At 33.6% G+C, this 144,179-nt stretch overlaps 8 protein-coding genes across 12 annotated transcripts in view; 6 read left to right on the top strand and 2 right to left on the bottom strand.

Moving 5' to 3' along the window:
- Positions 1-23,471, bottom strand: part of LOC123695764 (transmembrane protein 205) — a 32,297-nt gene extending 8,826 nt beyond the window's left edge. Inside the window, exons 1-2 of the mRNA XM_045641687.1 lie at positions 23,182-23,471; positions 3,025-3,194 (exon numbers count right to left, since the gene is read on the bottom strand). Of these exons, the coding sequence (XP_045497643.1) occupies positions 3,025-3,194; positions 23,182-23,414 (403 nt within the window). The 5' untranslated portion in view covers positions 23,415-23,471. The remainder of the gene's footprint in view (positions 1-3,024; positions 3,195-23,181) is intronic.
- Positions 23,472-64,053: 40,582 nt separating this feature from the next.
- Positions 64,054-65,761, top strand: LOC123695165. The gene has a single exon (XM_045640925.1). It carries the CDS (start codon positions 64,127-64,129, stop codon positions 65,759-65,761), a length of 1,635 nt encoding a protein of 544 aa, XP_045496881.1. The 5' UTR covers positions 64,054-64,126.
- An 8,827-nt stretch (positions 65,762-74,588) lies between these two features.
- LOC123695281 (zinc transporter 2-like) lies at positions 74,589-108,851 on the top strand. 3 transcript variants are annotated; one of them, XM_045641084.1, is made up of 10 exons: positions 74,589-74,692; positions 101,954-102,114; positions 102,423-102,527; positions 103,110-103,230; positions 103,570-103,749; positions 104,237-104,327; positions 105,491-105,643; positions 106,034-106,165; positions 107,175-107,283; positions 108,461-108,851. In XM_045641084.1, exons 1-10 carry the CDS (start codon positions 74,667-74,669, stop codon positions 108,604-108,606), a joined length of 1,224 nt encoding a protein of 407 aa, XP_045497040.1. In that variant the 5' UTR covers positions 74,589-74,666; the 3' UTR covers positions 108,607-108,851. The 3 variants fall into 3 exon arrangements, with proteins under 3 accessions (XP_045497040.1, XP_045497023.1, XP_045497032.1); XM_045641067.1 differs by lacking the exon at positions 74,589-74,692 and adding an exon at positions 91,929-92,292; XM_045641076.1 differs by lacking the exon at positions 74,589-74,692 and adding an exon at positions 97,036-97,172.
- Positions 108,852-111,690: 2,839 nt separating this feature from the next.
- On the bottom strand, positions 111,691-120,771 carry LOC123695263 (myrosinase 1-like). 3 transcript variants are annotated; one of them, XM_045641048.1, is made up of 9 exons: positions 120,339-120,771; positions 117,119-117,222; positions 116,554-116,746; positions 115,141-115,312; positions 114,007-114,214; positions 113,593-113,687; positions 112,937-113,239; positions 112,363-112,604; positions 111,691-111,863 (listed from the first exon to the last, which is right to left on the bottom strand). In XM_045641048.1, exons 1-9 carry the CDS (start codon positions 120,380-120,382, stop codon positions 111,740-111,742), a joined length of 1,485 nt encoding a protein of 494 aa, XP_045497004.1. In that variant the 5' UTR covers positions 120,383-120,771; the 3' UTR covers positions 111,691-111,739. The 3 variants fall into 3 exon arrangements, with proteins under 3 accessions (XP_045497004.1, XP_045496995.1, XP_045497012.1); XM_045641039.1 differs by lacking the exon at positions 120,339-120,771 and adding an exon at positions 118,025-118,102; XM_045641056.1 differs by lacking the exon at positions 120,339-120,771 and adding an exon at positions 117,315-117,333.
- Positions 120,772-121,516: 745 nt separating this feature from the next.
- On the top strand, positions 121,517-122,309 carry LOC123695666 (protein lethal(2)essential for life-like). The gene has a single exon (XM_045641574.1). It carries the CDS (start codon positions 121,606-121,608, stop codon positions 122,176-122,178), a length of 573 nt encoding a protein of 190 aa, XP_045497530.1. The 5' UTR covers positions 121,517-121,605; the 3' UTR covers positions 122,179-122,309.
- A 2,706-nt stretch (positions 122,310-125,015) lies between these two features.
- On the top strand, positions 125,016-125,753 carry LOC123695673 (protein lethal(2)essential for life-like). Its single transcript, XM_045641581.1, has one exon. It carries the CDS (start codon positions 125,075-125,077, stop codon positions 125,609-125,611), a length of 537 nt encoding a protein of 178 aa, XP_045497537.1. The 5' UTR covers positions 125,016-125,074; the 3' UTR covers positions 125,612-125,753.
- Positions 125,754-130,332: 4,579 nt separating this feature from the next.
- Positions 130,333-131,264, top strand: LOC123695646. Its single transcript, XM_045641553.1, has one exon. The coding sequence runs from the start codon at positions 130,353-130,355 to the stop codon at positions 130,950-130,952; it is 600 nt and encodes a 199-aa protein (XP_045497509.1). The 5' UTR covers positions 130,333-130,352; the 3' UTR covers positions 130,953-131,264.
- Positions 131,265-133,273: 2,009 nt separating this feature from the next.
- Positions 133,274-134,215, top strand: LOC123695682 (small heat shock protein HspH-like). Its single transcript, XM_045641590.1, has one exon. The coding sequence runs from the start codon at positions 133,356-133,358 to the stop codon at positions 133,890-133,892; it is 537 nt and encodes a 178-aa protein (XP_045497546.1). The 5' UTR covers positions 133,274-133,355; the 3' UTR covers positions 133,893-134,215.
- The last annotated feature ends 9,964 nt before the right edge of the window (positions 134,216-144,179 follow it).

The following is a 144,179-nucleotide window of genomic DNA, read 5'->3' as shown; positions in this document are numbered from 1 at the left end:
TAATTGTGCAAGAAAGTATTTGCTTTATAAAATTGTGTACATTTTATGTTGATGATGAATATGGCTCTACAACGATATTTTTAAATCTGTAGCATTTTTAAGCTTCTGTTTTGTAAGAATTTTTAGCGTATCAAACTCAAACTCAAACTCAAACTCAAACATTCATTTATTCAATTAGACTACTATTTAGTAGCACTTTCGAATCGTCATTACATAATTATTTTAACATTTACCACCGATTCGGAAAGCAGTGATCTATGGAGAAGAATCGGCAAGAAACTCCATAGTTGATCTTTTAAAATCATGTCGATATTACATAATATGTAACTTATATCTAAATACATAATATTATATCATAATATACAAAGAACTGTCCTGTGGTTTTTACGCGACAACCCTCCATGGGTTTTTATCGTCCATATATTCCTGAATACTGTAGTACACACATTTTTTATATAAGTTTTAAATTTAGAACTACTAAACTCTCTAATATTATGAGGAATTCTATTGTAAAAGCGTATACCTTGACCCATAAATGAATTTTTAACTTTAGCTAATCGGAAAAATGGCATTTCAATTCTATTTCTGTTCATTGTGCCATAACAGTGTCTATCTCCTACTCTTGTGTGTAAGTCGGCGTTTTTGTGTACATGCAAAATATTATTAAATATATACTGTGATGGTAGAGTAAGTATACCAGTATTCTTAAAGAGATCTCTTAGTGAGTCCCGAGCACGTAAATTATATATAGAGCGAATGGCTCTTTTCTGTAAGATAAATATAGTTTCTATATCTGCTGCCCTGCCCCATAGTAGAATTCCATAGGACATAATACTATGAAAGTAGCTGAAATAAACCAATCTAGCTGTATCTTCATCGGTGAGATGCCTTACCTTTCGGACTGCATATGCTGCTGAACTGAGCTTACCTGCAGCGGTGTTGACATGGGCTCCCCACTGTAGTTTCTCGTCCAATGTTAACCCAAGAAATACAGTCGATTCTGTAGGGTGTAATACCTCCCCGTTCAAGGTAATATTTCTGCTCAACTTTTTAACGTTAGGTAGTAAAAATTCAACACAAGTTGTTTTTTTGGCATTTAATAATAAATTATTAGCAGTAAACCAGTCGGATATGTGTAAAAGAGTACTGTTCACTTCGTCAACATTTGGGTCATGCCTATCCACATTGAATATTAATGAGGTATCATCTGCAAACAGAACTATTTCACACCTATCCTGTAAATAATAAGGTAGATCATTGATATATACCAAGAACAAGAAGGGTCCTAAAATAGATCCTTGTGGAACACCAATGTTAATTGACGCACCGCTAGAACGTTCTCCATTAACAACTACAGTTTGTATCCTATCATGAAGGTATGAGGCTATGAGGTTCTGAGCTTGTCCTTTAATCCCATAGTGATTAAGTTTACGCAATAAAGTACAATGTTCAACGCAGTCAAATGCCTTGGAGAGGTCACAAAATATCCCCAAAGCATTTTTTGAGTTTTCCCATGCCTTATATATATGTGTTAGTAGTGCAACTCCAGCATCTGAGACTGCGCATCTGCGCCCCTTTGAGAAACCAAACTGTTTGGATCAGATCAGAGCGTATTTTTTTTAAAGATTTAATGGTCTGGTTACGAGAATTAGATTAGATGGATTTCCACAGATTTTTCTTTATTAATATTAATATATAAAGTTAAACCATCAGATTTTTTAAGAATATTCGTCAAAATATACTTAAAAGTGTGACCAACTTTTACTGCAGGACATCGAAATTCATGTTCTTGATATGGTTATATTATTCCGCCACTTGACCAATATACCGTAACAGGACGTTGGATATACGGGTTATAAATATAATATTTATACATCTTTAAATGTGGGTATGTAAAGTTCGTATGCAATGTGCTGATAATAGGGACTTTTAAACTGATGTTTCGAAAACAATGGAGGCACTTTATTTGTAGCGTATTTTAAATGTGTAATGTAGAGTTGTTTTTTAAATTTGTCTTGATCGTATGAATTACAGAATTTATAAGAATTATTGAAATTACCTCACCATACGCAATTACTCAAAACTTACGTAACTTTGGCGGTTTGGCCTATGAAGCTGGACTTGAATTCACGAGATTTATTTTACGCATTTCTAAGAAATAAGTTTGCAGTTTTGCTCTTTCTATATTTGTAACAGTTTACTTAGATATAGAAACTGTCATTACACAATACAAGTCCATTTAATATACATACTTATATGTAATATAGGTAATTTGTTTTGCGGTACAAATTACAATAGCAACCCGTTTTACGAACACAAATGCATATACATACATAGTAATTGCGATGCTGTTCTGAGAAGCGACCGCACACGGTTACTGCTTTGGCTCCTTTATTTTGGTTGACCTTGAAAAACTGCGTTTTAACTTATTTTTTATTCCTTGGAATAATAATATTTTTTTTAACTTCATAAGTCAATGATAGAATACTCACATTTTTTTAAATATTATTTTTTACTAAGTAGGTACACCTATTGACGTCTATCATGGTTAAACATTTTAATTATTCTATTTTCATTATTTTGTTGTTTGTTATGTTAGCAAAATTATTTTAGTTGATATTTTTGGAACGGAGGTTTTATGTTCATCTGTAAGTATGTGTTATGTGTAAACATACTTAATATTTTTGGCAATTGTGATCACTGATCAACTATTATTTGTAATTAATATTCATTTGTAATTATCATGTTTTTTTCAAATAAATGTATCAATGTGATCAATTATTATTTTAACTATTACTAGCTGCGCTTCGAGTTTTCACCGTTCCGTTCCTGTTGGTCTTAGCGTAATGATATATAGCTTATCGCCTTCATCGATAAATGGGCTATCTGACACAGAAATAATTTTTCAAATCGGACCAGGAATTCCTGAGATTGGCGCGTTCAAATAAACAAACTCTTCAGCATTATAATATAAGTATAGATTGTAATTGTAATGCTGTGACAATGTAGTAGGTATACACTTACCGGAGACCAAAGTCATCCATATCTGCGCTCCCAAATGCGTGGCTACCGCTCCAACATAGAGCGCCCGCCAACCGCGCAAGCTGCCGCTCGTACCGGGCCGTGTTAGCCACGCAGTGACCACTAGCATCGCGAGGAGCACGTGGAACGGCTGCGAAGTCTTGGTGGCAATGCTGTGGGGGAAAGGGGATATTAGTTTTATAAATTTTATACTATTTATTATGTAGCAGTAGCGTTCCCTCTTCCTCATTTGAACGTTGCGATATAAATTTAATAGAAATGTAGGTAAGTATAAAATATCCTATTAATGGTAGTTTGATGATCTTTGGAGAATAGGAGTATAAATTGCTCTCGAGACTCCATTTATCAATAAATACAGTTTTGGTGAAAGAATTAACATTTGTTAAGTAGGGATTAAGTAGACACAAATATAGGTATATAAAATTAAGATATATAATGGTACTTAAATGAATTAATATTTAATATTGAGGCATTTTTTCGTTCATTGTTATTTTTAATGTGTTTTAAAGTTTGAAATATTATTACGCAAAGAAAGGACTAGACTTAGTATCGATAAAGGTACCTACAGTATGGAAGATTTCCGTGAAAGTTGCATTTAGTACTATTTACATTGCACGCGCTAATGTAAAACTCGTGACCGTATTTAAATTTTAAAACAACAGACTTTTACGTCCATAAATCGCATAAACGCGTCACAAAGGTTACTTGGTACTTAATACTTTGTAAATATCGGATTTACTGTAGGCCAGAGCTCAATGACATTTACTTTTTTTTATACTAGCTGCTACGCGCGGTTTCACCCCCTTGGCTCTCCTCCTGTTGGTCGTAGTGTGATGATGTAGCCTTCCTCGATAAATGAGCTATCTAACACCGAAAGAATTTTTCAAATCGGACCAGTAGTTCCCGAGATTAGCGCGTTCAAACAAACAAACAAACTCTTCAGCTCTATAATATTAGTATAGATTTACTTATATGTGCGAAGCGGATTGGCAAGAATGTTCGCAAACAACATTGGTCACGATTATTGACATATTTTTGCTAATAGATAGATTTAATATTGAAGTTCACACTTTCAAAGTTCTCACGATATAGGTATGTATATAAAATATATCCCAAGTTACTTTCTTGTTATAACTTCTAAATCCAACTATGAACATAATTCTTCCTTACATAGACAAATTCTTTAAAAATTTTCATCATCAAACACATGGTCAAATTATTTAGATCAAATTCCAAACGTGACCGGCCATATTCGTCCACTAATTGTATTGCATCTTATCGAATTTGATCAGCAATTTGACACAGATGATACGCCTTGGCAACAACTTATAAAACAACATTGTATAGGTATAATATGAAAATAATCGCTACACGTGTGTGACTAGGCTGGATATTATTTTTAAAAATAAATAAGGAAATTAATTTTCAGTACATCTGTCCTGCATGTTTTTAATCCAAAATCTACGAAGTCAAAAACATTGCCAACATCCATTAGTTAAAATTTTAAATAGTTTGGAAAATCCAAAAGTGCACGCCTCATAATCTCATCCTTTACAATAAAATTGATTATTCATAAAGAGTACACTATAAATATAAAAAAGAAATAAAATAAAACAGTTGGAAAAGTAAAGAAAGCGGTACCGTAATAATTGAGCTATTTTTCTTGTGGCCCCACCTAGATGTGAAACTGCGCAGGTTTAAGGGACTGACTACCAACTTATTTTTTTAAACCTTGGCTTATAGTATAAATAATCGAGTTTATAATGGTGAATTTTGAGTACACTATAAATATATATATAAAAAAAAATAAAGAATATAATATATAGATATACTAAAATTATGGAGAACAGTCGATATTTTTTTTTTGTTTATTTAATAACAATTAAACCACATCGAATCAGACCCTGAAAAATGAAAGGGTTCTATTCCTGAGCATACTCAAGCGTAAGAGAAAAAAAAAGACTCGATTAGTTAAGTATTTCGGTCGCTATCGTGTTAACAAGAAAATCCTCCGCACATACAGACACACGGACGTCCAAGACAGAACTTTTTTAAACTGTTTTTTAACTAGTTTAAATAACAATAAAAACCGGCCAAGTGCGAGTCGGGCTCGCGCACAAAGGGTTCCGTAGCAGCAAATATAATAAATTACAGTTAAATCAACCTATCTCAAAAACTATAAGAGATACTTTGATCAAACCAAAAATCGTTGAAAGAGTTAATTAGCATGCATCACCTCTATTTTTTTTAGAATTTTATACCCCGTAGTTATAAAAATAGAGGGGGGGGGACATACTTTTTACGACTTTGAGAGCTGATATCTCAAAAACCGTTCACTTTAAGAAAAATGTTTTTTAGAAAACTTTATATCATTTTAAAAGACCTTTCCATTGATACCCCACACGGGTATGTACATCGAAAAAAAAAATTTCATCCCTCAGTTACATGTATGGGGGGCCCCACCCCCAATTCTTTTTTTTACTATTTAGTGTCATATTTTTGTAGCGGTTCATACAACACATATTCCCATCAAATTTCATCACTGTAGTACTTATAGTTTCCGAGTAAATCGGCTGTGACAGACGGACAGACGGACAGACGGACAGACGGACATGACGAAACTATAAGGGTTCCGTTTTTGCCATTTTGGCTACGGAACCCTAAAAATGACATCAAAAATATCATGTATGTTAAAAATAGTGTTTTTTCTTAATATGTGTGTGTATGTATTATCTTACAAGTGCAATGTATGATACATAAAGACATTTTAAGTTTGAAAAATCAGATGTTTTGCGCGAAGTGACAGTAGTACCCACCTCAACGCTTCGCTTATGAGGCGTGCAATAGACTCCTAGCTCGAGGAATGAACCCTTTCTCTACACAGCTTTCTTACTTGTTGAACTTTCTACATTGTAATCAAGTATATAACTAAATTATCACTTCAAGCGTTTTAACTTTATGGGTACGAACATAATTTATATGTATTGATAGCGGAATATGGTCTCCATACATCATTGTATAATCACACAATGATTGATAGAGCAGTGAAATTTCTAGTTTCTCTGATAATAATTGTTATCGGAGTGTTAAAAGTTACAAACAGACTACTTTTATCTTATTGCTATATTTATAAGATTCGATTTGGTTATGAGTAGTAGGAATTTGACAAGTAAATTCTCCATTTAAACTCTAGATAAGGAATGCAATTAAAACGAAACATACATTTTGAGAAATCCTTCCAGACATTTCTTGCAAAAGATCAAGCTGACCTTCCATAAACCCCAACTCAAACAGCAAGAGGAATTGGCGGATAAAAATAGCAATCATAATTCGATTTTACGCGCAAATGACGTTTGATATCATTGACCTATTTGGTTTACAATAATTACGCGACGCGACGCTAAATATACATTCTCGTATAATGTTCTACGTCACGGATACGTCACAAACATATGTGGATAGGTATGCAAATATTTATCGTTCAATTAACATCATCATTTCGCGGTATGCTATGTTGGCTCTAAGGTTAGTGGTTTCAATTCAGTACATAATATTCTATTGAATAACAAGTGATAACTGCGTTAAAAACAACCGACTTCAAACTTGCACTTGCAAAATTTACAAATACCTACAGACAAAAATGCTCATAAAATAAAAACTACTGGGCCGAATAAAATTTTTATGGGACCAATTCGACACCATCCCGCATCGAACAAAAAAAGAATCACGTAAATCGGTTCAGAAACCTCGGAGTAATCGGTGTACATACATAAAAAAAAAAAAAAATATACCGGCCGAATTGATAACCTCCTCCTTTTTTTTGAAGTCGGTTAATAAAATTTTATATGAACTTTATTGGCGCGTCAGTAATTAGTTGTATGAAAGGGATTAATGTAAAACGTGCATTTCAAATGATAAAGAATAGACAATATTTGGCCGATGCACAGACATTCAAAGTAATGTACCTACCATGTATCTTTGATCTACCCTAATGTTCCAAATTGCTAAATTATAGATATCCCTCTTTCGCATGATAACATTATTTATGCAGTTTATCCAGGCATGCATACCTTGGACTTTATAGTAATGATTTAGTACTTATCTATAGAAATATATTTCACGTGTAAGCATTATATTATCACTGCACACTGCATGTTAAGAATGACTTGTAGAGTCATAATCGTGATTTAAGTCATAGACATGTTAATATTTATGGCGTATTATGTACTTGTGTACAGTAATCTCGTGTAAACTCATTCAAAGATTAAACTGCATTGATCATATAATAATCATAAGTATTTTTATGAATGATACAATTCATAAAAGTATAATATATCCACGAATATTACCTAGATTTTTAATGGCAGTGTAAGCTAAGTAACTGAAACTTATGTGTAAAGTGGCCCATACATATTATGAACTGCTTCTTGCCTATATTCCTTGTGGTTGAAAATTGTTTCTAATATTATCTCTAATTAAACTCAGATAAATCATTAATCAAGACGACAATTGGAGATGACCATTGTGACATCTGTAGTAATAGAAGCAAGTACTACAATTGCCTATGATTTATTATTTATTGGTGTGAATTTGATTGCCTTTTATTTCAGAAGACACTAGTAGGTAGGTAGTAGATTCTATAGATAGGTATACCTATTTTATGTAGAGTATTTTATTTTTACTTATATCAGTTATATAATAATTTTAATTTTTAACCGTTTGGGGACAAGCGAAAAGAGACTAAAAATTGGACTCTTAAATTTTTGATTTGGGTGTTTAAATTTCTCAAATAAGTATTGCGATGGCTTGTTTAAATTACTTTTACGTTTTAAATTACTTGAATTGTGTATTAATCACATGATTATTGTAATTTATTGTAGAATGCTTATTGCCGAGTCATCTAGCAACTTTGAATTAAAAGCAGTTATCTTCTATTTCTAATTTGCAACATGATCTTTATTAGTTTTTCTTTATAAGGGATTGTTTATATATTCAGAGACATTGAGATATGCGAGGCCTATAGATATAAAATTACAATATAAACATCTTGATACACAACGACATCGGTTTTGAATCGTCATAAGTTGATACAAGCTCGCGTGATGATTTCATCATTGTTACTAAGCCACTTTATATCTATACTGATCTAAATTAATATTATAAAGCTGAAGAGTTTGTTTGTTTGTTTGAACGCACTAATCTCAGGAACTACTGGTCCGATTTGAAAAATTCTTTCGGTGTTAGATAGCCCTTTTTAATTATAAGAATTTAAATACATTTGAGAATAGATTTTTGTAAAAGTTATGAAAATCTCTTTGATTCGAAACTGTTTGTCATTTTCCATTACTTCCATTTAAGCTTCCATTATACTTGTGACATGAAGATCGATTGGTATACCTATAATTTATATAATAATTACTTTATTATAACATACAAAAGATTGATAAGATTATAGTTCAAGTTCAAATAATCCTGGTTACCGGGAAACATAAAATACTAAGGGTCCTCTTAGTTTTTATTCTGCGTTTCAACGCAGAATAAAGACGTCTAAAAATGGTTCCCAGAATTCCATTATCTTAGTAAAGTCTTGAAAGTAAATGCTTATTGTAAACATGACAACAAGAACGATAATGCTTCTGACCAATATGTATTTTGTGTTGATGGCCCTTTGTAAGAGAGTAAATATGTAAATTACTGATCAACGTGGCCTTCGGGCACTGTTTGTAAATATTCTGCAAACAGTCATTGCTGTAATGAGATGTTACCTACAGGATGTGGGGGTCGTATTCTGTCTCGAATTGAGCTACAAACAAAAAGAAATAATATACTTACATAATACGATACATTAGTCTGTCTGATGTCGGATTTCTTAAGATGTTAGATATTCCCTCTGTATATTATAATACAAGTGTTATTTTTGCTTTGGGTTTAGTCGTCAGGTATAATGACAACTCTTAAAATAGCGGAATGTATTTTTCAAGTAAAAATTCTTTAGGCGCGTTGAGAGTAAAATTTCAAAGTCGCGTCATGGCAATACCGTCACGTCATGGATCGTCGATTTTGGCATCTTTGAATATTTCCAAAGAAGTTTCACTTCTGACACGTGTGCTCGGCACACACGCTATTTTTTTAGTTGGTAGACATAGATAATAGGATTATGAAAGCAATTAAAGTTGCTAAAGCACACGTTTTGACTGTTGAATGATTAATGTTTCTTGTTTAAACAAAAACAAAAATCACTGATATATAATAATTATGGGTCATAGATTTAGATAACTGAATAATACTGTGATTCGACAATATAGACCGAATCACGAAAAGAGATCATGGCAGATACCCTATGCTCAAGCAAATGGAAGATGCAATCAGAAGAATAGATGATTTCAAAATCATCATGATGTCGATTTTCTTTAATGTTTTCGACCAATTCGTATCATAATTCCGAAGATGATAATATAATCTACATAGCATCTGACCAATGTATAGCAGTTATAAACCACAATACAGTTTCCACGCTAGTTACATAGAAGTACATTGTCCAAGAAGCAATTTCCATTGTAATCACGTAGGACGGTGAAATTGCGAAAGTGCCTTGATTGAACTAGTGTTATCGAATGGCCCACGTGAGACTAAGCACGTCGGCATTTGATAAAATTCAAGATATTGCGAATTTTGACAAATACTTCCTTGTACGGTAAACCCCGTTTTTGGTAGACGCTTGGAGCTCGGAACAAGTTATATTATGGAGGTCAATGCGATGACTACTACGCTTATTACGTCAGACGGCTAAGACGATATAGAGAAAACATAAATGACCACAAGAACACATACCAAAAGATTGAAGAAAGATATTGGAGAAGTCATGGTTTAGAAATTAGGGTAGTAATTATTATGTTCTTCTTATTGAGATAAGTGTCCACGTAACTTATCTTTAAGTAACTGTTAAGTGTCCAAAATACGTAAAGCCTAGTTGCGTAAACGAAATTGATAAAGACAACCAGATTAAATTCAAGGTAAAGGAAGAACAATACCATGTCTCCAATTTCAATTGTTCTTGGAAATGTCTTCGATTTGAGTGATAGTTGAAGAACTATCTATTGATAAGGGCCCTATTGACACACATTGTGGAACAATGGACTAGACAAGACGTATCACAGAATAGCCGAGGCGCCAAATTGGTCAGACTTGTTGCTACGTCAATTAAACGATAGGGACTATTTGAGGATTATCACAATATAAACAAATGTATATTGATTAAGCTTGATTTGGGAAATACAATTTGTATTAATAGATATTGAGAATGTATGTCCAATGTTGGTAATTGTGTTTCTTCACCATCCGTGATTATCAAATCAGAATAATATGGATAGAGCCCGATAAGCAATGATTTCTGCAATTCACTATTGTGAGTTCCAGATTTTGTTAAGAACTAAAATTTGTAAATAAGTAACATTATCTAACAAACAAGATTAGAAAGCAAAAAACAATTCGCCAGCAATATTTCTTTCCTTATAAATTTTCATATACTGAAAACATATTTGACACAATATTCTGAATTACAAGCGGCGGATGATCACAGAACATTAAAAAAGTTGTAAATAAATTATTTATATTTCCTTTTATGTATGGAACAAGTTTTTAAGCTAAGTATCTGTTATTGAACTTGAATCTTGAATGGATTGTAAAAAATGGCTGACGCGAATCGAGCGGCTGCAATTTGGCGCGCATTTGTATTAGGCATTGAATTTATTGGGCTTGTAGCAAAAACAATGGATCGGGTGGGTCCGAATAAAGGGCCTTGTATTATTGTTTCAACTGAATATAAAATGAAGATTTAATTGATGTATTACATTTGATCGTTTCTCGTGGAATCTTTAAATTTCAGCAGTTTTCTGAACCTTTTCTTAATGTTTGTTCTCAAGATCAGTGCTAAATACCAACTTGTATATTTTTCAAACGTAGTAAAATTTACCAGCAATATGAATATCACGGTTATTACCAAATTATAATGTTACCTTGTACAATGAAGATTTCCTTAAATTAATGGTATCGTGGTATATAATTATCCCACCAAAAACATAAATGTAAAAATTGGAGCCGAGTTCAATCGTTGACTTAATTTGCCAAAAAAGAAATGAGATCTAATTAATGTGTGCCTAGTTCTGCAGACAGTCCAGAAATTTATTTACAAAGATGTATTAAGTTCTTAGGTTGACTGAAAACTCAATTGTTTTATTTTCCCTTAGAGAACAATGTTTATTCCAAAATACAACTTTTTTAATTTGAATAATATAATTATTTTCACAAAGCAAACAACTAATGACCTATTGAACCCCATAATTTGATGAGGCTAGTTTTTAGAACCTCACAAAATATAAACAGTATGTAAAACTAGCCTCATCAAATTATGGGGTTCAATAGGTCATTAGTTGTTTGCCTTGTGAAAATAATTATATTATTCAAATTAAAAAAAGTTATATTTTGGAATAAACATTGTTCTCTAAGGGAAAATAAAACAATTGAGTTTTCAGTCAACCTAAGAACTTAATACATCTTTGTAAATAAATTTCTGGACTGTCTGCAGAACTAGGCACACATTAATTAGATCTCATTTCTTTTTTGGCAAATTAAGTCAACGATTGAACTCGGCTCCAATTTTTACATTTATGTTTTTGGTGGGATATCATTACTTTTTGTACAGAAAATTACTCTGCAAATTTGATTTACTTTATGAATATAATACTTTTTATATACGATTTTTTATATATTTTTTCTTGCGGTTTCTCTGTATGGTTTGTTTAGTATTATTTTCTATATTTTATTGTATGTTATGAATGTCAGCGCACATTGCCCCTTCATTATCTGCAATTTTTTAAACTCGTTTTCTGTTTAAAAGATTACATGATTTTCTAAACATCCAGCGTGAATTTGTACACACACTATTACAAAGATGCAAAGATCGTTGTAGAAGAATCGTCGCCTTACTCCATGTCGTTACGGTATTGCCATGACGCGATTTTGAAATTTTACTCTTAACGCGCCTAAAGATGTTTCACTTATATAATATTACCTACGCAAATTAAATCATTCCGACCTTCGACGAAGCCTTCTTCCATTACCTACACTGAAATTAAAACTAAACTAAACACTCATAAATAAAGAATAAATAAATGTGAATATGTAAAATTATATATTATTGTTACCTGTATGAGCAATATTTTTATTACAATTTTCTTTTATTTTACGTTTAATAACAGTTTTGAATAAAGAAATCATGCAATCGAAGTAATTAGCCCTAGCGATACTAGCGCGAGTGAGTGTGATGTCAGAGGCGCATCGAATCTACAGATGTTTCGCGCTAAAATATGTAAACTTCATTATTCTATATCTCAGTCATTTATTGATGGATTTCAAAATTTTTTTCGGCCACTGACTAGTTTTGATCTATTTTTTAAGACTAGTAAGGTGAATATACTATTTTCTATTTTTATAAACTTTTCCATTTTTCCATACAAACAAAATTTATGTCATTGAAAAAAAAAATTAAATACAGACAAATTCAGTATTTTCTGATTTTTTCCTTTGTACACTCACTATTACCTAGTTGATTACAAAATTTGAACTTTCTAGGTCATCTGGAAGTGGGTTAGGTTTTGTATATGTCTATAAGTCAGTCAGTCTTAAAAATTGCGATTTTTGGATATTAATATCTACGCAACTGTTTAATCTGTATTTATGAAATTTAAGGTTCTTGTTAATCTTGAGGTCCTCTTGATATGTACCAAATTTGGTTTATTTAACATAAATAGTTTTCGAGTTATAAGGGGGTGAAAAGTGGCTCGAAATGGTTCGTGTAAATATACACACGGCTGCTGCTCGCCAGTTCTCTTCGCTTGAACTCGGCTTGACACGCTGCCGCGTGTCTAGATTTACATAATATCAAAATATTTTTTCCATTTTATTTCGAATAATGCACAATCCCCTTTACAATATAAACATTTGCTTGACAGCAATTTGTCGGTCCTGCAGCCGCTTCTGAATTTTTATGACTTGCCATTCGGTTGGGTAAAAAAGAGGGAAAACAAAACATTTTCAATTGCGTATTGCGTATTGTCATGAATTTATAACATTTATTCTTTGAATAAAAAAGGTAAAAAATTAATAGTTAAGTAGAAAGTAGGTTTGGTACAGTTGTTAAGGTTGTTAATGAATATTACAAAATAATTGATGTATTGGTACTACTGGCCTGAATTCATATGAATATTTAAATGAAAATTGTTGCCAAAAATGTATCCATTCATGTACTGTTTTGGGAAAAAATTTTAAACTTGATGGGAGAAAACTGAAAAATAGACAAAAGTATGTTTGTCTGTTTATTACTGAAACTAATCTTGATCATCAAGATAGTCCAAAACCACGGTAAAATTGTTATAATAATATTATGGCCGTGGCACGAGAAAAAAGCATTAATGTTCTTCGGCAAAAATATCTCTTGGTTTCCCGCTATAAAAGTGCTATTTGTAATTCGCTGTATAAATAAACAAATTTTAATTGTGCGTAAGTAAAATAAACAGGGAGTTTATAATGCGGGCAATGTGGGCAATGTGTAACAATAAAATTGTTTGTTTAATGTACAACGTGTCCGTTTTCATTCTTATTTGATCAGTTTAAAATAGAATTTTGGCGCGTTAAGGTAAGGTTCGCGGTTCCGTATGGTGTCTAATTATAGTTGAAGGATGAAGGTTAAAAAGTGTTGCAATATTATGAAAAACTATAGGTATTGTAATAAAACTCAAATACAATAAACTTATTTTAAAAGCAGAAGAAATGTTGTATCGATGTATGAAGAGTTTATATTACGATTTTTTTGACAAAACTGAGACAATGTTCTGTGTTCCCAACGTAACACGTTTATTAGAACAAATTACATAGTTTCATAATAATATGCACATATTTGTACATTTTCTTATCACTATGTTGCAAACTAGAGTGATAATTTTCTATTCATTGTTCACTTATCGAATATAATACGTCATGCATTTGCACAATTGCGTGCACTATTCAAATGAAGTATTGCAAAATCAGTTAGAAATTATAAATAGAAAAACTATTACTTTCAGTGGTACAAAAAAGGCTTCAAAATTGACAATTGGGCTTTAGCGCTTTGCGCGTGCGCAATAATTTGTGTTTGTAAATTTGAACGAAGGTTTGGTTGTGAATAGACATAAAGAAGAAAATATAAGTCAAATTATGTATATTTTAATGTATGTGTAAGTATTTGCTAAAGACGCTGCCAACAAATATGAGGCTAAATTATCAGTCAATTTATAAATCATACAGCAATAACTCTAACGTTTTTTATTAGGTCATACATTCTTTGAAAATTATTTGATACAATTTTTGGCGCAACTTTTATAACATTTAATTACAATGACATAAATTCTGATATAAGAAACAGATATCCTTAGAATTACAAAAACTTAAACTTGACAAACAAGGCAATTTTGTAATTAAGTAACAAAAACATTACCAAATGTTGTGAAGAACTTGGACGATGCACTTGTCCAAATTGCAGTTATAAAAAATGACCGACACCTTTTTAAAATATTAACGATTTCGTGTGTTGACCTTCTATAATATTTCCCTAAAGCTAATGACATTGTAACAAAAATAGATGTTTTAAATAGACGAAAACTTAAGAAGTCATGTAACGGACTTTGTATTTAACTTGAATAATTATTCAATTTGTAATTACAAAGATCTATTGGAATTATAACCTGATAATTAACAGGTAAACATTAACAGGTATTAAAATTTTACAACCAAAGAAAACTTAAAGGTGAACGTCTCTACTATGATGTTCATGGTAATAGCCGTAGCGAATTAACAAAGTCAATAAAAACTGATCAGGTTAAAATTTCGAAAAAAGATAACGAGAAGTAATAGGGAAGTTTTTTTCCCACCAGCACGTACAAATAAAGAAATTATAAGTAATAAAAAGCAATTATAATAGGCGTTATCAGCGTTATGTAGGTCATCGCGTGCAATTATCAATACTTACTGAATTAAATGAACATAAATTTTCGCACCATTTATAAAGAAATGTAATGCTTCGAATAGTTTAATGCTGATTGAGGTGGATCGATTGGATTAATTAGTCTGTTGCTAACCGATAATCTAAAGGTAATTAATGAGATACTTAATGACTTTAAGTGCTCGTTTATTGTATAGTATCGGGTGCTGTTCAGAAAAAATGGTTTCGTAATGGTGTAGCGCTAAAATTATTCTATCACTAAGGACTAGACAAACTAGTTCACATAATCTTCAATGATATTTACTAAGAAAGGGGTTAAAACCACAACATCGCAGTATTGAGCGTCTGCTTTTCCAAGAAAAGCAATAATAAAACCAACACAGTGGAAGAAATTGGTGCATAAATAATAATTTGATGTTTTGTTTGGTAGCGACAAATCTACAGATTTGAACACCGTAATTCAAGTCAAAATTAGGGTGTGTATTCACTTGGGAAAGGCATAAAAAGAAATATGTACATACACAATTTATAAACCTGTGAAACCGCATGAAAAGCACCTTACTAGAAAATGCGTTGTCATATATTTGCTTTCAATTATAATGGTGACAACTTTCTATACCTTAGAAAGTGTTGATAATACGTGATAAAATGGTATTCAATCAATGCTATTGATAAGGTTTATTAGTTCAAATTTGTTTTTTACACCAATGTAACAAAGTTCGAAATTGCGCGTTTGCGTCTTATCAGCCAAGCTATCTGTATATTGATGGACTGTCATGTTAACATATTAGTTCGTCTGATATTTTTGAGTTTCAACTTATCAGAAGAAGAAGTCCAATTTCATTAGATCTGAATCTGATTTAAATATTATTTGCATGATTTTGCGGACAAATAAACCCGGATGCATCCAGGAGGACCAAAGGAAGGATTCTTTCTTATTATATTAATTTTATTTAGTTTCTAATTATCACATAATACTTATGTGTATATTTTGTTTTAGTTATAAAATGACAGATCATAAATCTTAATAAGCAAACAATAAAATAGTTTCCTGAAAGATAAGTTTTCATATGATTTCATTTTGAATTCTATTCAAATTCAATATCTCCATTTGCATAGAATTCAAAAAGTGGCTTTTATAATAATTGATAATAGTACGAGATCCGGCTGCAGGATTAGTACGTTCATCGGTTTTTTGCTGAAAACCGAATTTTTATGTATATTTATAATTAGGAGAATATATATCGACTAGGTTGCCAGTCAAAATTTGGCCGCAAGCATGTTTAATTAAAATTTTTCTAATCGATTTTTGGGAAAAAAATTCGTTCACTTGTTTTTTGAATAAAATATAGTCTACATCACGGCAAATGATATAAAGATTCAAAAAAATCACGGTTGCCGCTTTTCACCTGGCCGCAACATCTTGGCAGCCTGGTGCAAACAGGTATGATTTCGATTCATTTTTACGTTCATAACGCACATTTATGAATCATATATCAAATTAAAGCTAATTTTTTTCTATTTATTATCATATATGGTTGCCTAATTAAATCCGGCCGCAAATAAGGGTTGCCGGCTGTTAAAAATTATAAATATTTACGCCTATTAGTACACCGACGCATTCGCGTGCGGCAGCGAAACAACGGGAAAAAGAGAGGATCGGCTGTTAATTATATTAAATCAATATTACTTTTTAAATTTGTCATTTTGAAAAGGACGACATATTTTCTTTCACTCAACCTTAAATATTCAACATCTTTAACAGCCGGCAACCCTTATTTGCGGCCGGATTTAACTAGGCAACCATATATGATATAAATAGAAAAAAATTAGCTTTAATTTGATATATGATTCATAAATGTACGTTATGAACGTAAAAATGAATCGAAATCATACCTGTCTGCACCAGGCTGCCAAGATGTTGCGGCCAGGTGAAAAGCGGCAACCGTGATTTTTTAGAATCTTTATATCATTTGCCGTGATGTAGACTACATTTTATTCAAAAAACAAGTGAACGAATTTTTTTCCCAAAAATCGATTAGAAAAATTTTAATTAAACATGCTTGCGGCCAAATTTTGACTGGCAACCTAGTCGATATATATTCTCCTAATTATAAATATACATAAAAAGAATGCGTCGGTGTACTAATAGGCGTAAATATATATAATTTTTAACAGCCGGCAACCCTTATTTGCGGCCGGATTTAATTAGGCAACCATATATGATAATAAATAGAAAAAAATTAGCTTTAATTTGATATATGATTCATAAATGTACGTTATGAACGTAAAAATGAATCGAAATCATACCTGTCTGCACCAGGCTGCCAAGATGTTGCGGCCAGGTGAAAAGCGGCAACCGTGATTTTTTTGAATCTTTATATCATTTGCCGTGATGTAGACTACATTTTATTCAAAAAAACAAGTGAACGAATTTTTTTCCCAAAAATCGATTAGAAAAATTTTAATTAAACATGCTTGCGGCCAAATTTTGACTGGCAACCTAGTCGATATATATTCTCCTAATTATAAATATACATAAAAATTCGGTTTTCAGCAAAAAACCGATGAGCGCACTAATCCTGCAGCCGGATCTTAGACTATAAATATGATCTAGTAGAGTTCAATATATCCGCAAAGTTCGTTAACATAAAAAGTGCTGGCGACATTAATTTATCTAAATCTAAAACTCTGATAGTGTCACAGTGTCGATCAAAATGAGATAATAAGATAAAAGATTTTGTTTGGAATTTAATATCAAATTCTAACGTATTGGGATTTCCAAAAGATTGGTCTAGATGAAGTAAACGCTATTAATAGAATATTAACCTGTATACACCCCTGTTTTGCTCGACGTTCTATTAAGTTCATAAAAATAACTGCTTGCTAACGATTAGCTTTACCGAATAGAGTTAAACCATGTTTACGTGATGACATGAAACTGATTGCTAATGAAATGGTCCGTTTCACACGAGCACTATCATGTTCAGACAAAACACACTTTAATTTCAATGCAAGCGATGTTTTTAAAGACCATGATCGAATGCACGTGACGCTTCAGTTACTGTAACAAGACAATGGTATAAACACTGCAAACTACGTGCAGATATGCACGTTTCAGATGGCAGTGGTATGGCAATGGGTGATGATGATGATGAGCTAGTACTACCAGATAGAGACAATATTTCCAAGTAGTCTTTGGAAGACGGTAGATGATGATTTATATTCGGAATTTGAAAAAGCGGATCTAATTATCATGATAGAAGTTTTGCAGGATGTTTTTCATCCGGCATTTAACATTAATTTATTACTATAAAATGGTGATATTGGTTTGCTATTTTCTGAAAAAAAAGTTATTTATAACTAAGTACAACCCATTACCATAATCATAACTATTAATTTGAATTGCATTAGTTTATGTAGATTCATTGAAATAAGAAATTATGAAAGGCCTTGAACATAACCATTGATAAAGGCAATATCGAAGATTGAACTGGTAATATTTTTCTCATCAATCAAAAAACTAATTAGAGTTCCTGATAAAGATAATCAGAGTAAACTCATAATACGATTGCCAATTATAAGCAATACAAGATATTTGATTAATGTTTATTGTGCTTACAATTATTATGAAGAGTACGACCAAAGGAAGAAAAGCTAATAGTTTTAGCATTAATTATCTATATCAAACATAATTATTTGTCAAGTATTTTTCATCGTCCCCCCCAATGCAAGATGCATTACATTGTAGCAAAACATTTTTACTGCAGTAATAAAATTATTAGAATATGTCCTGACCCAAATGTTACAACAATGGATGCTGGCCAACTGTGCAGGAGATATTATCGATACTGTATTTAAGTGTACTGCTATTTTAACTCTTACAATCTTATATGTAGACACAGAGATAAAGCAAATGGACGGAATAGGTAGTGATTTTACGGCTTCAACTACGCAAAAAAAAACCCTTGTTATGATAAAAAGACCGAAGTCTTGCCTATCAGCTTTGTTGTCAATATCTAACCGATAACTATTTATGGACGCGGAAAGATGTGATCAGGAAGTCTTTGGTTTCCAGTTACAGTAAACAATCTCTTTAAAATTATCTCTAATGTTCCGGGTTGCAAATTCTTAAGACAATGAGAATTACGATAACGATCAGATTCTATAGATTTAACAAATTCTCCGTCTTTAGGTCTCGTCGAAAAAGGTGTCGTTCAAATCTGAAGCATTCAGTGACATGCCGGATATGCATCAATTTTCCATCCAAAAGAATGTTCTTTACCATTTTACAGACCGTAAAAGTCTTCGTAACTTCGTAACATCCTTTCTGAATTTGTTATCAGTTTAAGATTTTTTTTAATTTACATCTTATTGCCATATGCCTTCCCATTGAACATTCTTTGTTAAAATGAAGATGAATGAATACAATTTTATGCATGTGATGTTTTTAGCCATAATCAATGAAAATAAAATTAACAATTATAACAAGAATTACCGGTTACTTGCACAATCAGATGAAATTCAATTGCATTCTGCACAAATGCATTTTATCAATTTGTTTTAAAGAAAGTTTTTAACATCCGCATAGCTCTGTTTTTGGAATGGAATCGCAAACCGGTACCTTCCACCTAATTACCCCCGAGTGTACGAAAACTGGTTCAGTGGACGTGTATTAATTGGCAATTGATGTTTGTAACTGTTTTATAATATTGGGACTGAATAAGTGTGCTTGTCTGGTCTGTAATTTCAAAAAGATACTGTTGCCAAGTTTTATTTAAAATTCAGCGTGCCTTCTATTGCTTGCTACTGCACTTATATTGATTTTAACTCCAAAAGAAAGAAAAAATTTAAAATATGTACATTCAAATTTGCACTCATTCACAAACGGTATCAATTAATCTTGCTTTAAACGGTGTTAGTATTGAATATTTTGGTTTAAAATTAATTATAAGATGTAGGGCGATTGACTCATGATCGATTTGTCATTGAAAAATAATTAAATCAAGAGCATTGGTTATCTATCGAGTGACAGGTGTCAATTTGACAATATTTGGCGGGCAATTTCAAAGAACGATATTCTAGAAATAAAAGAATTTTGGGCTGTTTCCAGGTTATTTTTGAACGAATTTTAGGATTCTCAGCAGTACTTTATATTTCGCTTGCTGCAATATATTTGGATGGAGTCTTGTTCGTAGTTATTTTTAAATGTCAACAAGACAATAATAATATAAACGACACATTTAATATTGGTTGAGATAAAAATTCTGTTTTATTATAGCTAGCCATAATAAAAATACAATTTTGGATTTCATTGCTTTTCTGGATTATAGAGAGTTATTTATGTCACCTATAAAGCTGAAGAGTTTGTTTGAACGCGCTAATCTCAGAAACTACTGGTCCGATTTGAAAAATTATTTCGGTGTTAGATAGCCCATTTATCGAGGAAGGCTATAAGCTGTAAATATCATTACGCTAAGACCAACGAATAAAGAGAATTTGATGATCTAAATATTTATAATACCAATTTGTTTATTGAATTTGAAACCACTTTTCAAGTTTCAATGTACTTTCATTGTAATTGTAAATACACTAAGTGTTTATTTTTCTAGAATCGACGAAAATACCTCATAATTATGTAGTTACTGGCATAAAGCCGAGGAAATATTATTATAAGAATTTGCGCTCGTATTTTTCACCTCTGTAATATTTGCGCTTATTTTGATAATGCCAATGGCCGTCAGGAAATTATTAGAAACTTAGTTGTCAATTTGAAATAGTATAACAAAAACTGTGAACAAAAACTATTGTTTTGAAATAAAATTAAGATAATTAAAATAAATTTAAATATGATTGAAATTTGTAAGTGCAATAATGTTTGAAACTTGTTTGAAAATTGTTTGGACCTGTACTTGTTCTTATCTTGTATTAAGTACTTATAAATTAGATACCAGCCATAGGACCTTATTAAAGTGGAATAGCTTGACGTTTATGATTGTTTCAGTGCCTAAAAAAATAACCTATTGAATTACATGAAATAAGAACGAACTTTGACGTGGATAATGGATATGCTAAATGAGATCACTCTCTCAAGACTTTCTTCTATTTATATAAATTTGTGCAAATAAAATCAAAAACGTGACAGGTCACCCTGTTTTGTTTGGCTCAGTTTCTGACCTCTTTGTATTTGTTGTTTATAGAATATAATTATTTTATCGGTAACCTAAATAAACGAAATATGAACCAATAATATAAACAGATAATTAATAATTTTAGATAAAAGCTAACCGTTTTAGTAAATAAATTTATTATATTTTATTATAAAGGCAGAATATTTCAATATTGTATTTTTTGTTTGTCTTCGCCGTGTCTTCGTGGAAAGTAATATTGCAATTTCATTGGAACTCAAAACCTAATCATACTTTTTAAATTTAGAGACTACAGGCAAAGGACAACTATCAAAACAGCCCAAATTAAAACCTTAATAAAAAAACGACGTGTGGCACTCGGGGACTGCCGCGGTAAAGCTATTGCATGCTATGCCTTCAAGCCACGCCTCCGCCCGTCGGAGTGGAGGAGCGTGAGGTTTTTTCGTTACGCAATTTCTCGATTCAGTCCCCGCGCTCAATCCCCGCGATAGAAGCTATGCAATAGCTTAAAAAGTACATATAAAATCACAAACCATACACTAAAAAGCATATTGCAAATTTGATTTTAACCAATTACGCGCATTGGAAACAGACTTATTCAGCCGAACAAGGCCGTACTAAATCCTTTCCAATTGATAAAAACTCAGACTGAACGCTCATTACATCGGAACGAATTTATTCAATGAACTGTTCAAACAAATAACGGATCTTTTAATAGTTATATTTATTACTACAGACATACTTATTGTTATAATATGCACCTTAGAATTTGAAATGTATGTTTATTATGTACCTATGTTATTTCCATGCGGTTTTATAGGATTCTTTTCATTAGGAAAGACCGTGAAAAAATAATTCCTTTTTGCACAAGTATAAAATTTATAAATAAAGTAGGTACCTTCTAAAGTTATCTTAACTCCTATTCACGGAGGATGTTACGTTTTTATCTCGCTTCTAAGAATTTAAAAACGATCCGCTTTAAAAAACACATTTATTTCAGGTCTATAAGATAAACTTGTTTTGAAAGGAGATGGTATCTCATTTGCAGCGAATGCAGTAAAGAAAATAACTCTATTCTATAAGAATACAAATGTCTAGTTAAGTAGGTATATTTAGTAATTCTGACTTCGAACTCCATTACTTTTCAATTTATTTTTTTAAAACATTGAATTATAATAAAACTCTACATTTTAAATTCAACTCTATAGTTGAAGTAGAGATGCGATACGAATAAAAAAATAGTTAATGGTTAGAAAAAATAACAACAAAAATTTACATAGCTTTTCAAATTCCGAAATAAGTATTTAATTTTATTGTTAATAATGTAAATAAACTATTAAGTAACTGTAACATCGTAAATTGACATTAATAGACAAAAAAATATTTTTTTTGATCATTAATTATATTTTATACTTAGGAAGCGAACTTCGTGTTTAACTTTAACTAACAATACGTGTGAGTGTGAAATGTTTCATTTCAGGGTTATTTACATTTTCATACGATAATGTACGTCATACATGTTGCAGTTACAACGCCGGATAGGTTGGAATATATGCGTTTATAATTCAATTAATAATTACGGTAAGTATGTACATACATATTTTTTTTAAATAACTATGCTTAACTTATATTTTAGAATTGACGTTGATATTTCTCTTAGAAAATTGGTTTGCCTAAAAAATTCAGCCAATTTTAATAATAAAGAAAACATCAAATACTTTAAGGATTGTAATGTGATAAGAATACAAATTAAAACTTCGAAATAATCTGCGCGAATAGAGATAGTACTAGAGAGAGGTAGAGTTTGCTATTTTTCATATTCAAAACAGCTGTTTGCACTCTTGACTCTCGATTAAATATTTTCTCTCACCATAAACAACAATTACATACTGCAAAGAGTTTACATACATCACCACGAACTGGCCATAAACACACCAAATAAAAAAGAACACTCACACATAAGCCTTGGTCTCTTGCAGGCGCACCATCACCTCTTTAAACGCATCATATGCGATTTTGGAAAACTGCGTGGAAATCGCCAACAAATCCGGTTGGTAGGCCACTTCCCGCTGCTTCTCCTCATTGGAGGGGTCGGTGATGATGTTGTGTTTTTTCTTTAATCGTTCGAGAGCCTTGTTGGGTTTGGCTGGCGCCGGTATCGGCGTGTCACGGGTACACACATTACACATTTTGAACGTACGCGTTGGAACTGAAACTGGCCGACACTGAGGCGGCTTCACGAATATAAGTCGGGCATTTCGTATCCCCTCTACGGCGTCGCGATAAGAGTTGATAGCGCTGATTGTACCTGAGATGAACATCGGAAATTCTATTTGATTCAATCGATCATAACAATGTGTCAATTTAATGTTTAATTATAGTTTTTTTTACAGATTTTTTGTCAGTTTTTTATTTTTGAAAAACATTTATTTATTAAATATTAATTAAAGGGTTTTGGTACCTAATTTTTTTTCAAATATATCTTATTAATATCACACAAATTAATAAAGGAGGAATATAAATTCAGCATAAGATATATAGAGCTATATGGAAAAAGGTCGAAAATTTGTTACTTTCTTTTAAAGATAAGATAAAACGTAGACACAGGAATATTTGAAAGATAGGTAATAACGGCACGCAAGCACGATTTTCTTTTATTTAAATTTTAATATAAAACATAATACCCAGTGGTACTTCAGTCAGATGTTATTGTAGTTTTATTTAATAATTAAAATTAAATAAATGTTATTTGCAAATTAAATTCTAAAATATACATAAGTAATAAATAATAATGTTAAATATTTTAAAACAAAACACTAAAAATATACTTTTTATACCTACTTGTTTGTTTATTGCTAATTTTGTCAACTGAAAGAGTCAAAAAATTCCAATTTAAGCAGAGACAAGTAATATTCATAGAAATTCTATTACGTCTATCGTATACAAATAAGTGTAATGCGAAGAAATAGATATATACCTATTACGTTTAATAGTGATTGGGTTATTTCGACTGAAGTCTGCAAATAAAATTGACAGCTAAGGTAAAACCCACATACAAGTAGATGGCGCCTAGACGTATTAATCGAATAAAACTATTTTGCATAATCACTTTTTAATTTTAACGGACAGTTTTTAAAATATCTTGTAAATAAGGATAATAATATTTTATATTTTTTTTATAATATTAATAAATAATATTTTTTAATAAAATTAATAAAATAATTTTTTTTTTTTTTTTGAGGGTAGGTGCTAAAGTGACAACACGTGTTTTTTGTGATCCTCATAATTTAATTAAAAAAATATCAATTTTTCTATAATAAAAATCTATAATACATATGTGTTAAATTAAAAAGTTTGCCTACCAGTGTTCCTACAGTTTGTCCTGCTTTATTTATCACTTTATCACTTCACTACACAGTCAACATAATGGAATCTATTAAGCAATCCATGGAAGACATGACTTCTATTTTCAATAAAAGAATGGCTGATTTCCAACTGGAGCTCCAAAATAATCACAATCCACCCGCCAGCAGCAGCCCTACATCCAAACTTGCAGCTGAGTTTGAGTCTTTCAGAACCTTTGTCATTTCATCGTTACAATGTCTTCAATCACAAATTGACATGCTGTCTAGACTTCTAGATCAACAAGAGATGCGGTCCAGGAGGAAGATACTTCTTTTTCATGGTGTGACTGAATCTGATAAAGAGGACTTATATGCCACCGTCTCTAATATAATATCGCAGAAGCTTAACATATCCAGTATCGATAAAAATTCCATGGTTCGCTGCAACAGATTGGGTCAAGTTAGTGGTGACAAACCTAGACCAATAGTAGTCAAGTTTTGTGACTTTCGTGTGCGAGAAAGTGTTTGGTCTGCAAAGACTCATCTTAAGAAATCCGGCATAACTCTTTCTGAGTTTCTAACTAAAGGTCGTCACGAGGCCTTTTTGGCAGCAAGGGATCGCTTCGGTGTTGCTAATTGCTGGACCCGGGAAGGCTTCATATATATAAGACCAAAAGATGGCTCCAAGCATCGTATAACTTGTCTTTCTGAACTGGAGGCTATCCCGTCTTGTCCTGTGGCACCAGTCAGTGCTACTGCACAAGCTTCCAGGAGCCATGAATCACAGAGAGATGCAAAGACAGTTCCTGGCGCTAGGACAAAGAGGCTTCTTAAAGGGAAGTAAAGTTGGTACATAATATTTTGTTGTAATCACTTTTTGTCAATGTTGCTGCATGTTTACTACTTAAATTGTTTACATTTTTAGTTATAGCTATTAGTTTCTTATGTCAAATGTCTTGCCTGTATTCGTTACCTATAAGTATTATTTAATTAGTTAAGTTATATGAGGTGTTTTAAAACTTTTCTCCCGCTTTTATTTTATTGTTTACTTGTTACCCACTTTTAGCTTTATCTTTATATTTTAAGTCACTTTGATTATAGCTGACATTTGACAGTCACAATTCACAAATTATAAATGTCGCTTAATAATTCTTACCGAGTACGAGTCTTTTTGACTTACAATATTGCCATTTGTATATTTTATATTTTACTTTATAATTATTATTCTGCTTTATTTTATTTTAAAGTTTCATTATTACGACTGTTTTAATTTATACTTGTTTTTGATCTTTTATTGTTATACGCTGGATGGTGCAACTTTTGTATAATTTTGTTGTATTTTATAGGTAAAATTTTATAGCTGTTTTATTGTATTATTAATAATTATTATTTATTTATTTATTATAAGTATTGAAGTAATATACATATATATTATAATAATATATATTAATAACACTTATTTATTTATTTAATTGTCATTATTACACATAAATATTGAAATGTCTCTTAACAATAGTATGAGCAGTCTTGGCGGTTTTGAATCTCTCAGCTCTTCCGAGTCCAGCACTGATTGCAGTTTCCACAGTGCTTCTCCTTTTTCGCTAAATACAGCATTATCCTCTACATTTTACAATTCCAAAAAACACTTTAACGTCGTACACATAAATGCTCAGAGCATTCCGGCACATTATCCTGATTTCCTTGCATCCTTCGATTGTCCCGAGCTCCATGCCATTCTCATTTCCGAATCCTGGTTGAAACCTTGCCTCCCCTCTATAGCTTACTCCCTTCCCGGTTTTCAACTCATCAGAAATGATCGCCTTGGCAGAGGTGGTGGTGGGGTTGCTATTTACCTGCGTTCACACATTCCGTTCACTTTAATAAGCGCCTCTTCCCAACCCCCATCCCATGACGAGGCTGAGCATCTTCTTATTGAGATTTCCCTTTCCCATTCCAAACTCCTACTCGGTGTTTTTTACAGCCATGACCTTACTGTTAACTTCTTCCCTTCCTTTGACCTTCTCATCGAAAAGTTTTCCCCCTCCTATGATCATGTCATTTTTATGGGCGATTTTAACACCTGCCTTTTAAAGAATGATCATCGTTCCAAAAAACTACTTTCCATTATTAACTCTTATAATTTCCATCTTCCTCCGTTAAATCCAACTCACCACTCTCCAAATTCACCTCCTTCCCTTCTTGACCTCATCATAGTTTCCTCCCCTGATCATGTCTTGAATTCTGGGCAATTTCCTGCTGACGGATTCTCTTGTCACGACTTATTATTCCTTTCCTATAACATCCGCCCTCCTAAACCCAAACGTAAAGTCATCATGCAGCGAAACTTTGGGGGTTTGAACAGAGAATTGCTTTGTAACGATGCGGAACAAACCGATTGGTCAGTCGTAGTTAACGCTTCGTCAGTTGATGAAAAAGTTGATCTGTTCAACTCGCTAATTGTTCAGCTTTTCGACAAACATGCACCACTTCGTCCAGTTAAACTGAAACATCTTCCCGCACCTTGGCTAACTAACGACATTAAATCTGCATTAAATAAGAAAAATCGTGCTAAAGCAAAACTGCGGACGGACAACTCCGATATCAATAGAGAACGGTACAAGGTAATTCGCAATCGCTGTAATACTATGTGTAGGGATGCACAACAACGCTACATCCATAAAACTATTGAGAACGGTGAGCCCGCAAAGGTTTGGAAATTTCTGAGATCGTTAGGGATTGGCAAATCGTCTCAAACCTGCAGTATTAATACAAATATTGACTTACTAAATAACTTTTTCACTAATGCTGCAGTTAGTGTAGATGCAAATACCCAATCTCACACACTACACCATCTTTCATCAAAACCGGTCCCGAACCTACCGCCGTTTAATTTTAGTCAATTCACTGTCGATAATGTTAAGAGGAGCATCTTGTCCATTTCTTCGAAAGCCGTCGGCAGTGACAGTATAGGTCGTGATATGGTTCTCCCTATCCTTGATGTTGTAGCCCCTATCTTAACTCACATCCTTAACGTATCCATATCCTCTAGCACATTTCCCAAAGCTTGGAAAGAAGCCTTCATCATCCCGCTTCCAAAAAAAGCTAATCCTTCCGCTTTCCATGAGTACCGTCCTATATCAATACTACCTTTCCTTTCTAAAATCCTAGAACGCCTTGTTGAACAACAGTTACGTTCATTTTTGAATAAACAGGACTTATTCAATCCCTTCCAATCCGGATTCCGTCCAGGCCATAGCACGACCACTGCTCTCATTAAAGTCACCGACGATATCCGCCAAGCAATGGACAACAAGCAGCTCACAATTCTTACGTTATTAGATTTCAGTAACGCTTTCAACTCGGTCGATCATGATATTATGCTAGGTTTGCTTGCTTCTCTTAACATTTCATCAGCAGCTATTGAATGGTTCCGTAGCTTTTTTCAGGGACGCCGGCAACGTATTAAAGTTGATGACGTTCTGTCGTCGTGGTGTGACTTAAGGGTCGGTGTCCCTCAAGGTAGCGTGTTGTCACCAATCCTTTTCTCAATATTTATTGACTCAATTTCCTCAAATTTAACTTCTCCCTACCATATGTATGCAGATGATTTGCAAATTTACTCACATACAGCCATCTCGGGAATTTCAGAAGCTATACAACAAACAAATGCTGATTTAGACACTATCTCTACCTGGTCCCACAATTTCGGTCTCACTGTTAACCCGTCTAAGACTCAAGCTATCATAATTGGTAGCCGTAAAATGACTGCCAAGCTAGACTGGAACAGCTTACCAAAGCTTATTCTTGGTGGATCGCACATTCCATTCAGCGAGTCTGTCAAAAATCTCGGGCTCCATCTTGATAAGAACTTGTCTTGGAATGTGCAAATAGAGACATTACGGAAAAAAATGTATGGCGCTGTAGGTTCCATTCGTCGAATCCGTAATTTTCTGCCCATTCCTACAAGAGTAACGCTTGCTGAGACTTTACTCCTTCCTATCCTGGATTATGCTGACATTTCCTACCCTGACCTCTCCGAACAACAACTTGACTCCCTTGAGCGACTCCAAAACGTATGTATACGCTACGTATTTGGACTGCGCAAATATGACCATGTGTCCGAATTCCGAGCCAAGCTCAAGTGGCCTCCCATCCGCGTCCGCCGGAATGCTCATATTCTGCATTTATTGTACAAAATTCTATTTGATCCCAAAACCCCTTTTTACCTTAAACAAAATTTCAAATTCCTGGGTGAAAAAAGCCTTACTCTCCGTTCCTCTAATCTACTCACCTTAAGTATCCCTTCCCATAGATCCAATTTCTTCCATTCTTCCTTCACTGTGTCTGCAATCAACCTCTGGAACTCTATTCCAGAATCGATAAGACGTGCTCAGTCAATAAATGTATTCAAGAATGCATTAAAGCAATATTTATCGCAACCAGGTTCGTAACATATTATAATATATCTACTTTATTTATTTGAATTTATTCCTTGCCTATAATTTATATATGTAGTTCCATATGTATGTTGATGTTCCTCTTTAAGTTCGTATGTGTATTTGTGTAATATATATGAATGTATGTATTTATTTACGTATTTATATGTGTATGTATGTATATATATTTGTTTTTAGTTATTACTTAATATGTATTTATTTATTTACATATGTATTATTTATGACATATTTATTTATTATTAATTTTATTCAATTTTAAAGCATACTATGTATCCAAAATGTATTGCACCACCACCATAAAATATGTAATCCTTTTGGTTTTTCGGGTTGTCTGGCAGAAATCGCTTACAGCGATAAGACCGCCCTCTGTACATAATATTATAACTTGTATGATTCTTTTTTGTTATCTTGTATTTTTGTGTGCAATAAAGAATTTTTCATTCATTCATTCATTCAATAATATTTAAAGAATGATGATCATTGTCCAGCATTTAATATCAAGTTTAGTCAAACAATTTATAAAATACAATCAAAAAATCACCCCTTTTTCCCACGATAGAGTAGATTTCTTTTCAAATTTACGCTCAACGATATGTATTAGAAATAAGAATTATTAAAGTCGGGATTCTCTGTAAAAAAGTACATAATGAAATAACATTCTAAAGTTTGAGAACCTCCTCCGTTTTTCGTCGATTGGAAAAGCACACATACTTTATTTTGCGAACGATGGAACAATATTATTTTCTACATACATAATATTTTGTGCATCTTATAACTCCCTTGTTTAGAGCGGCTAAAATAGAGTGTATTGACATACTATTTTACTTCACATAGTAGCAGTTAGCACCTATAATTTTAAGTTTAGATAGGTACATGATCTGTTTTAAGAAAGGTCATTGATCGATACATTGACGGATAAAGTCCAATAGAACTTCAAACATGAGATAGCGGCATTTATTAAACCGTAATGCATTTAATTGACTTCAAGTTCATTCGTTGTTTTGTTGAATTGTTTGCGATATGATTAATTAATCAATTGTATTGTAACTTTCCGTTATTCCTTTAAATTCCTAGAAATATATTATCAAGAAGATAGTTTGCTTTCAAACTATTTCTTATTAGAGTTATTAAAGTTTACGATAGATAGGATCATACTTAGATAGGATAAAACTATAAAATCTATACTAATATTATAAAGAGGAAAGGTTTGTAATTATGTATGTATACAGTATGGTTTTCACGCATAATCTACTGGACCTATTTCAAAAATTCTTTCATCATTAGAAAGCTGCATCTTCACGGAGCAACATATTGCATTTTCAAAAAAATTAGAGATCCTTACCAAAAATGCAATAATGTAACCCAAGGTGTAAAAAATTCCTTAATAAAAATTCTGTCATCGCGTGCGTTGCGGAATCTATTCCGAAAAAAAAAAAACGTAAACATGTAGGTACCACGGGCGAAGCCGGAGCGGGCCGCTAGTATATTATATATATTCAAATTAACTCAGGCTAAAAGTAAATAAACAATATTAATAATGTTATTTATATCTTGAAACAGTTTAGGGAATTTTCGTGTATTTTTTGTAAATACAAGTAATAAGAGTGATAACAGCATTATTGACAGAAATATGTGGTTGTTGAGACAATAGACATTACAATTTATACCACAAACCCACAATAGCTTTTGTAATTCTATATAATCTTGTTTATTTTATTGGAATAGCCCTGTCTAGTGTCTATCTTTCGATATACCTATTAATAAGTGAAGTCCCGCAGTTATTGTTGTTAACTTGTATTTGGAAAATCAATTGTTTGTGTTTACCTATGATCTTGAATATTTTTTTAAAGGAAAGAATTTTTTTTTTTTCTAAATCTATCACTATTTTTTTGATCACGAATTCTCTACCTCAGTAACTAATTTCTTGAAATTAAAAATATCATGCGAAACGTACGCGCCATCCACGACGCCTTACAAGGATTTTTTTGTGAAATAAAAAAAAAACATACTTCACAAGGTATACTTCTCTTGTATTTAAACATAAACAAACAGACTTACAGTTACTTTCGCATTTTTACTAGTTTTATTTTGTAATTTTTTGTATTATGTAGTTTATAATATTTCATGATGAGTATTATAACTCAAATTCTTTACATAAACGTCACATTCACAGAACGAGATTGCAATAAGATTCGATAACATGTTTATTTTCGTCTCTATCTTGCATTCGTCATGATCTCGTGATAAATACTGTTTAGCAATATCTCAAACCTGCAGATGTATTATTACTAACATTTTGTTTTCTATTGACACCATATTTGCTTTTAAACGTCAGTTGTTTTTGTTGAAATATGACGATGTTTTGAACAACAAATAAAGTAAATATGTGTTATCTGTTTAATGGAATCCTTCTGCGTAGTAATCTTAATAGTTAATTCTAAACAACCTCGTCTCTGCTGAAAAAACGTTCCTATAACGTTGGTGGAGTTGCATATAAAGCAGTACTATCCGCCGAACAGTAAACGTTTATCCTTCAATAATTAATCTATTTCGTAAACAGCAACACCTCTTCGCGTCACATGCAGATTTCAAGGCAAATATTAACGAAATTGATCTATAAGGACAATTGGATTAAGTCAGGATTTTCCTCCTATATAATATATAGGCCTCCTTGGGAAACAAGATCGTACCTAGAATTCGTATAAGATCAGTGCTCAGCATCACGTAGCACTGTGACGAAATCTCAGACTTCATCGAATGAAATAATTTTTCATGTAAGAGCTATATTTTTAGAACTGCACCGTGAGACATTAGATGAATCATACCTTCTACTGCTACGTTGTAAATCTATATGGATTTGATTTAATGGCATATTACAGACGCCGATGTATTGGAATATTTATGCATTAAGGTATTTTGCACAATCCATACTTCATCACTACATAAAACAAAGTCGCTTTCTCTGTCCCTATGTCCCTTTGTATGCTTAAATCTTTAAAACTACGCAACGGCTTTTGATGCGGTTTTCTTAAATAGATAGAGTAATTCAAGAGGAAGGTTTTAGTATATAATTTATTAGGTTTTAGACAAAGCGGGCGAAGCCGCGGGCGGTAAGCTAGTAATATTATAAATGCGAAAGTAAGTCTGTCTGTCTGTCTGTTACTCAATCACGCCTAAACTACTGAACCAATTTTCATGAAATTTGGTATGGAGATATTTTGATACCCGAATCGCACGGGAACGGGAACTATGCGGGTTTTTCTTTGACTGCGCGGGTGAAGCCACGGGCGGAAACCTAGTTATAAATCTTGTTTTGGCTCACGTGCGTCATATTTTAAAATTTTAAAGAACATTTAATTAATTCATAAAAGTAAACGCTGAATGTGTTGTTCGACGTATCCGTGTTTTACCACGATATTTACCCACAAGAAGTTATCTGACAGTTTACCTTACCTAAGAGGTAAAGAATACAATAATTTCTTAAAAATGAATGGAAAAATAAATAATTAGCTTTATCGCAGCTACCCTCGTAAACAAATAAGGGATCATAATCGTATAAAATATTATAAGTAAAAAGGGTGCTACTATTAAGTATTCTGTGCCCTTAGCCTACTTCTATTTACAGAATTAATATTTTCGTAGGTCATCAAATATCTTTGAGTGTCACCAAATAAATGAAATAAAATGAAGACTAAGATTTACAAAACCCTTACTTTCAACTTCGGTTTCGCGTCTTCAAATTGCAATTAATTTTGATATACGGATCCTGTTTTGAACACAAATTATAATCATGCCAAATTACATCATGGCGGCGGACAATGGTTTTTGACTTTGAACTTGGGTCTGTAATTTGTGATAATTCGCTCTGGTTTATTAATTATACATTTGGACTTTGAGGCGAATTTCTTTTGATATAACTTTTGACAGACTCTTTGGTACAGTGATTATCGTCTTATTGTTAAAAAGGCGCTAATCTGGATCAATAATAAAGGGATACTTTTAAATATTGCATAGCTTAAAACTTTAAAAGGGGGCCTTGAGCGCGGTTACCGAATCGAGAAATTCCGTACCTAACGAAAAAACCTCACGCTCCCCATTCCGACGGGCGGAGGTGTGGCTTGAAGGCATAGCATGCAATAGCTTTACCGCGGCAGTCCCCGAGTGCCACACGTCGTTTTTTATGTTCGGTTGCTCAAACCAAGAAATTAAATATGTAGTTAAATTGAATGTGGGATATTTGTATCACTCGAAGAGACGAAAGAAAATATGGAAAGAACAATAATTGAAGCATTCGTTGCAGATGCAATACTTTCAATAGAACTATTATGTCACGAATCACGATCATAATAATTCAAATTTTAGAAATAATGTATATTCTTATATTCTTTTTATCAACAATGTGATGTATCTTGTTCAAAAGATTAAGTACCCTTAAGCATTCATTTGTCAGACCTTAAGACGTACTTTAGTTTTTTATGATTATAACCGTTAAAAGCTTCGTTTATTTTTGACATGGCAATAATAGGAAAATGTATAAGATAATTCTGTGCCTCCAGTGAATAAGGGAATAACTCAAAAACAGCACTTTTCAGGAGAGACAAAAAACTATATATCAACACTAAATCTTTATAACTTCAAATTTTTAAGCTTGTATGGGTAAGATATGATGTTAGACTTTAGTTTTACATATAAACACATATTGTAACAACCCCATAAATATACTTTTTTCGTGTTTTTTTGTAGTTGTGGCCTTATGAACGAGTACTTCATGGAATAACTCAATGTATTCACATAATTTTTTTTTTGCTCTTTGCAATATAACGACTTATGCCCTAAAGCACTATGTTCATAGTCGCATAACACGACTTATATTATTGCCAGTTTTGGTTTTATAGAAATAATGCGACTTATCATGCTTGAAATTTGTGTACTTTATGACTCAATTGAAGCCTTTTAGTGGAACAACCATGCATGTAGCTTGAAAAACGAGTGAAATCAACGGATTTTTTAACGTTATTAGATATAATAAAAACAAAACAACATTTAGGTGTTTATGCATTTAACCCTAGAAGTCCAATCTATGTAAATTTGATGTACACCGCGGCGAAATATCTTTGTCTTTTCTATATTTACCATCGAATCACTTCGAAATCCAGAAACAACTCATTAGCCGTCGAGACCTAGCAGTAGGTACATAGTTGGCTCTTCCCGGTAAATTCCCCCATTTTGTAGTAAAGAGGATGTTGTACGTCATTTTGACGTATAATTGGGCTTTTCGTAACTTTTACGATTGTTTAAAAAAATTATTTTGTGATTTATTTGAATATTTTTTTTTACAAGTCACGTTTTACATGATATAGTATTATATACTATATATTGAGTATAAAATAGGATCCAGAAAACTTTAACACTAGGACGAAAAACCTTCAATTTTAGTAAATGACTGTTCTCCTCCGCTGGATTTGGACTCCAAGAAAGAGGATTGGGTGGCTGAGATGTTGTCTGGTGGTTATAAACGAATATGTGTTATACATTGAGGATACAAGCACTATAAAGAGTTAAGAGAAACTCGAAAACCATATTCCTGTATTTTCAGTTACCTTACAGGGAAAGTTATAGGTGGTCTGTGGCGATATTTTACGGCATGATATGAAATTTTAACAATTTCTATATCTTATAATATCAAAATAATATAGATAAATAAAGAAAAAACAATGAGCCGCAGAGATTTTATGAAAAAATTAAGCACAGATTTGAAGGTGCCTTGGATGCAAATACGACTTGAAGAGACTCTACAAGACTGGTTATAATTTTTTTTTCTATGCGTCTATAATTATTATATATAGTATTATTGGTTAGATTAAATTAAAAAAAAAAATTAAAAACTAGTTATTTTTTATAAAACTTACCCAATTATAAGAAGAAAATATGAGTTTAACATTTTTGTTGGCTTTTTTAGATAATTCAATTATCGTTCTGTATTTATATAGAGGTAAACAAAGACTATAATATCATTAAATGCACTTAATGTGTTAATTAAAACTGTATTTTTATCTATTGCAAAAAATAGTTAATTTCCATAGAAATATTATTAGTATTCCAAGTTGATTGATAAATACCTTTTTTTTTAAATATAAAGATTTATTGTTGCATATTTATTGAAAAAACGATTGAAAAATTTTATTAAGCAAAAAGAAATAGTGTCTGTTGTTTCCGTGCAGTATTCAAATAGACCAATTACAACACGGCATTAATGCGAAACTATCTCATGTCGTCACTTGAACCAATGACACTAAGAGTTGTTCCTTTATGCTCATGTTAGAAAAATGACACAAATGCGTTTATATACTAAAATAGTGTTAGCACGGATGGAACAAAATGAATTATGTCTTTATTCAAAAAGTATAACTACACATACGTCCTTGTGTTCGTGGGTTATTTTGACTCGAGACGAATAGTTCCTTTGCGATTGCCTAAAATGATGGATAAGGTAACTTATACCGTTAATCACACCCTACTTATACCGTTTGGGTCATTAGAAAAAATGGGTTAGGATGCAGCTAGAGATATGTCCTTTTGATATGTTGTGTATTTTGACGAGCTGAATCCAATGGTGCAATAAAAACCAAAGGGAATAACTCGTCTTACTCCCTTATTCACTGGAGGCACAGAATTACGAACCTTTATCTCTAGTATGTAAGTACTTTACTTTGCTTAGTAATGAAACGATAAGTGGAAAGTGGTTAAAAGCCTGTACAAAAGTTACTTGTGTAGTAGCTTAATAAACAAAACATACAGATTAAAAAAATACTTGATTCTTAAAAGCTCGTGAAAAAATAATAGCTGAGGATAATCCAACTAATATAATAAATGCGAAAGTTTGTCAGAATATGTGTGTGTTTGTTACTCTTTCACGCAAATAGGTACTACTGAGCCGATTACAATGAAATAAGCACACTTATAGAGGACGTAAAGGACGTAACTTGGATTAACACATAGGATAGGTTTTATCGCGGAAATCCCACGGGAACGGGAACTATGCCGGTTTTTCTTTGAAAACGCGGGCGAAGCCGCGGGCGGAAAGCTACTTAATGATAATTATCATATAAACATATAAAACACTTTAAATGTGAATACATAACTAAAAGATATAGATACAAAAATACAAAAAAAAGACGTGTGGCACTCGGGGACTGCCGCGGTAAAGCTGTTGCATAGCATGCCTTCAAGCCACACCTCCGCCCGTCGGAGTGGGGAGCGTGAGGTTTTTCGTTACGCAATTTCTGGATTCGGTCCCCGCGCTCAAGGCCCGCGATAGAAGCTATGCAATAGCTTAATAAATTTTTGATAAATTCTTTAGAATTCAAAAATTGGATTGTATGTTAAAAGTTCAATTAGATTCGTTTCAGGTTGAAACAAATACATAGAGTAGCTAGATTTTACGATTAATAATATTTTTCTTCTAGATAAATAACAAAACTACAGACTTATCTTATTCCTGCAACACAATAAATCAAGATAGTAAAGAAGGGAAAGGAAACAGGACTATTGAAATTTTAACAAAGATCATGACGGTCGTAATTTTGTCTGAATCATAACGTCATGGTATTTTAGCTTAAACCACAGCTTAAACGATCTCTAGATAACTTTTTACAGCCTTTTTAGAGTCTTTATAATTTTTTGTTAGTGATAAGCTAAAAGTACCGTTTGAAGTCCATAACGTACGTATTTTATTTACTTAAGTATATATTATTTCTATATAAAAGAGTGTGTATGCCAAGCACACGTGTCAGAAGTGAAACTTTCAAGAGGCAAGATTCAATGATACCAATATCGTCGCCTTACTCCATGACGTGACGGTATTGCCCGGATGGTGATGCCAGGACGCGATCTTGAAATTTTACTCTCACCGGGTCTGAAGAAGTTTCACTACAAAAATACTTTATCGCAAATTCATCGCAAAATCATACAAATTTTGGAAAGAAAATCGATCAATAATATTTTAAAGTATCAAAAAACAAAGTTTTATTTAAATAGATATAATTAGGATGTACATTATGTACTTAATATCCATACTAATATTATAAATGCGAAAGTAACTCTGTCTGTCTGTCTGTTACTCAATCACGCCTAAACTACTGAACCAATTTTCATGAAATTTTGTATTGAGATATTTTGATACCCGAGAAAGGACATTATCAGAAAGGACACTACTTTTTATCCCGGGAAAATTAAACAATCCCGGAAATCCCACGGGAACGGGAACTATGCGGGTTTTTCTTTGTATGCGCGGGCGAAGCCGCGGGCGGAAACCTAGTTAGTTATATTGGCTAAAATGATGTAAGTAAATAAAGTTGTCTTTTCTGCGCGTGATCACCGGTCATGTTGGATCATCCGTTTCGTTGCATTATAAAGTGGTAGAATAGAATGCAATCTTACTTTACACACTTGAATAGAACATACCTGTCATGTAGCTTGCTTTTGTGTTCGGACTTCGGCCAATTATGGGGATATAAATTTAATTAAATATAGTATTATTGGAGGGAAAATAAATTTTAGAGTTGATTTAATTACAAATAATGTTTTAGGAAATAAGCTACTTTCTGGAATATGCCAACATTGTAATAATAATAATTAATCTGTGCTAGTAATGAGTCAATAAAGAAAATCGGAGTTCCCAGTGACTTGTAAATATGGCACAGATAATAAAATTATTACTAAGTATGGAAAATATGAAACTTTGTCTAATCGATTGTTTTAATTATGTAGGTTATCTTACAGTTGATTATCTGTTATCTCTCTTGCGGGACTTTTTATTTAAACTGGATATTTTTGCATCTTTGGATTAGTGTGTTGTAATTTAGAAGCATATACATTTAAAACAGATATTATGTCAGAATAAACGGTTTTAAATATAGGCTTTATGTGTAAAGAAAATACTATGTACTATATTATGTAATTCATTTAAAAAAGCAAGCTTCCGGGAAACGAATACCCATAGTAGGCAGTAGTATGTCTAGCAGTTAGTAGTTAGGACTGCTGGAGATGTGTTGTCTACTTTATTTGCGTATAAATCATAAGAGCATATCCTACATTTGAACTCTATTGGCGAAATAGTTACATAATGCTAGGATACAGGGGCTGATCAAATATTCACAATAATAAAATCATCCAGCGAAATACATGAAACGCATCTGATTCATCTATAAAAGTATACGGGACTTAACTTTTCACATATCATCTCAATATAACCACAAGGATTTGCTAATAATTACAAAGCAATGAGTCAGCAATTAATGCAATTCCTACATCAAGTGCTCTTAAGCTTGTCAAGTGCAGCCTGATACGATAGATAAGAATCATATGTGACGTAATTGATAACGTAATCTAGGCGCTTTTGGCTTTGTTCGCAAAGGCTTCATGAAGTTTGAATTAAACATCTACTTGAAAACATAAGAAAAAAGACGTGTGGCACTCGGGGACTGCCGCGGTAAAGCTGTTGCATAGCATGCCTTCAAGCCACCCCTCCGCCCGTCGGAGTGGGGAGCGTGAGGTTTTTCGTTACGGAATTTTTCGATTCGGTCCCCGCGCTCAAGGCCTACGATAGAAGCTATGCAATAGCTTAAAAATTGAAACTAGGCAGGTACAAGAAAAAATGTAGCTCAATATAATATGCTACCGTTGCACAGATAGGTATCTATCTGCCAGGAAGCACCAGGAACTAACATTTTATAAAGAAATACAATACATATACAAGATATAACATAAATAATGTTTGAAAAATTAAAAGTAACTCAAGAAGGAAAAAAAAACGGGTCGCAAGAAACATAGAAAGAACTAAAATAGATATTTCGGGAAATTTATAAAAAACTGTTGACGAAAAGATACATCCGTGTTTACAAAAATAATACAAATTTTAAACTAGTTTATTTATTGAAATGTTTAGTTATTTATCTTCAGAGTAAATGGAACTTTTTATTCGTTGATCAATCTTCGTCATTGATACGCCATGCATATTTATTTATGCTAATACTATTAAAAAAGTTTTAATAAAAACAATGATAATGTTGGTACAGATAAAACAAAAAATAGATTAAGTCGAATAATAAGAATATAATATTATAGTGTCAACTGTCAAGTCCTTTTTACGAAACCTTTTACCTTTTAGAAACTATACAAGAAAGAAAATTAAAAGAATTTTCACCTAATAATAAAAATTTAATTTCTAATACCTATATCAAAAGATCGAGTCGCGTTATTCGTTTAGGTACAATCTCCTCCAAATGGCTACACCGTTTTTAAAGAAAAATTGTTTACAATTTATCCGGTAAGTCGTACTCTGGAAGTTAAATGAAAGTGGCCACTAAAAGATCAACTTTAAAAGATATGTTTACATTTTTATTAAATTACAAAAAAGTACACAATGACACTACTAGAATCAACGTGGGATTATTCATCAGCTGTTTAAAGTTTTTTTCTATTGTGGGTCCTCGTGACGCGCTCACATGACTGCCGACACCGCTCGACAACTCGTCATATGAGTTATTTTAAACATTGCTAAAATTACATTAGAGCGTGGATAATAGTGAATGGAGTTTAAGGGTTCCGCATTAATGACCCTTAGTTGGTCAAAACGGCAAAATGGACTGTTATTCTATGAGCTAAAATTGAAAATATTGAAGTTTTTTCAAAAAAAAATTTTTTAAAGGAAATTTTTGGAAATTACCGATGATTGTATCAAACATCAGCTGTTCAGGTGGAAAATATGTCTAAAAGCTTTATTTTGTACAAAATGGCAAAATAATTTGCATGACTTAAAAAGATCATGTTGCAACCAGAGATTTTAGCATTAACTAGGTGACACATGGATTTTCTAATTTCGGAACTATTTACGAGTTTGGATTTAAACCTTATAAGAGGATAGGTTCGTGGAAACGTATGAAAAATTTGCATCAGCTAGATATAATATATATTGTATAAGGTGAGCGTAAATCAAGGATTACATTCGTTCCACTTTAAATGGTAATATTTGAAAGCATTTTGTAAGTATTTAATTGAATTAATTGATTGAGAATATAACTGGTTTCGAGATCATTTATCATATTATGAGATTAGTACTCGTGTATCAAAACTCGTATTGATTTATTATTTATTTATTTTCGTAGGTTATTATTTTGATATCATTTCTACCAGATATTTATTATACTTATATATTTTTATATTATAATCAATTTACTTATATCTGAATTTTTTACTAAGTTGTACGAAAATTAAAAAAAAATAGGTTGAGCAAGAGTGGCTACGGGCAGACCTGAAAAATGGTGTATAGATTGATTTGATTTAAAAACCTGACTTCATAACTTTAATAAATATTATCTGATCAGAACAATTGCATGATAAAAAAACACAAATCAATCGTGAGTGGACTATCAATCACTAGTGGACTATGTTTAAGTTTTGACAAATGCAAGCGTCATGGTCATGGTAGCTTGCTTAAAAATACGTTGTTTCATTAAATAATAAATAAATAAATAAATATTATAGGACATTATTACACAAATCGACCTAGTCCCACAGTAAGCTCAATTAAGGCTTGTGTTGTGGGTACTAGGCGACGATAAATATAATATTTAATAAATACATATATAGATAATAACACCCAGACCCAAGAACAAATAACTGAGTTCATCACACAAATATTTGCCCTGACCGGGGATCGAACCCGGGACCGTCGGCTCAGTAGGCAGTTACTTTAACACTGCGCCAACCGCGTCGTCGTCGTCATTGCATCTCAAATGCTACTAAAATATTTTGTAAATAAAAAAGACGACTTTATCTTGTTCATACATGAAGTTAACATGTTCACCATTATTTAAATAATAATAAAAGAAACATCTCATCAGACCTGCATGAAATTTAATTCCAGGACCTATAATAGGAATCATCAAAATTTGATTATCATATAGCCATATTACATTTAGAAAGTAACACATAATATAAAACAGTCCATTCAGAGAATTACTTTTGAAGTGAATAAATAAATTTATGTATCCATTCCTAATACAAATTCCGAATATGTATGCCCGCGGCAGTCCTCGAGTGCCACACGTCTTTTTTTTATATTTCATTATAAAAGCTAAGGCTACACCACGTTTGTCTGAAAAGAAAGCTTTTACACCTCTAAAATAGACAATTTGCACACAAAATTAACATAAAAACAGTACATATATTATGTTATCCAGATTATAAACTAGCTATTCCTGTGCCAAATTTCTTAGCATAAAAGAGTAATAAATGTCTTCATATATTTACAAATTACCCATACGCTTTTAGAATTGCATAGCGGCCACATATTGTTATTATGTTAATACGTACCTACACGTGCAAAAACTTTCAACCTATTTGAAGTATTTATGGTTGGTTTAAAAAATAATCTATGTTTAGTGGTTTAAGTGGGTTTAATCCTGGGTCTTCAAGTCTTCAATAATCTTCGCTCCAAATTTGAAATTTGAAAGCTTAACAGAGACAAAGCTTCTTTCCTATAATATTAGAAGAAATAAGTCGGGATAAGACTGACACTTTGATAAATGGATGATCATAACTAAGTATAGGTACTACACGAATAGACTTAAACATATATCAAAACACAAACAGAAGGAGAGAATTTTTAATGAATAGTTTTTGAATCGGTGCAGCATCTGTAACATCAGCTATAACATTTAAAGTCATCTAAAACTATTTTCTAAATGTATAATACTTGCGTAAAACCAAACAAGAAGGCGCTTAGCAGAATCTAAACGAATAATAAGATGAATTAATTATCTTCGTGACAATTTAACTCAAAAGCTGCTATACCTAGAAAGCTACTTCTTAACCGAGTGTCATAAATGTTTAAATTTTTCCAGGTGAACCCAAGACGAACGGCTTGTTATGCTTTATAGGCAGCGGATACCGCTTTTCATCTACCAATTTTTGAAGTTATACTACTTTTGGCGCGATGGAGACAAGGGCGGATCCAGCTTTAGTGCCAGGGGGGGTCACATAGTCGTCGTCAAGTTACAAAAGCTATATTTTGATAAATTTAATTGATACGTAGATAGTACATTAAAAAAAACCGGCCAAGTGCGAGTCGGGTTCGCGCACCAAGAGTTCCGTACAAATATTTTTATATGTTTTAACTTTAAATTTATGGTTTTTGTAATATTTCCTTTATCTGTGCTATAAGACAGTGTGCTTCCTACAAAATTTCAAGATTTTCTGTTCACGGGAAGTATATATACCCTGTAGGTTTTGATTACTGGCGAGTGGCGACACTTGCGAACGGCGAAAATTTTCAGCATAAACGGCTGTATCTTTTTCAAAGCGTTTGCTAGTATTTTCATTTATTCACAACTGCATGGGACAATAGAGTTGAGTATACAATATAAATTTCAGCATGATCGCTCAATGCGTTCATGAGAAAATGGGTTCTAGAAAGGGTAAGAGGAGGCAATTTCGAAAACAATCCCTTGACGTTGATCTCTTTTTTCACCTAAGTATTAATATTTATAATTTTAATTTAACGCTGCCTCTGAACGGTATTTTAAGGTTTCCAACGCGGCGCTTATAAAAAATTTACTCCTGTACGACAGTTCGTGTAGCGTTGAAAATTGTAAAAAAAAAACATTTAATTATAGAAGGTTGAAATGCTTATGCTTATGAAATAAAACCGGCTGAGTGCGAGTCGGACATGCGCACCGAGGGTTCCGAACAAACCTATATTTTATATTATGATGTATTTTAAAATTCATGTTTTTCGTAATTTTTTCCTATATCTGTGTGTACCAACTTTCAAGACTATGTGTTGATGAGAAGACGTACGATAATTTGCAGCATAAATCTTCTGTATCTTTTGATTGCGTAGATTTGAGTATATGATATAAATTTCAAATTTTCGTTTTCATCCGCGCGTTTCTGAGAAAAAAGGTATGTGTTTTTTGCCATTATTCTTGTATCTGTTTCTGAGTTTTAAAATTCTGAGTTTACGGGAACTACCCTGTAGGTTTTGATTTCCTTGCGAATGTCAAAATTTGCAAAAAAATTAATTCTGTTTGTCTGTCCCTTTTACTCAGGAACGCGTAGAGGTAACAAGCTGAAATTTATATCGAATACTTAAATCTACGGTCCCTTGATGCTGTGAAAAAATCAAACGTATAAGCCAATGCAATCAAAAGCTACAGTCGTACTGCAAATTATCGCAAATTTCGACATTCGCAAGAGAATCAAAACCTGCGAGGAACTTCCCGTCTTGCTTCCCGTTAACACAGTCTTGTAATTTAGCAAAAAGTATCGTCTTATAGCACAGATATAGGAATAATTACGAAAAAAATGATTTTTTAAATTACATTAAATGAAAAATATATTTTTTAATAATTAATTTTAAACCTACAATCCACACCGGGAACGAATCTTGAAATTTGGTTTTATAGCACAGTTAAAGAAAAAAATGCTTAAAACAAATTTTAAATATACTATTATTTAAAGATATTTAAAAAAAATTTGTTTGTTCGGACTTTAGAGCCCTCGGTGCGCGAGTCCGACTCGCACTCAACCGGGTTTTTGCCCTAATTTTACTGTATTTTCTTTTGTTATTTACCATTTATTGAACCTGATATCTGAACTGTAGCTGTAGCCTTGTTTAGTTAAAAAAAATTTTGCTATTTTATGTCGTATCTACGAACTGGGATATTTTGATATTTGAGGTTTTTTTGAGAAAAGTGTAATCAGCAAAAATTTAAGAAAATATTTTAATTACCTACAACTTTAATTCCGCAGTTACAGACTTTTTTCGAAAATCGAGAAAATTTGTTTTTTTTTTCCTTAAATCGCGACCCCAGATCAACCGTAGTTAACTTTTCCTCTAATTTTTGTTATATTTTCTAACGTTTGTAATTGCTTTCATTGTTCTATATTACTTTACGTTTCAAAAGTTAATAATAACATCATGTTAAAAAATATTCATTTGTTAATTTAAAAAAGTTAATTATATTAAATTAGTGATCCGCTTAGGTCGTGGACCTAGCCCAGGGGGGGGTCATGACCCCATGACCCCCCCCCTGGATCCGCGCTTGGATGGAGAAAAATGACGAGAGTGAATTTTTACGATGCGCGCGCACACCGACACCTAAATTTAACAGCATGAAGTTAGTTCTAGGTGGTATGAAAATTGATAACTATGTTCAAGTTGTATATTCTAGTATTTTTTCCACACGCGTTAGAAGTTATAGGTACTTCACCTTTAACTTCTAACGCGTGTACATAAGTACACACACTCTTTTTTATCTGTACCGTTGAGATATTATTATTATCACCAATTATCACTGAACAATGAAAGTTATATAACGGTAAACGTAGATTCGTCTATTGACGAAAGGAGAATGGCAAACTCCCATAGGACTCTGGGCCTGATCGTTACACTGATGATTTATGGGTAATTAAATAGATAAAAATATACAGACTCTATGAATATAATAATTATAGATCTTTTCTATGGGATAGCAGAGATATTGGGATATTGATTAAGATCAATTTTGAATATAACGTTACTAAGGCCCTTCTGCCATTAGGTACGATACTTCTAGAATACGATACTCGCGTAGAATACTACTTAGATATTTGCTGGCTACCCGATGCTCGCATATTATGCGACTAAATTCATCATTATTGTGCCTCGTTTTTGTGGACCGACGTTATAATAATAATAATTCATTTATTTATTGCAACAACAGTTACGTCGTTATGTCGAGCAATCAGCAATTCCAGTGACGAAGAAGCTCTTGCAGTTTTTCTTTTTTATAGAAATAGAAGACGCCAACGTAAGAGTAAGAAGTACTGGATTCATCCATATATTGAAAGAAACATAAATTGTAGAGTTTTTGTAGCCGAACGAGAACTACAACATGATGATTAGATATTTTTATCTTTCTAACGAAAAGATACGCGCGAGAGTCGAGACGCGATGCAAAAGCGACCGACACGGTGAGTAGTGCTATACTAGTCGCGGACGTGTAGGATACCAGTAGCGTAGTGTGCGAGCCTACATAAAAATGTATGTGAGATACTCCGCGGCGACTAGTCTCCGAGACTTGCAGGATACTTGAATCGCCTATGCGTATCGTAATGGGAGAAGGGCCTAAAACTTCACTCAAATGTCAAACAACAAACATAAACCAAGAAGCTTATATCCTCTAATACACTGGAGATTGCACTATGACCATTAACTTGAAACAAGAAACTATGACATTCAATGACGTCAGTCATGTTATTTGTCTCTTTCTGTCGAGTGACCACGCTGGTTTGTAAATTCAGGATTTTTCAAAATAGAAAAAACTAAAAATCATGGTCTATAAATAATAACGACATATATTTTTAACAGTATTTATATTATAATATTATGGTCATACTTTATAGGTAGGTACATACAATTTTAATTGGTATAGAATGATAGTTATAAATAACTTTTGGCTACAAAGCTTGGATATGAACCGATGTATAGCATTAACATCCTTTGTAAATAGAGGAAAGTTGTGTTTTGCATCAGATGCTGTTTACCAAATTGTTAGCTACTCAGATCTTCTTTTTAAACGCGTTGCTTCGACGGGTCAATTTCAAGCCAGAATCATCAAAGAAAAACTGTTTATAGCAGCCTTGCACAAATTTCAGCTAACTTTACAAAGTTTATTTTTCAAAAGGTATTTTTTTCTGGGTCGTAATCCTCAGTAACCTTGATGGGCACATATATTTCTTTTTATTTTACTTTTTGGAAAGCTGAAATACGTAAAACAAAAAAATATGAGGTAAGTTAAAAAAGTATAAATTTCAATGTAAAAACGAACAATCTTATAACTACATGTGAGTGCAATACCGATGTCATGTGTTGTTTCATTACAAGTAACAATCTTTAAAATGGTGTTCTAAATTTTCATCATAATATTGTTATTACAATATATTCTCTTCGTTATCCATAAAAACTCGGCATCATGGTTACCTTACTTGTTAAATCTGTTTATTGAAAACTTGTTGAAAAATGATAAAGTATTAGGGACATAACAAATTTAACATGACTGCTTACTAAAATGATGCTAAATTAGACAATTTTTGCCATTGAAATGATTCTAAACAGGTAAATGCAGGAGTATTGAGGAATATTGTAAATAACGTAAATATACACTTGCCTGTGAAATTCTATGCCAGAATTTGGTGTCCAAACACTTCTGCAATTTTGCACAATACAATGCATTCTTTATATTCGGAAAATATTCATTAAATAAGCAACAATATTAACTTAAATATTCGAAGCGACGCAATTTTTTTGACACACATGCCATATTGACAAAGTGAGAGTTGCTACAATTTTATTATGGTGACTACCCATAATCAGGGAGTATCGCTTTTTAATAATTGGTTCAGATACTTAGTTTATTTAGCATAAATAATAATTGTCTCATCCAACAATGCTTCTGAATGACGTTGTTGGCAATTTATCAACAAACTCATGTACAAAAACTAACCTTTTGCACAGAATATTACAGCATACATAGTAGCCTTGGGAAAACTTCGTATTAACAGTGGCAATACCAAGTTAGGTGTGAAAGTGATAAAAAACATGAACTGGGCAATATTTTCTTGTTACACGTCAATGTTCATACCGAAATCTCCAGTGTATTAGATATAAGCTTCTTGACATAAACAAATCACTCATAACTGACACAATTATGATTAATAATTTGACATTTTATTAATGGCCAGCTACCTAAATAAAAATGTTATAATTATTATTGATTAAGTAAAACATGTTTATATTTTATAGATCTAAATAAATTAAGATAAGTATGTGTTAAAAATAAGTTAAGTTTTGCTTCTGATTTATAAAGCATTTGAATTCAATAAAATTAAAAATAAAATATAGACATTCATTCGTATTAATCGATATATTCGACTTTTTTACTCCTGACAACACTGACAATCTCTGCTTGATAAGACCGGTAGTCATAGAAATCTAAATAACAATGCCGGTAGTGAACACATTATCTTTTTTTTCAAAGATTTGTTTTGCCATAGAATCAGGAGTAAATATTTTACCAAGAATTACTAAAAATAATATAATGAATTTTAAATATATTATGATTTCTGTAACAGTTAGGCCCAGTTTCGCCATTCTCCTTTATTGACTGCACTATCAAATGAGCTATGATAAAAAATCACATTTTTGAACTAACGTCACTATCACATGTTAATGCATGTGTTGCTGAAAATATATTTTATAGATTTTATAAAAGTTATATCTGACATTTGCTGGGGAAGTGTTTTCACAAATGTTCAACTGAAATATTTTTCGTTGAAACTAAATGATTTTGCAAATAAATTGTCTCTTGACAATAGGCATGACGAAAGATTTTGAAATCCTCTTCCATAATGTGTGTATACGTTTACTATACAAGAAAAACCCTATATTTCGATAATATACTTAAATTTAACGAAGATAAAAGCCATTTTTCATAAAATATTTATAAACTGTGCCAAAACAGCTCGCAGGTGTCATGGCGTAAGCGTGACGTCACTCTTTAGTAAATACGTAATTATTTGTACGCATTGCGAAGAAAATTAAAAAAATATTTATGTAATATGTGTTATAGAAACGAATTTCAAAGTTTATAAGTGGTGTGCAGTATTGCAGTGTGAATCCACATAAGAATAATGCTCAAAAATGTGTTAGTAATTATTTCAAGCGAGAAAATAATAAGAAATGATTGTATAAAGTTGGCGCGGAGAACCACGAAACCACGTATTCGTGAATTCGCAATTATATTTCTGTTCTGAGTCGATAAAGCATACGTGGAACAATAGAAAATAAATAAAAATGCGTATTCTCAACATATTCATAACAACAAAATATATCTGACGTGAGTTGTTTACTTAATCGTGACGTCACGCGTGTTTTAGTCAAAATGGCCAACTGCAGAATTTCAATGTTTTATGTTATTGATAATCTCATTAATCTTAATGTTTTTAAGATTTTTAAGTCACTATATTTAATTTATTTATTATACATTTTCCCCTAAAAACACTAATACGATCATTTATGGATACTGTCGTCATGCCTATTATGATAAAAAATGTTGTGTGGTTTTATGAAACCACGGTAAAAGTGAAACTTTTTTTCACACTATAGACATTTAACTAAAAATTATCGTATATGTACGATAATTATCGTACGTATCGTGAGTCACGCGACATGCGCTACACAGACCAAAAAGTTTGAGACGATGTAATAAAAGTTTCACTTTAAAAATCATTGACAGTTACTAACTTAGTTATTTTTTATTGGTTTCAAAATAATTATGAAGTTTGTATCTTCAGGAGTTATTCTTTGGTTCGGGCGTAAGGATCACTTCCCATAAGATAACCATTCTTTAATTAATACAGTTTCAATATTATTCTGGTTTTTATTATTATTTATATATTATCTTTCCTAGTAATTTTAACGCTGTTGGGAGAATATAGTTCATATAGAGTCAAAGCTCTATAGCTCTACTCAAAGCTTGATCTGGGGGCACGGTAGTGCCCCCGCCAAGACGAGCCAAGCGAACAAGCGACGGGCACTACCTACCTTTTCTCGAAGCGCTTCGACGTTTTTTTGAACCCTCATAACTTGGGTTTGGATTATGCTAGATCAACAAAATTTTCGGGATATATTGTCAATAGCGGACTTATTGAACTTAATAAGTTTTAATGACATTAGCTTTTATACTTCAGATTTTATTTATATCTAAAAAACGCTAATTTCGTCACTGACTCACTGATGATCATCAAAATTCTTATGGTATTTCCTAATGTCCTAGAAAGCTGAAATTTTGTATGTAAGCTAGTATTAGCACACAAACAACAAAAAAATTATAAAACTTGTAACTTTCATCCCCCATCCCCTTAAACTAGGGGATGGGAGATTGTATGAGACCTGTAATTTTAAATTAAATTTTGATGACGCTAGAGGTCTAATCTAATAATCTAAAACTTGGTTCCCCTAGATATATATATGTTTGTTAAAAAAAAATTAAAAGTTTAATCGACATACAAAATTTTGTTACAAACAACTTACAAAAAGAAATGAAATCCCACCAAAAACATTTTCATGTAAAATGTTGCCAAGACGAGCCCATACGACTCGCACTGTCAAAAAGTTATCAGATCTCATGTAGAGCCAAGCTTCTAACACTACACGCCCTAACTCTACAAGGCCTAACTTCACAAACTCTACACCTTAGTCAAAATATGTGGCTTGGCCGTTCGTTACTACAAGAACTATTGTATAACACAAAAGTTATGAACAGTGAATTAATTTTTCACCTTACGCCGATGTGAATGTAGCGAAATGGCCAAGCCACATATTTTGACTAAGGTGTAGAGTTTGTGAAGTTAGGCCTTGTAGAGTTAGGGCGTGTAGTGTTAGAAGCTTGGCTCTACATGAGATCTGATAACTTTTTGACAGTGCGAGTCGTATGGGCTCGTCTTGGCAACATTTTACATGAAAATGTTTTTGGTGGGATAATTTATACAAAAACAATTATTAACATTTTATTTTACTTATCTAGGTAGGTACTATGATTAGCCTTTAGGTTTTGTCATTTTTTATTTTTCCCTAACTTTGTTTTCTACACAGATTACGTCAACTCTAGAACCTCCTCTAAATTCCCTTGAAAGTCCTATCAAATCAGTTCAGTTTTAAAATCACTTCAGATAGGTAAACACTTTAATTTTATTAGATATATTGAAGTAAATTTATGAAACAACACCGCTTTATCTCATCTATTGTGTGTCACACCCCAAAAGAGATAAGGTTAGGCGAATCATAGATAATAAATACTCTACACGTGTTTGACTCTTGGAAAACTTCCTTTGTCATAGATATATTTGGATCAATAAATAAATACTTAAGCGTATACTTATGTTGCATTGAACAGAATAATTTGATCAAATCCGAATTTATAAGATTAGTACAATAACATCACAACTACTCGAAACAGTGAAGTTAAATACGAACAAAAGTTCGACGACGTATGACATCTGCCACTCGCAGTTGGCCAGCGTGGTGGATTATGGCCCATATCCTTATGACTCATGAGGCCCGTGTCCCAGCAGTGGGAACGTATATGTGCTGATGATGAAGATGATGGTGATGAACAGTAACTTCTCCCGCTGCCTGTATCAGCTATAAAGTTTTCCATAGCCTATTTCATTCACAACATTGTCTTTTCGTAAGTTGACAAACAATTTTTATGAAATTTGAATAAAGATTATTCAAATTTCATAAAAATTGGACGAAGTTTTAGCGTAGGTATAGGTAATAAAAATATTTCCCTTCATACTTAGTTACAGTACATTAACAAGGCTTTGACACAGTATTACCATATAATATTGTAATACTGTGGCTTTGACTTCTACAATCATGATAAGAAAGTTTAAAATTAAAGGTATTTGTGAAAATATAAATCAGGTTCGAACAGCTCCAATTTCGGCGTCGAAATCAACGAAATGTACCAAAATATAATTTCTTTTTGTACGACGTTACGTGATTATCGTTTCTTATTATTTTAAGTGAGGGAAAGATAATGTACTGCATTCAATTATCACATAAGTACCTTGTAAAATATCCCTTTTTATGCCAAAGTCGTTTACAGAGTACATGACTTGTTTTCTGATTAGAATTCCTACTAATCCTAGGAATAAACATAAAAGTTTATTAGGATAGATGTTTGTTAAAGCTCATATTTATGGTAAACATATCTTGAATAACAGTTGATCAATATAGTTGATGATGATGGGCGAGAAAGTTGCTAGGAACACGCATTCTTGACATAAAACCTTTGAAAGCAACCCTTTGTAGCTAAACAAATGTCAACCATGAATAAAAGAGACTACTATTTCACGCAAAGCACTTTATATCAAAAATTATATCAAATTTGGTACAGAAACACATTTTAATCTAGATTACTACATCAGTAACCCTAACTTTGACCAGGATACCGTGCGAATATATCCGTACGCAACGACAAGACTAGACTCGACGACTGGACAGAACCAAAGACAGATTTATAGCGCAAATAAAAAGCCTAAGGTTTTTTCACAGTAATCAAAGTGAAGCAAATACGGGATGTTATTGTGTTATAACAGTGAGGCTTTGAACAATTAGGTCATGTTTACAACGCTTAGTACTAAGTAGTTAGCCTAGACGTAAGTGTGTTTATTTACCTCTGAATAAGTTACAAGGTAACTGAACTAAGAAATCTATTCAGTACTGCAAACAATATTTGCACTTTAGAGTATTGTAACTAGTTATTCAAATAACAACATAATATTAGATGGATAAATGTTAATCTGCTCATCTTATGAGTAGACAAACGAAACATAAACATTACAGAATAAATTTTATCTGCAGATACTTGATATAATTTAAAAACGACGTGTGGCACTCGGGGACTGCCGCGGTAATGCTATTGCATGCTATGCCTTCAAGCCACACCTCCGCCCGTCGGAGTGCGGAGCGTGAGGTTTTTTCGTTACGGAATATCTCGATTCGGTCCCCGCGCTCAAGGCCCGCGATAGAAAGATGTTTAAAAATTATAGACAAACATAATATTATGTTCATTGTAGAGCAATTGTAGACTTGTAGAGTTACAATCTGAATTCGAATATTCATTTCGTTCTTCATGCTTTTGTGTTTTAGATTGTGGGGCAAAGCGTTAAAAATCGGAAAAGCACCTTCCACAGCACCTTCAATATTTTCAGTGTTGCTAGTATTTAGTATTAATTTTGATACATTAAGTTTATATATCTATTATATAAACCATGCTAGGTAGATTTCATTTCTTATTAAAATTACATTTAATTTTTAAAAAGGAAAAATACCTTGCAATGTTAATTACGTAGGTACCTGTAAATCAATTTTATCTTACTGATTGGGTGTAAATATTCGAATTCAAGTTAAACAGTATCGTAAATCTTCGATTTTTGAGATCCCCACAGGTAGTATAAATAACTTCAACCTGTTTTGGCATTACGAAACATAATTGCAGTCTGTGGTACACGCACACTTCGACATAAAAGCTCACAAATATGTCATTATGACACTATAATTAATATCCGATTGTCAATGGAATAATAAATGTTTACTTATACCATAAATAAGAAGTAAGTCTGTCTGTTTGTAAAGTTTAACTACTGAACTAATTTTGATGATAATTCGAAAAGAGATATTGACTTGAGACAGGACGTAGGCTTTTACATGAGTGAAGGTCGAAGGAAAAGAGCAATGGTAAAAATTAAAATGTATGACTGTGTGGCAAAAACTAATATAAAAGAAGTACGAGCGAAGTCGCGAGCGGAAAGCTAGTATATTAAAAAGCGAACAAAACTATACGAAAAAGGAATGCAGAAGCGTACAGAGATGTTTATTTAAATTGGTCCTCTAAGGCTTCATAAATGAACGAGTTAACCTTTTAGATACTGTATTCAATGATTTTATAATATTATTTAGCAAGCTTATTACGAAAGTTAATGGAATATACATATACGTGTATATCGCAGGTTAATTAGTAATTACTGGCTGTATTTTCATGTAGTATTTTTGACCACCGAGCGGCCCGATCGGGCCACGACACAATAGATTTTCTATTGTGTCTGTGATTCCGGGGGCTGAGGGATTAACTTCAAATTTTTAAATTTAGTAGTACCTACCTAATTTTGAAGCAACAAATAATTAACTCTATGTAAAATATCATGTGAGTCATATATTTCATACCTAAGTTTCATACACACTCATATACAAGCGATTTCTAACAAACAAGGTACCTACCTCATAGCCGCACTTTTTTTTCTTTCATAGATTGTAAAATAATTTAGGCGCGTACAAGAAATGCCTACAAGAAAACAAAAAAAAATGTTGAATTTTCCTGTTTTTAAATCTCATTTTAGTTTCCGTGAAATATTGGCAAAGTTTTCTACAAACAAGACATATTAACTCAATGATAAAGGTTTGTAATCATGATGAGATATTGGCCAAATGATTCATGAATTTACTTATAACAAATGACCATTGCATTCGCGATATTGTATCATAGTGTTTTTGATTTTTAGGGTTCCGTAGTAAAGGGTAAAAAACAGAACTCCTGCGTCTGTCTGATTGTCCCTCCGTCGGCCGTCCCCATATCGCCAGGCTGTGTTTCATGAACCATGATAATTAATTAGACAGCTGGCATTTTCAGAGACGTTTATGTTGCCACGATATCAAGTAACAAATAATAATAATTAATACAAAATAATTATGGTTGAGCAACGGTTGGCTCGGTCAATTTTTGTTGCACTTGCTCTTTTGCATATTTGTATGAGTTAGTGTCGCAAATCGCACTTGACCAATTTTATTTATATTTTTGGATGTGACTCTCTAATCTATAAGTATGTACATTAACCCGAATGAAGTGTGGGTAATATTGTTTTTTTTCTATTGCATACAAAATGACACGAATTACTTCTGATACCAAAATAGTAACTACGCTTATCTACATACTTACTAGATGGAAAATATATTATATAACTTTTAATTAAGCTTTCGTGAAATATTTCATGAGCGGATCAGTGCATCCAAAGATAACGCCCTACAAACAATCTGAATATAAACAACTAGCTTACCGCCCGCGGCTTCGCCCGCTTTGTCTAAAACCTAATATACGAAAATCTTCCTCTTAAATCACTCTATCAAAAAAAATCCGTTGCGTAGTTTTAAAAATTTAAGCATACAAATGGACATTGGGACAGAGAAAGCGACTTTGTTTTATACTATGTTGTGATGTATTTAGTATTCTCATTAGCATTAGTATGGATAATCAAAATCTAGTAGGTACTCATTCTAAAACAATCAACTCCAGGGTTATTTATTTGTATTACCTACTTATATAAATATTTTTACCATTTTAGTAATACGCGATTCGACTTCACTTTTTGAAATTTATGCAAATAATATTCGTAATTAATTGTAACGTGTGCACAAAATATATAGGTATTTTAAGGTATTTTACTACTTTCTCACGATACGATAAATGACATAAATGTATCAAATCTTGAGGATCTTGCGCGAAAATTAATAACACAGATAAATATAATTATTTTATTTACTTTTTGAATTTATTAAATATCGGTATATTTTTATGTTTTTCTTAATAATATACAAATATTCAGAAACATATGCGTAAAACGAAATAAGAACTAGAGTTAAGTCACACATTAATTTTATAAGAGAACTTGTGAATTTATAAAAAGGCTTTGAAGTTTGAACTCGGGTATCCTTGAAATAAAAACCCCTAGTACCTTACTCTGACTCACGGTAAGTAAAGTCCCGTGTTCTCCTCAGGTAGACTTTTATTTTTATTTTTAAGTAGTCAAACTTAATAAAGCTTTTTTACCATAAATTTGTGTAAAAGACTTAAACTTAACTTTAAACTTAGCTGAGGCTGTAAGTTATAATGGAGCTATTTATGTCATTATTCATGCATTTTATTATTATTTTATTTTTACAGCAATAAAGTGTCTTTTCATGACAGTCAGTTCGTTACTTACACCTCATATTATTCAAGAATAAATAAATGGATTTTAATAAATGAATTTGGTTAATGGGACTTGTGTCCGCGTGTTTTAGGATAATACCTACATTAGAAATAATTAATAACTTAGAATAAAATTCAGATCAGCTAAATAGAGCATATCCAGAGCTGTAAAAACAGACGTCATATCTATTAATTATTATTGCCACGGTACTTCCCGATTTTTCTAACAAAATAAATCGTAACAGTGCCTACGTGATCAGCCGCCGGGTCGGTGCACCCATTGCAAATATCAAATCCAGACCACATGGAATTTGACACATATCCTATTTAAACATCGAACTAAAACAATCGTTATCGCAAGCGAATAGGGTTTAAATTCTATGATTCTTAGACTTGATGTACGTCATTTTGAATCAGGAATGGGGGTTCGCATTTCTGTAATTGGTGCCTTCCCGCTCTTCCCTCGCTCACTTAGCTCGCTCATATAATATGTCATTTGATCTTGGTGTTGCCATTTTATTAATCTGTACAATTAAAATGCGATGTAAATATTTGTACGGCGCAATCTTTATTGAATCTTTTTTAGATTGAATGGAATTTTTTTAAGATTTCTTTTTTTTTTGAAGGATAGTATTCAGTATGCAAGTAATAAATAATATATTGCTATTTGCTTGGTGAATATTGATGATAGAAAAAAAAAATTGGTTGCCTGTAAAGTCGGTATACGGGCGAAATTTTTACGTGACATCGACTTTTTATGTCTGTCTCTCTCGCTCTTAGGCGGGCTAACCATGCCCGAGTGGAAGGGACGCGTGCCTCTCACTCGCTCTCATTGTGAGCGCATAACGTGAGCGGAGCGTAACGCAGTTTCTTGAAGTGTCACCCGGCAAACCAATTTATAAGACGTTGTCACGTCTAAAAGTGAATAGATACGAGAAAAATAAATATAGTTCGACCAAAATTATTCCCTTTTTTTAATTATTCAAATATACTTTTAAGTAAAAAAGAATCTCTTTATCTGCAATTATTGGACCAATGGCCGAAACCGTACATTTTGTAGGTAATTGTCTTAAACGATGTTTCTCATAAAATAAGCACTAAAGATATTTTCAGTCACATCGCAGAACATTAAAATTTTACAGCTGCCACTAAAATGTGTTTGAGTATTATTTTTACACACTACACGTGTACATTAAATATTAATATATAAGTATATTATATAAAGTATATTATTAAAAGTATTATTGACCTACAATTTAAAACCTTTTTTATCTCTTCAATAATAATAATATTTTCTTATTAAAACAATTAAAAAAGGTTTTAACCTTTACTTGTTTTCTTTAATGTTAACCTACACTTGGACATATTTTTAGAACAAAGTAGCAAATTAATTATTAAACTACGATAGATTAGGAGCATATATGTATATGTCGTGGTCATATCGTAGATTTGATCATTTCATGATATGAGTGGCCATTTCACGAAATGGTCGCATATCGTGAAATGGCCAATTTAGTTTGGCCACATCATGATGTGGCTTGGGCAGATCAATGATAAGAAATCGTTTCACGATATGGCCAATTAACGCACGGTTTTTTCATGAAATGATCAAAATTATTTGATCATATCGTAAAATAGTTACATTAATCGTTGGTAGAGGCGCTGCAAGCTCTGTGTTTATGTGATAAGATGGCGGCCGCTGGCGAAAATTAAATTATTCGCAGTTAAAAAATTCATAATTCGTTTAATAACAATATTATGAAGAAAGTCATAACAAAGAATTTACGACGAAGAGGTACGAGTACTATGGAAAATGTGGATATCTTATATGTATTTAAGAAAAAATGCGACTTAAATAAAATAATTTAAGAAACTAAGTCTACTATATTATTATAATTGTTTGTTTTTTAAAAAGCGATCCGCTTCTGGCACTCGCCGGCCGCTGCCGCGGCACGCTCGCTTTGCTCGCTCGGCTCGTGCGTTGTTTATCAAAGTCTAACCTAACCTAACCTAACTGTTTTCTATTGCAAAAACGATTCGCTTCTGGCATTCGCCGGCCGTTGCCGCGGCACTAACTTAAATGACATTAAACAAGTTTTTAGAATATAGTTATTCTGAAATTTTTTAATATTTTATGGACTCTTTATATTTTATACGATCTGGCCAAATGTGGATGACCAAATCGTGAAACGTTGACGATTTAACGATCTGATCAAACTATGTTGGCCATTTCACGATATGCGACCATTTCGTGAAATGGCCACTCATATCATGAAATGATCAAATCTACGATATGACCACGACATATATATTTTAAATCTGTATATAATATTTTATGTTTGTAAAATTTTAAGCCTAAAGAAGCTAAAGTGTAAAGTCGGATTGGTAGAAAAAGCTATAGAAACTTCTAAACAGTGGAATCATTACGGCTTGAGCTATAAAATACGTAGTTTGAACATAAAAGTTTCAGCAAAAAGTCGTTTATGGTTAACATCTTAATTAGAACTTCTTTTTCTCACAATTTCTGTAAAAGGTAGTAATAGTAGGTAGTCAGGCGCTATGTTATACGTAGAATTATAAATATCTAGAAGCGTCAAGAAGCTTAGGTATTACGGTTTATAAGAGGACTTAAATAAAAACATATTAACAGACTCTTACTTATTCTCTAGAATGATATTATATCCTCCAAATATAAAATAGTTTTGAATATCAATTCAATAGATATAGTTTTTAATAAGCCGTAAAAAATAATCAAAGTTATTTCATTCAATATTTTGAATAAAAACATTTGTTAGCTAACCTAAGCTAAGTGAGCTTCCATATGTAAGCTTATTGGTAGGTAAGCATGTAAGCCATAAGCAATGTACCGCATTTCAAAAAAGACAGAATATTAAATATAAAATAATTCACTAAGGTTTATCAAAGGATATAATATTTTTAAATCTATATACTACAAAGCATTGTGTCAATACGAGTTTTTATCAGTTGGATTCCATCAGATTCCGAAGCCGACGTATTTCCAATTAAAAACCACTTCTGCTCTATAATGCCTTATTTATTAAGTGTCTAAAATTATAACTGTTTTAAAGAAATATGTACATGTTTTTTATATTACAGAAGGGTATGAGGAAAATTGCAGAAATATGAAATCAAAACAAGTGATAACTGCGTTAAAAACAACCGACTTCAAACTTGCACTTGCAACATTTACAAATACAGACAAAAATGCTCATAAAATAAAAACTACTGGGCCTATCTGAATAAATTTTTTATGGGACCAATTCGACACCATCCCGCATCGAACAAAAAAAGAATCACGTAAATCGGTTCAGAAACCTCGGAGTAATCGGTGTACATACATAAAAAAAGAACATACCGGCCGAATTGATAACCTCCTCCATTTTTTTGAAGTCGGTTAATTACACGTACACCGCACTCACACACACATCATCATCACACAGACATCGCAATATTTAAGTACATTTTGATAAAATCCATTGGGATTAATGATAACTCAAATTAAAATATGAAGGTCTTTTTAAAAACCAGGTTCCCTCGCTCACGTACGATTATTAGAATTAAAAATTCTTCCTTCTATTAAGTTCTCATTACTGTAGATTCAAGGCGAAACCTTGGAATTTGCAAGCAAGGCTTCAAAAGTGCGTTGAATATATTTTTATTTAATTACAACCTCGTATCTAATGCAAATCGTGAGGATATTATATCTAAGAGATTCTAGATACATAAGTTTATTCCTATTGTAGAATTACCTTTAGGTATTCGTTCACAATTATTGGAGACAGTAAGTATTCAGAATTACTTGTTTTTCTAAGTATTGGCTGCTTTTCCTGAACCTTACATCTTTTAAAGTGTCCTTACAATTATTCAGAATCCAAAAAATCTGTTTATGAACGAAGTTTGCAAAATGTAGACATCCTTCATGTTTTCTGATAATAATAATATGTCATTCAAATGAAGACACGCCCTGTCCGCCAACTCTGCAATAGCTTCCAATTGAAAGTATCTTCCCAATTGCATATAATAATATGATAGGTGTTGTGAAATATGTTACAATGATGAGGGACGTACACCTATCGACTCAGTCAGGAAGTTGGTGAATGAACACCCCCGTTTCAAGCAAGCTTTCAGTACTGCATCTGGTATATTGTGATCCTACTCATGTATGGGAGTAGAACGTAGTAGTTTTATGAGTTCTCCAGTTATATGAGCAGCCAATGAGTTCTAACTCTGATGAATTGAATATTGGAAAAAGTTACAGTTAATATAATAGAGATTCTCTTGTTCTGGGTAGACGCGGCAAACTTTTACCATACTTGTGTTCGTTTAGATTTAGTACTGAAAAAGTTTTGAGTTTATTTTGGAGATTGAGTTTGTATTAATTTTTGTATTAATTTGATTTCCTACGAAAGAAGGCTTTAAAGGGGTCTGAGTAATGCCTATGCGTAAAGGTGATTCGTAGACAAAATCATTATTTTTATCTCTCAATCAATTTTAATCTCATACACCTTGCATGTTGCTACTAAAATTAATATTGCTTGATTATTTTGAAACGATATTGATCTCCTACCACTGTATAAGTTATGGTTCCAGGCTTATCTATGTTCCCAATCTTATATAGCAAACAGTTGCAAATACTTAAACACTCAATTAATATTAATTAAACTTTAGTTTGCCTTTGAATTTTATATCCCAGAATAAAAGACAGGTATAGCCCTTAGTCAACGCAACAGACGAGGAGATAGAATACGTAAAAACAACGTTCTAAACACTCTTTGGTTAAATAATGGAATGTTTAAGAAACCAACTCTAAGTATCAACTGAAAAGTTAAGAATATATCTCAACAACGACACCAATAGATCTTATGTTTACCCTTGACTCCGCTCTAAAAAAAGTAGAGTAAGACTCTCCTTCTAGAAAAAGTACAGTCTTTTCCCTGTGTAACTATCGTTATAATTTTATTCATCACAATAGCTCCATACAAACTAGAAATTAAAGAGCAAATAGTTTACAGTTTCATTACGTCCGTTCTAGAAAAAGTAGAGAAACTTTTACAGAAAAAGTAGAGAATTTTCCTTCTGCAACTATAACTTTATAAAATTCATCACAATAACTCTATATGTATATTGTACAGCTCTATAAGCTAGAAAGCAGGCAAACTGTTTATAGCTTTACTACGTAGATTCGCTAGTAAAACAACGTCACAAAATACACATCTACTACAGTGCTACAAATAGACAGGTACGTACTGTACTAAATGACGTACTCCACTGACGAGTGAACGAAATAAACTCTTTATTTATATATCAGCTATGCTCTAGATTTTGAATTGTTCATAATAAACGCATATAACAAATAATTCGTTTTAGTTTAGCCAATAGTTTAGTCTCTTACTTTTGGATATTTTTCTTAGTCATATCATATTATGTATATAGAACACTCTACTTGTTTAATACGAAAGCTTCTTTACATAATTTTTGAAAGCCACTAAATATAAATCAGTCTTAGTAATTTTATTACTCATCAGGAAATCTAGTGACGTAAGTAGAGACGATAGTATCATGATAGTTATAATATTGTTACTCAAGAGTAAGACATTGAACTTGAATATTAAACTCGACCCAATGTCAGATATACCTACTGATATATGGACTATATTATGTAAATAATAATTAATCTTTTACATAAAAGATATCATTGGTCAGTTTTATATTGTTTTTATTTTGCTCTATATAGGAATATCAACAGATTTTTTTTTGGTTTTTGTTAGTACAAAACATGTCTTTCTGTACAGTTTCTTTCAATAAGAAGAAACACAAAACATCCCGATTTTATAAAATACAATATAATAATTAATAACACTAAAAGTTATATATTAATATCTTATATTTCTTATACCACACCCGAATAGAATTAAGCCACCCTACCTTACACGTCCAATTCCCACACTACATAAAAATGTCGAAACATTTCATCAAATATCGGTACTATAATGTATGTATGTTTATCTATTCCTCTCGGTTGGCGCGCCGCTCAGCCGCCCTAAATGGGGACCAGCTCAATTCGCATTACAAGTGCATGTGCCCATTGTATGGCAATTTTTTTATCTGTATTATTTTTTTATCTGTTGTAACTGACTGGTTTGCTTTGTTTCCTAGTAGCAATCTTGGTCGTCATGGAAAAGTCTGTTCATCGCTTTTACTCTCGCTCAATAGGTAGATAAATCTTATTATTTTTATCTGAATTTACTATTAGAATTCCACGTTCAAATAAGCCGAATTGAGCCACAATTTATGAGTAAAAATAGGATCTTTTTAAATTTGAAATACCAAAGTGAGTATGACAAAACAATAACGTGAAAATCATAAATGTAATCTTTATAAAATTCACAGTGAATTACAAGATATAGATATTCATATTGTTTTTGAAATTGGTGTCACTTACTTTTCACCATGACACAAGAATTTTTTGACTTATCAACAATAGATTTTTAGTTCACAATGATATAAAATCAGAACAATAGTGCGAAAAATTATTAACATCACTTTAAATGTACAACTGAACCTAGTGACAAATCAAAGAAACCCAAATACGAATGACAACAGAATTGTTTCCATCATCTCAAACTTATCTTAACAGTTAACTTTCTAATCGTGTCGTGTGTCAGTGGGCCCGCGCCGCCGTGTGGCGTACGTGCGCCGGCGCACGTCGCGCACAGGCTCTATTCCCGGCCGTTTATTAAGGCTCTTATCACTCGCAATTAATATTTTATTAACTATCTGCATTGCGCTGATTAATGTCACGGTCTGGATCTTTGTTTTAACTTAATGAGATGAGACGATTTAATACTATGTTACATGCAGCGCCATCTAGTTTTAAATAAAGTAGAGTGGCACTGATATTGATAAATATGTTTTCATTGTTTATTATTTTTCTTACAGATTGATATCAATAATTTTGAGAAATACCCAGATGCTTAGAATAACTTTTTTTTCTTAACATTTATAGTGAATTTTACTTGCAATTTGCTCACGAATTTCCAGCACAAGTTACAAATTCGGATACTTACAAATGTATTCTGTTATTATTATTATTTATTTTACTATCTAAATTTCTAGTCATCTATCGGTCATAAAAAAATATAACCAAATCGAACATCCCCAGTCCTCCATCTCGATTCTAGACCATAGATTCTCGATCTTAGTAAAAGTGGTTTAAGTTTTTGCAACTTCATTCAGAAAATTTCATAATTATTGTTGATTACGGGTTGTTCAAGTTTTTTATACACATTATTAATGTTAGTGTATGTTCGTGTATTTGTTATCAAATTTTACGGTTGGAGAATTTATCGTGAAATAGAACAATCATGTAGGTAATACATTTAAGTAGTGATTTATGGATGTAGTCATATTTACTTATGAGTAAAATTAAGATGTCAGTTTATTATATCTGGTCTCTGAATAATAACACTTAACAAAAGATTTGTAGTTAGGATACTAAACGATAGCCTCTGTTTGCTGAATCACTGAAGATTGCCGTCGATAAAAAATATGACAAGAAGGATGTAGAAAGAATTGATTTGTATTACGGTGTACAATACAAATAGTTAAAACGAAAAATATAATCGATTAATAAATCCTTAAACCTCAACCAAAGTTTACAAAGTTATCTCAAAACGTCGAAGTAACATATATCATGTAGAAATACACAATAAATAGCCTAGAAAAATAGCAGGCATGAGGCAACATGGCCTTAATTAAAACAGAGAAGAAACAGATCTGTAAAGCATGCGGTTTGATATTACGTCCCCAGTCCCAACCGTCTCAAATAACACATGGGCGCATTCTGTCACCATTTAACAATAGCATAATTAACCACAAACAGTATGATAGTCGGTACAGAAATAATTGTGAACCTATTGAGCCCAATCAGACCTTATAATCTAGTCTGCAAGTTCAAAAACCTATTATTTTCTTGCTAAAGCTCCTAAAATATTTGCGATAGTTTGAATATTTTTAACTTGTATTGATGATAATACCTCTACATACTCATGAATAATATAATTTATTCACAACTGTTTCTCTGGTCGATTTAAATTATTAACATCGCAAATGAAATTTTCAAATATTCATTATTAAAATATCCACATAAATATAAAACTAAATCTGTCTGCTCCTTAAATGTAACCTATTTCATTTAAATATTTTAATTTCCGACCTACGTTATATTTTGACATATTTGTAATTTATATTAGTGTTTTAAATTAATACAAATAAATTACAAATTTTATTATTACTTTATTGGAAAATTAACATAATATCTTGACTAACCGGGAACCTGTTTATTTGACATTTGATAATATCAAGAAAAACCTTGAGAAATACATATTATTCTAATTTCTCTGTAACTACCGTAACTACTGATTGATTGATTGATTACCGTCAGAAAAACGCCCATTTTATACATCTTATCGGACAATTGAATACAGATTAAAAGTATTATATAATTTCAAATTTGATAATCACGTAGTACAAACTCGTACGCATGTGACGGGGCAATGACCTCGAGACGTCATTTATACATGGACGCGGTAATGACAATAGTCTGGTGTAATGATTAGTGTCGATGATTACGTCATATTTCGCTACGTAGAATATAGATTACGTTTACGTTAGGGCTCTTGCACGTTTACTAGAAAGTATTCGTTTTGGTAGAAAAGCAGTTGCTTGAGTTAAGCTTTAATTTATTTGATTTCGATTTTAGCACTTTTAAGTTTATTGTCTAACTTATTTTGAAAAAAACCTAGGCAAAAACAAATAACGGTGAAAAAAGTACGAAGATAAGGGCGGCCGTACACGGACCGCTTCAAGCAGTTGAGACCGACCGCTTGAAGCCGCGACCGCGCGGTGAACTATAGGCATTCATGCACCGCCGTACACGTGACGGCTCGAGCCGTCGCGACCGCTTCAAGCCGTCAACTGCATGACGAAATTCCACTGTGCCGTTGACGGCTCGCGAGCGGTCGTGAGGCATACACTGACTGCTCGAGCCGTTGACTGCGCTAGAGCCGTCGACGGCTCCCTATACCCCTGAAAATCAATGACTTGACTAGTCAAAAAAATCAACGGCTCGAGCGGTTGGTAGCGACGGCTCGAGCGGTCAACAACCGACGGCTCGAGCAGTTGACGCCGACCGCTCGAGCCGTCCGTGTACGTCGCTCAGCCGTTAACTGCTCGAGCGGTCCGTGTACGGCCGCCCTAAGCCATGACTGCCAAATATGATAATAAGATGTCGTGTTGATTTTTAAATGACATTCCGATTCAATTATTATAAAAATGTCATCCATCATAATTATTTGTCCATAATGTAGTCGTGTGCATCTAGATTTCTGCACAAACAATTACCTATACAATTATACTTTTGATAGTATTTTTTAATTTATTTCTAATGGTAAAGTCGTATTTGGACATCGGGAGCCGCAATAATCATGTGAAAGCGGATATAATTATAGTGGGATGTAGCCTCCCTGGTATCGTCACCGCACACAAGTTGAAGAAGAAGTTCGGTGACTCCATGGATATCGTAGTTCTTGATTTAGCTGGCACCAGAAAGGGCAGCTCAAAATGTAACGTAGCATTCCAAGACGACACCGAAGAAGAAACTAAGGAGTTCATCTATGAAGGAACAGCCAAGGAAATTATTGACAATGTAGCGAGATACTACCTCGCCATGTACTCTAAAGAATTCAATATTCCACTACCAGATGCTCTCGTCTCACCAGATTTTGTAGACACAAATTTAAACAAACTCGTCGAATGTAGCAACGGTAATGTGGTCGCGTGTGCTAAGAATTTCTGTGACTTCGATTACCTGAACTTTCTAGAGAGGTTTGAATTAAATCAGTATCAAACTCTGCTTGATCAGAACATGAAGAACCTCTTCCACGCGAACAAATTTGACGACGAATCCGAGAGACGGACATTATTTTACTACGATCATACGACGATGGAAGAGCATCTGTGTGAGGCGTTGATTTTTAACGCATCAAGAGATATAATGAGAATTACTGTTAGACTGGTCTGTGGCACTACAGCTGATGCGGTATCGGTACTGTTTTATTTACACCAATGTTACAGAACCAGTAGTGCTAGAAATCACATAGATGGAGACAACACAAGATTGCGTGAAAAGCTCTTAGGTTTTTGCAGAAAACGACTAACCAGCAAACTGCAACAAAGCGTCGCTAGTATAACATATCCTGCCAAAACAATTAAAGAAATTCGTACACATTCAGACGAGGAAGTAATTTTGAAAATTAGTAAAATTAAAGGTGAAATGAGTTACACTTGTAATTTACTGGCAATGGCATTGCGACCAGATGAATTGAAAAATATAAAAATGGGCTCTGAATTAGTGTCAGATTGTGAAATTCAAATGGCATCATCCATGAAGCAAGGAAAGGCCAGAAAATTCGTTATCCAATACGAAGAACATTTCTGGAGAGAATACGGTTTCAGTGGCGATATATTAAGTCTGCGTGGACCCATTATTTGGGCAACAGAACGACCGAAAATGTCCACTAATGGTAGCCAGGAGAAATACGCAGCATTGGTCGGTTATCTAAAAGTTACAGATGGTTCTGAGAATTCTAAAGACGCGGTGATCGCACAGCTTATTCGGCTATTTGGTGATGAAGCAGCTAGTGTGGTCAATTACAAAGAAACAGATATAGAGGATGTTTTCGTTCCTCGATGTGGTGATTATGTAGCGATAAGGACGTTGACGAATAAACTGAGTTCCAGATTCTTGGAATGGGGAGCCTTGGACATTTTCGCTGAAGGAGATGTAGCAGCAGCGCTCGAAGCTGGTCACACAGCGTACTTACATTTGCTGAGATGCTTGCGTCCTCAAGCACAAACTTATGAAGACGTCAGTATTGCTGAATGGCCAACGCTGTTCACAGAAAATGTCGTTACTAAATGGCTTGCTGGATTCAACCTTCGTACTAGCGTTCGCGTGACTTTTTACACGACTGTCTTCTTCTTAGGTTTACGTATGGTGCATTCGTTTATGCGAAAGTAAATTTTGTTCAATGTTCATGTTTATAAATGTATGAAAAGCAATTTTGGTTGTGTTTTATTTAATAGTACTTACTGTCTAAAGAATTCCCCGATTCAATAATTTACAGAAGTACCTGCATATTACGATAAAGAAAGGTGCAAAAATTCTATTTTTCCATGTTGTAGTCATGTGCATCATCATATGTACTAGTACATTCATACAGCATAGGTAGCAGTTAATAGTTTAACGGTTCGAAACAATACAATTGTTTCAGATCCACATCAGTAGTTTATAGCCCAATTTGTACCAATCTTTACAATGAGTTAATACTAATTGGAAAATAGCTAGACTCAACTACCCATAAAATTCGATTCCACAAACCCTCAAGTTCCTCAACTCCAATTTAGGACAATTGATCGTGCTTTACCAAGATGTAAGGTGAATTTAAATCTTCAATAAATTGACAGTTTGTATGATGCAATATAGAACATTCTTTGCCTTCAATGCATAATTTATTCTGTGAACGTAACTTTTGTAGATTGTGGAACCAAAGATAGGGCTTACATGCAAAGAGTCGCTTGACCTTTGGGAAAAACGAAGGCCATATGAGTAACTATATATGGGCCAAGTTTAAGTGTTGAAATCGAGGAAGCATAACTTATTTCCATAATAATGATTTGAAGTTATAGTGTTTAATTATGTTAGCAATTATATAGGGACTAAAATTTGCTCTTACATTTTACCAGGAGTTAGAAAAACTATTTTATGGATTTTTGGATAAAAATCTGAGACTTGAGAGAGCTCAAAAACATTAACAAGATAACTATTATTATTTATTATGAAATACCAATGTATACAGTGTACTTGTTATAAAATATTTTCATTCAAATGGGTCTATTTGAGCGCGGTACATCGCTTTCAGTTCAAACGTATAAAAATAATTCCATATTATATATTATACGCAGTGCTTTAATAAAGATCTATATATTTTTCAAAGATAAGCCGAATAACACTTATAATTAGCTGATCTTAAAATAATCTTGGTAAATGCCCACAACATCACACACGAACACTTGATTTAACACATTTAACTATATTTTTCGTTTCAGATAAAGCTCTTTATTAAATTATCAATGAATTCAGATTAAACAAATCACTCATCATCTGTTTAATAGTTTTTTATTAAATGAAACATAGTTCTTAGCTTTTTAACTTTGATTGATTGAACTTGATATTATTTTTGTAGCCTTGGATGTAGGTACAAATCTGTCAGAATAATACCAAACTACTTCGCAAATTCATCTACAAATAGACTTTAATCTATTTATGGACAGGGAGTAATGAATACATGTAGGTAAATTTATTATAAAAAAACCGAAAAGTTCTAAGGTAAGTAAGGTAAAATCAGAAGGTAAGTAGGAGCCTTGTGGCACAATTGTAGGATAAGCAGCAGATAAAGTTAGATACATTGGAATATTTTAGAACCTTCTCCACTTCTGAAAATGGTTGGACTGGCTGAATTAACTTTAATAAAAATATTTTGTATCCGGAAAGTGGTAAAATTTGTATTTTAAAAGCCAAATAACCATGAATAGAATTTACTTTTCTAACAGTATTCGGTTTGTTTATTGAGATCAGTGAAGCGAAATGAACAATACTGCAGGTTTCCTCTTCCTATAACAATTAGTTTTTGTTTTAAAACTTCCGTTATTCCAAGAGAACATTTTTTCTATTTTTAGCCTTCTAAATTATTGTTAACTACTTATTTGTTACAGTGTGATCTTTGGTTAAATAGAGAAAAAACGCGGAAGTTGCGTGGTCGATACCAATAAAGTCTATGGACGAAAACCATAAAAAGTTGATCAAGCTCAATTTATTCACGATGTATTATATTATATGCGATATATTATTGCATAATAAGAATCGAAGTGATTCATATAGAAAATGCCACTGAATTTCAACGTGTGCCTGAAAAAATTTTGGAATTTTAAGCTAAAGCATAGGTAGACGTGTTGGTTACAAAATAAGACAAAATAATATAACTAATCTATAATATTATGTAGGTGAAGAGTTTGTTTGTTTGAACGCGCTAATCTCAAGAACTACTAGTTTGAAAAAATTGAAAAATTCTTTCGGCGTTGGCCATAGCCCGTTTATTGAGGAAGGCTATAGGCTATAATATAATATTATATCATCATGCTAAGACCAACATTTCCAGTCTGTCTGAAATATCGTATCGAATAGTTTTAAACACTAACATTATGTTTAATCAATATTAACACATATTTTCCAATAAAAAAAAATAAAGAGACATGTTTTAATTATTATTTTAAATTAATGAACTGTGAAACAGACAATAATGTTGCTCGATTAATTATTTATTGGAGGTTTTAACTAATAATCTACCTTCCATTGCTACAGAGCGCTAAAGGTAGCATTAGAACAAATTTAAAGGATAGATTGAGTCATGTTTTGTTCCGCAAAATTATCGAGAATTTGAGAAGATTTAAAGATGAAATAGTTAAAAGATTCATAGAAAAATATTGTATAAACAACAATGTCGTAATTATACGAGGAAATAAACATAATATTTGATTTGATTCATAATAACGTTGATCGCTTGATGGTCATACTTTACACTAAATTTAAAAAATAATGCAATTAAAAGGCATATCGAGTTTGTATTGTTGATTTTATATTCATGCAAATGTAGAGTAAGTAGGTATAAAGATTATACAAAAATAAATTCTAAGATTTGTTTGTTATATGATCAAATATTTTTGTTAAGATTTTAGAGCCATGTTCTAAATTCGAAGCGTTTTTTTTTCTTATTGTAAATGCAAGGGTGCAGACGCGACAGCTGTAAAGCGACTCACGCAAGTGTTGCCGTGCAAAATTTTATAAATAATTTTGTGATTGAAAAGTTTTTGATACTCGAAGCTAAAAACTAGAGATGCGCCGAATAGTGGTTTCACCGAATAACCGAATACCGAATACTATTCGGTTAGAACCTTACCGAACCGAATATTCGGCCGAATTATTCGGTTCAATGTTTTGACGTGTTTTGATGCGTAAACCGGTTCTAACGGGTCGCAAGTAGCTGCCGGCTCGGTGGCGAGCGAGCCTTACCTCACCGCCCGCCACCCGCGTATATCGCCCGCGCACTCCGTGCCGTCTCAGTTGTGTTGGAATTTCGCACAAAATATTAAAATTTTTAAATTGTTTAAAAATTTTATATTTTTACTTTAAGTTAGTGTTTGCAATATGAGCGGACGTAATGTCATTTTCTATTGGGACTAAAAGCATTGTCTTCAGACTTCAGGATTTAAAGTATTATAAATATTAAATACTGACTAAGTTCTAATAATAAACATGATTAAATTATGTTGATGTAAATTTACAAAATAAACGTTGGTTTGAAATGTAATGATCGTTTTATTTTATACAGGGTGTAATCGTTAAGTGTGCACAGGCGATTATTCCATAACTATTACAGATATCAAAAAACTTTTAACTCATATTGAAAGTACTATACCTAATGAGTAAAATGACAATAATAACTTTTTAAAAATAAAACGAGAAATATCCAAAAATGTTACATGAAACGCTCCCATACATTTAGTATGAAATATGGCTATTTCAAACATTTAATATGAAAGGTTTTGCTTTGTTATTTGATTTTGTGCTATAATTATTTCGCAAATTTTAATGAAAGTTCATTTAGAGACTGTAAATAGAGCTCGATGTGGAATACAATGGTATTCCAAATCGAGGATGTCGTCTTGAACATTGTATGGGACAATGTATGGGAGCGTTTCATGTAACATTTTTGGATATTTCTCGTTTTATTTAAAAAAATATATTATTGTCATTTTACTCATTAGGTATAGTACTTTCGATATCAGTTTAAGGTTTTTTGATATCTGTTATAGTTACGGAATAATCGCCTGTGCACACTTAACGATTACACCCTGTATACCTTAGATTCAAACATTCTTCATAGGATTTCTTTGACTTGTGTATAGTATGACATAAACCATTCATAATATGAAGTTATTTATTTAGTTCTATAGCCAAGAAAGTAGAAATACTCATACCGAATATATTCGGCACCTAAACCGAATAATTCGGCCGAATACGAATAGTGAAAAATATGCCGAATATGCCGAATACCGAATATGTATTCGGTATTCGGCGCATCCCTACTAAAAACCTATGCCAATGAACATTTGAAAAATTCACATATTCATGATACTTTCTAAATTAAATAACCAAGGGTTATTACCTACTTTAAAAAATTTCAGGAAGGCTATAAAAATCTTGCAAATTTTTGTATTGTATATAGGTACCATATCATTCTCATTTTTTATTACATATTATTTACGTTTCGGTTAATTATAGAAAATAGCAATCTATACAAGTATTTCATTCTTAAAATCGCCATTCATAATTCGATTGCGTTATAATAATTGATCTTGGGTGATTAACCATACCTACTATTAAATTATGATTAAGTATAATATGTTAGTTTTTATTGAAGTTATACTTCTTTTGGCGCGATGGAGAAAAATGATGAGAGTGAATTTTTACCATGCGCGCGCACACCGACACCTAAATTTTACAGCATGAAGTTAGTTCTAGGTGGTATGAAAATTGATAACTATGTTCAAGTCATTCTAGTACAGGGTGTCTCAAAAGAAAGTTTATATTTTGTGGATGAATAAAAAAAAAGTAAGCGGTGTATTGAAAAAATGTTTATTAATTATTAAAGTGCATAATATGGGAATTTATTTCTTAAAAATAATATCGTCCAAATGCAGTCCATTGCGTTCACGGCACTCATTTAATCGAACAGTAAAATTACAGTATTTATGACAGCTCAGCAGGTAGAAACAGTGATGGGCGATGGCTGCCATTTCGTGCTGGATATTTTCTTTTAAATGCTCTAGAGAAGTTGGTTTGTTGGCATACACTTTAGATTTAAGATACCCCCACAAGAAATTATCAAGAATAGAAATTAGCGAGGAATTATTGGTCCTTACTTTTTCGAAGACGAAAGGGGGTCGTGCAGTTACAGTAAATTCAGAGCGATGGTAGACGAGTTTTTAGTGCCTGCACTGCAAAACTTTCCTGGCTATAACCAGAGAACATGGTTACAGCAAGACGGAGCTACATCACACACATCCAATATGTCTTTACCTCGAATTCATGAAATTTTTCCGGGAAAATTGATCTCTAGGAGAGGTGATATAAATTGGTCTCCACACAGCCCTGATTTAACTCCCATGGACTTTTTCTTGTGGGGGTATCTTAAATCTAAAGTGTATGCCAAAAAACCAACTTCTCTAGTGCATTTAAAAGAAAATATCCGACACGAAATGGCAGCCATCACTGTGTCTACTTGCCGAGCTGTCATAAATAATTTTAGTGTTCGATTAAATGAGTGCCGTGAACGCAATGGACTGCATTTGGACGATATTATTTTTAAGAAATGAATTCCCATATTATGCACTTTAATAATTAATAAACATTTTTTCAATACACCGCTTACTTTTTTTTTTTATTCATCCACAAAATATAAACTTTCTTTTGAGACACCCTGTATTTTCCATACGCCAAAGAAGTATAACTTCTCGCGTGTACATAAGTAAGGTAAAGGCTCCTAATACGGCGGTAGTCAAAATCGCTTCCTAATACGGTGGTATTTCTTTTTTCGAGTTTTATTCCTGTTTTATAAATTTTAAGTACACCAAAACGTAAGCTATTTATTCCAAATTTATTACTCCATGACTTAACTAACGTTTGCAAGTATAGCACATAGACAACACAACAAGATCAATCAATCTGTGTAACGGCATCGACATGAGAGGTGTTTCCATACAAACGCGAAACAACAAAAGTAAGTACACTAATATTTATAAACTAAGTTTTTCGTATTAAAAAGCCGTTCAAGTTTGTATATGTATTGTTTATTGCATTTTCCTACTATTACACTCACTATTTAAATAGCTTGTTTCATATTTGTAAGTCATTTTCTACCCAAAAAATAAGAAATAAAATACCGCCGTAATACGATACAAATTTTATAGATTAATCCTAATACGGTGGCATAACTCCGAAATAGGAAAAATACTGGGCATGTTTAATTGTTTATAACTTTAATTTTATTTACTTATTGAATTAATTCCAAGATTAGTTGGAATAATTATTAATCTGATAAATTAGAAACCATATTCTGCGGTATGTTTTCTTAATTAGAAATCCAGTTAAATATGAAAATGGTTGAGTACAAAATGTTTGTTTCTTAGAAGGGGTAAAAATAGGAAGGTGTATTTTAATGTATCACAAATCATTTATTTTGTATAACTGTTGATTTGAGTTTTACACATCTGAGCCAAAAAACTGTTATCATTTGATTAAGCATTTACATTCTCTTGTTTATCGAATTTTTGATGGGTCAGAATTAGGATTATTAAAAACACGAGTAGTTTTCCTATTACGGTGGTAGATATTTCCAGGTAACTCTGTATTAGGTTATATATGATCTCCTATTACGGCCCTATTTCATAGAACTTAAAATTACCAGATTTAGGGTTGCGTAAATAAATAAGAAGTTTTGTGTCTTTTTTTGTGGATTCTTATTTGATATGCGTGTTTTTTTTCCGATAAAACTAAAAGCATAAATGAAACACATTAAAAGTGAATCAACGTAATCAAACCAATGGTTAATGAATAAAAAACTTACAATTTACTTTACTAACACATTGCTATTATTTAACAAATATTATTTGTACGGAACTTCAATGTATATACTATCTGACCCTCCGTATTAGGAGCCGCCTACCGCAGTATTAGGCTCTGACCAAAATCATACCTCCGTATTAGGGAAAATCGACATGACTATTTAAATATTTTTTTAAAATAAGAAATATTATGAAAATAAACATAGACTCAACAGCAATACAAAATTTAAGTTCCACTTTTAACGATAAAGTGGTTTGGCACCTTTACAAATACTTACAAATGCTTATTTTTGATACTTACTTTCAAATGTTGCGAAATACCTCCGTATTAGGTGCTTTTACCTTACACACACTACTCTATGCACACACTCTTTTTTTTAACGATCTTCATTCCTTCGTTTATTTTATCTTTAATTTCCATATCAATAAAATTATATAGTAGGTATATTATTTTCTTATTCGTGTTTGAAAATGCCTACATAAATTATCAATAAGAAAAAATCCATTGGTTAAATTCCTACTAGGTACTTACATGTATGTATTTGATAAATTTTCATTTTAATGAGGACCTACGAATATCGAACAGTAATGAAAAAAAAAACCGGCCAAGTGCGAGTCGGGCTCGCGCACAAAGGGTTCCGTAGCAGCAAATATAATAAATTACAGTTAAATCAACCTATCTCAAAAACTATAAGAGATACTTTGATCAAACCAAAAATCGTTGAAAGAGTTAATTAGCATGCATCACCTCTATTTTTTTTAGAATTTTATACCCCGTAGTTATAAAAATAGAGGGGGGGGGACATACTTTTTACGACTTTGAGAGCTGATATCTCAAAAACCGTTCACTTTAAGAAAAATGTTTTTTAGAAAACTTTATATCATTTTAAAAGACCTTTCCATTGATACCCCACACGGGTATGTACATCGAAAAAAAAAATTTCATCCCTCAGTTACATGTATGGGGGGCCCCACCCCCAATTCTTTTTTTTACTATTTAGTGTCATATTTTTGTAGCGGTTCATACAACACATATTCCCATCAAATTTCATCACTGTAGTACTTATAGTTTCCGAGTAAATCGGCTGTGACAGACGGACAGACGGACAGACGGACAGACGGACATGACGAAACTATAAGGGTTCCGTTTTTGCCATTTTGGCTACGGAACCCTAAAAACAGTTGGTTTCAGGCTATCTATCAAGGTTGCATTTTTAACAACATTTTGAAGTATAAATGTGAAGCCTAGCTTTCCGCCCGCGGCTTCGCCCGCGTTTACAAAGGAAACCCCGCATAGTTCCCGTTCCCGTGGGATTTTCGGGATAAAACCTATCCTATGTGTAAATCCAAGTTACCTTCTACATGTGTGCTAAATTTCATTGTAATCGGTTCTGTAGTATTTGCGTGAAAGAGTAACAAGCAAACACACACACACACACACATCCTCACAAACTTTCGCATTTATAATATTAGTAGGACTTTGAGGTATAAATGTGAAGCCCCAAATATATATACCTACTAGATTTCCGCCCGCGGCTTCGCCCGCGTTTGCAAAGGAAAACCCGCATAGTTCCCGTTCCCGTGGGATTTCCGGGATAAAAACTATCCTATGTGTTAATCCAAGTTACCCTCTATATGTGTGCTAAATTTCATTGTAATCGGTTCAGTAGATTTTACGTGAAAAAGTAACAAACATCCATACATCATACATACAAACTTTCGCATTTATAATATTATTATAGTAGGATCTTTCCTTTCTCGTTCGTTTAATGTGTTTATTACATATTTTTAAGTGTTAATTTATTTTAAGTTATGATAGAGTTAATATTTAATCAATAGGACTCTGAATAATAAATATTAAATACATATATTTGAATATTTATCGTGTAGAAATACATAACAACACTCGGATTTGTGTCATCTGCACAGACAGTATGAGTGAAAATTGTGTACCCACTGTAAAATATTTCATATTATGAAATATTTCATACACATTGTATTTGGTAAAACAAGTACATCCATAGTATTAACAGAGTATAGCTAAGGATTCGACGCCGCATTGTTCAACTGTGTGTATAATTTTCCATGAAATCATTGTAATTCAAGCAAGTGTCGAGTGGTGGTTTCAGTGTTTCACAGAAACGTTTTGGAAAATGCGTTTGGTGAATAATTGAAGGGCAATTATGGATTCTGCTGTGATTGCAATAAGGTATGTAATCCAATTTATCATTTAGAAATTGGAACTATTATTAGTGGTGTGAAGAAGTATTTATTTGTGAATTTAGATTAAATTGGGGTTTTTTATTGGTATAGAGAACATCGTTTCTTTTTAAAAGTTAAAGTAATGATAAAATTAATAGACATTAATTTATTTGATATGGTTATAATTTTTCTGATGCTTTGATTTTGATTCAAGATTCAGCATAACATAATAAAGCACAATTGAAAAATATATTTATGGTTTTTGAAGCGATAATAACAATGAACCGATTATTTTAAGTCTTTGGAGCGATAGTACTACCTAATACCTATTGTGTTGATTAATAATGTATGCCGATGTATATTGATACTTTTTCCAAGAAATTGATATTTTTGGTTTTATGGCATTCAAATTTTTAATTTATAAATTTATATTTTTTTTTAAGATTCAAAATTAGTATGTGTAATCATAGAACAATATTAATTTTTCCGTCCGCCTCACCCAATTTAGTAGGAATAGAGCATTGTTGATGAGTATGGCCGCCAAAAATTGTACATTCAAGAAAAAAAAAATGTCCTTGTCATTTTATATAGCACCAGATTTTTTTATATAGTAATTATGGTAGTTTTTAAATAGTTTCAGCTTCACTATGTTATATTTATCTTTATATTAATAACTAGCTGGTGCGTTGTGCGCGGGCTGCAAGCAGCCCGCGAGCCCTTTTTGCCCCTGGATTGAAGCAATAGGGCAGTCATTTGAAAGTATATTCAAATTTTCTGTACATTTGTTACATCTGCTAACAGCGATTCTATAGTAAGTCGTTAATGCTTATAAATTCCCCATTCAAGTATTTTCCACTCCGGGAGGCTGTCCACCTTCGAGGGAGCGTAGTGCGCGGGCTGCAAGCAGCCCGCGAAGCATACCAGGGCAGAAATCTTTAGTCATTTGAAAATGCATTCGAATTTCCTATCCATTTGTTACATCTCCTAACAGCGATTCTACAGTCAGTCGAAACTGCTTATAAATTCCCCATTCAAATATTTTCTATTCCGGGGGGCTATCCACCATCGAGGGTGCGTGGTGCGCGGGCTGCAAGCAGCCCGCGGTACATCCCAGGGACAAAAATCTTCAGTCATTAGAAAATGCGTTAAAATTCCCCGTCAATTTGCTTTTATCTGTTAACAGCGATTCTACAGTAAGTCGTTAATGCTTATAAATTCCCCATTCAAGTATTTTCCACTCCGGGAGGCTGTCCACCTTCGAGGGAGCGTAGTGCGCGGGCTGCAAGCAGCCCGCGAAGCATCCCAGGGCAGAAATTTTCAGTCATTTGAAAATGCATTCGAATTTCCTATCCATTTGTTACATCTCCTAACAGCGATTCTACAGTCAGTCGGTAATGCTTATAAATTCCCCATTCAAATATTTTCTATTCCGGGGGGCTGTCCACCTTCGAGGGTGCATGGTGCGCGAGCTGCAAGCAGCTCGCGGCTCATCCCAGGGCAGAAATCTTCAGTTATTTGTAAATGCATTCGAATTTCCTTTCCATTTGTAACATCTGCTAATAGCGATTCTACAGTCAGTCGAAACTGCTTATAAATTACTTATTCAATTATTGTTAAATTTTTGAAACGTCTTATCGATAGCGGGCAGTGACTTTTCATAATAAACTGTTCAAGAGTTAACCTAACACGCTCGTCGCTTCGCTCCTCACTACCTATTTGAATATTTAGGCCGGCCGCTGCCGCGACTCGCTCGCTTCGCTCGCTTGGCTCGTGCGATAGGTAGTTCAAAAGTTAACCTAACACGCTCGTCGCTTCGCTCCTCGCTACCTATTTGAATATTTAGGCCGGCCGCTATCGTGACTCGCTCGCTTCGCTCGCATGGCTCGTGTGGTAGTTCAAAAGTTAACCTTACACGCTCGTCGCTTCGCTCCTCGCTACCTAAACTGCTTATAAATTACTTATTCAAATATTGGTAAAATTTTTGAAACGTCTTATCGATAGCGGGCAGTGACTTTTCATAATAAACTGTTCAAGAGTTAACCTAACACGCTCGTCGCTTCGCTCCTCGCTACCTATTTGAATATTTAGGCCGGCCGCTGCCTCAACTCGCTCGCTTCGCTCGCTTGGCTCGTGCGGTAGGTAGTTCATAAGTTAACCTAACACGCTCGTCGCTTCGCTCCTCGCTACCCATTTGAATATTTAGGCCGGCCGTTGACGCGACTCGCTCGCTTCGCTCGCTTAGCTTGTGCGGTAAGTAGTTCAAAAGTTAACCTAACACGCTCGTCGCTTCGCTCCTCGCTACCTATTTGAATATTTACGCTGGCCGCTGCCGTGACTCGCTCGCTTCGCTCGCTTGGCTCGTGCGGTAGTTCAAAAGTTAATAAATATTTTCTACTCCGGGAGGCTGTCAACCCTCGAAGTTGCGCGGTGCGCGGGCAGCAAGCAGCCCGCGGTGCCGTCTTTTGCCGATGCTATTCAATTACCCTTCCTACTATGGAAATTTCCATACAAAATTTTCGAAAAACAAAATTTCGCTTTTTAGCAAAAATTTTTATGTGCCTGGAAGCGGACCAAGTTTTTAAACATTTTTTACCTTGGTGACCCCAACCTAAGTGCCACCAGTTCAGAGAGCCGTTGAATTTCGTGATGTATGGAAAATGGAAACCGGGGGTCGGAGAGAAATTCTGAGTATGCAGTTTTGTAAATCTGACCAATCAAAGCACAGAAGTCAATTTTCAGACCGATCGTGACGGAACCGGCGCCACCATCTTGCTTTGAAAAATTGGCCATTTTTTGAAAAAAAATTGCGTCCAATTTGAAATTTCTCGATTGCCCTGGTAGCACCCCATCTTCCTGATCATTTTTTTGTTCTACACCCCCCACCTATCTCGCGCCGTTTCAGAGAGCCGTCGAATTTTGCGTTGTATGAAACTCGGAAACCAGCTATGGAAACTCGATTATGAGTATGCCAACTTAATACGCGACTCGATTAAAGCCCCTGTGCCAAGTTTCAGCGCGATCGGACCAGCGATAGCCGTTTTAGAATTTGTATGGCGGCGGCCATTTTTTCCGCCATTTTGAATTTTTTTCACTATCTGTGGTAATTGCTCGAGGTCTACTACAAGTTTAGTTTGAGCACCCCAGATGTAGCTGCTACCGTTTGCGCGGGCCGTTGACCGTCTTCGAGAGATGAGGGAAAGTTTAAGATTTCGGATTTTTCTGGATATCCTGGGAGCTGGGCGAGTACGAATGCGTCATTAGTGTATTTCTCCATTGCACCACCTCGTCTAAATTTACGTTTTTATGTTTGCCCCAAAAATGGAAAAATTCCAAAATCGAGCGTCCCACTATGGCTCCCTGGTAGCGTCCCAGGGTGGTGATCATTTTTAGTTCGGGGACCCCCCACCCATCTCACACCGTTTCCGCGGGCCGTTGGATTTTACGTTGTATGGAAGTTGGAAACGGGGGCCCGGAGCCACTCGAACGGGGCACCGATCGATTCGCCGGCTCGAACAGAGCACGTGTGCCAAATTTGAGACGTAAGGATTCATAAACGGCGATTTTGGCAAAGTACGGCGGCCATCTTGTTTTCGCGAAAATCCCCATTTTTCCACCTCCCCTGGTAATCGCCACCAGTTCTGAGCATTTTTTGTTCAGACACCCCCCCTCCAGGTATCACCGTTTTTGCGCACCTCCAGGGGTCCACTTGGTTTTCGAAGATGATCGAGATCGCTATATTTTTCCTCTGGTCACTCGGCGCACCTCTACACGATCACGTCGTTATCCCCCCCACTTTCCACGAAGTTTCCGAGAAAACCGATGTCAGTGAGTCAGTGAGTCAGTGGTAGTGTAGCTTTATATATTATAACTAGCTGGTGCGTTGTGCGCGGGCTGCAAGCAGCCCGCGAGCCCCTTTTGCCCCTGGGTTGAAGCAATAGCGCAGTCATTAGAAAATGTGTTAGAATTCCCAGTCCATTTGTAATTTTCTGCTAACAGCGATTCCACAGTCAGTCGGTAATGCTTATAAATTCCCCATTCAAGTATTTTCCACTCCGGGAGGCTGTCCACCTTCGAGGGAGCGTAGTGCGCGGGCTGCAAGCAGCCCGCGAAGCATCCCAGGACAGAAATCTTCAGTCATTTGAAAATGCATTAAAATTCCCCGTCAATTTGCTATTATCTGCAAACAGTGATTCCACAGTCAATCGGAAGTGCTTATAAATTTCAAATTCAAATATTTTCTATTCCGGGAGGCGGTTCACCTTCGAGGGTGCATGGTGCGCGAGCTGCAAGCAGCTCGCGGCTCATCCCAGGGCAGAAATCTTCAGTCATTTGAAAATGCATTCAAATTTCCTATCCATTTGTTACATCTCCTAACAGCGATTCTACAGTCAGTCGAAACTGCTTATAAATTACTTATTCAAATATTGTTAAATTTTTGAAACGTCTTATCGATAGCGGGCAGTGACTTTTCATAATAAACTGTTCAAGAGTTAACCTAACACGCTCGTCGCTTCGCTCCTCGCTACCTATTTGAATATTTAGGCCGGCCGCTGCCGCGACTCGCTCGCTTCGCTCGCTTGGCTCGTGCGATAGGTAGTTCAAAAGTTAACCTAACACGCTCGTCGCTTCGCTCCTCGCTACCTATTTGAATATTTAGGCCGGCCGCTGCCGTGACTCGCTCGCTTCGCTCGCATGGCTCGTGTGGTAGTTCAAAAGTTAACCTTACACGCTCGTCGCTTCGCTCCTCGCTACCTAAACTGCTTATAAATTACTTATTCAAATATTGGTAAATTTTTTAAACGTCTTATCGATAGCGGGCAGTGACTTTTCATAATAAACTGTTCAAGAGTTAACCTAACACGCTCGTCGCTTCGCTCCTCGCTACCTATTTGAATATTTAGGCCGGCCACTGCCGCAACTCGCTCGCTTCGCTCGCTTGGCTCGTGCGGTAGGTAGTTCATAAGTTAACCTAACACGCTCGTCGCTTCGCTCCTCGCTACCCATTTGAATATTTAGGCCGGCCGTTGACGCGACTCGCTCGCTTCGCTCGCTTGGCTCGTTCGGTAAGTAGTTCAAAAGTTAACCTAACACGCTCGTCGCTTCGCTCCTCGCTACCTATTTGAATATTTACGCCGGCCGTTGACGCGACTCGCTCGCTTCGCTCGCTTGGCTCGTGCGGTAAGTAGTTCAAAAGTTAACCTTACAAGCTCGTCGCTTCGCTCCTCGCTACCTATTTGAATATTTACGCTGGCCGCTGCCGTGACTCGCTCGCTTCGCTCGCTTGGCTCGTGGGGTAGTTCAAAAGTTAATAAATATTATTTTCTACTCCGGGAGGCTGTCAACCCTTGAAGTTGCGCGGTGCGCGGGCAGCAAGCAGCCCGCGGTGCCGTCTTTTGCCGATGCTATTCAATTACCCTTCCTACTATGGAAATTTCCATACAAAATTTTCGAAAAAAAAAATTTCGCTTTTTAGCAAAAATTTTTATGTACCTGGAAGCGGACCAAGTTTTTAAACATTTTTTACCTTGGTGACCCCAACCTAAGTGCCACCAGTTCAGAGAGCCGTTGAATTTCGTGATGTATGGAAAATGGAAACCGGGGGTCGAAGAGAAATTCTGAGTACGCAGTTTTCTAAATATGGCCGATAAGAGCACAAAAGTCAATTTTCAGACCGATCGTAAAGTAACCGGCGCCACCATCTTGCTTTGAAAAATTGGCCATTTTTGAAAAAAAAAATGGCGTCGAATCTGAAATTTCTTGATTGCCCTGGTAGCACCCCATCTTCCTGATCATTTTTTAGTTCTACACCCCCCACCTATCTCGCGCCGTTTCAGAGAGCCGTCGAATTTTGCGTTGTATGAAACTCGGAAACCAGCGATGGAAACTCGATTATGAGTATGCCACCTCAATGTGCGGCTTGATTAAAGCCCCTGTGCCAAGTTTCAGCGCGATCACACCAGCGATGGCCGTTTTAGAATTTGTATGGCGGCGGCCATTTTTTCCGCCATTTTGAATTTTTTTCACACTCTGTGGTAATTGCTCGAGGTCTACTACAAGTTTAGTTCGAGCACCCCAGATGCAGCTGCTACCGTTTGCGCGGGCCGTTGACCGTCTTCGCGAGATGTGGGAAAGTTTAAGATTTCGGATTTTTCTGGATATCCTGGGAGCTGGGCGAGTATGAATGCGTCATTGGTTTATTTCTCTATTGCACCACCTCGTCTAAATTTACGTTTTTATGTTTGCGCCAAAAATGGAAAAATTCCAAAATCGAGCGTCCCACTATGGCTCCCTGGTAGCGTCCCAGGGTGGTGATCATTTTTAGTTCCGGGACCCCCCACCCAACTCGCACCGTTTCCACGGGCCGTTGGGTTTTACGTTGTATGGAAGATGGAAACGGGGGCCCGGAGCCACTCGAACGGGGCACCGATCGATTCGCTGGCTTGAACAGAGCACGTGTGCCAAATTTGAGACGTAAGGATTCATAAACGGCGATTTTGGCAAAGTACGGCGGCCATCTTGTTTTCGCGAAAATCCCCATTTTTCCACCTCCCCTGGTAATCGCCACCAGTTCCGAGCATTTTTTGTTCAGACAACCCCCCTCCAGGTATCACCGTTTTTGCGCACCTCCAGGGGTCCACTTGGTTTTCGAAGATGATCGAGATCGCTATATTTTTCCTCTGGTCTCTCGGCACACCTCTACACGATCACGTCATAATCCCCCCCACTTTCCCCTTAGTTTCCGAGAAACCCGATGTCAGTCAGTCAGTGAGTGAGTGGTAGTGTAGCTTTATATATTATAACTAGCTGGACAACGCACCAGCAAGCAGCAAGCTGCAAGCAGCCCGCGAGCCCCTTTTGCCCCTGGGTTGAAGCAATAAGGCAGTCATTAGAAAATGTGTTAGAATTCCCAGTCCATTTGTAATTTTCTGCTAACAGCGATTCCACAGTCAGTCGGTAATGCTTATAAATTTCCCATTCAAGTATTTTCGACTCCGGGAGGCTGTCCACCTTCGAGGGAGCGTAGTGCGCGGGCTGCAAGCAGCCCGCGAAGCATCCCAGGACAGAAATCTTCAGTCATTTGAAAATGCATTAAAATTCCCCGTCAATTTGCTATTATCTGCAAACAGCGATTCCACAGTCAATCGGAAGTGTTTATAAATTTCAAATTCAAATATTTTCTATTCCGGGGGGCGGTTCACCTTCGAGGGTGCATGGTGCGCGAGCTGCAAGCAGCTCGCGGCTCATCCCAGGGCAGAAATCTTCAGTCATTCGAAAATGCATTCAAATTTCCTATCCATTTGTTACATCTCCTAACAGCGATTCTACAGTCAGTCGGTAATGCTTATAAATTACTTATTCAAATATTGTTAAATTTTTGAAACGTCTTATCGATAGCGGGCAGTGACTTTTCATAATAAACTGTTCAAGAGTTAACCTCACGCTCGTCGCTTCGCTCCTCGCTACCTATTAGAATATTTAGGCCGGCCGCTGCCAAGACTCGCTCGCTTCGCTCGCTTGGCTCGTGCGATAGGTAGTTCAAAAGTTAACCTAACACGCTCGTCGCTTCGCTCCTCGCTACCTATTTGAATATTTAGGCCGGCCGCTGCCGTGACTCGCTCGCTCGCTTCGCTCGCATGGCTCGTTTGGTAGTTCAAAAGTTAACCTTACACGCTCGTCGCTTCGCTCCTCGCTACCTAAACTGCTTATATATTACTTATTCAAATATTGGTAAAATTTTTGAAACGTCTTATCGATAGCGGGCAGTGACTTTTCATAATAAACTGTTCAAGAGTTAACCTAACACGCTCGTCGCTTCGCTCCTCGCTACCTATTTGAATATTTAGGCCGGCCGTTGACGCGACTCGCTCGCTTCGCTCGCTTGGCTCGTGCGGTAAGTAGTTCAAAAGTTAACCTAACACGCTCGTCGCTTCGCTCCTCGCTACCTATTTGAATATTTATGCTGGCCGCTGCCGTGACTCGCTCGCTTCGCTCGCTTGGCTCGTGTGGTAGGTAGTTCAAAAGTTAATAAATATTTTCTACTCCGGGAGGCTGTCAACCCTCGAAGTTGCGCGGTGCGCGGGCAGCAAGCAGCCCGCGGTGCCGTCTTTTGCCGATGGTATTCAATTACCCTTCCTACTATGGAAATTTCCATACAAAATTTTCGAAAAAAAAAATTTCGCTTTTTAGCAAAAATTTTTATGTGCCTGGAAGCGGACCAAGTTTTTGAACATTTTTTACTTCGGCAACCCCGACCTAAGTGCCACCAGTTCAGAGAGCCGTTGAATTTCGTGATGTATGGAAAATGGAAACCGGGGGTCGGAGAGATATTCTGAGTATGCAGTTTTGTAAATCTGGCCGATTAGAGCACAGAAGTCAATTTTCAGACCGATCGTGAAGTAACCGGCGCCACCATCTTGCTTTGAAAAATTGGCCATTTTTGAAAAAAAAATGGCGTCCAATTTGAAATTTCTCGATTGCCCTGGGAGCGCCCCATCTTCCTGATCAATTTTTAGTTCTACACCCCCCGGCTATCTAGTGCCGTTTCGGAGAGCCGTCGAATTTCGCGTTGTATGAAACTCGGAAACCAGCGGTGGAAACTCAATTATGAGTATCCCACCTTAATGTGCGGCTTGATTAAAGCCCCTGTGCCAAGTTTCAGCGCGATCGGACCAGCGACGGCCATTTTAGAATTTGTATGGCGGCGGCCATTTTTTCCGCCATTTTGAATATTTTTCACACTCTGTGGTAATTGCTCGAGGTCTACTACAAGTTTAGTTTGAGCACCCCAGATGCAGCTGCTACCGTTTGCGCGGGCCGTTGACCGTCTTCGCGAGATGTGGGAAAGTTTAAGATTTCGGATTTTTCTGGATATCCTGGGAGCTGGGCGAGTACGAACATGGTGTGAGTGTATTTCCGCGATGCGCCACCTCGTCTAAATTTACGTTTTTATGTTTGCGCCAAAAATGGAAAAATTCCAAAATCAAGCGTCCCACTGTGGCTCCCTGGTAGCGTCCCAGGGTGGTGATCATTTTTAGTTCCGGGACCCCCCACCCAACTCGCACCGTTTCCGCGGGCCGTTGGAGTTAACGTTGTATGGAAGTTGGAAACGGGGGCCCGGAGCCACTCGAACGGGGCACCGATCGATTCGCCGGCTCGCACAGAGCACGTGTGCCAAATTTGAGACGTAAGGATTCATAAACGGCGATTTTGGCAAAGTACGGCGGCCATCTTGTTTTCGCGAAAATCCCCATTTTTCCACCACCCCTGGTAATCGCCACCAGTTCCGAGCATTTTTTGTTCAGACACCCCCCCTCCAGGTATCACCGTTTTTGCGCACCTCCAGGGGTCCACTCTCTTGTCCAGGGTGTTGGAGATGTCAATATTTTTCCGGTGGTCACTCGCCGCACCTCTATACGATCACGTCAAAATCCCCCCAACTTTCCCCGTAGTTTCCGAGAAACCCGATGTCAGTCAGTCAGTGAGTGAGTGGTAGTGTAGCTTTATATATATATGATAATTTAATTTAATTTTGAGTGCCTTTAACAAGCTCAATATTTTTTTTTTTGAAATGCTTATTTTCCTTTCCATACTAAAATCATGTGTCCCACTTAGTCATCTCACACTTTGAAGTCACAAAATTATGCAAAAATCTATTGATACCTGTAAAATTTTGGTATTTCTAAATTATTCTGTAAACTTGTGGATAGTTTTAACAAGTTCTAATAAAAAAAACATAAAAGAAATTAATATAAAACTCACTTAAAACTATGTCTCACTTTTTTTCACGAATGATACTTCACGCACGGTTACCATAAAATAACACCCTAAATAACTAGATATCCAAGCCACAAAAATATTTTTAAGTAGTGGCAACACCGATTTACATGTTGGCCAACCTTTAGAAATAAAATCGCCATTTTGTTACTGTCAAAGTTAATCGAAAGGTAGTCGGCATTTTTGCTTCGCAACATTTTAATAATTTTGAGTGAGAATTATGCAAGGTAAGAATACAAATTTACTATATTATTTAAATTATGTGTGTAGCTTTAGTGTTCTAGTAACAAATCAAACTATGCGGCGTCTTATTACTACAATACTTTGGCGAATAAAGGCTTTTTAGGTTATGTCCAACCATATTTTTATTCACGAATGATACCATGTGTTACTATTGTGTTACGTAACATCCGTGAGCGGCTCTTAGGGGTAGTACTCACTAGAGAATCTAAAGTTAAAAATTTACTTTTTTACATAAAGAGAACCCACTTTAAAAACTATCATGTTTTGGAAGTTAGTAACTTTTTTACTATAATAATTCGTATTCGTAATTAATATCATAAGTTGTGAATGATTCTTGCATTTGTAAGTATTATAGAAATACAAAATTTGAGAAATAAAACTTTTTCTTTAATATTTAAATTTGTTTTATTGAGTTTTAAAGTAATTTAATCAAATAATTTAATTAACAATATAAAACAGAAATGTAAAAAAAAATCTCCTGCATTATTAGTTGTAATGTACACTAGGCTTAACAAAATCACGTATGTTACTATCAGTCACGTATGTTACCGTGTGTTACGATTTCACGACTGTTATTGTACAATATTTGGCGGCCATACTCTGATACTTGACGATTGCACTATAATACATTTTTAAAGACTTTCAATAATATTACTGTAACTTGACCAGCTGCTAAATTTGACTAATATTAACGAACAGTCAATTTTTTTTTTAGACCGGTCGGTGATGGTATTCACGTGATACAAAAAACTAATTGCTTTTTAGTAAACCATCTAACACCACTCCATATAAGTAATGAATAAAGTTTCTCCATTCACCCTTACTAACGTCATTGTTTAACTTTCCAACTTAAGGTAGCACGCATTGCTAATTTTCTTTTGATTCACCTTAACTAAGATGTTCGAACTAAATAGAAAATAACATAGTAAACACCAATACCATGTGGTTTTTTGTTTTATAAGTGATATCTCTTTAAATACAGACGAATTATATTAACTAGTACCTATTGCAGACTATAACATCGCATGCTTTTATTTGACCCAATATTAACAATGTTTATTTTTCACACGGTTTCAGTTTACTTATAACTGTAGGTATTCATACGATATATCCAAAGTTGATAAACCCGTATCGTTTGAAGATATAAAAATATTTTGCAAGCGAACCATGACTACTTTTTTCATAATTTTTAAGGCATATTATTATTATTTAAATTATGGAGTTTATTGCCGGTTCATTCTCCATAGATACTGCTTTCCGAATCGGTGGTAAATGTTAACGACGATTCAAAAGTGCTTCTAGAAGAAGTCTAAAATTGAATAAATAAATGTTTGAGTTTGAGTTCCCGCAAATGTTCCACACGACTCAGCATAACAAATCATTTGTTAGAAGAAGAAGAAAATTTAAAGCAGAGTTTCCTAAAATAACTAACAAGGGTATGAAATTTTGACATTTTAGTAGACAATAACGATTGTCTGCTTAGATTAAGGATTGTCTGGTAAAACTGGTAAAAAAATATAGGAATACGTTTGCAAAATTCCAACGATGTTAAATCTCTACCTACGAGCTTTTTTTAATTGCTTCCCTCTTCCTAAATGTTAGTAAAAAAAGCATTCACAAATTATTAAATTAAAGAATACAATACCTATCAGACAAAAGTAATTGGTACCTACCATAAAAAAATAAAAAAAAATTTTTCGTAAGTAACTACCTACTTGTTAAGAGGTTACATTTACCGTACAAATACCTATGATAGGTAGGTAAATCTTCACACGCTACTACTTGCATCATCTTTAAACATGATTAAGAAATGTAAAATATTATTTAAACAGCATCACTCATTCACAACAGCTAAACAAACATGCTTGTCTACAATTTTGTTGTTTACTACGAGAGAGATAAGAACGTCCATCACGCTTCATTAGTGTTCGCGGAAGTTTTAAATATTACAAGTACCTAAGCTTATAATCTATACATAGGTATAATAAATCTGTAGAAGGGTCAATTCTGTACATTGAAAATATTGAAAAAATAAATAGCAGGGGGTCGTGTTACTGGATCGATACCAAACCCAAATATGTGATTAAAAAAATTTTTGTCTGTCTGTCTGTCTGTCTGTCTGTATGTGAAGGCATCACGTGAAAACTAGCGGTTCAATTTCGATGAAACTTGGTATAATTATACCTTATTATCCTGGGCGTAAAATAGGATACTTTTTATCCTGGAAAAATACGTAGAAAAAAATTAATCTTAATTTTTCAGTTTTATCCATAGACGTTGTTCCGTAGAACCGCGAACACACGTTGCGTATAGGCCTAGCCGTATTTGGGAATTGGGTCCAATAGATATTTATAAGATGTTATTGACAGAGGTACTCAAAATGGAGAAATAACCATCCACGCGAAGACCGACATCCGCGCGGACGGAGTCGCGGGCGGAAGCTAGTTTGTAATAAGATACTTGATATTTAATTTCTCTACTGACATATTTTTAACGGACTTCAAAAAAACGAAGAGGTTCAATTCAATTCGTCCGGTATATTTTTTTTTATTTCTCGTAGATACTGTTTAAATTACTAAATAGATAGTGTACCTATATGTATGTATTTAAAAGTCACGTGACTTTTTTTCAACACAAAAAACCACTTTTTTCTCTTTCTTTCAAATATTCTAGTTTTAGTTAACAATGAAGGAAAAGTAATGCTTTTAAGAAAATCGATTATGCAAAAAAATATCACACGTGATGCGAAACAGGTTTTTAACTACTTTTTATGTAAAACTCCAATTTAGTGAAAAAACAATTTCCTACCTAACTACTTACTTACTTCCTGTAAAAAAATTCAAAACTCCGTCATAAATAAGAAAATTGGTTTTCGATAACGTCAATTAAAAGGAAAATGCTAATTGTTAAAATTTAATTGTTAAGTACCTACCTAAGTACCTAATTTAATTATTTCGTTGATATTACGCTAATAAATCTAATAATTGATAGTCTGTAAATACCTATTGTTCTTAATTAAAATTAAAAAATATTACAGATGTAATAGATAATGTAAAAAAAGGATTAATCCATACTTTATTATAAATGCGAAAGTAACTCTGTCTGTTACTCAATCACGCCTTAACTACTGAACCAATTTGCATGAAATTTGTTATATAGATATTTTGATACCCGAGAAAGGATATAGGATAGGTTTTATCCCGGAAATCCTACGGGAACGGGTTTTTCTTTGAAAACGCGGGCGAAGCCGCGGGCGGAAAGCTAGTTTTCAATAATAACCCATAAGTAGTAATAATACTTAACCAATCGAAATAATTGTGACTATAAGTAGGTATATAATAACTAAATGACACCAATATGTCGATTAAAATGATAGATTCTCATAATCAACTACATAATAATATTCATCATAGATGAAAAAGGTTATGCGTAAAAAATTTATAAGTAAAAAATCTAAGAGCAATTAACCTATAGAGTACTTGTATCGAGCGTATACAATTTACATATATTTGTTTCTCTCTATCTAAAGAAAACGTCGTATGAAAGAATGAGACAGCTATAGACAACAAGCTACGTTTCAACATAGTCATGGCACCATTTTTACTATAGGTACGTATTTAGATAGATAGAAGGTGATAGTGATGGGAGGTGCTTCAATCGATAAAATCGTGAATGTATTTTGCATTTACGGTTTCGTGAAATAATAAATAATAAAAAAACAAAACTTATAATTAATTTCAGTTGAATACATTATTTGTTTAATCCTACGTATATAATAAATGCGAAATTATGTGAGAAGGGATGTTACTCTTTCACTGCGGAACCGATTACAATGAAATTTTGTACATACACACATAGGTTAGGTTTTATCCCGGAAATCCCACGTGAACGGGAACTGTGCAGGATTTTCTTTAAAAACGCGGGCGGAAAGTTAGTACATTATAAAAGAAATTTTAAAACTTGAAATGTAATTTAAAATAAAGAAGGAAATGATTATAAAGTTAAAGGAGTGAGGAGAAAGGCACAGTCAGCATGAAGGAATCATGCAGCATTTTAACAAGTTAATAAAAGGACAGTCTTAATGAAAACATTTTCCTAACATCCTACTAATAAATCGAACGTTTGTGAGGATGGATGTTTGTTACTCTTTCACGCGAATACTACTAAACCGATTACAATGAAATTTGGAAAAATTACTTTTGATCCCGTAAATCCAACAGGAATGGGAACTATGCGGGTTTTTCTTTGAAAACGCATGTATATTAAGTATGTATTTCAATAGTAGTTTCTCATCTATGAGAACTGTCATTTAATCAACCGTTTAATTTTCACATAGTTACACATTTAAAGTAGGTAACTTATGTGTAAAAAATTTCAAAATAAAAATTCACTCTCTTTAATCAAATGTATTTATTATCTACAGGAACAAAAAAAAAACGTAAGCGTAAGATTGCACAATTCTTCTAGAGTATCCATCTTGATAACACGTAGGCTCGAAATGCAGTGAACACAATATTGCAAATTGTGGCGGCGTCCAATCAACTCATGTCTCACGTTTTATACCCATTTTTTATTTAGCTCTGGAAATCTAAAACAAAATGAATTTATTAATAATCTGAAAGAGAAATTAATAAACAACAAACGAAAACTAAAACACATAGGGCAAATAAAACAACCACGTGGTATGTTTTATTTTCCTGTGGTAAAAAATTTACATCTATTATTTGCAACAACAACTACATATAAATCTGATTTATGAAACAAAATAAATAAATCAACGTTAATATGAAATAGATTTTTTGTCATAAATCGATAATATACGCTAGATGTGTTACAACACTACGGTGGTAAACAAAATGCCAAACGTGATATTATTGTGACGTTTTTTAAAAATTATTTCATTATTTTATATTCCACAACCCCATAAAGTGGGTAAATGTTACAGTTACAACATAAAATTACAAAAAAGCGCTTGATAAAACCTTCAAATAGGTTTAAAACATAAATATTTATCAATTTGCTGAAAATCACTTACCGATGGAAAGATATTTTTACATTGTTTTTATCCAAAACTCCCATTCGACTAGTGATAGCCGGTTGCTAAACATACAATAGTTATTTTAGCACACTGACAAATAAAAAGAAACACTGTACACTTTATATTTTCTAAATATTTCGTTAAAAACACTTGACGCACTGAGCCCACCAGCTGGTTGGAAAACAAACTGACTGCCGGCGCGCTACGTTTGAAGACAGTGCAGATACTCTATCGCTATCTCAATCTGGCTTATGCTGTTATTGACTAAGAGTAAGTAGATTAGAAAATATGTATTTTGTTCTGTCTTAATATAAGAACTCTATAGGTTAATTGCTCTTAGTAAAAAATAGACAAAGTAAGAAAAGAAACGGTTTGCTAGCGCCAATTATCCACGCTCAATCATTACCAACAGTTACCAACGCTCTCGTATGTTATACAGTATATACAATAGAAATATTGTTAATATGTAACGAATATAACAATACGCGAATCTGACATCAATTGAGTTGAGTGGCATTCAAATTTAAATATTTTTTTATTTTGCGTTTGTAATAATAATTATTGATAGGCTGTATTCCACGATCCTGCCTAATCCTGCCTATGCTGTGCTAGTAACACCATGTTTCTTAGAATTACTCTTTTAAATCAGGATATTATTTTTTTCGAATTCAAATTGTACATCTCAAAAACAAGGTACCTTCAGTTATTTGGAAGATGGAACATACATACAGCTGTTATCCTCACTATTTCATGAGTTACTAGATTTCCGCCCGCGGCTTCGCCCGCGTTTGCAAAGGAAAACCCGCATAGTTCCCGTTCCCGTGGGATTTCCGGGATAAAAACTATCCTATGTGTTAATCCAAGTTACCCTCTATATGTGTGCTAAATTTCATTGTAATCGGTTCAGTAGTTTTTACGTGAAAGAGTAACAAACATTCATACATCCATACATCCATACATCCATACATCCTTACAAACTTTCGCCTTTATAATATATATTAGAATATTAGAATATTAGAATATTAGATATTAGATTGTTCCATTAATATGCACAATGACAACACAGATAACTTTATATTAGTAATGACAAGGTAGGAGGAATATCCACCTTCACTAGCCACTGCAAAAACGAATGTAGAAAAATCGTCCAAAATATTCAAATTTTCAATACACATGTTCAAAGAAATTTTATTGAAATCTTAATATATATAAATCTCGTGTCACAATGTTTGTCCTCAATGGACTCCTAAATCACTAAACCGATTATAATAAAATTCACACACCATGTGCAGTTCGATCCAACTTGAGAGATAGGATAGTTTAAACACGTAGGTACCACGGGCGAAGCCGGGGCGGACCACTAGTTAGTTATATAAATTGAGTTACTTGTGTCATTGTATTCACCTTATAATATAATCTAGGCACGTATGATTGAGGTCAAGTGTCCAGCCTCCAAGTGATCGTTATGGCATTTCAATATTGAGGACTATTCAATAGCTACCTCTCATTTTATTGTGATTTAATTTATTTAAATATACTTTTATGGGCTAATTATGTTTAAGATAAACATTAAATAGGTAGTTTATATTAATATTTTGTTACTCAAATAGGTAGTACATGATACTGTATGTAGGTCATGCTGAACTGATTTAAATAGCTACTAAGTATTGAAATATTTACAAAAGTGTTATATTATTATGTTAAGTTAGTTATACCTACTACTCATTTTTCATGTTAATAAACTTGGTGAACCTTATTAATCTTATAATGTGAAAAATATATTACCTATTATGTAACTACTTGTGTTTAATTTTTTAAAAAGCGGAAGTATACGACGCGACGTCAATGCTTAAAGTTTGAGGATGAAATTTTTATTTCTATAGATTAAAAAAAAACATAGTTATATCCTAAAATTAAAGGTCACAATTAAGAAACATAATGTGAAAAAAATATTTGCAATACAATAGGTCCCATCTAAGGTCCCATCATTACCTTCACCGTAACCTGTAACACCGTAACAAAAATAGTTCCGACATTGAAAAGTTAAGTTTTTCAACACACGATTGTCACGAGAGCATTACTCGGCTACAGGAAACGGCGGAAAAATCTATTCCCACACAATAGTCTCCGATGATGTTGTTACATCGGTCGAGTAGCTTTGTTTTGTTCCAATATCGGCAAAACGTTTGGTATCTGTTTGCGAACGTCAGTTGCTCCGCGGCGTTCAACAATCGAGATTGACATTTTGACGTACGCGCGGTATTTGTTTGGCGCGAGATGTCATCCAACATAATAAACGATAATTATCAAAATGATACGAAGTTGAATAGTTTGAGTGCTTCGTTCGCGGATAAAACTTTAACACCGTTGAATGGGAGGTATAGGTCGAAAAGTCTGTCAAGTGATAAATTAAACAAGGCGAATAATGCAGATCGTGCAGCTATTTTAGAGGATGTGGACGCGGAATACGTGACAGAAAATTCTGAAACTCCTGGTTGTTTAGTTATTAAAAAGGGAATTATGGACCAAGAAGCGCAGTCTACACTAAATGGGTTCGTATATTATAATTTTAGTTACAAAGTGCGTTGAACTTTTGAAGTTGGAAAGATTTCGGAATCCTTGGAATATTTAAACTTTAAGATTTATAATATATTATATAGTTTACCCGCATAAATATAACAAGATAAAAATATGTGATTGCGTTTAATGCGATGCATTGAGTTATAATCTTAGATAAAGGATGCAACTTTTATTTGGTGTAGAAGAACAATTTACTACCTACAAGGAATAAATTAATCTTGCATTTTATTTGCTTAGGTACATTTTAAATAAAAAACTGATATGTACAATTTTTTTTAAATTAATATTAAATTAATAAATTAAAATATGTTACCTAAACTGTTTGTGAATTAAAAATTAAATGTATTTATAATATTAGAAACAGATATGTATTTACTTGATTTAATCAATTTTTTAAATCCTTATTAGAATCTTATAGAAAATAAAACTTATTATAATATTAATATTAATAATTATTGTAAGATGAAAAAATAAATTACTTAAATATAAAATATTGCTAAATTAAGAATGTGTTAAACTCCCATTCATTGATAATGTTTACAATGGAATCCTGTTATCTCTTTTTTGATACAGAATTTTAAAAACTTAATTCATTTCAATTACCTAATTGATAAAACTTTTAACAATAACTGTTTGTCCTCAACATATTTAAACTTAGAAAAATAATGAAAAGTTTTGTATTAGGTACTCTGATTTATACTATCATAGTATTTTGATGTTTCATTTCTGTTCTTATCATAAACAAATGGTATTTAAAATTAAAATATGTATATTTTTATAAGGATTGATTAGATTGATTAAGGTAAGCTGTAAATTAATTAACTATAATATTATGGACCGTATTGTATTGAAGATGTGACTTGGAAATAATTTATGAAACAAATCTAGGTATTCAAAAACCAAATATAGCACATGATACATTGGGTATAACCATAAAGTCCATGAATCTGTTTAAAACATGTTTTAAGTCTGGTTTAACCATAACAAAAACAAGTGAATGTTTTCACTGTCCAGTTATTGCTTCAAAGAAACCCATTTGTATGGAATCTTGCTGCTCACTTATTGTCATTATGCAGTCATATAAATATTTTTATTAGATCATAATTCGCGATGTTTTAGAAACAGGTTTGAACTTATTGTTTGTAAAGTCAAAACAATAATTCAAGGATGAATATTTTAAGAGAGTAGATTGTTTAAAATTTTTTACTTTGTGTTGGTTTAATTCTCAACTTTTTCTCAAATTTTGAATCAAAATGTTTATACTGTTTATTGTTGAATTACGACTTTCTCATAAGATAACTTAACATTACATAATAATATGATGTTATAAGATTATTAATTTACTTAATTCTCAGCATAGTATCTGTTAAAAATTTCTGATTTACGTTCATACTAGACAGTTTTCCCGCGTCTTTTCTTGCGTGCTTTTCACGTCGTCGCTATTACTACAGTGTATTTAAGTTATCTTCGCAATTTCGTCTTTATTTGGAACAAGTGATAACTGCGTTAAAAACAACCGACTTCAAACTTGCACTTGCAAAATTTACAAATACCTACAGACAAAAATGCTCATAAAATAAAAACTACTGGGCCTATCCGAATAAAATTTTTATGGGACCAATTCGACACCATACCGCATCGAACAAAAAAAGAATCACGTAAATCGGTTCAGAAACCTCGGAGTAATCGGTGTACATACATAAAAAAAATATATATATATATATACCGGCCGAATTGATAACCTCCTCCTTTTTTTGAAGTCGGTTAAAAACCGTAGACTACTTAGTTCTTCAATACGACCATAGATTACTAAATAGTAAATAGGAACATACATAATAATTACGTCAATATGTCTACGTACCTACTTAGCGTAGAACACCTATAATATTAGTAAATTATTTTTCTTCCGTACATTTAGTTTTGCTATATACAATTTTATTTAATACCTTGACGGTATCTCATTATTCAATATTCTATGATTACCGTCGCGACTCGCGACCCGTACCACGTTAAAGGTCGCTACGTGAGACCGTTGTGCTGATAGCTGTCACCTTATCAAAAAGGACGGACTACATTATTATAGTATAGTTGAGTATATTTATTTGTGTTTAAATATCACGGTTGAATAGGTATAATGTCTATAGTATTTTTTACGAATAACATTTACAGTAATGACGGAGTGCGTAAGTCAGCTTAATCTGGTCATCGAGAAAAAAATAACTTCAATTTTATCGTACCTTGGTATATTCGAATTGCAAATAAATTGGGAACAAAAAATATATAAAAAAATATTTGTTTGAGCTCCGTAGTTGTGATAATGATCCAATATTCGCTTTTCTTCAATATGATAATTATATCTAGAAGGTTTAGCCTGCGCGTTTTCATTTTTCCTCTAATATATTTATGTACAAGTTCTAATAGAGATATTCCCTATATAAAATATAACAAAACTTGTTAATTATACACAAGTAACGTCGTCTATATAATAAACAAACCTCTCAAGGAAGTGCGATGCGCAAACACGGCTATCATTAACAACTGCCTTACATAGATATCGGTATTTACTTTGGGTAAGCGACTGTGATATGTTACTCCGATATTTCCCATAACGCGTTTATATATTTTATACTTACCTAATATATTATGTGACATTATTTTTTGTCGTGTGTACCTTCATTCTAAAGGAAATTATTTTTATTTTGTCAAAAGCAAATTCCGGAAAAAATTATTTGTATATGATATGGTTGTCATATTATCTCCTACAGCTCGAACGAAGATTTAGTTGTTTTTAAATTAGTACAAAAAATAAAAAACAAATACCATATTTACCATTAATGTTTCCGTGAATACCGAGCTAGCCTAAGCACTACCAGTTGCCTGAAAGAGATAGCTTCGGGACCATTGTGGGATAATAATTATATACGTCACCTATCACTTTGCTGTACCCTGTCTGTACCTATGCTTGTGAATATTTTTTTGGTGTGGTACTAACATAAGTTCTAATAAATACAAATACACAGGTATTAGGTACTTACCTAGTAGCTAATCAAAACAAACTTCCGTTTAGTGCAAGGCATATGCTGCGAAATTATACAAAGGTAAATATTGAATCAAGATCGGGTCTGCCCCCCTAGCCAAGTGGCTTTCTGTTAGCGTAGCGTTCAATAGAATAGACTACGAATGTATGAGATTGACGTAAGCTGTAGATACCTACGTACGTATATTATCTACAGCTTACGTCAATCTCATACTTCATTTCATACATAATCTCATACGCTACGCTAACAGAAAGCCACTTGTCTAGGGGGGCTGATTGCATCATGTTACTGTTACAGCACTTTGTTACATTGTTATCGACTTTTGGTAAAGATTGCGTTCATTGGATTTTTTTATCGATAGAACAGTTTTGAATAAAAACGAAATAAATAATCTTTCTTCTATGTAGTTTAGATAGTATAGCGTTTTGAATAACGGAATAATCTTTTTCAGCTTTTAATAATATAAGTACCGTTTAGCTACTACTATGTATTCTGTGGCTAAGGTTAGGTACCTCGGCAGTCACGAAAACAATAACGACTAATAGCTAAATAAGAACATCATAGGTACCACCATGAAAAATTACACTTTTTGTGGCATTCGAACTAAGCATCGTTTGCAATATTTTATCCGACACCAAAACACAAGGTTATCAGTTGATAGTTTGATACATTCATTGAGTTTGTTTGTTTACAAATAAAACGTTATAAATTTATAAAGAATAGAAAAAAATCGATCACGAGGCGGTCACCGTTTTTAGTTTAAAAATATTATGTTTAGTTTTCTTCAGTTACACTAGATGGCGTCGTGGGAATTAAATAAATTCTGGAACTTTTCAGAATATCCATAAAATTAGACATCTTAAAAAAAGTAGGAATAGAAACAAGTTTTTTATTAATACCACTTTGTGTATCCGTTAAATGTAGATAAGACGTACATAGGTTTAATGTATTGAAAGAATACGAAATGGTTAAAATATTTCAGTGACGCTCTCAGAAAGACAATGATTATTGAATATAGGTACTAAATATATGAAACAGTTCACAAATCACTACATATACGGGCTCAAGGTTATAGATTTATACTAAAACTTCAAAAGGATTACCATTTTATGATTTTCCATAACGTACCTATCTACTTACTTAAATTTGTTTATGATTTTATCGATACTTTTCATGTAAGCGGGCGTGTCCAACGCGACGTTTTCGAACTGTAGTTTATACCTTTATTATTAGTGCAGAATGCAGATTTAATGAAATAAAAATTCAATATTAGATGATGGTACATATTAACATAAAATTATACTGTGAATAATAATCACGTAGTTTGTTACACGTTCATCGATGCACGTTAATGTTTCAAATATCAATTTTAGTTTGTTCCTCAAATGATTCTTTCTTCCCTGATCACAATCGGTCACAGTTGCAGGATATAAAGTTATTGACTAAATGTATAGTTAACTCACTTTATAGGAACCACCAACTGCTTACCCCATTTCCAAGAAACTCTAAAAAGCACTTTAGTGACTTGGTATTAAATTTTTAAGTAATTCCCATAGTTACCTATATTTTTCGAGTTTCTGCCGTTGGTCTGACCAGGCCCCCACATTCGATCCCTTATCTAACCAGCAGTATTTGCATCGCGTTATCTATATTTAATGTAAAGTTAAGGAGCGCCCGACTTGTGATAACAACATATTAGTATGTGCGTCAAATTGATCTGAACTGCTGGTGATTTGATAGTTTGTCGTGATGGATATAGCGTGATCATTGTTTTATTGTACCAACATGACCGAGGATCAGAAACCGTTGTTACTGTGAGTCTTTTTTTATATTTTATGTATGTACAGTATGAAAGAACGCCTTGTAGATAAGAGTGTGTAATTAGATGTCTAGAAATCAAATACGTATCTAATGAATGAAGTACTTTGTAACTAGAGAGTTGAAGTTATTTACTCCGTGTTTCAAATACTTTTCAACAAACATATGGTGTAGGTATGTGGAAAATTTGCAGTTTTAAATGAGTAAAGTTTTTCATATCTTAATCATATAATAGGCGCGTAAAACAAGATAACAAACACCACAGTACACACTACATACCTCCAATTTCAGCAATCATAAATTATTTTCAGTCACTATACATATACCTTATTTGTTCTGCGATCTGTGTTTGTCTCGTGTTGTCATAAATCTTAAATCCATACTTACTAATATCCATACTAATATTATAAATGCGAAAGTAACTCTGTCTGTCTGTCTGTCTGTTACTCAATCACGCCTAAACTACTGAACCAATTTTCATGAAATTTGGTATGGAGATATTTTGATAACCAAGAAAGGACATAGGCTACTTTTTATCCCGGGAAAATGACGCAATATCGGAAATCCCACGGGAGCGGGAACTATGCGGGTTTTTCTTTGGCTGCGCGGGCGAAGCCGCGGGCGGAAAGCTAGTTCTTTATATTCATAATTTCATAGTAATAATTTGTTTACACATTAAAGAATTGAGTATTAAATTATCGACCTTCCTTATCATTCAACTATTGGCCCACGTGGTCTCATTTTTAACTAGTATGCGATTATAGTGAAGTAGGTATCTATACATTATACGCATGTGAGTATTTTAAAATCACTCTTAAATATAGTATCATTATCATTCTAAACATTTGTTTGCGTAGGTACCATTGTTTATTAATTAATAATTACGTACCTATGTACTAACTACGAATTTATACATCTTGATTGTAGCGAAGCCTATACTGCCACAGATTAATAAATTCATAGTTACTACTTAAGTAAATAAAAAAAATATATAGAAAAACACGCTTTAATAAGATGAAATAATTGTATTGCCGATCCTGGAAAAGTAAGTGTACAAAGTTTGAATTTAATGTGACCATATAAGTTTGACTATCGAGTCTAAAGGAGACGGTTACATACAAACATTCAAATGAAGCTAATATAAGCGTGTTAAAAACCTTATATGTATACTGTATGTAAAATGAAAGAAAGGCATTTAGACTGATTGTTATCATAGTACAAAACGCTATTAGCCTGTTAAGGTCACAAGACGACACGTGAGCGTGATACCCACGTGGTGAATCATCTAATGCTATGTTCAATATCCACTCAATGTAAAAATTGAGTGCACTTCTGTGTGCATACTTGTGTATTCGAATGCAATTGTTTATGGCGTGTTCTTGGGTAGTTCTTTGTCGCGGTCGCGATGGTCGTAGTAGATGTCTTGATTTTAAGCTATTGCATAGCTTCTATCGCGGGCCTTGAGCGCGGGGACCGAATCGAGAAATTCCGTAACGAAAAAACCTCACGCTCCCCACTCTGACGGGCGGAGGTGTGGCTTGAAGGCATAGCATGCAATAGCTTTACCGCGGCAGTCCCCGAGTGCCACACGTCGTTTTTAGGGTTCCGTACCTCAAAAGGAAAAAACGGAACCCTTATAGGATCACTTTGTTGTCCGTCTGTCCGTCCGTCCGTCCGTCCGTCTGTCAGGAACGCGTGGAGGTATGATGCTGAAATTTATATCAATTACTCAGGTCTACTGTCCCTTGAAGCTGTGAAAAAAATCAAACTTCTAAGCCAACGCAATCAAAAGATACAGCCGTTTATGCCGCAAATTTTCGACACTTGCAAGGGAATCAAAACCTTCAGGGTGCTTCCCGTGAACTCAGAATCTTGAAATTTGGTACGAAGCAACGTCTTATAGCATAGATAAAGGAAAAATTACGAAAACCATAAATTTTTAGTTACATTACAAAATATATATTTATTAAGCTATTGCATAGCTTCTATCGCGGGCCTTGAGCGCGGGGACCGAATCGAGAAATTCCGTAACGAAAAACCTCACGCTCCCCCACTCCGACGGGCGGAGGTGTGGCTTGAAAGTGTGGAGGAAGGAAGGTGGAATTCCTCCATCGAAAAAGGAGGTTTCTCGACCAGTCTACTCGACTGGCCGGCCGTTATGGCCCCAATATGGCCCCTGTGTATGGCCCCAATGGATGATGTCAGAAAGTTGTATATATAGCTCTGTACCGAAAAAATTTCGCTTGCGCGATTCAGAGCGAGGTGTCGCTACAAAGGCATAGCATGCAATAGCTTTACCGCGGCAGTCCCCGAGTGCCACACGTCTTTTTTTAATAAATATAAACTTATTACTTTTTTCCTCATGAACGCGTAGAGCTATCAAGTTTAAAGTAATATCAAATACTTAGGTCTAATTGCCTTTAACCCTTGAAAAAAAAAAGTCTAAGTCAAAGCAAAAACGCAAAACGCAAAAGTACAACCTGCCCGCAAGGGAATTAAAACCTAAAGACCACTTCCCGTTGACATAGAATCTCGAAATTTGGTAAGAAGCAATAGCTTACAGCACAGGTAACAGAAAAATTCAGAAAAGCTTAAAATTTTAAGTAGTTATACCACCAAAAAAATTGTGATTGTAAACATAATTATAGTTACAGCAATGACCGCGAGTGTCGTAATGAACGAACTTTGTAAACCTTGCAGGTTTGTACGGAACCCTCGGTGCGCGAGTCCGACTCGCACTTGGCCGGTTTTTTTAATGAGTATCAAGTCACTTATTCATATTGATACATTTCACACTAACTATTGCATATATTATTAGGTAGGTATACTATAATATTACTATAAATTATCTTGAACAATAGATACAACTGAAGTAAATTCTGGCTAATTAGCCACATATTACCTACGTAAGGCTCCTGGAGTGCTACAAGCGTATGGCAACAAAATATTGATATTGTTAGTATTGTGTTATTGATTTGTTCAATCACAAAATTGAAACAGGAAATACAAAGTTAATAGATTTGCGTGCCACTTACAAAGGAAAGTAAATAAATGTGGTATTGTTGGGAGGAAATATCTTCAGGGTCGTGATCTTTATCGTTTTACTTAGGTATACGAATTCAGAAAAGGAAAATAAAGTTTAACTGAGAAATTATTTTGAATTTATCCTGAATTATATTTCAATAGAGCAACTATGGAGTTCTTAATTTGATCTTCTGTGTAGAAACTGCATTCTAAACCGGTGTTAAATCATAAATTATATAAAATATTACCTAAAGCACACAAAGCATGATGAATTCAAAAGCTCTTCTTGTTTAAGTGTAGTTGAACTAATTAATGTTTTAGTCTCAGTTTTATTATAAGTAAAATTTTGAAGTGAAAACTTCTTTAGCGGCGTTAGGTATAAAATCTTAAACTCGCGTCAGGACACGTACGCCTGATCGAAAAAGCGAAAGACGGATGTTTTTTTTTTAGCCCTTATATTCCATGCGTAAGACGGATACCATTCCAAAATATCAAACATGCTGAACGTTAATAATCAAGTTTTCACTTCTGCCGGCACTCCCGGAGTGCAACCCGTCTTTTTTTTTGGTACATTAAGCTCACAGGGAAAAGAGAGAAGAATAATTCAACGAAAAATAAAATTGGTAAATATTACCTCTAGGAATATTTTTAAGAAATGATTTCCGGACACCAATACACTCCCTAATTTCACAAGGTCGATAACAGGTCAATAAACTGCGGCACAGATAACCTATAAATCTTAAATGCCGTAATATTTTTTAATCATTGATAAGCGACACGTTTTGTATGTAGTCTGTTATAATAATCGAAACTTATACGTGGACGTACTGATTTTGATAGTAGATCCGTAATCCATCGATGTAACTAAGTATCAAGTCGTTGCGATTATCAGCTGTAAGTTATATCTATATACCTAAATAGTTTTTTTAACTATTTATTTTGTCTAAAGAGAGGTTCAGTTGTTAAGGATTAAATCAAGTTGTCAAAAAAATGTTTTTTTTATATATACCTATCTAATAGAAAAAAAAAATATCTATAATATATTATTGACGTAAGTGGAACGAAATTTTCCATTTAATTAGTTTATATGTAATGTTAAAGTTGTATACGTAGTATATTATTATTAGTCTGTGGTTAAAGTAGGTATGCAAAACTTTTTGCATGACCTCGTCGTCAAGGTTGTTGAAATTCAGAGCGAAACCTTCAAGTGGGCAGGTTCCTCCTTGATCTAGTAATTAGCGAATGCACTTATAGACCTACAATCACTACACAATACTTATACAATATGAAATGTGGTCAATGTTCGTCTGTTTGTCAGTGATAAACTAGAAAACTACTGACGCTTTTCATCGATGGACGCAATGATGCATAAAAGTGTAATAATTATTCAATTAGATTTGTTTGGTTTGTATTAATATCGTGCAAAGTCTTACTTATCTTTCTTTTATCATTTAACATAGCTTTATCAAAAACCTATTATTTACGTAGTTCGAAGTTACATTCTAAAAATCTGCCAATATTTTTTTGTTATTTTAATTGAGCTATGAATACCTATGTATCCATTAAACTCGTTTATCAATTCTTACCTAGAATACAAGACTTCTTTCTGACGCTCTTTTAAAACGTTAAAATATATTATCACCAAATAATATCATAAGAGGCCTGTGTCTCAGCAATGGGAACATATTATTGAACATATACATGATATGGGCCGATGATGATGATGATGAATTTATATAAAAATTATTTCCAGCTACAAAGATGGCAAAGCGTCGTACGGCACGGAGAGCCCGGCGCGAGGCAGGCGTGTCATATTCTGCGTACACGGCAACCCCTCCACGGGATGCTGTGCGGTGATCGAGACGAACCCGGACGGTGATGAGACAGGCAACGGCAGTATTAGCGAAGTGGAACGTGAGTGATGATGATATAATTAATTGTTAAGACATTTTCTGTGTGTCATTACAAATGTACTATAACAAGACTCACAATCTCCTATTGAAAACGTCATCAACTATTGTCCCAGCGGTGCTGTATAAAACGTTCATTGAAATTAGTATCTTTTTTCGAGGCAATAGTGTTCAAAGTCTATTGTATTGTATAGAAAACTCTGCCTAATACACGCATGGACAGAGTTTTGCTTCGGACACTTTGAGCGTGATAATGCATCGCATTATTTCCACCGCATTTTTCATCTATCTATAAAAAAAAAATATTTTCAGGGCATTGTCACAGATCGCGCAATGAAGAAATAGACAAACGGGCCAGAAGAAAACTTATTATAGCCAGTATACTGTGCGTCGTGTTTATGATTGGTGAAATTGTCGGTGAGTTATGATGTTTCTGTACTTGATAATGTAGCTTTGTATATTGTTTTTTAAAGTGAAACTTTTATTACATCGTCTCAAACTTTTTTGTCTGTGTAGCGCATGTCGCGTGACGCACGATACGTACGATAATTATCGTACAAATACGATAATTTTTAGTTAAATATCTATAGTGTGAAAAAAAGTTTCACTTTTACCGTGGTTTCATAAAACCACACAACATTTTTTTCTCAACGATAAATAAAACAACGATAAATCTAGTTTATATTGCTCTAAGATTCATTGTTACTTAATTAATATCTACTGGGGAAAATACTACTAGCCTGGCCATAAATAAATAACAGTATTTTGTTTGACATTATTTACAGAAATTTCTATATAAAATTAACTACTAAATGATCATATTACGTTATCAAAACTTATGTTGTAAACTTTACAAGCTAAATCGCTGTACATACCTACAAGTTGTTTAAAAAAAATACCTATAGATATGTTAATTCCAAATTCGGAAATCTTCATATTAATTATAAATATGCCTTTTGGAAACTTTAAAAAATATACGTATAACATGTATGTCTGCAGGTGGTTATCTATCAAACAGTTTGGCCATAGCTACAGACGCGGCGCACTTGCTGACCGACTTCGCAAGTTTCATGATATCGCTGTTTTCTTTATGGGTGGCTAGCAGGCCGGCTACCAGGAGGTATGTATTAAAGTTGTATATAATAATCCTGTGTATTATGTTGCTTTTTTCGAAGATTCATACAGGGGTTCACATACCCAAAAAATGAGAACTTTCTGATTCTCATTATCAATTTTTGTTATACGCATCACACTGACGTTTCCCTTCTTATGATTATGTCGTATTCCTTTTCTTGAAAAGACGAGATATTTTCTGTTAAAATAATTCATATTTAAGTATCCAATTCCAGTGTGCAACTTATATTTTTTTCATTACACACCATTTTGACAAATTTTACCCTATCCTAGATTTTTTCTGATTTTTTGTAATTTTGTTGTGATTTTTCGTAATATTTCCCAGGATGCCATTCGGCTGGTACCGTGCCGAAGTCATAGGAGCACTAACATCAGTCCTGCTCATATGGGTGGTGACCGGTGTGCTGGTGTACATGGCCGTGCAACGAGTCATATACGAGCAGTTCGAGATCGACGCGACTGTTATGTTGATCACCTCTGCCGTGGGGGTCGCTGTTAACCTCGTGTGAGTGGGGAAATGGGAGAAATGTGGGGAAAAAGTGTCTTGGGAAATAGGGGATAAGTGTCTTAGAAAAAGGGGAAAAACATTCATCAAAATAGTGACTACGTATATATACGAGCTTCGCGCTTATAGCTTCGAGGCTATAAAGTGCAATTGAGTTCGCATAAGAGCTCAGTGCCTGCGGCAATAAATTGTGCATAGTAATAGCGGCTCTTGTTCCTAAGGTATAAAGTGCATATTAGCTTGCATAATTTTCGATTTCTCTCCCTCTTATGCGTAACTCTGTTTCAAATCGACAATACCGTACGATTTAGTATTAAACAATCATTCCTAATAGGCAGCTAATTGAACAATAATAATAATAATTATTGTCTAAAATGACCGGAAAGGATATTGCAATAATTCAGAAAATATGTTATTAGATTATTGTCTACCATTATGTATCTAATTTAAAAAAGGAATAAATATAAAAAAAAATGTTTATTTACAGTATGGGACTCACACTCCATCAGCACGGGCACAGTCACGGCGGCGGGCATGGACACTCTCACGGTGGAAGCAATCCGGTACTCAATAATAAGGTAATATCTCACTTCTTATATTAGATAACTAGCTTCCGCCCGCGACTCCGTCCGCGCGGATGTCGGTCTTTGCGTGGATGGTTTATTTCTCCATTTTGAGTAACTCGGACAATGACATCTTATAAATATCTATTGGACCCAAATACGGCTAGGCCTATAATAATACGCAACGTGTGTTCGCGGTACCTACTACAGAACAACGTCTATGGATAACTGAAAAATTGAGATTAATTTTTTTTTCTACGTATTTTTTCAGGATAAAAAGTATCCTATTTTACGCCCAGGATAATAAGGTATAATTATACCAAGTTTCATCGAAATCGAACCGCTAGTTTTCACGTGATGTAAAATATTATTATTTTAATATTATTATTATTATTTTTTTTAGTTTTCACATACAGACAGACAGACAGACAGACAAAAATTTTTTTAATCACATATTTGGGTTTGGTATCGATCCAGTAACACCCCCTGCTAGTTATTTTTTCAATATTTTCAATGTACAGAATTGACCCTTCTACAGATTTATTATATGTATAGATATAGATATTATGACAGTGAAAGTTTGTGAGCATGTATGTTTGTGCCTCTTCAAACGAAAACCATGCCAATGATTTTCAAGATACTTTGCACTGGTATAGCTTATGCATCAAAATAATACATAACCTATAGAAATACTTGCTTTTGCACGGGGTTTGTCTCCGGGTGAAACCGGCACAGTTAATCAATTAGCAATAGCAAATATACATGTACCTCCTACGCTTCTTTAAATATTGGCTATTGGCTAATAAATAAATATATTTATTATTATCACTTTAAAGTATAAAAGAAAGTAGCTGTCGCTGTCAGTCCATACCTATTACCTATGTACTTATGCTTAGATCTTTAAAACTACGTAACGGATTTTGCACAAAGCGGGCGAAGCGCTGAAAGATAGTAAGAAAAGTAAAACATCACTACATAATATAAAACAAAATCGCTTTCTCTGTCCCTATGTCCCTTTGTATGCTTAAACCTTTAAAACTACGCAACGGATTTTGATGCGGTTTTTTTAATAGATAGAGTGATTCAAGAGGAAGGTTTTAGTATATAATTTATTAGGTTTTAGACAAAGCGGGCGAAGCCGCGGGCGGTAAGCTAGTGTTTAATAAATCCAATTCCAGAAAGAGCGACCGGACTCGGACGCGGAGAGTTCGTCGAGCCACACGCACGAGCGCGGAGAGAATATCAACGTTCGAGCGGCCTTCATACACGTGCTCGGAGACTTTCTGCAGAGCTTCGGCGTGTTTGTGGCCGCTATTGTTATTTATTTTAAGGTAAATTTTGTCTTAAATCCCCAAAAAATGAAAAAAAAGTAAAGGTAGTTGAATTTTTCGAGGTGAGGGTAGATTTTTGTTGTTCGTTGACCTACAATTAACAGCTAGACACACTATCATGCTACAATGTGTCCGTAGAAAAACACTGCCTTCTCTTCTAATAGGCAAAGTTTTATATTGAGTGCGCAATAGATTTTGAACGTTATTGTGACGCATTAAGGTGTAAACTTGAATCTACTTTGCATTGTTAATATACTTTTTCTTTTGATAATCTAATGTTCTTTTCAACATACTATACTAAACTTATTTTAGTACCAAATTGAGCAATCTTCATTCATTCATTCGAGTCCATAATTTATATTATGCCGGCCGTCCATAATTTATTTTCAGCCGGAATGGATCCTAGTAGACCCCATATGCACGTTCCTGTTCTCCATCCTGGTGCTGATCACCACTTTCAACATTATCAAGGACACGCTGCTAGTGCTCATGGAAGGATCGCCGAGAGGAGTCGATTTTCAGGTATGTGGTGTTTAAATTTGAATATATTTGCATGTTTCATTTGAACTAGCTTTCCGCCAGCGGCTTTGCCCGCGTTGTCAAAGAAAAACCCGCACACTTCCCGTTCCCGTGGTATTGAGACCTGAGGAAGGACAGGTCCTTTGTTCTTCCTTAGGCTATCTCAGGTACCAAATTTGAAGTAAATCCATGTAGTACTTTTTGAGATTAGTTCGAACATACTTATTTATTTAATTGGAGAGCTTACAGAAACAATTAAACCCGCGTAATATATTATAAATTAATGACATATACAATGGTAACATTAACAATTGTTTCCTCTACGTCTCACAGTGAACATAAATAGAAAAAGTAAAAGAAAAAACTCACTTGTACAATTATTGATATCTGTTGCAAGGGAGCCAAATACTTAAAACTAACACAGATTTCTGAAATATTAAAATAAACTTTGGGAAAAGCATTAATTAAGCATGTACTTATCCAAAGTTTGAAAAATTATGCATATAATTGGTTTATTAAACTTACAGACAAACAGACAAAAATTCTTAAAACTATATTTTTGGCTTCGATATCGATTCATGTCCCAAATATTATTTTATACTAGCTTCCGCCCGCGACTCCGTCCGCGCGGAAAAATGAAGATTTATTTTTTTCTACGTAATTTTCCGGGATAAAAAGTATCCTATTTTATGCCCAGGATAATAAGGTATAATTATACCAAGTTTCATCGAAATCGAACCGTTAGTTTTCACGTGATGTCTGAACATACAGACAGACAGACAGACAGACAGACAAAAATTTTTTTTATCACATATTTGGGTTTGGTATCGATCCAGTAACACCCCCTGCTATTTATTTTTTCAATAATATTTTCAATGTACAGAATTGACCCTTCTACAGATTTATTATATGTATAGATTCAATGTACAGTTTTGAATTTCCTACGATTTTATAATATGTATAGATATGTACAAAAACGTATATAAATAAAATATAATTTGTTGAATTGCAGGAGGTAGCGAACACGTTCCTGTCGCTGCCGGGTGTAGTGCGCGTACATAATTTGCGCATGTGGGCGCTGTCGCTTGATAAAACTGCGCTCGCTGCACATTTAGCTATACGTATGTATTACTAGCTGCTCCGCGCGGTTTCACCCCCGTGGCTGTTGCCCGTAGCGTGATGAAATGTAGCCTATAACCTTCCTCGATAAATAGGCTATCTAATACCGAAAGAATTTTTCAAATCGGACCAGTAGTTCCCGAAATTAGTGCGTTCAAACAAACAAACAAACAAACAATCAATCAAACAAACAAACAAACTCTTCAGCTTTATAATATTAGTATAGATTTATTATTTACTAGCTTTCCGCCCGCGGCTTCGCCCGCGCAGTCAAAGAAAAACCCGCATAGTTCCCGTTCCCGTGGGATTTCCGGGATTAAACCTATCCTATGTCCCGGGATAAAAAGTAGCCTATGTCCTTTCTCGGGTATCAAAATATCTCTATACCAAATTTCATGCAAATTGGTTCAGTAGTTAAGGCGTGATTGAGTAACAGACAGACAGACAGACAGAGTTACTTTCACATTTATAATATTAGTATGGATTTATATACATGTGTTATAATATGATTATTTTATGTGTGTTATGCCTCAAACTGTGTGAAACATTATTTGTATAACAATGTTGGCTATATTGAATAGTATCTAAAAATAGTGAGTTCAAAAGTAAGAGTTTAGAAAAGAGATGAGTCTCTTTTAACCATTACTTTCATATAAATATATATTATAGACTATTTAGGTCCCCTATCTAGCAACTTCTAATGTATAATTACAACGTTTTTCATTGATGCTTCACTCCTATTGGTCCGGTCGACACAATTATTTTTATTAATTGAAAAATCTATCAACCATATTTCTTTTCTGTAACAGTTTTTAACCGACTTCAAAAAAAAGGAGGAGGTTATCAATTCGGCCGGTATATTTTTTTTTTTTTTTTATGTATGTACACCGATTCTTTTTTTGTTCGATGCGGGATGGTGTCGAATTGGTCCCATAAAAATTTTATTCGGATAGGCCCAGTAGTTTTTATTTTATGAGCATTTTTGCCTGTAGGTATTTGTAAATTTTGCAAGTGCAAGTTTGAAGTCGGTTGTTTTTAACGCAGTTATCACTTGTTCAATATTAAATTGATGAACACATAAAACATGTTACTTTAACTGATTTTGGGTAAAGTTTTAGAAAAAAATAAAAAAGTAATAGCAACGTATTTCAAATTAATAAAAAAATATACATTTTTCAGGCACAGGCGTCAGTCCACAGAAGATTCTGGAACAAGCCACACGTCTAGTTCACGAGAAATACAATTTCTTCGAAATGACGTTACAAATTGAGGAATTCAACGACGGCATGGAGGATTGTAGCCAATGTAAGATGCCGCAGGCGTAAAATTGATATCTATTGCTATGTGCCGTAAGGTTGATTTTCCTATATAAAAACAGTACCTACAATAGTTCATGTTATTTATTCATTTTGAACGTTATGTTGTGTAGTAGAAGGTTCATTTTTTAATTTAAAATTATTACGTTATAGTTGATGAAGTAAAATGGTATTGTAATGCTGTAAGGTTAATTTTTTCCTAAAAAAATGTGTAGTAAGTATGTAATAAGTATATGTTGTGAATCGTAAGGCTCATTTTTAGGGTTCCGTAGCCAAAATGGCAAAAACGGAACCCTTATAGTTTCGTCATGTCCGTCTGTCCGTCTGTCCGTCTGTCCGTCTGTCACAGCCGATTTACTCGGAAACTATAAGTACTACAGTGATGAAATTTGATGGGAATATGTGTTGTATGAACCGCTACAAAAATATGACACTAAATAGTAAAAAAAAGAATTGGGGGTGGGGCCCCCCATACATGTAACTGAGGGATGAAATTTTTTTTTTCGATGTACATACCCGTGTGGGGTATCAATGGAAAGGTCTTTTAAAATGATATAAAGTTTTCTAAAAAACATTTTTCTTAAAGTGAACGGTTTTTGAGATATCAGCTCTCAAAGTCGTAAAAAGTATGTCCCCCCCCCTCTATTTTTATAACTACGGGGTATAAAATTCTAAAAAAAATAGAGGTGATGCATGCTAATTAACTCTTTCAACGATTTTTGGTTTGATCAAAGTATCTCTTATAGTTTTTGAGATAGGTTGATTTAACTGTAATTTATTATATTTGCTGCTACGGAACCCTTTGTGCGCGAGCCCGACTCGCACTTGGCCGGTTTTTTGATTGTAAAATTATAACGACATTGTGATTTATGAAAATAGTACGTATTAAAATGCTGTAAGGTTCATTTTCTGATAAAACCGTACAATAGTTAACGCAGTAAAGAATCTTATATTGTGTAGTTTAAGGTTCATTTTGGAATGTAAAATTGTATATTGATGAATTAAATTAGTACCTATTGTCATGCTGTAAGGTTGATTTTCGATTATAATAATGATCCTAAAAACATTATAAATTGATTTTTTTTGTTGATTTGATTGTTGATTTAGTTGTTTGTGAGATTATTGTATTCTAATATAAGAACTTGAAAATTTTGTAGGAAAGTCATCAGTAAATACAAACAAAATTTTATTATAATCGAATATCGAATCGCCCATCTATTTAATAAATTCAAATAAATTGGAGCGCTTATATTTCAAGTTTAGTAGTAGACATTCCACATTATTTCGTCACTACTAAAATTGTAAAACCTCACGTTTTAGAGTATAGTATTTCATTTTTACGGCACATAGCATAATCTAAGTAACAAAACCGAATTTGAGGCTCAAATATTTAAATGTATGTACATATTTATATTACACTAGTATTTACCCGCGACTTTCGATGTCGTCACTCACGTAGTATAGTATTGATTCAGCAGTTTTTGACCTATGAATAACAGAAATAATAACATCTAAAGACGAATAACGTTGACTTATTAATTATTTACTGTTTTATGAAAATAATACATACTACTAAAGAATATAATAAATATACGATATGTTTATCTGTTTAAATTGAACGCAAAAACTGTTGAACCGATTTCGATGAGTTTATCTTATTATCTGGATATATCTTATTTGATTAAAATTGCATATTTTGTCAAACGAAGTCACGGGTGAAACATTATTTTTCTTATTTTACAAATAAGTTTATGTACTTAAAAACGCTCAAATATGAAACTACCGTCAATGTTGTTCAGGTAATGAACTCGGAGTGTTAAAGTGTAATCCAGACGGAACTATCACTATTCGAGACGAAGAGAAGAACTTATAGAGAACAATGTAGAACGTTCTAGAACAATTGAGTTTAATAATGTGTAGAGAACGTTCGAGAATATACTAGAAAATTCTTTTTGCAATCAATGTGTTAGAATGTTTGCGATTTTTCTGGAATGTTCTCGATAACAAGATGCAGTTGAGATAGTATGGAGAATAAATGAACTTAGAACTTTATTATATTATACCTTCTTAATATTTAATATAAATTCTGTTGAATCAGTTTAAAGTTACAGAAATTTAGCTCTGATTTAACGTCAATGTTACACTGTCCAAAATGGGCGTACGATATGAATCTTAACAATGTAATCAATTAAAGAAAAAGTCGTGAAACAAAGAGATAGAATATTTGTTTTATACAACTTCATCTGATTAAAACATAAATTCTAAATTTGTAACTTATTTATAACAAAAATAAGTCGATATTATTGTCATTTGATTAAAGTGCCTTATCCTAACAGGGTAGAGTGTAAGTGAATAGTTGTAACGTTGAAAGTATTGTAGATTTAAGAGGAGATGCATGAATAAAATATGATTTATTGTTTACTTTTGTTTTATTTTTCTAGCACGTTCTAGATGACATAAAAATAAAAAATAAATTGGTATAAAAGTAACTTTGTGGCATAGTGCTCTTGATCACTTGTTCTTTGTTTGTCCAAAGCTTCGTGTCTCACTTCTGGATATCCTCCCCCCAGATGTTCCCCTCCCTACTAATTTTAAGTGTTTACTTTGTCTTGTCCCTACCTCATTTGTCAATATCCTATCAAAATTTATCAATTTTAACAATCTAAAATTTTAAACTCCATCTAAGTACCTATATCTAGTTTATGTTATGCTTTTGTGATGTGTTGTGTTGTCTATAACTAATATTTGTTCTTTGTCAGGTTATACAGCTCCATGTAAGAAGTTTATGAGTAAATAAAAAGTGAATCATCTCATCCGTGATTTTTCCTCAGCACAGAGTATGCTTAACATGAGCATTAACCTAAATTGATCATCTGTTCAAAACTTGACATTGGCAGAATCCGTCTTCACTGGGATCGGGAGTTGCCATTTGTAAAAAGAAGAAGAAGAAGAAGAAGTAATGCTCTAAGTTTGATAATACCTGAGGATTATAGGTTCCATACCTACATAAAAATTAAGTAGAATGAATGTTATCTTTTTAATTTATATGCATTTTCTATAATATTTTAATGATAAACAAATAAAAAACACACATTTCTCTTTCTCATATATTTACACCACTTAAACAAGACTTAAAACTACATCACACCCACGACACAGGAAGACATTTTGTTTGAGCCACTTTTGAATAGTAGCCCGCTGATATTCGCGCGGTTCGTGTTTTGTTTGTCGAATCGTAGTTCACTTCGTATAGGCCGAAACGTTCGCTGAAAGAGTAAGAAATCATTAATTCAAGGATTGCAACACACGGACAATTTTAAGCTATTGCATAGCTTCTCTCGCGCGGGGACTCGAGAAATTCCGTAACGAAAAACCTCACGCTCCGCACTCCGACGGGCGGAGGTGTGGCATGCAATAGCTTTACCGCGGCAGTCCCCGAGTGCCACACGTCGTTTTTTTTATATTATCTAGTTTTTATCACTAAAATGCCGGCTCACAAGTCTTTAAATCTTTAAGAAATTTTTAAGCATGCATTTTTAAGCATACATATTTGCATATTATATAACTCGTAAATGAGTTAAAATTTCTGATGAAATATATGAAAAGGCGCGGGCAAACAACTAGATAAGACCTATTATTATCGGTAAACTTATAAATTACTTGCACATTAAGTTGACAAGAAAGATATCCTGTGAAATACCCATGTTGCTAAAAATTATTATATTTAATTACTGCATTGTTCCAACTTAAGAAATAAATACTTACGAGAACCCTCTCATCCATTCAAAATTGTCCAATAAGCTCCAATACGTATACCCAACTACATTGCACTTATCCTTTATAATTGCATTATGTAATGCTCTCAAATACCCATCTATATAGTTAACCCTTCTTGAGTCCTGTAATCCTGGTTCTAGAGATATACCATTCTCTGTTATAATGGTAATTGGGTTGTTGTATGCGGCTTTCACCCAGTTGAGAGCTTTTCGGAATCCCCAGGGTACCACCTAAAGTAAAAAATAAATGGATAAAACCGCAGATTACTAATAGCACAATACTTTTAATGTATTATGTAACTAAATAAAAAAGTAAAACGTCATCAATTTTGAAGTTGAATCAATAAAACGTAAAAGGTGGGCACCGATTAGAGCTCATGAGAAGTTAAACATGAATTTTTATACTTAATGATTACTTTACAGGGAGTCATTGTTAAATATGCCCAGATAGTTCAGCAACTATTTAATTTCAAATAAATCTATGAAATTAAATGAATGAAAACTATGAACATGCAATTGTTATAGACAGAAAACGTAGAAAATATTTTGGCTAACGATCTCACCTTTAACCATGTAGAATTTGATTTTGGCCACTCCGGCTTCTGCGACAAAATTCCACCCATATCCGTCATGAAAGACGGCTGGGGGGCTATCTTGTTCCTGTTACGTTTCACCAAGTATGTCGTATAATGGTTTAGACCGAGAAAGTCAGCAGATCCTCGGATCATGCGGATCTCATCGGAGGTGAAGGTCGGCAGGCGGGAGCGGGGGAAGTTTTGACGTTTTGATATGTAGTCGATACGCTTTCGCATGATTGGCGGATAGTCCCCTGTTTCCGAGAATATGGGATGCGCGAACCAGCCCAACTGTGGAGTAAGGAATAAATAATTATTTTAAAATGTGCAGATAATAGTAGTTGAACATGGAGCAAATGAGGTGGAAATATTGCTATCCGTAGTAAATTAGCAGACCTCTAAGTATTTTTTTTAATAATTATTAATACTACCATTAGCACTAGCCACAACCTATTAGGTAGGTACATAATACATACATATATGTATGTATAAAAAATTGCAAGACAAGACAGTTAAGGATTTATGTGATTATTTGCATAAAGTGCATATTAATTCTACGTAATATTATAACTTCTTCACTTACTTCAAAAACTATTTTTATCCAATCTGTTTTTATTGCAAAATTAACATAATAAATTACTCACAAAGAACTGCCTGACGACCTCAGCGGCATGCTGATCCTCGTCCGATGTGGTGGCTGGCTCTTGCCACGCGAAATCTAATGTTATGCCCACGTGACCTGCAAAGTGCAAGAGTGCAATTATTTATATGTACTTTAATAAAATTATAGACTGCGATATTTTACGTAATGGGTGGTCTATTCCATCCTTTATTTTGGTTCTTTACTTACACACTTTAATGCAGTGTTTTTTGTCCCAAATATTTTTTAAATTCAAAACGGACCCAAATATAATTTCCAACTGTAACTTTTCGCATTGATAACATTAAATGTATTTTTGTTTCCATTTCAAAGACATAGACGAAATTTAGCGGAGCTATATTAACAGCAATAGGGTAAATGAAGTAGGGATAGCAGCATCATGAAACCATTTCTTTACCTTTCTGTGTCTCAGCGAACTCCTGCTGATACATCCTATACACCTTCCCATGTGCCCTCAGCACGTTGTGTCCACACAGGTAATCTTCAAAGCCGCTTCCGTGAGCACCCGGAGCATCATATCCACCGTAACCATCAAAGCAGAAAGAAAACGGCTCATTGAAAGTCAGCCACGTGTCCACTTTGTCACCAAAGGCTTCGAACAGCACCTAGAACACGCATATCAATAATAGAAACTCTTTACGGCGGCATACAACGGATTTAACGTAACGTAACGACAGATCTGAACGGCAGGCAGTCTTGTACAGATTAAGGAAAAAATTCAAGTTTTTTGCAAATTTCTCATAGGTTTTTTAACTTTATTGGATATTGTTTTTGAATACCTTTAGTTCAATGTTAGTTTAACATAACCATTGTTAGAAAAAAGATTACAATGCATAAATAATGAAGTTATTTATAAATTAAAAAACCACTTTTTTGCACCAGTGTTGGACAGTTAAAATCTAATGATGGACACCCAGTTTTGGACAATAGACTCACAATCGCCTATGAAAAATATCAGAGCGTTGTATTCATTGAAAATAACACCTTATTTCGTGACAGTAATGTTCAAAGTCGTAAATCAGTCATTAAAAACTCTATCTACATGCGTAATATTCTACGCATATTCGATACCAAAAGGGCTGTATTTTCAAATATTATTTAATTTATTGTAAATACAACATAGTGACCGATTATGTCATACACCAGTGCAAATTATTAGCGCGATAAGAAGGGGTCATGCACTTGATAAATCGAGATAAACTGTTAATTAATTATAACTCATTCTATGTAAATATTATTCAAAATTATTAGTTTACCTAATTAAAATTATTTCATTAACCTGCTTAGGAAATGCTCTATCTACTTTGTAAAATACACAGGTATTTTAGGTCTAACTGCTCTAGACAAAAATTTTTATGGCTGTTCTTTCGTAAAATCTGAGTAAAAGCATGGACCAATATACTCAAATTGGTCCATGTTAAAAGTAAGAAATTTTTTTTTAGTTTATTACCACCACATTTTTTCTATAATAAACCTACGTTCAGACAAGATGTATTTGATAGGCAGACATTATAATAAATATTAGTCATACCCGTGCATAATCAACGAAATAGTCCGCAATAATCGGATTAGTCCAGCCGCCGAGGTCCTGCAGGCTCTGTGGTAGGTCCCAGTGGTACATCGTCACGAGTGGCATTATATTATGAGCCTTGAGTTCATCCAGCAATAAGGTGTAATATTTAATGCCATCTTCGTTGATCTCACTGGAAAGATATAGACGTTTATATTATGTAACTAGCTGCGCTTCGCGGTTTCATCTGCATGGCTCCGCTCCTGTTGGTCTTAGCGTATATTATATCATATCATCAATAAATGGGCTATCTAACACCGAAAGAATTTTTCAAGTCGGACCAGTAGTTCCTGAGATTCAAACAAGCAAACAAACTCTTCAGCTTCATAATATTATAGTATAGATTAATAAAATGTGACTAAGCGAGTGTGAAACACTGAGAGGTAAAAATTATAACATTCATATTATTTAATCTGTAGTTAATTTAGGAAACATAATAACATTGTAGGATCTGGGTTCCTGTGAAAAGGTCCACTTAGTCTACTTTTGTTATACTTTTCGATCGATTCCCCAACAACAATTCCTAGATTCCCGGGAGACGAGAGATTCCTAACGCTATCGCTATTATGGATAAAAGTTTATTCACAAAAAAATTTTATTCGTGACTTAGCATACCACGTCTTTAACCACAATGACGCCTCTTGCATCATAACACCGAGAAATACGAGCAAATAATCGTAAATTAATTATTATTATACTATTTTCTTGCATTAAAACAATACAAAGAAATATGGGCAATATGCCAATAAATCACTTTATCAGTATACCTATTACAATTTACATCGCAGGCAAATTGTAGATATGATTTCTTCGATTACAAATGGCAACGTCTCTTTACAGACACTCGCTGTTTTGTATTATGTCGAGAATTCGGATTCAGAAATTTAAGGTCGGAAAAGTAAAATCTGTGGCATAAATCCTAACACACAACTGTGAGCGTCGGTAAGCTCTCAACGTATTAAAAATAACGTTTTTGGTACTTAACTACTTTTGTTGTAATAATTTTTTGAAAAATATACAATTTGCGAATAATAGTTGCAGTTTGCACTTGCCTGACTTATTTGCCATCAGGTGCTTGCAAGTCTTTGCAATAAACCGGTTCAATAAGATGCTTATAGCAAGCTATCCACGGCGATCCTAGGTTCAGTCATAAAGCTTAACCAATCATATAAAAAATGTCTCACAGTCTCACTCTTGCATTAAAGGAAGAATCGACCTGATCCTAAATATACCTATATCATCAAACCTAACGAAGCTTAACACATACAGCTCTAAAAATATCTTCTACCATAAAGAAGAGAACCCATCTACCTCTTTATAACCCTACAAAGTTATTTAGCAACAAACACTTTTCATTTAAGTTTAACATCTTACTTGCTCAGTCCATTAGGCAATATCCTGGGCCAGGATACAGAGAACCGATAGAACTGCACGCCAAGTTGTTCCATCATATCGACGTCTCGCTTGAACAGGTGGTAGGAGTCAGCCGCCGTGTCTCCGTTGTGGTGGTCGAATACACGCTCCGGGTGGCTGTGCGTGTACCTGTCCCAGATGCTTTCACCCTTGCCTGGAATAATTTTAAAAATCTATCAAAATATTTCTTTACTTTATAATCATTATCTGTTACAGCTTATATAAATGTAAGCTACGGCTAATAGTGCAATAATGTTTGTGTCAAACTAAAACAAACATTATTGACAAAATGGCAAAGAATACACGAAAACTCATTCTCTCACTATGTAGAGCGCAATTTTAGAAGATACCTGTTCACAGAATTTAAAAGAGCAACTAACGAGAGAGTTTCTTGCCGCCTCTTCTCTGTTGAAATTGCTTTCTGAACCGGTTGAAATTAATTTACTTATCTACTGCATTTTGACGATATTAAAGCGTTTCTCAAAGTAAAATGAATGACTGAATAAATATTAGAGGATGGCTCTACCTGAAACATTCCAAGCTCCTTCAATCTGGTATGCAGCAGTCGCGACTCCAAATAAGAACTTATTCGGGAAACATATTTTTTCGTTCTCTGCGGTGACTCGAGCTCTACAAAAAACAACACAAAACACAATCATAGATTGCACAAAACTTTATCCCCTTTTAGTTGATATAAAATAGAACATAAAAATTTTTGTTACCAAAACACCGAATCAAATAATCTATTATTGTGCCACATATGCCCACACTTCAATTTAATTTATCTATATTGAATGAATAAGGGTTCATGTATTACGTAACTTAAGATTAAGATAATTCTTATAAGAATAACAACAACATCTAATTACTATTTACTACGAAGCCATTACAGGTCAAATGTGTTCTCTTATTAATTTCCGTGTCAATTAGGTCGCCTGGTGGAGAACGCTGAAAAAGATAAGGTGCACCCATTGCATTGCAAATGTTTTTTTTTTCAAAATGGAGCAATATACCTACTTTCTACACTAAATATTTTTTTGATATTATTAATTTCAAATATATAAAAAAATATGTATGAATTAAGTAGAGCCACCATTAACAGTTAGTAAGCATTATTAAAACTAATTCAGTGCGAAGGTGGTTTTTTCCAGTATTATAAGGTTTCAGTATTAGTCTGAACTAATCATTATTCGAAGAGTCTTTATATAATAATCAATTAACTATGTACCTACAACCTACTAATTTAGTTATTAGAGATTAAAGCTAATAGATATTGTTATCTCCTACCACTTTACTATAAGAAAAATTTAAACCTATTAGTTAATAATGTGCTTTAATAGAGGTATTCTATTATATTTTATTCTAATAATTTCGTTGTATTAACCCAAAATATCCTGAGCATAGAGATATGTATTAATAAAAAAATACATACCCTATAAACGCAAAACACAAAAAATATGAAAGTACACTATCCATGCTGACGCTGATGTAGTCAGAGCTACACTGATAGCCCAAGACCTATAGACATTATTATAATTAATTTATTATCAGCTGCTAAGAGTCAATGCCTTTAGATTTACTATTTAAAAAGTTTATTTGTTTTCGCAAATGTTAAAACTGGAGAGTAAGCAATTTGTTACAATGCCGCTGTTACAAAAAATTGGCTAATTAATAAACAAGCCGGTTCAATAATCGAAATTTTACAGATATAATTGTTATAGTAGGCAATCATCATTTGATTCCTCGCATACCTCAGACATAAACATGGAAAATATTCGTCTAAATTAAATTATTTGCAGTTTTATTAAACGGTAAGTATATGATCGCTATACTGGCATATTATGGCGTCATAGCTGTTAATTCAAAGTTCAAACAAATGAATAATGTAATGATACGTTATAACTTGTTAGGTCATTTTGGAAGCGTCGGTTAGAAACTCCTCACGATGCAATGTCCTTCAATCTATCCTTCAAATAACATTTTTGATCGGATGAATTCTTAACAATACTCGCAACCCCGGCAATGAAAGCGGCTCGACGGAATGCAGTGGAGTTTAGTCGGTAGTCCAGTTAGTGGTACCATATTGCATTTTCCACTATAAATATACTTATGATTTTTATTAAAAAACCATCTATAATTCTGAGAACAAACTTAAAAACTTCAAAGTTATTACGAATGCATATAAACAACTTGACTCACAATGTTCAAAGCGGCATTGTTTAAACCATTATTGAAATAAACCTTAATTCATGCCACTAATGCTTATTATTCAAATCGCTCATTACAAAGCGGAAGAGTTTTTTTTAACAATTTTTGACTTTGATTGTGGGTCTTTTGAATGCATGAATACTTTTATTGTAACTGCGTATAATAATGTATCCCCGAAACTATTTGTAGCATGCTGTATGAATGAGAATAAGTTTAAATCCATAGGAAAAGTCGTCCATTTAAAGTTACATTAGGGGTTGTGTTTCTAAGAGGACGCAATTTTATTTAGGGAGGGTTGTCGAGTTCAAGAACGTGGGGTCGCTCATTCGTGACTACTATAAATTGAATTGTCTACTAATTAAAAAGAAGTTTGAATAAATTTTCTTTCAGGCGTTATAAATATTTCGTAATTTCACAATAAAACTCCATAAGAATTATATATGATCTTTTAATAAAGATTTTGCACTTTTTTTATTATATTTTATTAGTTGATGTAGCCTAGGCTTAAATCTTAATTAATGTAGGTTTTGTAGAGCTCCGAACCCGAAGTTGTTGGTATGATCCATTAGCTTATTTTCCTATTATTTGTTTTATTCATATTATAATACCATTATTCTCAATATTCTTTTGTTAATACTTTGACCGTTTTCCTGACCACCTATGAGGCTATGAGGTAGTTTTTAACTCGATCCTCAGTGTAGGTACGCTAAAACTGAGCATAATTACATATTTGATGATGTGATTTCCACCTTTGTTTTTTTCTGTTGTCTTTTCTTCTTTTTTGACGGCCCAGGCTGCGGGTCCGCGTCAAATTCAGTATCAGTCCGTCGAGTTGCCGCAACGATGGAGCGAGCCATAGATATACACTTTCCTTGTGCAAGCAACGATTTACGTTTTGATTGGCACATAATTTCTGATAACAAAACTGATAAAGTTTCAGGAATTACAGTTGGCACGTCGTTCGTTTCATTCTGTGAACGGATGTCTTCCAAAATAATAGCCGCGGCATCTCTAACTTTCTGCAATCTCTCATCTTGATTATCGTTCTTTTTATTAGATGATTTTTTTGACTTTATTTCATGGTCATTATTTTCAGTAGGTGATCTTGTGGACATTACTCCATATACAAAATCTTTGAAGCAGACTATGGTATCTTGTCCAATTTTATTAAAAAATAAAATATCATCTTTATACTTCTCTTTCAATCGTTTTTTGATTGTACGCTTCTGAGGAATGTAATCCGCTTTAATCGATTTCATCAAATCCGAAATTGGAAATTTACGCCTATCGCTGTTTTCATCTAAGAAAGCGAAAACATCCTCCATAGCTTTATCAATGTTCTTTTTACGTTGATCCTTTTTCTTTTGTTCAGACCATTTTTTGGAGTACAATCGCTTGCTACAATCATTGTGATATTTACCTTCAACGTCTACTAAGCTAGGAACATTGGCAATGCGCTCAGTAATGCGCTTTGCTTCGTCGTCGGTACGATTGCAGATGAGGTCCAAAAAGCTTTTTTTCGTTTCATCATTACGCACCTGACAAACTCTCCTCTGTTGGCTTGAAGGTAAATCACTCTCATCCTGGAATACTTCTCCGCAAATAAAGCAATAATGCACAAAATCAAAATCAGTCCCTAGAATGTCTGATACTGAAGACGATGAACTGCTCATACGACGAACATTATCTGTTTGATTTTCACTATAACTGTAATAACACGAAATATGTACAATAACTTCCGAAATATTTTTTAAAAATTGTTCACTGTCCACATCGTTTTTAGCCTTTGCTCGATCAAGTAAAGTTTTCACTCCCTTTGCATTCACAGTTCTTACTTTAATGTCCCCTTGAGGTTTTTTACAAATGAAACAAACACTCATTATGCACGTTTTAAGAAATATTTATCAATGTATCAAGGAGAATACAAACTGTGCCAAACTAAAAATACTTTCACGATTTACAATACATCTAAACGTGGCGAACTACACAGAGCAAGTGCGAACTATGCAACACAACTGAATGAATACGTAGAAACTAGAAAGAGACAGTGTAACGTCCGGGACAAAATATAAAAAAAACTCTTTGCATCCGTTTTTTCAAGATGGCGGCTGCTGACAAGGGTGGCACCCTACAAACTTAAATGTCCTCAGAGAAACGCACGCAAAACTAAAAAAAAATTATAATAACATTTCAAAGGACACAATGCTCCTATTTTTTTGGGAGATACATTCGTATTCTCCTGTTTTTGTTCGCTAAAATCTTGAAACGATTATCTTGACCATGATTGTAGAATTTTAGCCGTATAATTTGAACTAAATGCCTTAAAATCTAAGTAAATACCTATGTGAAAGGTAGAATGGATTAGGTACCTAAGAATCTATTATTTCGTCATAAAAATTAGAGAATGTGTGTGTGTGTGTGTGTAAATATTGTATTATTGTAAAACGCCTATTTAACGACAGTAAATTACAGTATATTTTATAATGTCTTGTTTACATTAAAAACGAACTATACAGCACAAAATAGTTAATTTAGTATGTAAACATTTTATTTTCACTATTCACTACTAGATGGCGCTAACATTGTATTGCTAGTATCGAAATTTCTCGATTTCCGTTTTATTGCTACTTTGTTTTCCTTTCAAGAAAGTTCTCAGGTGTTCACGTCATTTCTACTAGGTGGCGTTGAATTCAACTATATAAGCGGCGGTCTTACGTGGATACGGCAGTTATAAACAAGTAAAGACGAGTGTGAATCGAAGCGTAGAATCGAGAGTACGCGTGATATTTACGCGATAATTTCAAGATGTCTTTAATTCCGCGATTTTTCGACGAACGTCCCTTCAGGATGATGGAACGCGATCTGCTTTCCCCAAAATTTTACATGCCTAACTTCAACCAGATAGTACCTCGCGAATTCTTCCAGCCATGGTCAGCCAGACCATGGGAAGATATGTTGAGGCAGATGGAACATCTTTCATCCGCAATGAACCAGCTCGCTCTAGAAGGAACGAAGATATCATCGGACAATGAGAAATTCCAAGTAAACGTAGACGTGCAGCATTTCGCCCCGGACGAAATAAACGTCAAGGTTGGTGATGGTTTCGTGACCGTTGAAGGAAAACATGAAGAAAAGCGTGATGAGCACGGCTATATTTCCCGGCAGTTTGTTAGACGGTACGCGTTGCCACAAGGCTGCCTGCCAGATACAGTGCAGTCCAAACTTTCTTCTGATGGCGTGCTAACTGTGACAGCCCCAAAGGTACTCCCGTTGCCATCATCGGGTGAAAGGATCGTCCCCATAACCCACACAGGACCTATTAGAAGACAAATAGGATCTTCAGAGTCAGAACAACCAAAAGTCGAAGAGGCAAATTAAACTCTGCGATATGTTTTTAATTTAAAGACTGAAAGTGCGACTATTTTTGTGTATTGTGTTAAGTTTACAGTGTATGTAAGAAATAACTAAAACTATAATTGTAAATATATTATTATTTCGTTAATTAAGTACTTTATTGTTTTATTTTTTCAATGACAATTACCTATATACCTTGTAATTACAAAATTTCAAACTGTTGATTGAATTTTTGAACTTACTTCATATACCTAGTTACCTAATACAAATAATAATAATATTATGTTTAAAAAGAAATAGCTTTCCGATTACAACAAAAATTAAATATTCTGAAACCTTTTTCCATTTAACGATAGCGGATACATCGGTAAGGTATAGGTATTGTGTTTACATAATAAAACAAAGATAAAAATAACTGTTGTGTTTACATGAACATACGTAATTACTAATTATGTAGGTGGTTTGATCGTATCTATTCTATCTAGCATTAAGTATTGTATACTTGATAACTAATATACTTATTAATAATTATAGGTATGAAATATGAATAAATATATCGTAATATACTTGGTAGTTTTGCCTGAGTGATAAAAAATTGCCTATGATCTACAAGGTCTTATAAACAATCTCTTAGAAAACTTCATCAATATCGGTTCAGCTTTTCTTGTCTGGAAAGGTAACACACTAACATTTTGTATAATTTTACCATCATAATTTCATTGACATACGATATGTAACCAGTGAAACCCGCGGCCGCTATCAAAAGATTGTATTTCTATGAGTAATTCTACACAAATGCATCACTGCTAAGTTTTATCAAAATCTGTTCAGTGGTTTCGTGTTGATTGACAAACGCACAAAAATCCATCGAAATTTCTAAACTTTCGCATTTATTATAGGTACTGTAGAGATTTAGTTTATAATAAGTGATTAATCTTGTTTAATATAATTAAATTAAAATTTAATTTCGGTAAATTAAAGAAAAGAATCAAAGTGAATAAAGTTATTTTAATAATAATGATTCAAAGCAATAAAAATAAACATGACTTATCACTTCATTAGACTTATGTATCTATACCACCTATACTAAAAATAGATAGACCGTATGCTTTACACCTTGGCTTGGCAATTATGATTGGCTTCCGAATGCATATTGTGGCATTCACATTATACCTACCATGCAGGCTATACAAAATATAATACAGGCACAGTAGGTGTATGTTCCTACCTTAATAATACATATAATATTTTAGTAGGTACTGAACGGGATAATTGTGTTCATAAAGGTACTTAATTACTATCTTATACCTATGTACTAATAAAATAAATCATATTTATTATAAAACAAATATATTAATAAAACAAATCATAATATTATAAGGCCTAAAGGTCCATATTGCTGTAGGTCTCTGTTTCTTTAAATACCTAACACACAAGAGTAAAGAACGCACTCAAAAAAAAAAGAAGTAAACCTAATTTTAATCAACTTTTGTTTGTAATCAATTCTAGAGCCATCTAGTGTTTAAAAGCGGAATAAATTTTGTGTACATTTTAATAATAATATAATTATTGTGATAAAACATTATTTAACACAAATGAATAACTACACTAAAAAATTAAATCATATATTTAAGTCAATTCTAATTCTTTTCGTAGGTACTAAAAAAATACAGGCATTGTTGAAATAAAGGTAAAGGAAATTTCTAGAAACTTAAGTTAGCCTTCAATTATTTTAAATAGCGCCATCTTTTGTTGAATAGAATTAAATTTACGTAGTCATTTCTTGACAACCTTTTTTGCTCACCGTGTGTCATTAATATATGTTTTGTCATTTTTTAAATAATTTTATCAATTTAAATATAATGGTGACTAATGTACCATAAAAATTTTCGAAAGTGAGATGTGAATGGCGAATGAAGAAAGCAACACAATCAATATTATAATAAAAAATTACAAAAATAATTGTATAGATGTATTAGGCTACGTAGGTTTCAAATATCGCATAACAAAAAATTGTTGTGTGGTTTTATGAAACCACGGTAAAAGTGAAACTGTTCGAACGGTTCCGAACACTGCTTTGTGTAGCGCATGTCGCGTGCCGAGTAGGTATACCTACTCGGCAGCCGCGATACACGCGACATGCGCTACACAGACCAAAAAGTTTGAGACGATGTAATAAAAGTTTCACTTTAATAAATATATGGTCATTGAGCTATTATGACGACGTATAGAGGAGACACCACGAAGAAAATCTGTGCGCTAAGGGCGGAGGGCGGGGCGGCTAGTGAGTCATAGATTCAGCGATGTCATCGACTCACCTTAAGCGATGCTATAGAGGCGAAACTTCGTAAATATTCTGCCTATAACCAATTAAGAACAATCAATGTAACAAAAAAAAATATAATTATTAATCTAGTAAATAAATTATTAATAAACTTATCAATAAAAAAGACGTGTGGCACTCGGGGACTGCCGCGGTAAAGCTATTCACTATTGCATAGCATGCTTTCAAGCCACACCTCCGTATCCGTCAGAGTGGGAAGCGTGAGGTTTTTTCGTTACGGAATTTCTCGATTCGGTCCCCGCGTTCAAGGCCCGCGATAGAAGCTATGCAATAGCTTAAAATTTATACCAAAAATGTTAAACATAACTAGAAAAACCAAAGGTTTGTAACCCCTGCGCAGACTGAGCACATGCGCGTAAACACACGAATTCTCTAGATGTTCTAGATTTTTCGTTATCTTTCTCCTCGCTACGAGATGGCGCTTTGTGATATAAATACTCAACCGGCTTTTCGGCATATGTCATTCACATTCTGACAACTCTCAAGTGTACGCTAAGCGATTCGCTGAGACCTGAGTGAATTTAAAGTGCATAAAGTTATTGATTTGTGTGTAATAAGTATTTTAAATACTCCATCATGTCAATGTATCCACTGTTCTTCGAATATGATCGTCCACAACGGCCACGACCACGGCAGCATCTATTGGACCAACATTTCGGCTTGGGACTAACGCCAAATGATTATCTTACCATCCTTGCGGTGCCACAAGTTAACAACAACTACTACAGGCCATGGAGAAACCTTCGAGCGTCCAATGAAGATGAAGGATCAACGATTAAAAATGAGAAAGACAAATTTCAAGTGAACTTGGACGTGCAGCACTTCACTCCTGAGGAGATTTCGGTGAAGACGGCTGATGGTTATTTAGTGGTGGAAGCCAAACACGAAGAGAGGCAAGATGAGCATGGATATATCTCTCGAAGTTTCGTAAGGCGGTATCCTTTACCAGAAGGTATTGAAGAGTCTTCTGTGACGTCAAAGCTCTCTTCAGATGGTGTGCTGTCCATCACAGCGCCATTGAAAGCCCCGCCTAAATCTTCAACTGAACGTGTGGTACCGATCATCCAGACTGGTCCCGTGAAGAAACAAATAGAAGGAGAAAAGGCGGAGTAAAGTGATCTAAATAATACTCTAGATTTAATTTAATTTTGTACGTACCTACTTGCTAACTGTGAAGTCTGATAATATAATATTTTTGGTATGAGTATGTTGTGTCGGAATGTGTTTTCGTTTAATAAATTATTTCTAGTCATTATTTCTGTATTTTTATATACCTTTTGGTTTATTGGATTCTATACGTGCCTATATTAGTACCTACCTACATTTTATTATCAATTCATCATTGTTTATGAAGAACATATAACATAACTACTGTTATTATTATTAATCACTACTATTCTACAACTAGTTAAAAAAATGTTGTGTGGTTTTATGAAACCACGGTAAAAGTGAAACTTTTTTTCACACTGTAAACATTTAACTAAAAATTATCGTATTTGTACGATAATTATCGTGCGTCACGCGACATGCGCTACACAGACCAAAAAGTTTGAGACGATGTATTAAAAGTTTCACTTTAAAAATTACAAGTGGTAACTGCTTTAAAAACAAATGACTTCAAACTTGAACTTGCAACATTTACAAATACAGACAAAAATGCTCTTAAAATAAAAACTTCTGGGCCTATCCGAATAAAATTTTTATGGGATCAATTCGACACCATCCCGCATCGAACAAAAAAATAATCACGTAAATCGGTTTAGAAACCTCGGAGTAATTGGTGTACATACATAAAAAAAACATACCGGCCGAATTGATAACCTCCTCCTTTTTTTTGAAGTCGGTTAAAAAGAGCGACATCTGTCATTGTTGGTGTTTGCAGATTCGTAAACATTTACTAGTCTGACTCAATTCTACTAGAGGGCGCTATAATTTTATTAAAAACCAACTAGTCTTGTATTATTATTTTGATAGCTGTACGAGAATCACAATATAGACACTCTTTCCCTGATAGAATCACAAAATACAGGGTTAGTTTTCAATGACCAGCCAAAATATAAAATTAAGATCAAGATATTAAACCAAAGGTACATTTGAAATATTATTATCGAATAAAAAAAAAAAAAATAATAGCATTCATTTGAAAATGTCTTAAAAATTTCCTAAATCGTAAACACGCGATAGTCAATGCACTTGTGTGCGTGCGCGTATCGCCAAATTTAAGTGTGTGCTAGATTATATTCGTCCATGGTGTGTGCTAAAACGTTTTTTTTTTCATTAGATCGAAAATGTTATCGATTCTGAACCATTTCTGAAAATTTGGCCGGTCATTGAAAACTAACCCTGTATCGCGGTCAAAGAAATTGTGATATTTGAATCATTTGGAGATTTCAATAAATACTTGACACAGAGCAAACATCTATGTTCGTCACACAAATATTTGCCCCGAGTGGGAATCGAACCCACGAACTCTGCTCTGGCTTGGAAGGCAGGGCCACTACCAACAAAGCCAACCGGTCAGTCGGTAAAAAAAAGACTTGATTTTTTTTATGAACTCATAAACTATACTTAAAGGGAATTGATATCTAATAATTATTAAGAAATAAGTGTATTGCTCAAAAAAAGCAAATAATTAACCAACTTCAAAAAAAGGAGGAGGTTATCAAGTCGGCCGGTATGTTTTTTTTTATGTATGTACACCGATTACTCCGAGGTTTCTGAACCGATTTACGTGATTCTTTTTTTGTTCAATGCGGTATGGTGTCGAATTGGTCCCATAAAAATTTTATTCTGATAGGCCCAGTAGTTTTTATTTTATGAGCATTTTTGTCTGTATTTGTAAATGATGCAAGTGCAAGTTTGAAGTCGGTTGTTTTTAACGCAGTTATCACTTGTTTTGTATTTGATTTTAATGTAGTTCCTATAAATGCAGGCATTTATAAATACTCCACTACATTAAAATAAAGCATTTTCTTTCATTTATTCGAAATGAAAAAAAGAGCAGGTTCTTTTCGACTCTATTTTTTATTGTAATGATTATTTTTTATTACATTTTCAAAATGTACGGTCTAGCTAGTAGTGGTTCCGAGGGTTCCTACCATTCGAACGCGGTCTAGTTCTTTGTTAAAAAATCATTATTATTTTAATTTTATAACTAATACCTAGTTATAGGCATTAATAATATTAATTAAAGTGTTTCTGTATGTTCCATTTTTCTTTTTTCCTCTTATTATCACACAAAAACAAGCAGTTTATTTTATACTAGCTTCCGCCCGCGACTCCGTCCGCGCGTATGTCGGTCTTCGCGTGGATGGTTTATTTCTCCATTTTGAGTAGGTACGACAATAAAATCTTATAAATATCTATTGGACCCAATTCCCAAATACGGCTAGGCCTATAATAATACGCAACGTGTGTTCGCGGTTCTACGGAACAACGTCTATGGATAAAACTGAAAAATTAAGATTAATTTTTTTCTACGTATTTTTCCAGGATAAAAAGTATCCTATTTTACGCCCAGGATAATAAGGTATAATTATACCAAGTTTCATCGAAATCGAACCGCTAGTTTTCACGTGATGCCTTCACATACAGACAGACAGACAGACAGACAGACAGACAAAAATTTTTTTAATCACATATTTGGGTTTGGTATCGATCCAGTAACACCCCCTGGTATTTATTTTTTCAATATTTTCAATGTACAGAATTGACCCTTCTACAGATTTATTATATGTATAGATTTGAATATTTTTTGTTCATAATTAGATAAGAGTTAGCAGAAACCCATACATTTTTAAGATAGATTAGGCCTAAACTTCTCACAATTGGTTAAGTTGAAGTCGGTGACTGACTGACATCATGCTGAAATCGAGCATGCAGGTAGATGTTAGGACGTAGGCATCCACTAAGAAAGGATTTTGATCAATTCTATTCGAAGGGAATTGAAATTTTGTACCATGAAAATCTTTTCCACGCAAGCGAAGCTGCGGGCAACAGCTAGTTGAAAATAAGATCAATAATCAAAAGCAAGAAGATTGTAATAATTATGTATCTACCGTGATTTTATAAATAAATATAATATGAAATATTGAACTAATAATAATATCAAACTTTTTAAACTAGAGTTAAACAGTAGGTACCTAAAGATTTGTTTCCATGATATGTATGTGTCGTGGCCATATTGTAGATTTGCTCATTTCATGATATGATCGATCATTTCACGAAATGGTCGCATTTCATGAAATGGCCAACATGGTTTGATCAGATCGTTAAATCGTCAACGTTTCACGATATGGTCATCCACATTTGGCCAGATCGTATAAAATATATAAAGTCCATAAAACATTAAAAAATTCTGAATATTTTTAGAACTTGTTTATTGTCATTTAAGTTAGTGCCACGGCCGCGGCAGTGGCCGGCGAATGCCAGAAGCGAATGGTTTTTGCAATAGAAAACATTTAGGTTAGGTTAGGTTAGACTTTAATAAAGAACGAAGCGAAGCGAACGAAGCCAGAAGCGAATCGCTTTTTAAAAAAAGAACAATTATAATAACATAGGATATATAAGTATATTTATGTAAAGGATTTTAGACGCATTTTTTCCTCAATATAAGATATCCGAATTTTCCATAGTACTACTCGAACCTCTTCGTCGTAAATTATTTGCTATGACTTTCTTCATATTGTAATAAAACGAACTATGAAGTTTTAAACTGCGAATAATTAAATTTTCGCCAGCGGCCGCCATCTTATTACATAAACACAGCGCTTGCAGCGCCTCTACCAATAATTAATGTAACTATTTTACGATATGATCAAATAATTTTGATCATTTCATGAAAAAACCACGCGTTTGGTTGGCCTTCGAGAAACGATTTCTTATCATTGATCTGCCCAAACCACATCATGATGTGGCCAATAGACATTCGATCCTATCATGAAATGAGCAAATCTACGATATGGCCACGACATAAGTACTATCTAACTTTATAGGTACAAATTAATAATGTTTTCCTCTTGACTACATGCACTAATTACTGTTAATAATGATATATTATTTTCATATCATAATATATGTGTATAATATGTTTATATTTTATTTATTATTTCCTATTACATAACCAAATAATTTATATTATAATGTAAAGGAAGGATTTGGAATACAATAATTGATAATTTGTTGATATTTTTTTACTTTCTCATTTGTTTGCAAATATAAATATCAAACAATATAGCTTTTTGTGAACTACAGAAATATTGGATGAACTAAATATTGGATTAAAAAAAAATTGGATTAAAAAAATAGATTGTATGAGCTCTACCTAATAATGTAAGATATTCCTTGATTGATTAATTATTGCTAATAATCTTAATATATATAAATCTCGTGTCACAATGTTTGTCCTCAATGGACTCCTAAACCACTTAACCGATTATAATAAAATTCGCACACCATGTGCAGTTCGATCCAACTTGAGAGATAGGATAGTTTTTATCCCGGAAATCCCTCGGGAACGGGAACTATGCGGGTTTTTCTTTGAAAACGCGGGCGAAGCCGCGGGCGGAAAGCTAGTTAAAATATAAATTATAATTAGCAAAAGCTACATATTTCCGTCCCCTGTCTTGCTACTTCCAGAAATGTTTTTGTGAATTTTGTGAATCATATCCCAAGTTTAACTTTATCTTTGTAACAAATCGGTGTAGTGATGTGAAATGTAACAGACATACGAGTTGTTTTCGAATAAGGATCCATCATGTATATATTTACGGATAGCGATAAACTATGACTCAGTTCTCGGTATATAGTACAGGTTTATTTAGCGACTCGTCAGTAATTATTCGACAGCTAAAGAATGATGTTGAAAATAATACTATGCGGCCTTTTGGTCGCCGTCAATGGAGCGCCAAAATATAAGCAACACTTCTTTCCCGAGAGGGAAATGTATTATACATTTTTGACAGAAATCGTCCAACGGGTTGATGTATTTGGAGATCGTATGGATCATCTATTGGACGACGACGAGTTTCCCGTTACCACGAGTCCCGGTCGAATAAATGGTGATAAATATGAGATAGAATATACTATGACTGGTTTAAAAAAGGATGATATATCGGTGAAGGCGCGCCAAGGACAGCTCCAGTTTGAGGTGCACAGCGCTGACGGTATCATTAATATCTACCATAACAGATCCTTACCACCGTACGTCGATGCATCGGGACGTAATTGGACATATGAGGATAACGTGCTGAAAATAGTTTTCCCTATACTGAAAAACACGCAGTCACCGCTTGGTAATAAACCTACTTCTGTCTCCGTGAATGATATCAAACCAAATGTGGTAATTGATAATAATTTGACGTCTGATTCTCTTGGGAATGGAAACAACGAGGATTCTGAATTGCCATCGAAGAAAGAAAAACGAACAAATTTGGATGTTGAAATGAAAAAGTAGAAGACAGTGAATGTAATAATATTTAAAGAGATAGTAGTAAAGTAGATTGTGACTAACACGAAAAGGAAGTCAGCGTACATTTAAATGTTATTTACACACTTATCGCCCCATTATACGCCTTTATGCTGTTCCTAACAAAAGAGGAATATACCTACGATACCTATGTATTTAAAAATGAGGGACTTGAATATGTATAGTGTATACCTAATAGGTTTTGATTGTCCATAAATTATACGATAGGTAATTACAATATTTACTTTTCAAAATAAATAAGTGTCGTAAATGATCAGAAATAAAGAAAGTTTTGTACTATGTGTTGAATATTTATTTTAATGTTTTCTTTTTATTAGCTGGATATCTCAACAAGCAGTTATTATTAGAAAAAAAAATAAACCTGAAAATAGTTAATCGAAAAGATATAAACAATTATTACAATATTTATATACAACTAGCGGTCCGCCCCGGCTTCGCCCGTGGTACTTGTTTACGTTTTCTCTACATAAGAACCATCCTCGTACTTCAAGGAATATAATAAAAAAAGAATTAACGAAATCGGTTCAGCCGTTCTCAAGTTATGCGCTTACCAACACATTTTGGGATTCATTTTTATATTATAAAAGAAGATTAGGTACTTAGGTACTTGTAAATTATTTAACTAAAAACCAAATAAGTTATATTGCAATTGGGACATCGATTTGGTAGACTGATGTTCCGCAATAGACATAACAATTTAATCACATTTTTTATTTACATACAAGAACAGACATTTATATATTTATGTAGATGAAACATAACTTTTATACTCGAGATTCATATTATGAACTATTTACTGATTAGCATTAGACTATTCTTGGGGTTAGAATATGTATGCCAACTTTGCGTAAAATTCTAATCTCTGTTAAAGAAAAGATCAAGGTATTTACAATGAAAGTCTGGTTACATATTTAGTGTTAATAATTAGAATTATTTGTTAAATCGACTTTTATATGAAAAGCTTATTACAGAATAAACTAATATCCTGGTAATGCGAGGAATATATAATTTCCAAATCAACAACGAGGCAGAAATTGTTAGGAATTTGAATCTTCAGTAGTTAAAAAAACTATTTATAAACACGTCTACTAGGTACGCATTTATTAAAAAAGCCTTTGAGTTTTAAAGTGGGGCCATTTCTTTTGAAGTGAAACTTCTTTAGGCATCTTGAGAGTAAAATTTCAAGGTCGCGCCATAGTAATATCGTCACGTCATGGAGTGAAGCGAGGATTTTGGTATCTTTGAATCTTGCCAAAGAAGTTTCACTTCTGATACGTGTGATCGGCAACCGCGTTCTTTTGCTTTTATCTATTATATCTAGGCTACAATGACCTGCGTCGTAACTTCCATGTCCTACATCTTCTGTATTATGTTTTGTTTGATCCAAAAGATCCAAGCTATCGGGAGAACATCAAATATTTACTCTAGCTTCTTGCGCTTCTCGATTAATTTATTGCTTCTGAGACCGGCCCAGAAAATTAAATACTTTCATAATTCTGCATATTATGATATTTTTTGATTTATATTAATTCTTTCTTATTGCTGTTCGTGCAGTTTAATTGTGGAAATCTCTACCCACAAAAGTCTTACGAGCGCAAAATTTTAATTATTTTATAAAGTCTCTTTCTTAGTTTCATTTAAGCAGTCTCTTTATCTGTATCTATAATTTTTGTGACGTGTTAAGTTTATATTTATACGTACACGTACATGTATATTGTAGATATTATTCATCTATGTATTTATTTTTATGTATTTTATTAGAATATTTATTTATATACTAGCTGCTCCGCGTGGTTTCACCCCCGTGGCTCCTCTCTTGTTGGTCATAGCGTGATAATATAAATTATAGCCTATAGCCTTCCTCAATAAATGAGCTATCTAACACCGAAAGAATTTTTCAAATCGGACCAGTAGTTCCCGAGATTAGCGCGTTCAAACAAACAAACAAACTCTCCAGCTTTATAATATTAGTATAGATTTATGTTTTTATTATAGTGTATTTAAATGTACTATACATTACTGAATATTTTAGTTTTCCTTGTTGTCCTTGTTATTGCTCACCCACGTTTTGTTGTATTTCTTTCCTATACTTTAAAGTTGGTAGAAAACTAGCAATAAGGTCGCCCTTTGCTTATTTTAATTGTATGCTTTTATTTTTCAGTGCTTTGGGTTGTGTATCTAGTTTAGGGTACCAAAGTAATTTTGAGAAAAACTTCAATAGAATTCGCCCTGTTACTTTTATATTACAACATAGATGATATCGATAACCTACCTCGATACACATAGCGATAAACTGTGACTCAGGTTAATAGTTATATAGTGAAGTTTTATTCTGCTGCGCGTCAGTAATTATTTCACTACGAAGAAATCATGTTGGTCGTAATACTGTGCAGCCTTTTAGTCGCTGTGAATGGCGTGCCGCAGTTTTTCCAAGGAGACTTCTTTCCCGGGTGGAAAATGGATAGCTTCTGGAGAGATTTTGACAGGAAGTTCGAGGAATTTGGCGATCAAATGGACCACCTTTATGGCAATATCGATACAACCGATAGAATAAAGGGTGATAAGTATGAAGTGACGATGATAATGTCAGGATTCAATGAAGATGAAATATCTGTCAATGTGCGGCAAGGTCAGCTGGTAGTGGAGGGCCACAGTGCTGATGGTTCGGTTAACGTGTACTCTAGCAGGAGCTTACCACCGTACGTTGGTGAAAAGGGAAGTTGGACATATGACAATGATGTGCTGAAAATAGTTCTCCCCATACTTAACGGTAAGAAAGCCACACCTGAGAAAGAAACACCGAATGTGACGGGAAAGAAACATGAAATTTCTGCTATAGAAGCGCCATCGTCGAAAGCACATGGAAGAAGAAATTCGAACAGTCAGGTTCTTATAATAGAATCTTAGAATCCAGTGAATGTTACAATAATAATTGAAATATGTATACTGTAGCTGTGAAGTATAAAAATAAAGTGAGCGCACATTTAATTGGTAATTATACACTTATCGTCGCTTTATTCGCTTTTACGTTGTTCCAACAATAGAGGAAAACAACGTAATCCAACATGTTGAGGTTTAAAGATAATTATACTTATTTATGTATTTTAAAACGCACGACTTGAAAATGTAAAATAATATCACGAATCCATCAATGTGATGAAACTTGTTGAATATTTAATATTGCTACCTACTATTTTTATTAAAAATTATAATGTTCCATTTGTTGATTATTGGATGTATTTTTTTAACTAAATGACAAAGATTGTTAAGAGGAGGATGTCTCATTTTTGCATGTTTTAGGCAATTAAAATGTTTTAAATTTGATTTTTCCTTATGCTTTTGCTCACCACAATGGGTTCAATCCGCAATATAGGATATTACAATAATTCAACTTTTATCTGAATAATGTGACTTTATATTTTTCTGTTATTCTGTAGAACAATTACTAGTATACATAATATGAACAATTCAAAGAAATAATCATGTGAATAACAATACAATTTTATGGTTGTTTTAAAATTAATTGATTTAACAAAGGTATAAAAATATCTAAACATCTGTTGATGTTCAATAAAATGGAAACATATTTTATTAAACTGGGCAACGAATAAAATATTATTTCACGCTGTTGTAAATACAACATAGGCTTTTTCATTTTCATTTTCACAATATACGTTTTTAAATTTATATATTTGAATTCAGTCCTTTTTATTATTATTTTTTACGGTTGTGATAGTTCAAACCTTGCGTTGATTCGAGGAATTCATTATCGTTTTGTATATTTCTACATAAGTAGGTAAATTATATATTTAATATTGTTTTTATATTTAGGTGTCACTCCAATAACATAGAGTCATAAATTACTCATACCTAAGAACAGTAAAAGATAACAGTTTTTTAGAAATTCATACTAATATTTAAAACATTAAAGTCTATAGCGCAGACTTTGTTACAACACAGTTATTAATCAAACACATAATAATATAATATGTTTCGTAATCAATATGATTGACTTTACATATTTCGAACAATTTAACCGTTGAGATTTGATACTTAAAACATATACAATCGTGCATAAAGAGCATACAGTGGCTATATAAAATAACCTTTAAATGAAATTTAGAGTTTAAATAAACAATTAAAGTATAGTAAGTACTCGCGAGAAAAGCCACGCAATCAAAACTAGTTCCATAATTTTCATTTCCATATTGTGCTAATAATTAATTATTATATTTCATGAATAGTACTCGTAATACTCACATTGTTAGTGCAACAATGTGCCCTAATCCACTCGTTACTGGATAATATAACGTTCGCGTTAGTATTAGACTGACTAAATTTATTTTAACTAGCTGTACTCGCGACTTTGTTATTTTTTTCTAAATATTTCAAGTATTAATCAATCGGGCTTTGTTTTGAAATTCCATGCACAGATTACAATTTATATTTTACTAAAATCAAAATGCATATTTAAAGTAAATGCTTTTAATTTTAAGCACATGTAAAATAATTTGATCGATTATTTAGGTCGATGTAATATGTGAATATGTCGGATTTCAAATTTCCACAAAGGGAACCTTTCATGAAATTAATTATTATCGTGCAGTTTCGTTATCAAATATTTTGTATACATTCGTTGAGCCTGCGTAGATTTGTATCTAATATCGGCGTATTGCTATAAAATTTGCATAGGCGTTCCGATATTGCATTGAGCTCAAATTGTAACAGAAACGTCTATATGCATTTTCTAGCGCCTGAGAAAAATTTATAGCAATAAAGCGTTAAAACGGGATAGTTTCATCTTTTCCGTAGGAATATTCAATTTCTACAAGAGCAGTGAAGTAGTAACAACACCACAAACGTAAATGCTTCAAACGGCACTTCACTTGAAATAACATACAAAAATATTCAAATTTATCTTTGGCAACTTGAAATATTATTTTCCTATGAAAGAATTCCATTCGTGAGTAAAATATTTTACTTAGAGCCAGCGCGCACGAGCAACTTTGTCTCCGCAACTATTGTGTCTCCGCAACTATTTTGTCTCTCCCACCTATGGAGCTAGTATGAAAGTGCGCGCACGTAGCGAGCGCAACTCCCCATACAATTGATGGGAGAGACAAAATAGTTGCGGAGACAAAGTTGCTCGTGCGCGCTGGCTCTTATAAAAAATAAAAAGAGAACTATTTGTGGTACCTAAGTTAATAAAATATGTAAAATATAAACCGCATGCGAATGTTTTGTTTCCCACGTTCCCATAATATGAAGAAAAGTCAACTTATGCAATTGTGAACAATCTAACCATTAACAAACAGGATAACATTTAACAGTTTCTCTCGACTTTGTTCTGTACGATATGATAGTAGTTAGGTAACTAAAATAAAAACTGCAGCTATCAACATTCAAAAGTATTATATAATATATGCATTTTATGTATTTACTTCTTCCGTTTCTTAAATTATTAATAACTTCACAACCTAAGTTTTTTGTTTTGTGATCTCATAAATATCGCATTTTTACACGTTTGATAACTCACTGAATTTAAATAACTTAAATATAATTTACAAACACTCATTCACTGACTCGGAGTACCGATATTTCTATAAAAGAATTCATAAACACTAAATTCAGGACTCAGAGGCACATCAACTTCTGTATCTTTAACTGCTTTACAAGTCAATGGTATTTCAGTACCCCTTCCTATTTTATAAGGCATTGTTATTATTAAACTATCTTCTTCTATCCACCATATAGCATCTCTAGTTTCAACACCACCTGGTAGAATCCTTACATCATTATAATTGAGTCCATATTCCAACTTTACGTTTATATGGATGACATTGTTTTTGATCTTAATATTGATGAAGTTTGCTAGGTCATGTTGCATCTTATACTTCAGTATATATCCTTCAGTGTCATATTTCTCTGTTGCGTTGTATTTAGCTACGTAATTATTTCTCACTAATTCATCAGCAGCTCTTAGTTTATCAACTATTCTTGCCATAATTTCGTTGGGAGTTTCTGGTCTTGCCGGTTTCTTGTAACCGTTTGATGGTTTCTGCCATTTTGAGTCGGCTAGTATGAATAATGTAAATAGAAAGAGGCGATACATATCTGCGAGAGATGAATATATACTGTACTGTTAATGTTTTGATTGTATTATCGTGATAGTTTGAACTGTTGATCTTGTCATGAACTCCTTGATACCAGTCAGTATCAAAGAGCTTGCAATTATCGCGGTGACTATTTTAGTGGTTCCGTGAATTGAATAAGATAATAAACAGACAAACAGGAAAGTTAAAATATATAGACCAAAAATCTATATAATATCTAGGCCTAGATTAACATTTTCAGATGTGTTGATAATAAAATAAATGTATTATTTTATGCGTCGCAACAACTTATAAAAATGAAAACCACGTACCTGGCTCTCGGCTCCGCAGTCATTTTATCGAAGTTAAAAAATTAACTGGCAGCATTTATTTGCATTTAAAAGGTCGGAAAAATGTGGAGAATTATGAAGCGTTTGTTGAAGCTCGTTGGTAACGCATGGCCGGATTTAAATCAAACTCGTTTCAAGTGTTTGTAAAAATGCGAAAGCGTTCGCGCTCCAAATGCTTTGAGTTACACGGAGTGTCGACAATATACGAGTATTTGTTGACTTTATTATTTCAATTACACTTAATGTGTGGTACTATAAAAGTTTTTGATGATGGATGTGTGTATGTTTGTAACTCTTTCAAGGGAAAACCACTCAGCGGATATTGATAATACTTGCTGCTTATGTACCAGAATAACATATCTATTAATTATTATGCGTTAGAAATACCTGCACCTGCGTGGCATAGCTAGTGACATAAAAAGTATGTTTAGATTTGTAGAACTTTTGCTCCACCACATAAAGATCAGCCATTTATATGCCAACTGATAAAAAACCATTTGTATCAAGTTTCTATCGTCATTGTTATTCTTTAACTTAAAGTACTTGCAAAGTTTCTGAAGGATTTACGGTTTATACGAGATAGGCACAAGAACTGTACTTAGTGTTGTTTTTCTACACTAATATCCCGCAATAAGTTTTAAAGGACTGGGTATTAGATAAGTTAACGACATTTATATCAAATATAACTTATCATTTATTTAAATATATTATAATGATGGGATAAATCCGAGATACAATATATTACTGTGATACGTTTAATGGAGACTTCAGTGAAGAGCACCAGGATTTGGAAACAAGCGAGCATAAATGTAATTCAAAATTTTAATTTATAATCCTTAATCCAAAATTTATGATAGAAACCATCGTGACTCGTGACTCGTGAGGTAACTGGCAGATCACAAAGCAGAAAAGTTTGACGACATGTAACATTTACTAATCCGCAATAGTCCATAATGGTTCGACTACAGTTCGACACAGAAGGCTGATCACCTACTTGTCCCTAAAGAAAAATCGATCAGTGAAACATATGATGTATGTATGCATCTGCCCCTTACCCCACTACGGGGACATGGGACTTCACTACTTCACTACACAACTAATCCATACTAATATTATGAATGCGAAAGTAACTCTGTCTGTCTGTCTGTCTGTTACTCAATCACGCCTAAACTACTGAACCAATATGCATAAAATTTGGTATGGAGATATTTTGATACCCGAGAAAAGACATAGGCTACCTTTTATTGCGAAATATGTACCACGGGCGAAGCCGGGGTGGACCACTAGTAGTCCATAATGGTAGGCAATAGGCATAGGCCTTCTAGATAAGTCTTAAGACATTTGACAGAAAAATTATGATACTGATGGGGATGAAATTTTGAACGTTTGTAGATTATCACTTTCCAAGTTTGCGTTTCAAACTGATGCATATTATAAAGTATATAAAAAAAATCGATCACGAGGCGGAATTCGAACCCGCATCCTTCACACCAATCCGGATGCCTGACCAACTCGCCACCGGTATTATAAAAAAGAAAGCGTTTTATTTTATTGATATTACTTCTGTCTCATTTCTATAAAATCAACTTGCGCTTGTATTCCCGTGAGGAGGAAATTTTTCCATTGTTAAAGTTAAATAAATTACGGTTCAGTGGAACATGACAGAGGAAACGTGGGGTAAATATAAATTCTGACCACAGTGCAACAGTTGTCCCTGTCACGTCCGATAGAAATATCTGTATGATTATTGTTTTATTCCTGATAGAAAAGAGCTTTATATAATTAAATCTGTTATATGTCGCAAGAATGTTGTCGTCGTCGTCGTCGTGTCAGCCGTGGGACGTCCACTGCTGGACAAAGGTTTTCCCTCAGGGTTTTCCACCACGCCCGGTCACCGGCGGCCTGCAATGTATGAATGTTGTCAAAGTTACGTAATTATAAACCGATTCATAATGATTATCTTCTGTCATAGAAGTAAAACAAATTTAATAGGTAGTTTATAATGGCGTGATATTTATTAAGCTATAATTGCATAGCTTCTATCGCGGGCCTTGAGCGCGGGGACCGAATCGAGAAATTCCGTACCGAAATAACCTCATGCTCCCCACTCCGACGGGCGGAGGTGTGGCTTGAAGGCACAGCATGCAATAGCTTTACCGCGGCAGTCCCCGAGTGCCACACGTCGTTTTTTTGACGTAAGTAAAAGTGCAAAATGTTGCACGTAGGCATTATTTTCGTTGAATTCACAAAAAGTGTAAATAAGTATCATGTTTTTTTCTGGATTTTCAAATAAATTCTCTAAAAGTCACTTACTTTTTTATTGATGAAGGAAGCTTTAACCGCAGGGTCACTAACGCATAAAAAATAAATATAATATAAAATAAAAAATAAATATAATATAAAATATGAATATGAAGTACACAGTAAAATAATTGTACATAAACGTCTATAATAGCCAAGTTACACCGTGCCGCGTGCCACGTGACATCTCTCGACGTGTTAGCCCGGTCACGTATAAAATAAATATCGTAAAACAAAGCCTAGCCGTACAAATTCACTCGAGAAATTGGGAAAAACTTCCATACTCGTTGGGAATGGTAATCAGGGTTTTTGTTTATTGGCGGGATTTGGTAATTCATGGTTTTCTTGCTTTTTTTTCACTTACTACTTACTTACTCCTCTGGCACTAAAACCCCAAAGTGGGTCTTGGCCTCTGAGACGAGAACTCTCCATCTTCCCCGGTCCTGAGCGGTCTCTTGCCAATTATTATGCTTTTTTTTGCGTTAATTATATTTAGAAAATAATATTTGTCTAAAATATAATGTTTTAATTTGTCATACCGCATCTGTTATATAAAGATTTTACTGACATTCTTTCTTCTTCTTTCTTTCTTACTGAATTTCCTCTAAATGTAGAGTTATAATAATAATTACTTGGTTTATTCAGCCCACAAAGACTCACAATTTTACGTTTTAAAAGTTATAAAAAAGATTAAGAAAAAGCTTCCATAATTTTGCTGCATACTTTAAAAAAAAGTACCTACATGTATCGTTTCATTCAAAATAAATGATGAAAACAAATAAATTGCTTAAATTATACCGCGTAAACACGTACCGCAATCGTAAACAATTATCATCTTTAACACGAAAAATAAATGCAAATGAAAAAATTAAAAACCTTAATAATTCGTTCCCGCCGTAAACAAATAATGAGCTGGCAACACAGAGGATTCTTAAAAAGTAAATATTTGATTGGCGCCATAATTATCTGTTTTTAATGGTATAGCTGTGACCACAGGCAGACGGCGGGAAATTTAAAGAAAACAACAGGATTTTAAATGTGTTTACCTGGTTACCTTAAAAATTTGGATTGTGGGATATATTTTAATCCGAATGGAAACGAAAAGTTATGTATTTTGTTAATCTGTTTTGTTATTGAAATAACGATTACATCATTACGAGCAAAGGTCTCAAGACTGGGTATATTTGTTTGTTAAACGTAATAGATATAATATCTTTAAACAGCATATTTTATTCATTAAACTTTAATAATGTTATATCAGCTAGTTTAAAAAATATTTATTTTTGTGTCAATCGAATGAAGCTAAGATAATTAAGCTATTGCATAGCTTCTATCGCGGGCCTTTAGCGCGGGGACTGAATCGAGAAATTCCGTAACGAAAAAACCTCACGCTCCCCACTCCGACGGGCGGAGGTGTGGCTTGAAGGCATGCTATGCAATAGCTTTACCGCGGCAGTCCCCGAGTTCCACACGTCTTTTTTATTAATATTCAACAATCAGATTAGATTTAGGGCTGATTTTTCTTCAAAAATGTATTCTAATTGTCCGTATATGACAGTTTACAGGTGACATTTTAAAATGTTCGTGTAATACTTTATTGGACGGATAAATTTTAACCAAGGATTGAAAAATCAGCCCTTAATCAAATAAATTAGTCACATTGATAATGTTATTTTCTGTATTTACTTACATACCTATTAAAACAGTTTATTAAAGCTCAGGAAGTTGCTGTATCCAGTTGAAAAAATAAATTCCCTATAAAATGTCTCAAGTATTTTTAGCACACACATTCGATTGAGCACTTAACTGACAACCAATACTGCTCTTAGTTCACCACTCGTGATGTTCTACAATAGATTTTTAAAGGAATTTCATGTAGAACAAATATAACAGGAGAATAAAGATAAATTCTCGGAAACATATTACAGTGTTCTAGCCATATAATATGTGCCATTCTCGGTCAGAGGAATTTGAAATTTTCATAGCAGTCTTTGGGTGCACTATTTTTGCTGATAGCTTAAAACTTTTAAGATATTTTTATTCGCTAATATCATATGCTTATCTAGCTAAGCTGTAGCTATTGAAGCAAAGAGTGTGCGCTTATGAATGCTATTCAAACAAATAACGTTACTAAAATATATATTTTACTACGATACAGGCGATATTATCTGATGATACGGAACCCTCCGTGTGAAAATTCGACACCTACTTCACTTTTTATCTCAATGAAGTAATTAGTGACATTTATTTTTTAAATATATTTTATACACAAATTAGGTTGATTCAAAAGAAAAAATGCAACAAATTACCAAAGGCATTGGATAACGAGTTTTATTTTGAAAACGCATCGTTGAAAGAGATGGGGATGAGATATAATATTGCATTATACTGATGTGTAACACCTTTTAGGGTTCTCTTGCAACCTTTTAAAATCCTTAAATCTTTATTAATTATTATTATAAATAACGAAACCATACAAGGACTTTTGGCGTACTTCTAAATTATAAGTGTGACGGTAAAGAATACGAAACATATTATCAATAATTAGTGCTTGCGAAAATTTCGTATTATTACAAATTATTATATTTGATAAGAAACCCAAAGTTTTCTATTTGAAATTCTAAGCTGGTCATAGTTTACACATGAAAACAAACGGCAGGCAATCAATAAAAAATAAAACATAATATAAAATAATTACATGCAATATTTAATATTAACCACAAACCTATTAATTAATAACGCTTGGTTGATATTTCAGTAAAATTATTATGAAAATACGTGAAATTTCATACGTTTCACTCTTGTTGCAAATGTAACCGCATCTTTATAATTAATTTAAAACGGGAACAATCTGCAACTCGTAAGGGTTGTCGTACAGTAGCAGGAATCCGAAATTAATAACGGTTGCATTATTTTCGCTCATCAACAAAACTACAATGACAATACTAATTTTGAATAGATTATGATAGAAATTGTCGGGCAAAATATTTTTAAAGTGAAACTTTTATTACATCGTTTCAAACTTTTTGGTCTGTGTAGCGCATGTCGCGTGACGCACGATACGTACGATCATTATCGTACAGATACGATAATTTTTAGATAGTGTGAAAAAAGTTTCACTTTTACCGTGGTTTCATAAAACCACACAATATTTCTTTTTTGTTGTACAGGGGAGTAATTTAAAATTAATGACAAAAGGTTTTGAATCAGTAGTCAGTAAGATGAAAAATAGGAGATTCTAAAGGATTACGTAGGTACCCAATCAGATTACATATTATTATCTTTAAGCTTTTCGTTATGATACCAGCATTATATGCAATGTACATTGTACAAAATTTAATTTTAATTTGTAAAACAATTTTATTTTATACAACAGATGAATATTAAAACAAGGAACATAAATTGCAATTTTCCTAAGCTAAAAGGCGAGATTAAAAAAACGTAACGCTTAAATCTTCGTCCATTTTATGCCACTCGTGCCAAAGAAACACTTCAATATCACTTGTGAGCGTGCACCCTTAAGCCGGTGTAAAATTTTCTGCACGACTGTACACTTTGAAAGAGCATTACGACGTTTTATACTGAAAAAAATATCCGTCTTCATTTGTATAATCGTTTAAAATGAAATTTCGTCAAGCCTTCACCGCTCGGCCGTCCCTTTGATACTGAAATTCGGTATCTTGGAGATTTCTTAATAAAATTCTGTATTTGATAAGATTAATGTTAAAAAAGACAGGCGATGAACTAGGGAAATCGTTTGTAGATTTTTTCAAAACTCACATAGAACTTTGATAAGCCAGTTTAATCGTTGTAATTTTCCATTTGCCATTTATATTACAAATACCTAGCTTATTTCAATAAAATTAATTAGCTACAAAACCAAATTTTACACTGAGAAAAAATTGTTTTTAAATGGTCTTTCTATTGGATAATGAACCCTACATGCCTAATATTACAGTCGCATTTCTAACAACTCTGTCACCAAGACGTTAAAGTTCATTGAATACATTTTCAGGAGCTTTCTATAAAATAATTTGCATTAGATCTGTCATTACGATAAATTCCAATACGTTGATATCTTCTCCATGATTCGTTTCTTCCATGTACATATCGTGTGCCGAATCTATTGCATATAAAGTGAAAACCAATAAGTGTTAACTATTGGATATGGTATATTTTGAAAATGTAAACTAAAACTATAGAAATTAAGATCTTATCTAGTATTCTTATTAAGTCTTATTCCACATGAAAATTTTTGGGTCATATTATTTTAATTCTCCCAGTTTTAGAAATATTCAAGAGTAGTGCCATTTCTGGTTAGGCCTAGAATCTATTTCAAAGGTAAATTGCCGATGTTGGAAAATGATGAATCAAATGGTTCAGTCTGCTTGAGATAGACATTGAAATCCATAATAATGTTAATGCTATTCTGCTCTATTCATCTTACAATA

Source organism: Colias croceus, chromosome 1 (genome assembly GCF_905220415.1).
Source record: "Colias croceus chromosome 1, ilColCroc2.1".
Lineage (NCBI taxonomy): Eukaryota > Metazoa > Arthropoda > Insecta > Lepidoptera > Pieridae > Colias > Colias croceus.
Note: the sequence above shows the minus strand (reverse complement) of the source record. Positions and strands in the feature narration are given on the sequence as shown.

Excerpts from the sequence above, each read along its gene's own strand:
- LOC123695165 (XM_045640925.1), top strand. The coding sequence starts at position 64,127 with ATGGTAAAGTCGTATTTGGACATCGGGAGCCGCAATAATCATGTGAAA.
- LOC123695281 (XM_045641067.1), top strand. The coding sequence starts at position 92,018 with ATGTCATCCAACATAATAAACGATAATTATCAAAATGATACGAAGTTG. Across the intron at positions 92,293-101,953 it reads GCGCAGTCTACACTAAATGG|CTACAAAGATGGCAAAGCGT; the intron begins GTTCGTATATTA and ends AATTATTTCCAG. Across the intron at positions 103,231-103,569 it reads AGCAGGCCGGCTACCAGGAG|GATGCCATTCGGCTGGTACC; the intron begins GTATGTATTAAA and ends AATATTTCCCAG.
- LOC123695263 (XM_045641048.1), bottom strand. The coding sequence starts at position 120,382 with ATGAGAGTGATTTACCTTCAAGCCAACAGAGGAGAGTTTGTCAG. Across the intron at positions 112,605-112,936 it reads CAAATTCTACATGGTTAAAG|GTGGTACCCTGGGGATTCCG; the intron begins GTGAGATCGTTA and ends TTTTTACTTTAG. Across the intron at positions 111,864-112,362 it reads GAATGGATGAGAGGGTTCTC|CGAACGTTTCGGCCTATACG; the intron begins GTAAGTATTTAT and ends TTACTCTTTCAG.
- LOC123695666 (XM_045641574.1), top strand. The coding sequence starts at position 121,606 with ATGTCTTTAATTCCGCGATTTTTCGACGAACGTCCCTTCAGGATGATG.
- LOC123695673 (XM_045641581.1), top strand. The coding sequence starts at position 125,075 with ATGTCAATGTATCCACTGTTCTTCGAATATGATCGTCCACAACGGCCA.
- LOC123695646 (XM_045641553.1), top strand. The coding sequence starts at position 130,353 with ATGATGTTGAAAATAATACTATGCGGCCTTTTGGTCGCCGTCAATGGA.
- LOC123695682 (XM_045641590.1), top strand. The coding sequence starts at position 133,356 with ATGTTGGTCGTAATACTGTGCAGCCTTTTAGTCGCTGTGAATGGCGTG.